This window comes from Acomys minous (genome assembly GCF_964271855.1).
Source record: "Acomys minous genome assembly, chromosome: 11".
NCBI classification, from domain to species: domain Eukaryota; kingdom Metazoa; phylum Chordata; class Mammalia; order Rodentia; family Muridae; genus Acomys; species Acomys minous.
The window spans coordinates 54,278,721-54,422,899 of NC_140492.1; the positions used below are offsets into that span (position 1 = coordinate 54,278,721).

Sequence of the window (144,179 nt, forward strand, 5' to 3'; positions counted from 1 at the left end):
CTTTTCTCTCCAAGTTGTTTTTGGTCATGGTGTTTCATTGCAGCAATAGTTTTTTTGTTTTGTTTTTTGTTGGTGTTGTTGTTTTGTTTTGTTTTGTTTTGTTTCCTGAGACAAGGTTTCTCTGTGTAGCCTTGGCTGTCCTGGACTCACTTTGTACGCTGGTCCCGAACTCACAGCGATCCATCTGCCTCTGCCTCCCAAGTGCTGGAATTAAAGGCGTGTACCACCATGTCCGGCTATAACTATGTATTTATATCACCTCACCAAGGCTCAGAGAAACTCAAACCTACTTTTATGTGGTAAAAGGTTAATATTATTTCACTTGCATTTGGCCTTCATTGGAGATACGGAAATCAACAAAACTGCTATTTTATTTTATTTTTATTTACCAATAGTAACAAAAATCAGAAATAACAAAAACAAGTTAAATGAAATACGGAAGCACACTAAATACAAATGCATTTTTCATAACCACATGGGTGACAAAAATCTGTTGAAATTGTTCTCTGAAATTTAACCATTTAGATCATAGGTGTAACCAAGGCATTCGGAGTGTTCACATGGACTTGGCTGCAGATGGAGGAGCCTGATTCCTCAAGACCGACTGTAGTACCCAGGGTCCAGGCATATGTATAGAAAGGACTCCCTGGGTCTTGGATCTTAATAGACACTGCTACTTATAAAACCAAACTAAACCATAGAGAAAGCTCGGTGGGTTTGCAATCTTGGCCTATAGGCATCTATGGGACTCCAGGAACTGAACTTAATGTAACCCTGCTTGTTGGTTCCATGCAAAGCTCTCCCAAGTCTCCCCAAACTACGCTACTTAGCAGCTTTTCATGAATGATTCAAGGACCATGTGATGGTTCAGATGACAGCTGCATTACTCACACAGAAGTAGCAGAACTCAAGAGGAGTGTGGGCTCGCCCTTTATTCCCTGTTATGGGGTGGGACGGTCCTGGTTGAGACCACTGTTCTAAAGATGACTGGTGGACAGACACTGTCGCTGCTTGCTTTGAACAAACTAATATTCCTGCCCTCTCACACCCTGTCTAAGAACCGGCAAAACTTTTGCTAAGACACAGTGCCATGAGCTCTCCAAAGCACCTAGAGAGGATGTTAAGATCAGGACGGCACAAGTGGGGTTCCGAGTGTTTAAATGGACGAGGCATGAAAGTTCAGGAAACTCAGCCAAGTAGAACTGTCACCTTTCAAAGGAGAACAGGGAAAGCTACTTAGGAGGGATCCCACCCCTGCCCCAACTTTCCACACTTGCCTATGTAGGAAAATCTCAGTAATTTGTTTGAATGGTTTAGTTTGAGTTTTGCAAATGAGATAAGGTTTTGATTTTTGGGTATGTTAAATGCACGTGAAACATGGCAACACGAGAGTTTAAGTATCAGAGGCCCAAAGAAAGGATGGACTTGCAATAACCGTGTCCTACCCCAGTGCTGAGTTTTAAGATTCAATCTCCATTTGCAAGTGCTCTTGAGTCTGAAAACTTTTATCATCATCTGTTTGGGGCGATCTCTGACTCCAGGCGGAGACTGCACTCATGCGCATCACTGCTGAGAAGGTTACCAGTGCTCCTTCACCCTCCCTTCCTGGGTAGACTGACCCACACCCTAGCCACCTGCAAGGATCCTTTAGACTAAGGCAGAAGCTGGCTGGTCTCCTGCTGCCTGCCTTTCTTGTTGTGTGGTTTCATCTATCCTAAGGAGAAGGCAGCTGATCACAGGACCCTAGCTCCCTTCGGACCAGTCACCTAAACCATAAGCTTTATCATATATCAGCTAGTTCCCAAGATGCATTCTGTGTCAGTGCACTAAGGACACTGCCATCCAGAAATAGGAGCAAATGGGACCACAGTGGCTAGCCAGTTAGTTACAGACCATAGCAGGCTGGCAGGCTGGGATAGCCTGAGCTTCTTCTGTCCTTTGAGCTTCTTAAAAGAAACAAAAAAACCAATTAACTTTTTGGATCTCAACAACTGTCTATGGAGACGTTTTGTCCTATGGCTTCCGCCTGGGGTCCTCTTGTGCTTTGTGTCACATAGCTGACTTGGTGAAAGCCATGGTGAGGTACTGCAGCTCTGGACTGCATCTAGTCCAGTATGTGGTAAGGTAAGGGATCGGCTGCGTTACAGAGGTCCCTGTACCCGGAAAAATGCCCAAACCCTTCACCTTCACCTCTGAAATGGTGGGACTACTGGGAAAAAAATAACAAAAGCTTAATATTTAGTCAAGAAAATGAAATATTAAAAGAACAACATAACAATAATATAATGGTAATAATTGAGGAATGAAGTCAGCTTGCAAAAAAAAAAGTCTTACAGAGAAATAGCACCTTTGGTTAAAAAAAAAAATGTATTTGAAGTTTTGGTTAGGTTTCCATGGCGCTTGAAGTACACAGAAGTATCTACATTGTCTGAACACATCCTCCAGGAAACGCCATCCAAGTCTGAGGGACACAGGTAACCAGTGAGAGGGCTGTGTATGCAGGCGAGTGTTGGGACCAAGAGGAAAAGCAGGTCTGTCACGCTGAGCGCCGTGACAAGGGTGAAAGCAGCAAGCTTTCTCTCCGTAGAGCTCCCCTCACTTCCTCCAGCATAGCCAGCTCAGTGCCATCCCCCCAACATCACATGCTGATCCTGGATCCTCCTCACAGCTGCTGCCACCCCAGAAAGGCTTCAGTCAGACCTGGGTCTGCTCCTCTGCCAGCCCCGATGAGGTCTCTTTACTCGCCTCCTACCCCAAGGTGCCCTTTTGTTTCTCTTAAAGCGCTCCTAGAAATGAAGAGCGTGGCTTTCCCTGACTAGCCAGCCACCCTCATTTCCTTTATTGCAAAACAAACAAACAAAATAAGATTCACGGCCATACAAGCAAATACTGGTGATTTTGGTGATTGCTGCACACGCTCCTGTATACTGGGCTCCGCGCTGAAAAGGAGGAGGTGCCGGGCTCCAGACGCGGTGCTGTGCGCCTCTCCTTAGATCTCTTTGGTGTTTACCTTCTTGCTCTTTTCAGCTGTCTCCTTTTGAGATGTAAGAGGGAATAATCATTATAAAAACATTAAAGAGTTGGTGGCACGTATCGAGGCCCCCAGCCTTCCCGTGGCGTCAGTAGACACGTGATTACGCTAGATTTTAGTTGTTTCCTTGTGTGGTTCCTCCTTGGGTGGTGATAAACAGCAGGAGGCTACGTCCAGTTTGCGGCATGGTCATTCAGGGGTAGACTATGGAATTAATAGCTGACTCTATATGAACATCTTATGATATTTTATCAATCAGATATCGTTGTCCCAGCTTTAAGGATAGAAGGATACTAAAAGGAAGATGCTCTGAATCCACATCCAACAGAAGTATTAAAAGCAGTCGGTCCCAGCGGTGCACTTGTCTGGGCTTGAATGTGACTATTCAGCTTCCCTAGTATCCGTGGGAATATTTTGAAATCTCCGTTTTAATGACTTCAACTGTAACACGAGGGCAGTGCTATGCCAGGTCTTACAATAGTGCCTGACAAATTCCTCCAAAGAAGGACATTACACTGTTGGACATTAGAGAGTGCAAATGGAAACACAAGGAGACACCACCACACACCCAGCGGATCAGGTGAGATAAAGAACAGTAGTAGCAAACGTTGGCATGGATGGGAAGAAAATGGAGATCGGCTGGGGAGGATGCACCATGAATGGTGTTTGGGAAGTGGTCTGGCATTCCTTAAGGATTAAACCCAGAGTTATATTATGGCTCGAGTTCTATTCCTAAAATACAGGGGGTGGTGGTGGGGGGTAAAGACGTGTCCACACAACAACTTGTACAATAATGTTCTCGTCAGCATCGTTCATCAGAGTCAGAAGTCACCTAAATATCCATCAAGTATTGAACACGCATGCACACACACAGAATATCACATGTGCAATGGCACGCACATAAAGAGGGGTGAAGAAGACTCATGCTACCGGTATGAATGTGAAGAGCATCATGCTAAGGGTAAGAAGTCAGACAGAAAAAGGTCATAGATGACACGCCCAGACCAGGCACACATACAGAGTCAGGAAACAGTTTAGCAACTGCCAGAGGCAGAGGGCAAGGAAAATGAGGGGTGTCTCCTAATGCGCATGCGTTACTCTGGGGAGATTAAAATACTCTGGAATTAGACAGTGGCAAATATCTGACAATCTTAGGAAGACACTGAAAGTCATTTGCATGGTTACATATTTAATAATTAAATTAAATTAATTTGTTGATTTAATCTTTGGTTTTTCAAGACAGGTTTCTCTGTGTAGCCCTGTCTGTCCTGGAACTTAGGCCAAGCTAACCTTGAACTCAGAAATTCAGCTGCCACTCCCTCTGGAGTGCTGAGATTAAAGGCATGTGCCACCACTGCCTGGCCATAATTGCATATTTGAAAGGGGTAAATTATGTGACATATGAATTCTACTTCAGCTTGAAAACTGACCTAGGAAACTGCTGACAGCAGTGGCTGGTGTCAATGGGACGCCCTAGGTCCTCCATGTGCAGCTGCCTTGCACCGAATGTTTCGCAGTGAACTCTGGCTTGACCTCTCACTTCCTGCACCTGCATCTCTGCCTTGGGGATTTCTCTGATCTTAGGAGTCTACCCTGCCCACACATGCTGGAGGGCAGAAATGCTGAGGATGGTTTCCTGGTAGCAGCTCTCAGCTGATGGCTGATGGAAGGTTTTCTAGAGATACCCCAGCCCTTCCCACCCCTATCACAGTAGCGACTGGTGTGTATCACAGCTGGATGGTATGGGTGAGCTGGGGTGAGCTGGGGTCTGCGGTGTTGAACGAAGTGCCTTTCCCTCATCTCCTGGGGACGCTGCTCAGCTTCTCAGTGGTGTTGAGGGTCTGGTAGCAACAGCAGCATCTGAACCAACCAGGACTGTGGCTACCACTCACCTGGTGCTTCTGGAGCTCCTGGACGTATCTGGTTGCCTCCGCCTCTGTCTGGGTCTGGGGCCCCTTCTGATTCTTTCCTGTAAGAAGAACCAGAGTTCAGAGCAGGGGGGCTGTGGTAAGCCAGGCTACCTAACAGACTCCACTTACCCTGTGGAGGGAGAACTAGATTGCCCACCTTTCTCTGAGTATTAAGACACCCATGGTAGTACAAACAAACAAACAAACAAACAAACAAATCTACCCTAATCCTCTGACTTCTTTCTGTTCCTGTTGTTTTCTTAAATGCACACCCACAAGACAAACTAGTCCTACAGAAAAGCAATAGCGACAACTCAGGTCCCAGCTCTGAGAAATTCCTCTGGGCCAGCGCTCTCCACCGGTCTCACACCCTGGTGATGTCCCAGGGAACATTTGCAAATGTAATTTCTGGCTCAGGGTGCAGTTCATTGGCAGAGCATGCAAACCCCCGCCACACCCTCCATGTTCAACCCCTGGAATTGAAAAACAAAGAAAACAAAATCAACTGCCTGGCTTTTCATCTGTAGAAATTTCGCTACAATTGATTGGGGTGGGAGGTACCAGAAGTCGTGCTTTTAGAAGAGTTCTCTAGGTAGTTGATAACTACTACATCTAACAAACAGATCTCAAGTACAGAGATAAAACCAGTAAAACAAACAACCCCCACCCAGAAAACCCCAACCAACCAACAAAAACCCTACACAAGTCCCCAAGATGTTCTTTTTGTAGATTACAATCTAGAAAGTTTGGAAAGGTGCCCGGGACTCCATTTAGTGAAGAGAATATTTACCATTAGGAAGCAGTAGACACTGATATCGATCGTAGCCTCTTAGCCACTTGTCATGGCCCTGGCCCCTATGGGCATAATCTCCATGCCCCTGTTGGTGCTTTTGAGATTTGTGATCTGAGATGGTTCTGCTAGGCTTCAGGTACTGGCCTGAAAATGCCTCTTCAGTTTTCCCTTCCATCACAGCCTGTACACCAAGCTATGATGAGGCTCTGTAGACTGAGCTTTCGATGAGGGGGGCATTGCAGTCCACAGCGTGGCTATGGCAACGGATGGCATCTCATGGGAGTGATATTTTGTTTGGTGCATTGTGAATGGGCTTATTACGCAGATGATGGTGTTTTGGGTTCCATAAGTCAGGGCACAGTGACTCCTGCATCTTAGAAATGGAGGAGGAATACCTTTACAAAGCCAGAACAAAAGCGCATAGATGGATGGAAGTTTGAGGAAGACAAACTTGGGGTGATTCCTGGTTGAGGCAGGCTGGGTCACTGTTCAAAGACACCCTCTGATGGCTTCAGCAGCTACTAGGTGCGTGCAACTGGCTATCAGTTCCAGTAACTTCTAGGAAATTCTTGTATCTAAACAGTCTCTTGGCGTTTTCATCTGTCCCTATGGCTAGGTTGGGTATAAGTGGAAGCTTATGCCGTTGGTGTTCTTTTTTCCCACCCCCAGCGCTGAGGACTGAACCCAGGGCCTTGCGCTTGCTAGGCAAGCACTCTACCACTGAGCTAAACCCCTAACTTCCTACCGTTGGTATTCTGGGCTCCTTGGCCAGCATGCTTTCCTGACTCTGACTACTGTTTCTCTGTCACCATCTTCCCCTGACTTCCCTGAACATAACATTAAGTGCCAACTCATTCTTGCCTCAGTTAGCTTCTTCAAATATAACCTCAGGGTCACTCCTGCAGGTATAACTTTTATGTCTGGTTCTAAGGGACATTTCTTTTCACACTCAGTATGACTCCCATTCTGGACCTGGCTTTAACACCTTCTCTGATTTACTTTCATCTGGTTCTTTGCTCGAGCAGCCTGGCTTTGGTGTTCGTCCCCTCTTGATTCCTGGCATCACTAGCTTAGGTCCTTGATGGGACATGAGTGATTTTAACATATTCTTTGATCTCTGTTCTGCCTCCCAAACTCTGACACCTATGCCTCCAATCCAGCTTGCCCATGTCTCAACGATCTTAATTTTTCATTTTTAAATTTTGTTTTGTACATTTTTAATTTGCTTCTTTTTCTTTCCTGCATGGTATAGCAAGTTAAATCATTTGACTTCTGACCACCTGACTCTTTAATATACACTATTTCTTTCAGGGTCATAAGGAATAAGTGGTTGGTATGGACAGACTGTGAAAGTATACTGGTACACATTCCTCACAGATCAGTGTTTCCTTTTTCAGTCTCAAATTGACATTTAGTTCTGCTTTGGGTCACCATTCCCTCTCATTTGATGCCTCTGGAGTGATGCTTACACCTAACGTCTCTGGAACAAGCTTCACCCACAGTGCACCCCGCCACCCCCTGAAACTGCAGGTACACTGCTTACTTCCGGTTCCTGGCCTTTCCTTCTCCCATTGTACCCATGTCACCTCCTCCTATTCAAGTCACAGCGCTGCTTCTCCCTTCTCCTTCTGCTGTAAGCATGGCTCACCATCACAGGTCATTGCTGTGCAGACCCAGTGTCCACAGGAACAGACACAGCGATTACAGTCCACCTCGGTCTCGGCTCCATCTGCGTATGTTTCGTCCTCCAGGGCGCACTCTGTTGGACCATAAGTAAAGACAACAGTTGGAACATGAGGGTGCGATGGGGTAGTGTCTTTGGAACAGTCTGGGCATTTACACATCCCCTTTCTCAGACAAGGACTGCCTTATCTCTCATGGGCAAATAAACTTATGGCCTTAACCCCATCACGGAGATGGGCTAGTGACAGCCCTGTTTCATGGGTAGTGGCTAGCTCAGTTCTCTCTGGAGAGTTCTAACAGTTCTTTGCACCTTGCCCCTTCCTTCCCTGCAATGCTCCCATCCCCACCAAGACTCAGTTTTCAGGTTAGGCTTACTCTTCTCAGGGGGGTTGAAGGACGGGTTGAGGCACTTGAGGAACTCCTGGAAGCTCAGTTTCCAGTCAGCATTCTCATCAGACAGTTCAATGAGAGCGTCAACACACAGCCCTCTGAAACAAAACACAGGACAGACGCCATCAGCAAGGCCTCGGCTTCTTCCCTGAGAAAAGAAGTGAGCATCAGGCTCACAGACCCCGGAAGGCCCCAGGCAAGATGACTGTGTGCTGCAAATGCTACAAACGCTTCTCTCTTCTTTAACCCATCACATTGTTACCCAGTTACTCCTCTAAATATTCAAACCTCAGCTTATCAGACTGGACACTGTCCCTGGCTCTGTCCTTCAGACTTGAGTTCAGACCATTGAAAACATCACTGCTCACACCCTAGGGGGCACATAGCAAAGCTGTTCAAGTGCTCCCCAAAGACATTTAAGGTTTTGTGAATAGTTTTATTCACCTTGGTTAACAAATGCTCACTCTTTGCATACTTTCCTCCAGTATAAATTGCCTTTTCCTGTGGTATGGCTGTCAAGTCAACCAGTCCAGAAAATTAAAGCAGGAAAGGTGATAGATAGCATGAAAAGGAATACAGGACTTGAAAGGATATTAAATTGAAGTGAGAACCACCAGCATTACCTTTCTAGAGAGTTCTTTCAGATGTTTTATAGAACCTTGGCTCAGGTTCTATAACCTGACTTAGCAACTTCCTACTCAAATGGCCTTTCTGAGTTTATTTTCCTCAAGGCCAAGGACTATGGCTAGGGGGAGTCACAGAAGCTGCACTCTGAACTTGTTTTGAACAGTGTTTAATGTTTAATTCTTACTGATGTACTAGTACCATACCAGGGGCTTCTATGCTTATTAATATTTATTCTTAGATAATACTAAAAGAAGGATATACACACTTACAGCAGTTAGGGAAATCTACATGGGATAGCACGGATCGTCTTAAATACCAAGAATGAAATGACCTTAGGTCTACAACTAGAGAATATATTAACACAGTTCCTTCAGAAGATTAACAACAGAACATCAGTTGCACCCCCCACCCCACCCAGAAGCAATGTAGGTATGACACGACCTTGCTAATTTATTCAAAAATTGCATTCTTTTTCTCCTTACAAGTTCCGACCTCAAACAATAACTGTTTTGATCAGATATCAATGTTGCCTGATATCCCGGTTTTATAATGCTCATAGGATAGATGGGGACAGAAACCCCACATTCTGTTTCTTTCACATTGACGCTGGCAGCTCCTTTGCTGGTGGTGGAAGAGCTTCAAAGCCTCTCTCTCTCAGGCAACCCACCCTGGGGACCACACGCCCAAGGCCCTGAGGCCCTCACCTGAGCAGCTTGTTGTTCTCCCGATCAGCGTAAGTGGTGATGTTGACGGCTGTTTCATTCTGTTCCACAAATTTCAGGAACTCACTGGAGTCCAGGTGAGAGTCACCATTATCAAAGCTCTAGAAAGAGACGATGACGAGATCCCTGAGCAGGGTTCAGAGAGCCCCAGTCCTGGGGCTCCCTCTGGCCTCACCCCTCAGTTCATCTTATTCTTCACACACTCCAACCCTGGCCACAAGTAACTGGAGTAGCAGTGGCTCAGATCACCAGGCACCCAAACTAGAAAGTGGTACTCGAAGACGAGCAAGTGGAAGTGCCTGGACAGACGCCATCATGGGGTTTCTCTCAGTGTGAATCCTGTTCAGGAGGGCAGCCTGAACAGATGTCTGAATAGCCTAAGGAGACCCTGACATGCAATCCCTCGCACTGTCCTTCAGACCTGAATTCACACCATTGAAAACATCACTGCCTCCCACCCTAGGGGGACACATAGCGAGGTGTGGTATGATAAGCAGTCAGTTGGATTCTGGGAGGTGAAGCCTAGGGTGACTGGTTCTAACAGGCTTCTCAGGAGCAGCAGCAGTGCTAGCAGTGATCTTCCCAGCTCCCACTAGGACCCACAGAAGTCTAGCTTGCTGTTTTAAGACCAGCCTCCCTCCTCCTCCTCCTCTGTCTTATACTGGGGCCCCAGTGCAGATGTGTGCATGGGTCCTCAGGCTACATACACTGTGCAGGCTGATGACCTGTTGGTACCCCAAGAACACAACTGGACAGGAAGTGGTGAGGTCACTTATTCCCTCCAAAGCAAGATGCTGAACCAAGACCCACCTCAGCCATCTGGCACCATTCAGGATGCCTTTGCCCCAGCAACAAGGGGAGGCATCAATTGGAATGTTTAGGTCAAGTTCCATGGTGGATGCTGCTGTTGTCCTAACTAGGTCCCCCTCTTTCCCCACGCTTCCCTCAGGCCATGCTGGGAAATGATCCGTATCTCCATGCTACCTTCAAGTTGGTTCCTTACACTGTGAAAGAGAGTCTGAAAGAAATGTCTGCCTAGACTTCTAGGCAGGGGCAAAACGTAGCCAGTTTTTCTACTCTCGTGACTTCCATGTGTCACAGGTAAATTTCCATGGAATGTACAGAGAGTGGAATGCAGGAAACACCCATTAAGCTTGCTTAGGGCCTGCCGATCCCTCTTGTCCTGACTCTGAGGAACACATCTTAGACACTCTTTATGCGCTCACTGTACACATGGCCTGAGCCAATCTCCCAACGACACGCTCGTGAGGTTTTGATTAATTAAAGATTCAAAATTCAATAAGCTCGCTTGCATCTGAGGACCAAGGAGCTTTCCCGAGTACAACTAGCACAAATCCTGTCATCTGTCTGGTGACAAGGGCGAGTGTAGGGAGAGCAATGGTCCCACAGCGGCTGCACAGCTATTGACTGGGCACGCTGGACATGGTACTACAGTCCGGTGGGCTTGCGGAAGTCAGTGCTTTGTGTGCACAGTTTGTACGTAGGCCTGAAGCCAAGGGGACATCCCAGCTCTCGGCAGTGTCATCTCATAAGTCTGGTACCTGCCCCAAAACAGCATTAAACACATCTCAACCTATGGCCAGATTCATAATTTATAATTCACTCAACTAACCAGTTATAAAGGCCTGTCTGCAGCTCCGTTTCCAAGACAGTAACGTTCTCATTGGGATTTTATGACTGTTGAAAGGAAAGAGGATGAATATTTTGAGGCCCATTGCTTGGGAATCATCCTTGTACACTGACACAGTGTTCGGAGGACATGGGTTGAGCCAGGCATTTGCTCACATAAAGAGGCTGAGGCGATGAGGTGTGTGGTGCTAGGGGTTGGGGAGGTAAGAAGGCTGGCTCCAGCTTCTGTCCCAGCCTCAAAGAGCAACCTCCAATCTAGTGCCACAAGGTGTGAACAGCATGGATATGGATGGCTCCCCCTACCAGGCTCCCTTTTTATTCTGTTTTGTGTTCATCAAAGAAATGGTGACTGGCCCATGGGGAGGAGGGTAGCATTTTGGGCCTTACTCAAATTCTGATTAGATTTGCCGTTCAACTACCTGGTGTGAGGAAAGGCAGCTGGGCTGGAGAGCTAGGCTCTGGCACAGAGAAGTCCCTCTGAGACCTCAGGTCGCTCACCCACAGGCAGCAGTAGGACCTGGTAGGACGGCATCTCCCTCAGATGTCTTGGGAGAAGGGCTTTGTGTTTGTAAGAAGTGAGCAGGCTTTCCAAGTTCGAAGCACGCTCCAGAGAAAAGATGCTTTCCCAAGCGGCCATGCTGCGGTCTGGGTACTTGGCAATCAAATTTAATAGCAGGTGAGGCCAGGTGCTATCTACAAATGGCTACAAGATCCCAAGTGGCCTCTCAGAAGCAGTGCCATGTGCCCAACAGCTCCATGCTGTAAGGACAGCACAGAGTGACTGCTCACAATAAGCCTTGCAGACACTTCTTACCTGGCTTCAGGAAAAATAATTTTCTTTAAAGAAAAATTAAAATCACATTTATTTACTTATCATGTATGTGCATTCGTATGTATGTATGTATATGTGGGGGTGTTGTGCCATAACATCTTTGTTAAGATCAAAGGGCAATTTGTAAGAGGTCATTTTCTTCTTCCACATGTGGGTCCTGGATAGCAAGCTCAGGTCATGAGACTCGGCAGCCCAAATCACTGTCTTCATGTTCCTTTCTGCTCCGGTCTGACTTTCCTGCGCAGCACAGTGCTGTAGTTTTCTGTAGCAGAGGGCTGGCTCACCCATGCCTTCGGTGCTCTGTCCTGTGGGGATGGCTGAGCCACAGCATGCAGAGAGTGGGACGAGCTATGCTTTCTCTCAGTGTAATCTCAAAACCTGGGAGCCCGGAGTTTAAATCTCTGTATCTAATATGACTAATACAGGAGATGCCTTAAATCAGCAGTCCTCAATCCCTTTGGGGTCACCTTAAGACCATTGGAAAGCACAGATATTTACAGTACAATTCATAACAGTAGCAATATTGCAGTTATAAAGTAGCAACAGAGATAATTTTTTCGTTGGGGGGGGGGTCACTACAACATGAGGAAGCATATTAAAGGGTCACAGCCTTAGGGAAGCTGAGGACCACTGCCTTAGATGATCAAACATCTATGTCAATGCAAACCAGCATCTCTTCATTTGCGAATGTCCATAACACCAGCCAAAGACCACAGACTAGGTTGGTGTGAAACATATTTTGGTGGTCCGAGAGCTTCCAGGAAGTCCCGTGGATGGGTGGAGCTCCTCTGAGTCCTGGCTGGCTAGTTGTTGGGACAGCAGGCTTTGCGAGCATGTGCTGGAGTGCGCACTGAGGCATCGGCCTCACTGTGTGTGTTGAAAGTGTAGGGGCTTGGAAATGTGGGAATGTGGTACCTGAAGGTGTGGCTGAGTGTATCTGTGTGTGTGGTCCGTGTGCCTTCAATATTGTAGGTGTGTGTGTGTCTATGTTCTTGTCAATTAGCTAATAGAGTGCCCTTAATGGCTTCTTCCAATGCCTCTCAAGGTTCCAGAATGTTCTCCGTGTGTGGTGCCTGCAACCACTGCCAAACACAATTTCCCCACTTCCCCTTCAAAAGTTTTCAGAGCCTCCAACAGAACTCTGTCTCTTCTACTTAATATGGTAGACAGCGGCTCTACTTGGGTTCTGGAACAATCTCCAGTCCCGCGTGCTCCTTGTTTCTTCGCAGATGAAGAAGCTGTGAACGGCCAAGTTAGTGGCTTGGAGAAATGGCAATCTGGGCAAGAAAGATGCTGAAGTGGGTCTGGTATACCAGAAATGTGCTCTGTAGCAGCTTCTGAATGTTGCAGGGCAGGAAAGAGCCTGGCCACATTTCCCGGGATAGCTCCTTGAGACTTTGGTAGCTTTAAGTGCTCACAGGGAGCAGCACATGCATGTTGCACCTCAAAGGTCAACTGCTACCTCACTCCCCCACACTGGTCAAGCAGGTCACAGGGCAGCTTTCACAGCTATGTAATATATACCTGGTGGTGAGGTCACACTCGGGGACTCTAAGGAACTCTGGCAGTCACACAAGGAGAAGAAGGAGTCCCCTTTCTCTAGGACCGAGCACTGCTGACCTCAGCTCTGATTACCTTAAAGTACTTGTCCAGGATCTCACTGTAGTTGCTGCCTTTAGAGAACCAGCCATCTGGAATGGTCTCAGCTTCCAGCCACTGGATGATGCGGCGCCGGAGCTCATCACGGTTAGCTTGATAGCAGACAACTGCAGGGAGGGGAGACGGGTGTGAAGTGGGCGTGAGGAGGAGAACCCTGAGCTCACTGGTACCCACTGCTCAGAGCCTGGTGCCACTCAGTTCCATGGGTCTTTACAGCACCCAGGAGGCAAGGCTATTAGACCCAGATCTGTACAGAAAGGTGTCTACTCCAGGAGACACACGCATACACACATGTAAAACACCCATAAAAACCAGAATAGCAGTGCTCAACCTGTGGGTGACTACCCCCTTTTGGGGTCACAAATCAGATATTCTGCATAACAGATATTTACATTACAATGCATAACAGTAGCAAAATTATAGTTATGAAGTAGCAACAAAATAATCTTATTGTTGGTGGGGAGGAGGTCCCCAAAATTGAGGAACTGTATTAAAGGGTCACAGCATTAGGAAGGTTGAGAATCATTGGACTGGAAACTTGAAACAATGGTGAAACAGGTGCTGTTATTTAAGAAAAAAAATAAGTAAGGAAAATAAAGGACTTTTCATGAACATTGGGGAGCAAGGGAGGAAAAAAATCATGTACTAAAGTAACTCTCTTGGTTCTGAGATGAGCTGAAAGCATTAGCACATCAATAGATGAAAACATTACAGTTATTCCTGCCCTGATCGCTGATATTCTCCTTTTCTTGACAACTGGGCCCTTCAAGGCGGTCTCCCATTATCCTTTATTATAAACAACGGAGAAGGAGGCCCAGGAGGGGCTCTCCCTCAGCCCTGCTCTGGGCAGCTGTTAGAGCCATGCCGGAGCAGCAGATGTGAGTCAAGTGGGTAGGGAAGCGGAGACCGCTCTGGCCAAAGGAAATTCCTAGAAGTCAGCATATGCTAGGAGGTGAAGAGGGCGTGTGGCCAGGGAGGGAACATCCGGGCATTTCCCACTCTGCCCCTCCCCTGTGACTTAGGAGAAGTGTCTTAGTTCTCGGATCCTTTATGCCTTAACCAGGGTAATTACAGCGGGCGAGACCTTAAGGTCGAGGACTATAAACCACCTTGAGATTTTAATACACTTTAATATAAAGCTATAGCAGTCGTCGTCATCGGACTGGGATTTCCAGCTATCTTCTTTCAATAACAGCCATGTCTACTGGTTTCACTGGGTCCACCACATGAACATGTCTAATAAGACCCTGAAGAAAGGGTTTGCTTGCTGTCCCTACACTATAGTCACTACTCAACAAAAATGCAGACCAGCCAACACCCAGACCCGAACAGCTGCTTTGACCGGCCGACACCGAAACAAATGGATATTTTTAAAATGCTGTTTTGCGATTTTACTGAGCTGTGTTGTTCTCAGACCAGGTCTGGATAAAAAAGTCCTAATCCCGCCGGGCGTGGTGGCACTCGCCTTTAATCCCAACACTCGGGAGGCTGAGGCAGGCAGATCACTGTGAGTTCGAGACCAGCCTAGTCTACAAAGTGAATCTAGGACACCCGAGGCTACACAGGGAAAGCCTGTCTCAAAAAAAGGCCTGATTCCACAGATGATCGAGGCAGCTTAACAGGGGCTGTGGAAGACAGATGCTTCCTCTATGAAAAGACTCCTCCCCAGGATGCACGCATGCGCACTGCAGAAAGGCCAGGCACTTACCTGGGCTGGCAGATGGACTCACAGACTTCTTTTCTGCAAGCAAAAGGAGAAGATGTGTAATGCAAAGGGAAGGATAAAAGAAAATGTCTGTTTCTTGGATTAAAACTGTGAACTCAGCCGGGAGCGGTGGTGCACGCCTTAAATCCCAGCACTCAGAGAGGCAGAGGCAGATGGACTTCTGTGAGTTCGAGGTCAGCCTGGTCTACAGGACAGCAAAGCCTCTACATAGAGAGAGAGGAGACCATGTCTGGAAAAACAAAACAAAGCAAAAAAAAACTCCCAAAACTCCCCCAAACAAAAACAAAACTGTGAAGTCTTGCAACTTTCTCATTGTTTTACCTTAAATTATTCTCTCTTTTTTTCCTTTAAGATTTGTTTATTTTTATTTTATATGTGTGGGTGTTTTGCCTGCATGCATGTCTGTGCACCATTGTGCATGCCTGATACCTGCAGGCCAGATGAGGGTGTGGGATCCCTTGGGACTAGAGTTACATTTGCTGTCTGCTGTGTGGATGCTGGGAACTGAACCCAGGTCTGGGGAAGAACAGCCAGTGCTCTAAACCACTGAGCCATCTCCAGCCCCGTCCCCCCCCCGCCCCCGCCACACCTTAAGCTCTTATGTCCTTTCCTTGCAGGGTCTAAGGATGAGCGCCTTCCTGCCTGCAGACAATGGATCGCTATCCTTCTGAATTTGTATTTCTTCCTCCTGGGTTGAGCAGTCCCTGGGATTTTGAAATTTTCCTATGGAGATTCTGCACAGGGGATGGAGAGAGGGCTGGTGTCTGGCATAAAGCTCTGTGTTTTCACACGGAGAGTCGAGGAGGGAATGTCTGGGCAGGTGCTAGACTTGGAAAAGTCTGGTGACTAATTAGCAATCATGCTTGGGATCCATCTTTGCAACCCTGATCATAGTGACGAGAGTACAAAATAAAGGAAGCGCGCATTGGTAGGCTGAGAAATGCCCCACATTTTAAAACAGGAAAAGGGAAAATTGACCTACTTTTCCTAAAAGGTATGGGAGTCCTTTAGGGACTTTTATTTTATTTATTTTTATTTTTATTCTTTGCCATCATGGATTATTGTTGCCGTCACCTTATCTACTCTCTGGCTGCAGATGATGTTGAAAGTGGGCCCAGATCTGAGGCAGGAAACACCAGGCAAAGACCCCAGTCAGCCAGCTTAAACCTAGCAGATTTATGAGTGTTAGACGGGAGCACCTTCAAGCAGCAGGGTGGTCTCCACAGCTCTGGGCAGCTGTAGATTTGTTGAAATGGTTGTGTGATCAGCCAGGCCACACTGCTCTGGTGTCTGTCTCTGTCTTCCCATCGCGAGACCCGCCATCCAGGGATAACGGCACGCCTTACCTTTGCAGTGCCCGTCGTACTCAACCTGGATCTTGGATCCGGTGAGGCAGGCGTCTCTATGAAGTTCACAGTGGTTGAGGTAGGTCTTGCCGTTACTGCCACACACAGGCCTCTTGTGAGGTTTGCATTGCTGAAACAGATGGGCAGGAGGGTGTTTGCGTAGCCACGGAGGCTAGACCGTGCACTCCCGTAAGCCACCTTGTCAGGTGGCTCTCCACCAACAGAGATGGAGCCTGAGTGCTACCAGGGCCAGGGAACCCCAGTTCTGGTCATCACTAGTGACTCTACTCCATTCAATACCAGAGACACCCTAGTACCCCGAGTTCTCATGCCCTTCTGTCTATCCTGCCCAGCACCATCGTCTGAGTATACAAACACCCTGCTGTGGCTGAAATATTTGCATTACATGTATCCTCACTGCAATAGCATGAAGAGGCTATCCTTTCAGGAGTAGATGAAGTTATCAGGGCTCCTTCCTTGTGCACGGAATTAAGGCTCGAACAAAAGGGATCTCACACAGCATTTGTCCCTTTGTCCTCTCTGTTGTTTCCATGTGAGAACACAGTGTTCATGGGTTTGTTTGCAAGTGGAGACAAGGCCCTCGTCAGACATTAAATGAAGTTGTTTTGATTTTGCTCATCACAGCCTCCAAAATTGTGAGACGTAATTATTCTGTGTTTTAGAAGAGCGCCCAGTGACCAATCCTGCATTCTATGACACAAAAGAGCCAGAGCTGAGGACTGGGGGCGTGGAAACTTCAACACACACACACACACACACACACGCACGCGCGCACGCACGCAGGCACACACACACACTCACACTCACAAAAATTTTGGGGGCTGGAGAGATGGCTCAGTGGTTAAGAGCACTGTCTGCCCTTCCAAATATCCTGAGTTCAATTCCCAGCAACCACATGGTGGCTCACAACCATCTATAATGAGATCTCGTGGACAGTCACGCATGCAGGCAGAACATTGTATACATAATAAATAAATAAAATTTTAAAAAATTCTTTCAGGGCCTAATTACAAGGATTTCTTCTTGTATTTGAGAGCCGTTCAGCTTTTGTCCTAATTTCACAACTGCTGTTGTAAGGCTGACTGTGAGGGTGAAAGACTACAGGAAATCATCATGGACAGAAATATGGAATAAAGTGCATTTGGCTTGTAGGCAGACTAGGGTTACTAGAGGTATGGAGACAAAAGAACGGATGTAAAAAGAACCCGAGTCCTGAGGCAGCAGGCAAGTCCAACCCTCCACTGCACACATGAAGATGCCCAGGGCGAGGACGGTGAATCTCACTCACTTAATCATTTGGCCAACAGTGACTGTGGCGTGCTCACTATGTTTCCGGTGCTGAGCAAAACCAACACGGGCTCAGATTTATAGCAACTCCTAGGAATTTGTCTGCTCAAAAGTCACGCAATTACCTGTGGACAAGCTGAGACTAGAAGTCACAAAAGAGCCACATTTCTTAGTCTAAGTTTTGCTACCACAGGGCAGACATATCTTCCCTGTGCAGACCTCCTGGTGAAGGGATCAGGTTTGAAGTTTCAACTTGGTACGTTTTCCCTTCAGCGGCCATGAATCAGGGTCCAGAGACTAAGAGGGTATTATGTACAAAAAAGCTGATTTCCAGGATACAGGCATCTTGATAGAAGGAGGCGAAAAGAAAAGCCCATGGCCAGTGTATTTCCATCTTTTTTTTTTTTTTTTTTTAGATTTGGAGACAGGGTTTCTCTGTGTAGCCTTGGCTGTCCTGGACTCACTTTGTAGACCAGGCTGGCCTCGAACTCACAGTGATCCACCTGCCTCTGCCTCCTGAGTGCTGGGATTATAGGCGTGCGCCACCACGCCCGGCTCGTAATGGCCAGTGCATTTACATTCACAATAAGAATGAAAATTTATTAAAGTCTTGCCTATTTCTCAAAGGCTCATTTTGCCTTTCAAATGCCATTTGAAAACAAAACTTCAAAGCCCAGATTCTGTCTGATAATTTAAGCATTTGCCTATCCTTTGACCCAGCAGGCCCCCAGTGGCCATCAATTCTAAGAAATAAAGGATATTTACAAAAGGATGCTATTGTTGTGGTAAACCACTTAGACATCCATCTCAATGGAAATGAATGAATAAATTCACATCACTAAATATTATGTGGCTGTTTAAAAAGAAATGAGTTAAATTCTGTGTTGGTCTGGAAGGCTGCCACAGCACAGCAGAGGCTAAAAAGTGAAATTGCATAGACCTAAGTGTGGAAATAGCATTCTGTATAAAATATGGGGAAACTGGTGTTTAGAAAAGTTGTTAATGGCAGTATCCTCAGACTAATGAGAACTGAGAATTGTTAGTATAAATGTCAAAACATCTACACTATCTGACATGTAAACAATTGCAATGTTTTAATTTTAAAGAAAATGTAAAAATGTAATACCACATTTAATTTCATATATTGAGATACAGCTTACGTATTAAATAACACTACAATGGAACAACTTCATAGAGTTTAAGCCGAAGGCAAAAAGGAACAATTTACTCTTACAGAGTCTCTCCTCAGAACATTTTTTTTTTTAAAAAGTCACTTTTCCAAAGTGGGTCAACATGACAAATAGACTTGTGACTAATCATGGCTACTTCCTGGTAGACCAGCGATCAGTGGAATTAAAAGGACAGTTCAACTTCCACAACCACCTCAAAGGACCGACACGTGTTGGGTTTACATGGAAAGCTGAACAGTTCTTGCTACTTCAGACCCAGAAAGTTGATCTCAGATAACCAGCATGAAAGACGAAGAAGCCCAAAACTCAGAACACAAAAACTATGGCAGATTTGAAACTAGACAAAAATGTCGACGTCTGTCCTATCGTGACTCACTCGTCCTTTTGCTGCATTCCATCCTTCCTTCCTCATCCGTTACCGTCTGTAACACTTACCATCTTCTCAGTCTCATCTTACCTTCTAGACCCTTCCCTCCCTGCCACCTCTTTACGTGATATGTATGGTCTAGGGTCCACAAATGAGAGAGGACGTGCATTTTGTTTTTTCGTTCTGAGTTTGAACCGCCTCGCTTAATATTATATACCTTCTAGATCCATCTGTCTTCCTGCAAAGTTCATTTTTCTTTATAGCCGAATATTGTTTCATTGTGTGTGTATATTCATTATGTATCATAGTTTTACCATCCGTTCATCTGCTGATGGACTAGAGTGGTTCCATTTTCTTGCTAACACACACACACACACACATACACACTTATTTGCTGATGGACTAGACTGGCTCCATTTTCTAGCGTGTGAGTGTGTGTGTATGTGTATGTGTGTGTGTGTGTGAGTGTGTGTGTGTGTACATGTGTGTGCATATGTATATAGAGGCCAGAGAGATCCATACTGGGTGTTGTCCTTGGTTGCTTTCTGTATAATTTTCTGAGATAGAGCTCTCACTATGTTTGCCTAGAATGGCTCGTCAATGAACGCCACAGATTTGGTCCCCTTTCCCCCAGTGCTGAGGTCACAGACTCCTCTTGCCACAGCAGGTGTCTGTGTGGGCCCCGAGGTTCTGAATGCAACAAGCACATTTCCGCCTGAGCTGGCTCTCCAGCTCCACTTGACAGTCACTGCCTTCTGTGCTTGACATCAGGCCCTACCTCAATGCAGAGACACGTGGGCTCCCCCTTCTCCGTGACTGCACACTCCCGGCCAGCTCCACAAAACACATTGGCGCAGATCTTGGATTTGCTCCTTGCTTCTTCCTAAAACACAAATCATAAAAGGAACCACGTTACTGAGATGAGCCTGCCACGGGATGAAACGCTGGTGGCAATGACCTTTCAGGCTGGGGACTTTGATCTGCTAAAGGTTGCCCTCCAACCTTTGGAACCAAACTCTCAGGCACTCTTCCTGCTCAGGCTCAGGGCCTGAAGATTGCTCCCCTGAAAGCAAAGCAGGAGTGACTTTCTTGCATTCTTTTTTTTTTTTTTTAATTTTTATTTATTTTTAATTTTTTTATTTTTTATTTTATTTTTATTTATTTTTTGCATTCTTTCTCATTTAAAAAAAACTGTATTGAGCATTTATGATAAAGCAAGCACCGTGCTACAGGCCGGAGATCCACCCAGGGCAGGCAGTCTTTCACCTCATGAAGTCTGTTACTATAGTGAGGAAGCCATTAGAATACATATAAGCATGCGCAGCAGCGGGCACTCCAGGGGGCAGGTGTGCACGCGAGAATCAGATGAGACCTTCTCAAGATTCCAAACCTTAAGTGATTCTTTAAGGATGAGAAAGCTAAGCTAGGCAGAAACAGAAACACTGGAGACACAGCCAGACATCTTACCACCAAGGGGTGCTCACAGCAATACTGTCTCAAAGGGCAGGAGATGATGGGTAAAATGTGGATATGCTATTGGTTGATATTCAGCCATGGTCTGTGTTTGCCCAGGCTACAAGATGTAGAGGGCCAAACCACCCCCAAAGAAAGGCCCTCAAGCTTCTTGCTGGTTAGAATTTCTGTTCAGACAGAGACGTTACAGAACTGCAGGTCCATATGGCACATGGAAATGTGGGCTTTGATAAGTACCAGTTTGTTGATGGCGCATTCCTTTACTCCCATTCCCTGGTGATGGAGGCAGCCCCACCTCGTTCACCACTCGGGGCCCTCTGCTCCACTAGTCTGGGCAGGATGAATTGCCAAAGACTTCCAGGGCTAAGACTACTGGGCTGGAGCTGGCTTCAAAACTACAAAGTCGTAAGAAGCCTAGGAACGACTGGGGTAAAGGCAAAGTCCATGTTCCCAGCCTACACTTACTGTGTCATCTAAAGAACTTATACCCACAAGGCTTACTGTAACAGTAAATATTTTAAAATGGGGAAACAAGAACAGGACACACACACAGACACAGACATACAGACACACACAGACACACACACACACACACAGACACACACACACACACAGACACACACACACAAACACACACAGACATACAGACACACACACACAAGCAAAAACAAAGGAGAGGCTTGAAGGAGGTAAAATTGGTCAAAAATAGCTGCTCTGCTGCCACCTGGAGGCTGCTCTGCAAACTCCAGGTTATTCTTTTCTCCCATAAACCAGCTTGTCTGCCACACAACGATTTCATTGGTCTAGAACTCATTTGCATGCTCACATCTTATTGGCTGACATGCTGTTGCTAAACCATTTTTTTTTTAAAATGTTGCTAAGGAGACTTTTTTAAAGCTGGCAGACAGTGAAGAAAAGTGGAAGTAATTCCCAGAAGGTTGGAGGATTAGATTTAGATATGTTTCCTAAACAGAGATGGGAATAAAATCACACAAATTCTCTAGACAGACAGGCCCTCCCTTTTGTGGGAGCTATGCTCTGGGAATAATACAAAGCTTAGAAGGGATGAGAGAAAGCGATTGCTCATTGGAAAAGATAACTCCAGTGACCTCGTCAACTTCCCCGATCTGGACGTGAACCGTTGAGCCCAGTCGCATGAGCTAGCGATGCACAAATGCACACAGCGGCAAGCTTAGGCTGTGTCTACTCAAGTGAAAACTAGTTCTCTGTGTGTGCTTAAGTAGCGCCTCTGATTCTCCAAGCCATGTATTTGTTCATCTTCTGTGAAGCAGGAAGAGGGAGGGAAGGAAGGAGGGAGAGAGAGAGAGAAAGAGAGAGAGAGAGAGAGACAGACAGACAGACAGACAGACAGACAGAGACAGAGAGACAGAGAGACAGAGAGACAGAGAGAGCGAGAACCCTACGGAGCTGCTCACAGAGGAACCTGCAGTTCAGAGCCTCATTTTGTCTCCGACGTTCGCTTATGGTTTACTTACTGGTGTGTGGGAGGGGCGCACCTGTCAGGGCACGAGTGTAAAGGTTAAAGGACAACTTGTGGGGGTGGGGTCTCTCTTTCCTTCCGGTGAGTTCTAGGGATCAAACTCAGGTCATCAGGCTTGGCCATAAGCGCCTTATACCCTATGAGCTATCGTCCCCCTCTCCTTTTTGTAAAATATTACAAATAAAAACTGTTCTGTGGAGGCTGAATTCAACACAAGTCATTTGCAGAAGTAGTTCTCAAAAATATGTTTGGAGAAGGATACCTTTTTCTTACACCTGGACAACTAGGATGTGAAAAGTGCAATTAGAATTTGCAAAATGTTTTTTTTTTTAAAAAAAACATGCTTTTTACCTTACTGCATGGCTAACCCAACAAGAACAAGTTGTTGTTGATGATGATGATTAGCTCCATCTTACAAATAAAGAAATTGAGGCTCCAAAAGGTCAAATAATTTGCAGAGGGTCCCAAAACTAAAGACAGGAGGAACCTCTATTTGGCTCACAGGAAACGAAGCACCCATTCATAAACACCTGGCATCCCCCCTTCATAAACACCTGCTATCCCTCCTTTATAAACACCTGGCTTCCCTCCTTTATAAACACCTGGCATCCCCCCTTCATAAACACCTGGCATCCCCCCTTCATAAACACCTGCTATCCCTCCTTTATAAACACCTGGCTTCCCTCCTTTATAAACACCTGGCATCCCCCCTTCATAAACACCTGGCATCCCCCCTTCATAAACACCTGCTATCCCTCCTTTATAAACACCTGGCTTCCCTCCTTTATAAACACCTGGCATCCCCCCTTCATAAACACCTGGCATCCCCCCTTCATAACCACCTGGCATCCCCCCTTCATAAACACCTGCATCCTGCTAAGTGACCCACTACAGGTGATGCTGTTAGGCACTTGAAGTCCCTAATTCCAGTGTCATATCATCCCCATTTTACGGGTGAGGAAGCTGACCTTAGAGGCCCAGTAACCAAAGGTGACAGAGTTGGATCCTCCCCCAACCAAAGAGAAATGATTCCTCTCTGCTTATATTTATTTTAAAATCCATATACAACTTGAGGTTAGGGAGAACATAACGGGAGTATGGATGACACAATAGAAAATGTAAGGAGAAAGTGCTGAGTGCCTTAGGCGCTTAGCTCTCTGTATGCAACGCTCATATCCAGCCCTCTTTTTTATTTGCCACACTCACGGCCATGAGCAAGGTCTTCTCTCGAAACCTGTTTCCTCTGGTGCAAATCTGAAATGTTGATAATTAGAACTGTCTTGAGAATTAAATAGGATGCGCTGTCTGCTATGCAACAGGAAGTGGCGGCCACTACAGTGGGCAATTTAGTTTCAGTTTTCCCACTGAGAGGCTGTCAACATCACGCTGGACTGACACGTCCCCGTTCTTCCCTGTCCTCACCCACAGTGGAAAGGTACCACGGAGAGGGAAACTGAGAGGATGGAACCTGCAAAGGGCCCAGCAATCCCTGGAGGGCCTTCCACAGAGCACAGGGATGGGGGAAGAGCAGCTAGTTACACAAGCGCTCTCTTTGCAGGCGGCATGTCTGTCAATAGGTGGCAATCTCTCTCTTTGTCTCACACAGTGCAGAGCTGCAATGCGGAAGAGCTCTCCTGGCTGCTGCAGTTCTGTCCAGCCTTGGTCATCCCAGTGAGACGTGCAGGAATGAGGGAAAACAAGGTGGACGCCCAGGGACACAGCCAGGAGGCTCTGCCAGTCTGGGAACGCTGTCTAACCTGTGGACTCAGTGCCCTTTCCTCCTGTCATCACTCACAGGTATTTCTGATAGCAGAAAGCAAGGTCAACTATGAAGGAAGGACATTTCTTTGTGCCATTCAAAGCCATCTTTCAAACTCCAGTATCTTTGGGAGCCTAAGTGTCAGAGCGATTCCCAAGGCTCCTGGAAGGTTCCTCACTGTTAGGTGGGTTTCTGCCGAGTGGCTGGTTTTAACTAGAAATGTCTAAGACAGTAACCTTGTGAGATGGTCACAGAGGCCTGAGGCCACCACAGGCTGACGTGCTCAGCATCTACAAAGGAGCAAGGCTCTGCAGACATCCGTCCTCACCATTTCTGATTGAGTGTCTGCATTTTCAGTTGCATGTGACAGACGCAGGGGTGTCCCTGCTCCATGGCAGCACCAATGACAAGGCAAGTCAGGAAAGGGACACACGTTGACCTGGTTCCTGAGTCTCCACATCCCCTTCTTGAGTAAGGCCGAGGAAGGGTGCTGCTGGCAGAGTGATCTGGTCCAGGGATGACACACAGTTCTTTGCCAATGAAGTAGAACTGTTTGCTCTGTCATCAGTCATTGTGGTTTTATGGATGGGTAACTACGCAGGTCTATGGACAGTTGCCATATAAGGCCTCGGGCACGCCCATTCATATGAAAGTGTGAACTGACACATGTGTGAATATCCTCAGGAGTGTGACACACTAAGTGTGACTAAGTAGAGGGTATGTTCTTGAAGCGTGAAAAACCAACAGTGAGTCTGGGCATAGTGGCACATGCCTATAACCCCAGCATCTGGGAGGCTAAGGCCCTTGTGGGCTACATAACAAGATAACACATAAAGCAACAACAAACAGACCCCAAACTACAAAACAAAACAAAAAAACCCCAAGTATGGTGGTTTGAATAGGAACAGCCCCCATAGATTCCTGTGTCTGAATGCTTGGCCATAGGTGCTATTAGGAGGTGTGGCCTTGTTAGAGGAAGTGTGTCACTGAGGAGGGTGGGGCTTTGACATCTTAAATACTTAGGCTACACCCAGTGTGAAACACATCCAGCCTTCTCCTTGCTGCCTGCGAGCCAAGATGTAGAACTCTTGATCTCTTCCAGCGCCATGTCTGCTTACACGCTGCCATGCTCCCCACTATGATGACAATGGATTGAACCTCTGAAACTGTAAGCCAGCCCGAATTAAATGTTCTCCTTTATAAGAGTTGCCTTGGTCATGGTGTCTGTTCAGAGCAATAAAACCCTAACTAAGACACCGAGCAACAACAATAAAAACAAAACAAAATATCTGCCTCTGTCTTAGTTGGGGGGGGGGGTCACTATTGCTGTGATGAAACGCCACAACCAAATGCGACTTGGAGAGGAAAGGGTTAATTTGACTAACACTTCCACATCACTGTTCACCATCAAAGGTCAGGACAGGAACTCAAAACAGGGCAGGAACCTGGAGGCAGGGGCTGATGCAGAGGCCATGGAGGGGTGCTGCTTACTGGCTTGCTCCTCATGGCTTGCTCAGCCTGCTTTCTTACAGAACCCAGGACCACCAGCCCAGGGATGGCTCCACCCACAATGGGCGGGGCCCTCTCATCCCAATCCCACTTCAACCACTAATTAAGAAAATGCCCTACAGGCTTGCCTGCAGCCTGATCTTACGGAAGCGGTTCCCAGCTCTCAGATAACTTCAGCTTGCGTCAAGCTGACATAAAGCTACCTATCGCAGCCTCCAAATGGAAAAGCGCCAGGAAGTTCCAGCTTGGTCTCCATGTTGCTTTCCGGATGTGCACGGTAAGCTGGACTTTGAAAAAGTGTCATGACTAATTTTCACACTATAAACTCCTCTTGGCAAATGAATGCCCAGCAGGTCCACCTGCCACCAATTGAACACTCTTTCTCAGCTCCCTCATGTTAATGACTGTGTGCTTTCAACAGCAAGTTTTCAATCAATTTAAACTTAAAACCTTTCTATTTGTGTGTGTGTGTGTGTGTGTGTGTGTGTGTGTGTGTGTGTGTGTGTGTGTGTTGTGTGTGTGTGTACTGTGGGTACCCAAGGATGCCAGAAGAGGGTACAAGTGATCACGAACCAGCAAACATGGGTGCTGAGAACCAAAGTTTGGTCCTCCAGAAGGGCAGCAATTGGTCTTAAGCATTGCTTGGCAATTTTGATAGGTTGCTTTTCCTATCTTTTGGGGAGGGGGAGGTTCTTTAAAAGGAGCTTGACTCTAGGCTTTTCCAGATTTGAGATGCCGGCATAATGATTGCCCCTAAGACAGCACTGTGCCCTGGCCCTGGCCTCCAGCTCTCAACCCCAGCCTCTTTCCAATCAACCACTTGGTCTCTCTACAAATCAAAACTGAGAAATAGATCATCTTCAGCCCAAGGTCTTACAGAGCTGCAATAATTTTTTTTTTTTGCAAGCAAACGAAAAAGGAAGTTATTTGCAAAACCAGTAGAGGTGATGCTGAACAGCATGAAATGCACATTGAAATGTTTCTAAAAGGCCCCATGAAGTAAAATAATTCCTGCAAAACTTGTGCCCTGGCAAGGACGGAAGCTTATAAGCAAAGCCATAAATGTCAGCTTAATGCAGCATCATTTCACTAATTGGAACTGGGTCAGCGCCATCTTCTCTGTTCTTTTCCCCTTCCCACCTCCCCTCACTCTGTCCTGCTTATGCCAAGGTGGATACGCAGCTCCGCTGGCCACTGCTCTGTAGTAGAGAGGCTTTGTTGACATGAGGAAGGCTCTCCTTGCCTTGCCAGAATTAGCCATGGAAACTTCATGAACCTGTCAGGCTCCCCAATGCCTTCCTGGCGTGCAAGTCCATAGAAAAGCTGGAGAGTGCGAAGGGGAAAATGAAACCTCTTCCAGCTGCTGAAATCTAGCAGGAGCACTGATCATGTGACCCTGTGCAATCTCTGCTTTGAAAAGGAATGTTCTGGAGAAGGAAAAAAAAAAAAAGAGGAAGGAGGAGAGACACTCTGCAGCAGTAGGTCTGATTTGCTTGGCAATACACAACGAGTTTGTGTCAACCCCACACTTAAGCATCCTTTGCCTGTGTTGTGTGTTCGCAGCCAATGCCTTGCCTCAAGTTTCACATACCAGGGCCACAGGTGGATTCTGAGAGGCCTAAAGCTTGACTGGTGGAGGTGGGGATGGGGCTCTATAGGAACATGTGACTGTGAATGCAAAATGGAGGCCAGGGCTCCGGGAGGACCTGGCAAGGGAAAACCCTGAACCAGATGCTTAGCTAGCGGTCCAGATCCATCCTACTCTCCATTTGCCTCATTATTTCCTTCTTAAACAAGATCTTTGTAACAATGTCTTTGGGCCTTTTTGTCCGTCTGTCTGTCAGAGCCCTGCAGAATAGCCTATACACATATGGCTTATCTCAAGCAAGAGGCTTACATACTTTGGCTTCCCACAGGCCCAGTCGCAGGGGACAGTTTTCACATTAAAGGTCATTTGGGAATTCAAAGTTTCAATTATACAAGATGAGAAGTTTTTGCAGACTATGGTGTTTTGTTAACTGTAATGTAAACGGCTGTTTTTAATTTACCAAGAGAAAGGACCTTAAGTTTTCTCAGGGCACACACACATACAATACTATCTACTACTTAGAAGTAATAGATGTGCTAATTCACTTGATTGTATGTGAATTTTAAAAATCTAGTTGTTTGTCTCAAATACATAATTTTATTTTGCATACCAGTCAAAGCTTAAAATGCCTGGGTGAAACTCCCAAGCATAGAATACTTATCTATTCCAAATTAGCCTAGTAGGTCTGCGCAAGAGATTCATTTTCTGCTCTTGAGCTTTCAGCCTAAGATTTGTCCACTTTAATAGCCAATGTACAGCTTATACATGGTTCCTCAAACTTCTTTAAATAAAGAAAGTAAATCCCTTACATATATTTAAAATTAGATCTATGAATGCCATATTAACTAAAAATGTAAGAGTGGCAGAGCATAGTGGCACATGCCTCCCAGCACTTGGGAGGCAGAGGCAGGCAGATCTTGGTGAGTTCTAGGCCACCCTGCTCTACACAGAGTTCCAGGACAGCCAAGGCTACACCATGAGGACCCAGCTGGCTATGGTGGTGAGCACACCTGCATCCCCTACTCTGAGTGGGTAAAACCACCTGAATCTAGGAGTTCCATACTTGCCTAGGAGACAAAATGGCACCACCTCAAAGCACGCAAACAAACAAACCAACACTAATGAAGATAAGAGTCTGTGACCAGCCTGGCACAAGGGACATAGTGTAAGTCTAAAAGGAACTGAGGATGTGGGCTCCATCTTTGAAAGGCTTCTAAGGCAACTGGGTGGCGAGACTGGCATGTAGGCACTTGCAAGGGTGCCAATGGGGGATCCACTTTGGAGATGGGGCCTGTACCACTCCCTGCAGGATGGTTGGGCTTACCCATAAACCCCGTGGATACATGGAGAAACAAAAGATTGGGAGGGTGCAGAGAACACCACATGGGAGGAGGGTAGGGGTACAGTTAAAAGACATCTAGAACCTTCCCAAAGAATACTGGGGTCTGGCAACATACTGGGTATAAGAGGAGCTGGGGAGGCCTTTGGTCTCGGGGGACCAGCAGATAGAGGGATGTCTCTGGTCAGAGGCACAGCCTTGACAGGAGGGTAGGGTGACACAAAGTAGCAGTGACAAGTCAAGGATGGACACATAGTCTAAGCAGACAGTAGGACATCCCACTGACAGCTGGACACAGGGATAAAGATGGTTCTCTGGATGTCATCTGTGTAGGAGTGAGAGGCAGGGGAAGAAGAACTTATGGGCTCAGGAGGAAAAGGTGAGGTGAAAAGCTGAGGACAGCTGGGGAGGGGACAGGAAATCGAAAACAGAACCCAAGGGTGTGCGGAGCCTGCACCCAGCTGCCCACCAGGGGTCTCCACCATCATAAAGGACACCTCTGCAGGCCGATGCAGTGCCAGGCTGGTGTACAGGGTTTGGCAAGCACAGTACAGGCCGGGTTCCAGGCTCTCTCCTCTCTGTGCCGTCAGCAGCCTGCCCAGTTCTGAGGGCTCTGAAGGTTAAGCAGCCAGGAAAGCAGAGGAGGAAGATTCAGGGAATTGAGAGGAAGCCCGGCTAGTTGAGAGCTCCAAAGAGTGGAAGATGAATAGGACTGCACGAGAAATAATTTGTTTGATGCTGGGGAAGGGGCCCGGGGGGGGGGGGGGTGGGGTGGGGTGGAAGGGGATGGTGAGTGTTTCAGCTTTGCATCCTTCACCAAGAGGCACAGCTGAAATAGGAGAGGGACCCTAGATATGTGCCTGCCTCCTATACAGCGTGACTTGGGGAAGACGAGTAATATCTTTGAGCTGCAGTTAATCAATTTAGAATGGGCAAGGGTTGTATAGGATGCTCAGGTCCCTTACAGTGTTTGGATTCCATTAACCAGCTCAAGAATTTACCACTTCATGTGACCCTGGGTATCAAATGTTTGTCTCCCCAAAGTAAGCTCACCAAACGCCCACACTACAAGGATGCTTCTCTAGAGAGACGGTTTGAGACAGGGTCTCACTATGTACCCCCGATTTGCCTTCAATATTGTGTAATGTAGCCCAGGGTTTGTGTTGAACCATCAGCAATCCTCCTGCCTCAGCCTCCAGGGTACTGGGATCACAGGCATGCCCACCATGCCCAGTCTGTGTGCTTGCCAGCTGGATGGCATTTCAAGGCTGTTGCTGGAGGCATCAGGGTAGATTCTCACAGTCGAAGGACCTTCACAGGCAATGCTTTCCCACTCCCTCCTGGGGCCCTCTAGAGCAGCAGTTCTCAACCTGGATCCCTCTAGAGCAGCAGTTCTCAACCTGTGGGTCGCGACCCCTTGTGTGTGTGGGGGGGGGGTCAAACAACCCTCTCACAGGGGTCACAAGAGAGCATCCTGCATATCAGATCTTTACATTTATGATTCACAACAGTAGGAAACTACAGCAATGAAGTAGCAATGAAATCATGTTTTGGTTGGGGAGGGGAGGTCACCACAAATTGAGGAACTGTATTAAAGGATCGCAGCCTTAGGAAGGTTGAGAACCATTGCTCTAGGGGAACCACCAAGGGGTATACCAAGTGAGATGACTTCACTGGTGAGGAACCTGCTGGAACCTTCTACCCCAGTGGAATGCGATGAATTCAGTTTTAATTCTACTTATGTTTGCCTTGTACGAAGAAAAAGGGAGGGGGAAAGAAAGAGAGAAAAGGGCTAACGGAAATTCACTGGAGATTCAGTCTCCTTTCCTGCCAAGAACCTGTCACTGAAGTATGTCTCGCGCTGCCAGGCCTCAAACTCACCCAGCATTCATGCTCTAAGCATTTCCACATGTAGTTCAAGAAAAATGGTTGATGGAGAATTTCTTTTTCTTTTTTCTTTTCTTCTTCCTTCCTTCCTTCCTTTCTTTCTTTTATTCCCCCCACACCTAAATCTCCAATTCTCTCCATTCTAAGTGGAAGGCTCCAGGGCAGCTGACCTGACGGAGCCATCCCAGACAGCCAGTTTTAGAAGCATCCCCTGCACCCACAGCCCCACATCTGGACTGGCATCCTGGCTCGCTCTCAGCCCTCCATCCCAAGCAAGCTGACCCTCACCTCCCCAGGCTTCCCCAGGCAGGGACCAATTAGCATTCACTCTTCATATTCGGAGTGGAATGCAGAGTTCATTGTCCTGCTTTGGAGGGAGGAAGGGGAGGGGGAGGGAGATGGATAAAACTTAGAGAGGCAGCTTGCTCTCTGTTAGTCCACTCAAGCAGTGCCCGGACGGTTGCTGGCAACACACACTTGCCAGGGAAGGAACTGGCTGTGGCAAAGAACCATAGTAGCCACCTTGGGCGGAGGATAGGGTACTCTACCCCTTACCCCAGCTGCAGCTTAATTCCATTCTCCCAGTTTGCATATGGCTCCCTGTCTCAGTCACTGTGAAGAGACAGCATGGCCGGGAGAACTCTTATGAAGGACAGCATTTAACTGGGGCTGGCTTACAGTTTCAGAGGTTTAGTCCATAACCGTCATGGCGGGAGCGTGGTGGCACGCGGGCATGCGTGGTGCTGGACAAGTAGCCGAGAGCTACATTTTGGTCTGCAAGCAGGTAGAGAGAGACTGCAAGAGGGCTTGCTGTGGGCTTTGGGAAAATCTCAGTGCCCGCCCCTAGTGGCACACTTGCCTCCAACAAGGCCACACCTCTTAATCCTTCTAATCCTCTCATATAGCACCCCACTCCCTGGTGACTAAACTCCCATAGGAGCTCTATGGGGGCTATTTGTATTCAAACCACCACAGTTGCTTACTCCAAAGAGAAGCCATTGTCCTGCAAAGTGGTCCCCATCACCTGTCACAGGTTGGCTGCCCTGACTCTCTAACAAGCCCACAGCGCGTGGTTCTTTTCTAGCTCTCGCTTGACCTCATTGTTTAACGTGGCCTTGGCATCCTTGACCTCACTGCCAGGGATGGTCTTTCTCTTGGTCTCCTTGATTGAAGAGCGTAGGAGTAGGGGCCTGTGGGTAGAGTAAGTGGCCCGACAGATTAAAGGCACCAAGCACACTGAAATCCTGGGCTCCTGAGGTTTTTCAGGTTGAATGGAGAGCACATTGCCCTTTGAAAATGTCGGGGCTATGAGAACTTGCTAGATGCTTCTTTAACCTTCAAGCAGCCAGAGATTCTGTCCTACAAGACTGGCTTCAGAATCACTGTCACCATCTGGCAAGTCTGGTTTAATGTCTGCTTGCACAAATTCTTCCTGTCCTTTAAGATTTAGCTCAGGCTATGTCACTTCGCCCTCAATGAGCCTTTCTTTTTGATTGGTACAAATTCCTCCTTTGTTGTCTGACCTGTAATTCTCTCTTGTATGAATCCATTTTGATGATTTTATATATATATATATATTACATATATTTTTCTTTCCAGCTGAGCTACAACCGTCTAGGGAACAAAGGTTGAGCATTAGTGTCCTTTGCTAGGCCCTGATATATCACCCATGTCACCCAATCAACCTTAATTAAAAGAATAAAGAGACAGGCTTGGGTTGCATCGTTGTGGGTTGGGCAGCAAGGGACAGTACTAGCTCCTCTCCTGGAGGTGACCCAAGGGTCAATTCTTCTGCAGAAAGAGCCTGAAGGCCCCACTCCTCTCCACCAGACCATTAGCATTCATCCTGGAGTCTTCCCAATCTGGGATTGTCTGAGGGCCACAAAAAACGCCAGTAGGCGTGTGTCACCAATGAGAGGCAACAGGCATCTGAAATGGCTTTCAGTCTTGTCATTTGCTTGTGATTAACGTATATGCCGTAGCTGAGGCACACTGAACGAATACAGAAGGAGAGAAAGAAAACGGAAGATGTCAGGCGGGACGGCAGGGTGTAAGGTAAGAGTGGATAAGCGCAGCCTGACACCATGGTGGCCTAGTCACGGGAGAAGCTGGGGCAAAAATGAGCAAGTGAGACAAGGCCAGAAACAGTGGGATGGGTTACTTCAAGCAGCTGCTTTGTGACTTCTTCCTAGGGACCCGGCCATTCATTAGACTAGGAAGTAGAAGGAAGTGGGGTGTTCAGTAAACTTAGACCTGAAACAGGACTTGCCTTGCTCTGTCCTCTTTCTTTTTCTTTCTTTCTTTTGTTCTTTTTCTTTGTTTCTTTCTTTCTTTCTTTCTTTTTTTCTTTTTGCAGAACATTTGGGTCTCCTGGATATTGGCAGAGCGTTTGGGTCTCCGTACCTGGCACTCCCCTCTGGCTTGTACACTATCCTGGCAATGGGATGGAATTTACTGGAAAGAGAACCGGGAGAGAGGACCGGTACTTAGCTATGTGGGGTAAGGACCTATGTGGGGTATGTTTTCCCTGGGATTGGGTCCTGTTCAAGGGATTGTAATGCCCAACCAAGACTGAGATCCTCTGTCAGTGGCGGGGGGGGGGGGGGGGGGGGGCCGGGGCTAGCGGAGATGACAGGGAGGTCAGAGATGCTGAACAAGATGGCGCTAGGAGACCTGGTGTAGTAGTGGGGCAGCATGGGCCTCCAGTTCAAAAACAGGGGACAGAGCCCTGGGAAGCTTTGGGGGGCTGTGTGGCTGCCAAACAGCTGTCAAGATTCCAATTTCTTAGCAACTATTTTTTTTTAATAGTCTAAAAGTGCTGAAGGGGTTAAAACTCAAACCCCCAACTAAATGAAGTCTCCATATGTGTGTGGCTCAGTAGGGTTCTAGGAGAAGCAGACAGATGTAATTAGAAGTGCTCAGACACTGTGTTGCCATGGAAACTGCTGGCCAGGAGAAACCTGGAGCCCCAGGACTAGTCTTCCAGGGAAGTGCCTGAGGCAGGTGGTCCTCCTCCAGCTTGCCTGCTTCCAAGCTCTTGGGTCCTGTCTCCTTTCCTCCTGTCCCCTATGCCACCCTCAGTGATGCTAAATGTAAACCAAGGGGTCTCTTCAGCAAGTTGTTAGAAGAAGGTTCTCTGGGCAGTCATTTGCTTGTACATCTGAGGCCGAGGGCCAGGAAGGGAGGTTGTTTCTGTTTTATTACAGGGCCAGCAGTTTTGGGCAAGCTGGGAAGTGTCTGTGGGCGTGGCTTTCAGCCCCTACCTTATCCAAGGAAAGAACTGAAAGTAAAAGGGGGCTCTTTCATGTAGCTACAGTCAGGCAGCAGGCACAACTACGTCTGTCTGTAATCCCATTGCTTATGAGGGTGGTGGGGGAGGGGGTATTATATACAGTAGGAACTCTAACCTGCTGTCTGAGCCCCCCCCCACAGATTTGAGAGCTGAATTTCAATGGGACATGTAGATACAAAACAAAAACAAAAACAAAAACAAACAAACAAAAAAAACAAACAAAAAACCCAAGAGGAATTCTCTATGAATTTAGGAACAATGAGAAATTTAAGAAACTCCCACTCAGGACACAAACTGCCTCTTGGAGCCCTGTTTCAACAGTCATAGGGCTTGTAGAGGTTCGGCTACTGGCATGCTGGGACACTGGGGTGAGGGGACCACCTACCCTTCTAGATCTTAGCCATTATAAATCTTCACCCGCCTCTCTAAAGATCACTCGTGTCACACATGCAATGTCACCAAAGGCAGATGGCACCTTTGAAGGGCTTCCTCCTGATAAAATGCTCTGAATTTAACCATTCCCAGTAGGGAGGCTTTAGTAAATCTCCCTCTGAACAGGGGACATTTCTTGGGGGTATATTTTAGTACATTCTTTAATCTAAAGCAGTGGCTCTGGGATCCTGTGGTCAAGAAGTGCAGAGAGAGGTCAGAGTACCCCAGGAGACCGGAGAGATGACTGTATTTTAGGCATAATAGATCCAGACTAGATATTATGAGCATCTGGTTCAGCCACAAGCACAGTTAGAAAATTGTAGGATGTTGAGATGGTAAGGCCCACCCAGGATGCATCTTCTAGTATTTTCCCAGATGCTGGCGATCTGAGCCATCTATCTAGTAGGCTGACTGTCACTGTGCAGCCACACTGGTGGTGGCCCTGATCTCTGCTCTGGCTTTAGACTGGGAGCCGCTGGGCTAACACCTTCATTCACCTGTACTTAGCTGGAAAATCAGCATCCAGATCTCTGCCAAGTTTGGGACTTCCCCAAGATTTCCAAGGTAATAAGGGACCCCTTATGACTTACCAGGACCAATTTTTTAACCATTGCTTTCTCTCTCTCTCTCTCTCTGCTCTGCCCAGGGGGAGGATCTGGCCGTCCCCAGGATTTTAAACAATTCTGTTTAGAGCAATGACAACTCTTTGGAGAACAAATTAAGAGCTACATAAAACCAGTTCCTGTGGAGAAAGGTAAGACAAGACTCTCAAGGCAAATTAATCTTTGAACAGTCCTTATTGCTGTCCAGGGTGAAATGAATAGGCGCCAAAGACTCCATTTCCAAGACAGTAAACAACCAAACAACCAGTCAAATAGTCAAACAGTAAAGAAACAAACACATTCAAACCACATTATGTCCGTGTGCTGGTGGCTCGCAGAACATGGTACAGTGTGTGTCCGAACAGCTTGTAGTTTAGGCGAGACGTGAACATCCACGTGGGGTTTCAGGGAGCAGTAGCACTGCCGTCTAATCACGGTGACTCAGGACAGTGCACACCCAACACAATCTATGGCTGCGTCATGCTGCAGCTCAGATCTAAAATGTCGAAGGTTATGGGGGCCCTTTATGAGGTAGGACCTGGCTAGGAAGTAGGTCACTAGGGGGAGGCCTTTGAGGATTAGACCATCCCTGACCAGGTCTCATTGTCTCTGCTTCTTGGTTGGTGGCCATGTGACAAGAAGCCATAGGAGCAAGTTCCCAGCACCAGGGATTTTCGCTACTCCTGTCACCGTGCTGTCCTTGCTCTGACAGACTGAACTGTCTCTGAAAGTGTAGGCCAAAGCAAGCCTCTCTTCTTTGAGGTTGTAGCTGGAACGTTCTAATTTGTCCACCGGAAATACAGCCAATGTAAGTGACAGTTGTCTAGACAACGCTAACAAGCACAGAATATTAGCCTCGGAACCTAAAGTCTTCTATTAATTTAATATTAGCCACTTTTTAAAAAACCCAAAAGAAGCATTTTGCAAAAACAAAAAAACAAAAGAAAAAAAGAAAAAAATTACTTTAAGCCATATTTCCCAAATGTTATTATTTCAACATGAAATCAGTATTACTAAGAGATCTTACATATTTTAATACTATCTTTTCACACACACACACACACACACACACACACACACACACACACCACACACACACACAAAGTTTAAGTAAGTTTATTACTTTTCTTTTTCTGACAATTTCATACCGGAACATAATGCATTCTCTTGTCCCTACCCTCCCTCCGCTTCCTCCCCCCTCCCTCCCACCCGTGTCACACTCCCAGTTCCTGTAAGTCCCTTTTGTAGATTCATGTCTTTTTGTTTTGCTTTGTGATCCACTGAGTTTAGCCTGGGTGAGCTGCGTGGCCATGAGTTTGGAACTGTCTACTGGAAGCCGGTAGGGTCACAGGCATATCCCTGAAGACTGAGTACTCAGACTGCCACGTATTCTAAGAACCTGGAGTAGCTGTGGGTCTCTATGGTCACCACCATTCACTGCAAAGAAATGATCCTCTGATTACGCTGATTATGGTTGTCTAAATTTATAACCAACTATTTCCAAAACAGTTTGGGATCATGTAGGTTTGGTAAGCTATCCTCTAGGGCCTAAGACCTCCTCAGCTATGGATTTTGCGGGGGAGGGCCGGAATTACAGTGCCAAGCATGAGTTCCCTCCTGTGGGCCCACCTTGCCTGGCAGGTTGGCACTGACTGAGGTTTGTAGGAGTCACAGCTGGTTAAGACCCTCCGTGCCCGAGGCAGCCGGCAGAGTGGTTTTTGGAACTCTGAGAGCTAGTCAGCCTGAAGGAAGCTTCCATCTTCGTTCAGTTTGATCTCTCTTTATCTTGTGACCAAAGTGTGTGGTGTCTTCCGCAATCGGGCCTTATCAACTAGTGCTGGTGGGCAACCCGGATGAATGGCAACAGCCCTGTATTGTTTTGGGGCTTCTGGGCTTCTCTAATGAACAACTCATAAGAAGGTAATTGGATATTTTTTTTTACTTGAACTAGCTACACTGGGGTAGTTATAGCTACTTAGTGGCTAAAGAAGCTATTCATACTAAATATTCAATAGTGAGTGATCGGTCAATTCTGATCTTACTGAACCAGAGGAGGAGTTTGGGGGTTGGGGAGCGTAAGGCTTTATGTAGCTTTGAATGTTCTAGAAGTGTATATATAACTGAAGTCCACAGATGATGTGACTGCGTGGGCAAAGGAGAAGGCTGAGCTATGACTTGGAGCAAGTTATGGAAGCAATGAATACCTAGATTCTGCAGTGGGCAGGTGCCATGGGCACATACACCTCACTCTGACTCCGCTATTGATGCCCATGGCCCCGCTAGGTCAGCATTATGGTTTCCTATATAAGAACAATGTTGGGTCCAATGAGACGACACAGCAGGCAAAGGAGCTGGCGGCCAAGTGCAATGACCTGTCTTTAATCCCTGAGCCCACCTGACCAGGTGGAGACACCTGACCAGCAAATTGTCTTCTGACCTCCACACACATGCCATGGCATACACACCAACCTTTCCCATATGGGAAATTAAAAAAAAAATTTGCTATTTCCTATATTTAGACTTTGAACAGCTTAGCTCACAACAGGGATCACATAAAGAAAGGGCTAAATAAACTACATATTTTGAGCTTTTATGGACATAGTAGACAATGAGGTAGATAGACCCTGTCAAAACTCTTCCTCATTTTACATCATACTCTTGGTTATGTGCCCCCTCCCTCTCTCTGTCCCTCCCCCATCCCACCTTACTCCATGTATGTGCGTGCACACACGCGCATGCGCACACACACATATACCCTGTTGTTAGTGTTTTGAGATTAAATTATTGAAACATTTCTGCCTTGCATTCTTCCCTCAGAGCAGCTAGAAAGAGCCGACAAATCTACATGTACTGGCTAATCGGGCCAGGCCTCGGCTCGGCCGTCAGGAGGCCTAACGAGTGATTGTGAGGTATTTAGTTCCATTGCACTGAAACCCTCTATTTCATTGCAGGGAATAAAATCCCATGAGACCGTCATGCCGTATCAACAATGCACAAAGACCTCCTTTTCTGTCCAAAAGGGTAACAGAGGCTGTACTGGTGTAGCTGCTATGGCCAGATTGGCATTTATGGAGCAAAAATATCCCAAGTACTATGTAACAGCATAGTTCCTAAAACCACCACCGTTTTGTCTGTCTGTCTGTTTGTTTGTTTTAACTGATTGACACTGGAGAAATACTACATGTTTAACTGCTTTTGGATATGCTATGGGACTTCCAACTCCACCGAACGGTGGAGCGATGTGGTGTGGTAAGTTGGGAAAACCTGGTATATGGGTCAAATGTAAGAGAGTTTGGAAAACCCAGGTACCAGGGCAGGTCGGGGTTGGGAGGTGCAGCTCCCTGCTGTCTGGGTCTCCACTCAATGCTGTCACTGTGTCGTGGGGTGGAGTTCTTTCCAGAACAAAGGGCTTCTCCTGTGAGACCTGGATGTGTCCATCCAGCAGCAGTGAACACCCTCTGCGTCTTTGTTTGGAGGACATCACGCTCACGGGTGCTGTGACACATGAATGCCAGTACAGGGAGGATTCCTCCAAGTCAGGGTCTCGGTAAATGGCAAAGTCAGGAGAGAGAGTAACTTGCGGGCTTTGGGAAAAGAATCACCACCAACAGAGTGTAGCGCTTTAGTCTCTGTTCCTGGGGACATTCACTTCCTCTGGGAACGGTGCCCAGTTATAGTAGAGTTGCTGAGCACGAGAAGGAAAACATTTAGTACTCAGCTAGCCTCCGCTAAAAATGCCAACTCCTTTACGGACCGAGAGGGTTAGGATGCAGGTGTCTGGCTAAGCAAAGCAAGCATGTCTGTGCTAGGATGTTCAAGGTTAAACAAAGTGTTGACGGGCAGGCGTTGTCAACCATTTTCCTTGGCACAGGAGACACCTGCAGATTCTGGCACAGAGATGGTGACGCTGGGATAGAAAATAAAAGGCAGGGCACTGCAGTCTCCTTAACTGTTCAGCTGATGGATAGTTCAACAAGCATTCGGTTAAGCACCCTGTTATTTGCTATAAACACAGTTCTAGGTGCTGGGGAACCATGGGTGAACGAAACAAACAAAGGTCCTGTTTTTAAGGAGGGTACACTCTAGAAGGATGGTGAGGAAGTAAACAAAGACCCCTTCCTTTCACACCATGATGGTTGGTGGAGGACCTGGTCCAGATTACAGGAAGCTAGGGGAGGAGGGGCCTATGAACAGTTCACTCCCGGGGAAGGAAAGCGCAAAGCAAGATGGGATTTGTTATGCTCCCAGAACAGGAAAAAGGGCCAGTGTGACTGTGGTACAAGGGGAAGAGCGAGGGGGCAAGAGGCGGGCAAAGGCTGCAGCATCCGGGAGCCTGGAGCCACGGAAAAGATAACACAGTAATTGGAGGGCACTGCACAGAAGATTTTCTGAAGACTAGTAGGGCTGCTGAACGGAGAGATAGACGACCAGAAGATGCACAGAAGAAAAAAGCCTAGAACATCTAGGATGCTCCTGTAGTAATACAGCCATGCTATGAACATCCAGGATGCTCCTGTAGTAATGCAGGCATGCTATGAACATTCAGGATGCTCCTCTAGTAATGCAGGCATGCTAGGAACATCCAGGATGCTCCTCTAGTAATGCAGGCATGCTATGATGGTGGCTTGCACTGCCTGCAGTGGTGGCAATGGACGGAGGACAGTCAACACAGGTCATGTATTCTGACAGTAGAGCCCATAGTAGAATTTTCTTAAAAAACAAAACAAAACAAAACAAAAAACTAGAGTTTGGGTAGTGAAAGTAAAACACCAGGGTGTGGTGGCGTACGCCTTTAATCCCAGCACTTGGGTGGGGTTTTCTATTTGTTTGTTTGTTTGTTTGTTTGTTTTTGTTTTCATTTGGTCTTTTTTGAGACAGGGTTTTTCTGGGTAGCCCTGTTTGTCCTGGATTCAATTTGTAGACCAGGTTGGCCTCGAACTCACAGAGATCCACCTGCCTCTGCCTCTTCAAGTGCTAGGATTACAGGCGTTCAATACTGAGCCGGCTATTAGGTAGGATTTTAGATCAATCTGATTTATATATTGAGTTCAGGCCAGCTAGATCTACACCATGAAAGCCTGTCTTAGTTCAGAGAAAACTCTTGAGTACTTTTGATTGATACCCAAATATTCAGAGGCAGATATGGACAGAACCACGGAGATGGCATCGGCCCGAGTCACCCCTAGACTCCTCCTTGATCTAGTCCTGGGCTCCAGAGATGTACCACTTCCATGACACAGACTCTGCTTGCAGAAGTTTGTCCGGATGATCGCCTGGAACACTAGCCTGGAAATATTCTCTGACAGCTGGGCTCACACATAATCCCAGCATCTGAAAGTGGGGTTTGGAGATTTGCCCAGGAGTTTGAGGTCAGCTTGGGTGCACGTGCATGTGTGTGTGTGTGTGTGTGTGTGTGTGTGTGTGTGTGAGAGAGAGAGAGAGAGAGAGAGAGAGAGAGAGAGAGAGAGAGAGAGAGAGAGAGAGAGAGAGAGAGAGATTTATGCTAGTTTTTGAAATGGTGTTCCGCAGGGAAATGCTTTCTTTCTCATATATGCTGACAACGCACAGGGATCCCGGCAAAGCTCTAAAAAGTCCCGTACTTAAAAACTATTTAACATCGCCTGACGGGCACTCCAGGGTTACACTTCATGCCTTTCTCTGCAGTTCCACTGCCTCCCAGGATCGAATCCCGTGACAAGAGTAACCACTATCAACCGCGCACTTATCTTCTGAAGACGCTTTGAATAGGACACCTCCCTTGCTACACACTATGTGCGGGTACTACATTAATTTACAGATTTACTTAATCATTGCACTTGACGTTTTCTCACAGACCACATATTAACTTTGCAAAAACAACCAACCCAGCAAGCCACCCACTCAGGAATCTTTGCGATCGCCCATCCTATCAGTAGTGTCTGCTCATGGTTCATTCCCAGGAAGCGATTGAGAGGCAGATCAGTAATTCTTTGCCTTATCGCCCCGCCCTTCATTTGCTTAGCCAACAGCAGTTCCCACCTGCATCCCAGCTGGTCTCCATCTTCCCTCTCACCATCTCCTATGTTCCTATTTTACTACTGTGTAAAGCATTGGGCTTCACTATGGCAACGTCATACAAACCGTGACATCTCTGCTGCCTTTCCTTCCCTGCCCCCCACTCTCCTCTTATTGGTCCCCTTCTTCCCCCAGTGGTGCCTATTTTGCTTTCAGCTTCCTATCTGCCCTGCTACATAAACACACACACACACACACACACACACACACACACACACACACACACACACTTTTCCTTTCTAGGACAAGAATCAGCAGGGAAGAGTTCACATTCTCAGCCTTCAAAGTCCTTAACCTTTGTTTCTCTCTGAAAGGGAGTGTTATGGCTTTCTGAATATGGCTACTGTCACATCTGAGGCCACAGAATGGCAGTCTAGAGCCTATAATAGTATCCAGGTACCCAGGAGTCAAACACACTCACACTATACACACACACACACACACACACACACACACACACTTCACAATACACACTCTTACACTATACACATACCACACAATTCACAACACACTCACATTACACACAACAACACACACACACACACATACACACACAGCCAGCAAGCCAGCCACACAGAAAGCCACCCCCCCAACCCCCAGCATAAGCAGAAAGAAGACATTTCCTATAATTAAAAACCAGCCACCTGGGAATGAGGAGTCTTTACATCCCAGGTCACTGTAACTTGAGTAAGTATAATCCCTAAATGACAATGCCATTTACACCGAGCAAAATGACAACATCACCTGTAAAAATAACCCACCCAACCAAGGAAACAGAACGTGTGGGGAGCAGGCTCCTAATTAAACCACCATTCAGTGGAACAACTTAAGCAAGACAGGAGGAGCCTTCTGTTTGATTAAACATGTAAAGGGATTTTGAGGGAAAATGTAATTTTCTAAGTTAGAAAATGATGGAATCAGTTCAAAATCCTCAAACATTAGTTGTTCTTGTGGAATTCTGGGTCACCACCATGGTTCTTGGGGGAATTAAAAAGTCCCTAAAATAGGATAGTGAATGCATAAACAAATAACCAGCAAACAAACAAAACATCCGTATCTTATCCAGAAAAATTATACAGCTCCTTTTGTATAAAACAAACAGACTTTTTTCCAGTTGTATTTCTAGGGGAAAGCTGTTAATTTTATCATTGTCCTGAAAGTAATATGTAAAAATTGTTTTAAGAAATAAGGGTCTGGCTGGGTGGTGGTGGTTCATGCCTTTAATCCCAGCACTCAAGAGGGAGAGGCAGCCTCAGTTTGAGGCCAGCCTGGTCTACAGAACAGGTTCCAGGACAGCCAAGGCTACACAGAGAAGAAACCTTGTCTCAAACCATCCTCTCCTGCCCCACCCCCCCAAAAAAAGAAAAGAAAAAAAGATCTGAAGAGAGGGTTTAGCAGTTAACAGTGCATGCAGCTTTTAAAGAAGACCAGAGTTCAGTTTCTGGTAGCTACATCAGGTGGTTCACAAACAACTGGAACTCCAGGTCAGGGAACCAATGCCTCTGACCTCCATGGGCACCTACACACACACACACACACACACACACACACACACACACACACACACACTCAATTAAAAATAAACAAACACATACCAAATAAACTATAAATAAGTAAATAAAAATAATAAAAGTTTTGAAAAGAAATAAGCCTGAAGTTATTAGGGACCTAACCTGGGCCCTGGCAACCTCTAAAATAAGTCAAGTTCGGTCTCCCATCCTCAATAAACCGGTCATCAAACAAGTAACCATGGAAAGAAAAAAAAAAGGAGTTTATTCAATGTGGCCACATTAGGAAGAGTGCCACACAAGTCCATTGTCAGTGTCCTAGTGATATTTAGGTTTAAACAGAGGACATCAGGTATGCTAAGTAGTCCAGGTAAAGGTGTAGCCCTCTCCCTCCCCGCCCCCCCCCCATCACTGGCTCTGGACACTTCTGCAAGGAGGTCTGACAAGTGGTAAGAGCCTGTTAAACCTCCTCCTAGGAGACAAGCTCCCCCCTCTAGCAGGCACCAGGCTTCAGGCTTTTCCAGCATGAGCTTCCTGGAGTAATTTGATTCTCCTGGGGTCAGTTGTTTCAATAGTCTGAGAGCCAAAGGGTGGGGCCCAAGTGGAATACTGTCATTCCTTCCTGTGACAGCCACACAGTTAAGCCTGAACCTATATTACACCCAGCCTTTAGTAAGCTCCCAGATGCCAGCCCTCGCTCTCCTTCTGCCACCTTTCAGAAGGGAAGTTGAGGAAGCCAAAGGCGGCGGGTGTTCCTCGGCTGGGTTTTTCTTGGTCCTTAGCCAGTCCGTGGCGCATTGCAGAAATCTTGATGAACAAGATGCAGACACCAGCCGACGCAGAAAGAGAAAGCCCTGCCTTTAAGATAAATGCCTACCCAGGAAATCTGGTTCCCTCCGTGCCTGTCAGCTAGGCCAAGGCAACACGGGCCAAGACAGGAAAAGAAGTGGAAAATGAAGCAAAGAAGAGAAGGGGACCGGACGGAGCAACTGGGCACATCACATTCCTGAGATTCTTGGGACTAGAAGAGCCTGCAGTTTCTGGGGTAGCCTGGCCCTGCCCTAATTGACTGTGCAATCAGTTACGGCATTTCCAGAAGGCTGCTCTAGCCATCTGTGAATGAATGGGTGCATACATTTGCCTCTCCTACAGAAGCTTCTGTGAACTGGGCTGGGCCAGCAGGAAGCTATGAAGTCTCCCTGAGCTCTCAAGACACAGGCTATTTATTAGTCAAGAGGACTTGGGTGTCTGCACTCACTGTGAGCACCTGCACATGTCTTCCCTCGATGTAGCTGCTCCACCAGAGAAGCTTCCTGGATCAACACCACAGTAAGGTTTAAATGATCCAGCGATCCCCGTGACAGTAACCAGGAATTCCCCTGGGCTGCCTTGGAGTTCCTTATCCATCTTCTTGTTCTTTTATAAATGTTTTGCCCCAAACATGGATCCCTCTCCAAAACCTAGTTGGCTTAACTAATTGCAGGCATTCTGACTTTTGGGGGGGGGGGCAGTTAAAGTAGAAGGATTGATTGACTAGACTGAATAACATGTGAGTTCACTAGCAGGCAAGTGTCATAATCACAAAAATAAGCACTACTTAACTAGGCTTAGAGTGACGTCATGGCAGTACACAGAAGTCAAACGGTAAAGCAAGCCGGCTAAGCAGAGGGAATTCCAATGCACATTTGCCTCTCCCCGTTAGTTTCCATAGCGATCTATTGTTGAGGTAAGCATGAGATACTTGCAGGCGGCTGTGTTTCCCCAAGGGGTGAAATTTAAGCCAGTGTGCATGTGTGTGCATGTGAAAATGTGTGACATACATGTGTACAGTTCTGACGTACATGTGTTCAACAACCTTTATTAGGAAGGACATACACTGCATGACTAGCCCCTGGTCAAGACCAGAAGTCAGGGCAATTTAGCACCTGGCTATCCATGAGGGCTTGGGAACAGGAGCCAGGGCATGGCACCAAGTGGGTCACTCCAACAAGCCACCTTATCTCAGTGCTGATGACAAAGACAAGGACCAGAGCTGGAGGCAGCCGCAAGCACTCAAGAGATCAGGGCCAGGGCGCCAAGGCAGGGCATTCATCGACACCTGCTCATGAATGCCTAGGTCCTGGCTATGGGCCAGGCAACATGGTGCGAGGCTAGAAGCATTCCAAGCAGCATTTCCAGACAGCTATTTTTTGTACGCCATTTGCAGTACTGCATCACCATCACCACCACCACCACCGCCACCATCATCATCATTATTTTGGAGGAAAATGTGAATGTTTACACAAGTCAGGAGGAAGTTGGTTTTGTGCAGGAAAATCTTCAGACTTTGGATTGATCTACATTTTGCCATTGTTGTCATCATTGTTGCTTTTAGGTCTCTCCCTAAATCCTAAGGGGAGGGATTTGGCATCTTCCTCTCCTGCACCCCCCACATCCCTCGGGTGTTGATGCACAGTTGCCATTTGAAGAAGAAAACCAAACGACTCCTATCTGTGGAGCACTCAGGGCTTAGGATTCCGGGGCATGAAGACAAGGCAGGCACCGCACTCTGAGCCTCTGTGCTGTACTCAATGCATAAGAGCAGGACTTTCTTTCATTCTTTTTTTCTTACTCCTTGGCCAGCCTCAGTCTCCCCATAGATAGACAGTTAAGACGAGAGCTAATCAAACATCTTACTTCTCTAAACAGAGTGTTTTGACAATCCAAAATGGGCGGGTTTATATGAATAGATCTTCAAACTGCAGGTCACTCTCACCTCTTTTTGGGGGATGAGGGGTTAAACGTTCGGCTCAGTTTGCACTTGGGGTGCCATTGGGTAATTAACTCCAGCCTTCTCTGGCTTGCTTGAGGCTAGCTCCCACCAAGGACACTAATTCTGGCCCGGATAGCCAGCTATTACCCATCAGTTCAGAAACCTCACAAGGCAGTCTAGTCCTGGGCAGGCTCATAAGCTGACTCACTTGCTTCTTACTAATGTGTGGGTACAAAGCCAGTCCCCCAAGACAACTCGGGAACTCGGGGCTGACTTTGAGAAAGGCAGGAAATGAGCAAGGAAAGAAACCAGACCGAGTACTGCAAAGGCAGCTGGGGCTGCAGAGCCCCGCTGGCTGCTGGGAAGGCATGGTGCCAAGCAGCCGCTGTCTAGACTTTAGCTGGCCTCTCCCAGTGGAGGGGCGAGTCGGGGAGGAGGGGAGCCAGGCTAGAAAGCCTGTAGCTCTTTGTTCGGCTAATGCAAACATATGACACAACCTCTGCTGGGGCTCCAGGCTGGGGGCTCGCTCTATCTATCTAAGGCATTTGGTCCCAGAGCCTGGAATCAGCTATAGGCTGAGGGAAGTTCTGCTAATCAATCCACGGGGTGTGGGTGAGAGGGGGGTGCTGAGACTGGGATGCTCTTCTTAGTCCCGGAGAACTCAGAGTTCCCCAGCCAAATTGAAGTGAGCATCAGCCAAAAGAGGCACACTGTAGGGGCAGGAGCGAAGGACCATGTTTTAAAAAAAATTTTTTTCCAGTTATGTTATTATAGCTCGTGCATAAAAAGAACAGGCTTTTGAGGGAGGCCTCAGGGCTCTGATGAAACTAGTGGATTAAAATGTACAGACATAGAAATGGCGACCACAGTCCGATATGCTTATGACTCAGAGGTAATGTTGGCTGTGGGGCGCTTTGCTATGCAGTTGGTGGGGAAAGGGGCTTTTCTTCTGGGTGGCAGAGGGGCCCTGTGCCAGGGCACATGGCTTGCTGAGTACAGTGTAGCATAGAATTGGCCCCATCTGGCTCCTCAGCCAGGCATATCTGTGCAACAGGCAACCATACTTAACAACTAGATTGGTGTTTAGAGCCATTTTGCAGTCTGGCTTTAAGCTGTATGGAACAGTTGGGACTACTTCTCGAAGAACCTAGAAACTGCCTTAAAACATCTCCCGAGTCACTGGCCATTAACTGCCAATGTTCCCAAATAAGAACCCACAGTTCAGCGTGTATCAGAGAGGCAGCTGGGGCCGGATTCAGACCCAGGTCATGATCGCATTCATGTGGCTGGGGCAGGCAAGGCTGGAGTATCAGCTCAGGTACAACAGCCGTTTGGCAACCGGCTAGGACTGTCCAATGCTGAGTCCGTACCACAAGCAACACTCTCCCTGTGTTTTCAGAGGCTGACTCCTGGAAATAAGACACAGGGGCACAGACCATTGAGCTTTGACTTTGGGATTTACATCCTGGCCCCACTACTTGCTGATGTGGGGCAATTGAATAGGTTCTTCATGGGTAAAATGAACATTTTAATAATTACTTATCGGTTTGGGAGAAGTAAATAGAAGCTCTCTCTGTGTGTGCTACACAGTAGGCCCTTTTCTAAGCTCAGCTGCGGGGCATTTCCTCTGATAGGCTTTCCTAGATCTCAGTCCTGTCTCGGTTTCTCTCTCAGGACCATTCTGAGGCTGTGACCTTCCTTGTCTACTTCTACTAGACCAATGGCCCTCAACCTTCCTGATGCTTTAACCCAGTTCCTCGTGTTGTGGTGACCTCCAACCATAAACTATTTATTTTGTTGCTACTCCATAACTGCAATTTTGCTGCGGTTATGAATCGTAAGATAGATATCTGTGTTTTTCCAACGGTCTGAGTTGACCCCTGTTTTCAGAGGGGTCATCAGGTCGTGACACACAAGTTGAGAACCGCAGCACTAGACCGAAAGCTCCCATGACTAGGTTCTTGTGTGAGGCCTTTGGCTTTTCTCTTTCCAGTTGACTTGGAGAAAAACGAATGGTTTCAGACGAGTGATGCCAAGGAACACATAAGGGTTTGCGAGTGTAAACTTCTGTAGACAAGCAGGAGGCTTGTGGGTGTTTTGTGAAGGTTGAAGAGCATGCGAGGAGAGAGGAGAGAGAGAGAGAGAGAGAGAGAGAGAGAGAGAGAGAGAGAGAGAGGGAGGGAGGGGAGAGAGAAGGGGAGAGAGAGGGGGAGGGAGAGAGGTGGAGGAGAGAAATGGGGGGGGGAGGGAGAGAGGGAGGGAGGGATGGGGGGGGAGAGGATGGTAGAGACATCCTGGCCTGGGACCGGGTGGCTGGGAGCATCTGAGTCTGGAGTCAGGCTGGGCCCTGGATGGAGCGGCGCTTTCTTAGCAGGACTGGCGGCTTTCCTTCACAGGTGCTGTACTCCTGACTGTTGAGAAACACGTCCCAGGACGTGTCACAGTCGACCTCACCATTCTACGCTGTCACTCCTAATGACAAAAGCGCTCTGTAATAGGATCTATGTGAAAGACAGACTTGGGGGCCCGGGCATAGTGGCTCTGGCCTGTCATCTCAGCATTTGGGATGCAGAGGCTGGAGCATTACGAACTCAAGGCCAGCCTGAGATACGTAGCAAGATTCTGCCATAAGGGGTGGGGGACATGTGCAGTGTGGAGCTCTTGGCTAGGCTGAGTCAGGCCTAGAGTTCAACGCTTTGGCATAAATAAGAACAGATAAACAAACAAAGCTGAGTTGGAGATGCCTACGTTGAAAACAAGAGACAATTGAGGGGGTGAGGACGCAGGGAACCTCTGAATGACAAGAACATGGGAAAACGCCCGAGAACATAAGAGACGCCATTTCAGACAAAGTTCTGTACAAAAGGCTGCCACAGATGACCGACCCACTGATGTAGAAGACGAGGCCAGTAGGCAGAAATGATACCAGCTGCACAGGGGCGGCCTCTGGGATTGTGGGTGCGCGGGGGCCACACATCTCACTGTTGCATTTCAGAATTTTCTAAACCAGAGGCAAGAAGTGAGGAAGGGCTACTTATTCCTGGAGGGCCTGATGGCCAGACGCATTTGGGGCTGCGTACAGTGCTGATGGCGGCAGGACATCCAGGAAAAGACCTGTAGAGCCCTCTCAGTCTCACACAGCTGCTGATGGAAGGGCATGCGCAGAGTGACCGGCATCTCACCCCGGGAAGAGCCATGAGGTAATAATGCCTGAGGCTTCTGCAGATTCATAAGTCATATTTATTAAGCATCACTGAAGGATAAGTGAAACGCTGGGGAGAGACAACTTTTTTTCCCTCAGATACGAGATTTTAATTTCGAAAACAACAAAGGAGAAAAGAATCACTTTCCCTACATGAACTCAAACATCCCATCTCTCTCTCTCTCTCTCTCTCTCTCTCTCTCTCTCTCTCTCTCTCTCTCTCTCTCACACACACACACACACACACACACACACACACATTCACATACACACAGATGCTCACAAGTACATGTGTCTGCAACACAACATAGCTTTTTGCCATATGCCACATGATTCAGTTGAGACTGGCCTGATTGGTTACAAATAGTGCCTGGCACTAATCAGAGGACACACCAGGCATCATAAATTCAGACTTAATCCTGGGGAGAGTGTAATAGTGATTGCTTCCAAATGAGGACATAAAAAGTCCGTGAGGAGATTACATGGAAAGCTTTCAACCACAGCAGAAAATGCAAATTTACAGGCTATATTTTGTACTCCCAACTACCCAGAGAACATTCTATTAGCAAGTTACTGCCAGGCTGCTGATGCAGAGGCTGCTATCTGTGACAGCAGCAGCAGCTTTTCCAGTCTTAGCTAGGGCAAACGTGCACTTCATCAGGGCAGCCAAGAAAACGCTCATTGCCATGACATCACTGATTGCCAACATGAAAGGGTATGGTTTACTATACGGTGTTCACATCTACCCAAAAAAAACGTAGATGCCTGGGCCACAAACCGGCATGTGGCGTCTCCTGAGACTTTTAACATCGGCACCATCACCTCTTGCTTCTGTTGTCTATGTCAGTCGCACCGTCCTGAACTCTCCCTTCTAATTATCATAATTTCAGTTCAATTTTTTTTCCGGTGCTCGCCAAGGTGGATTGAGAATTCCGGAAGAAATGACAAATAGCTTTCATTTCACACAGGGACTCTGACTGATTGCTCATGGCTACATGGGATATTGTTCAACAGGAGTTTCAAACCTCCTCTGAAATCAGTAGGAAAGAATTTTATGATTGACTAGTAATGTCTGTCATGGGTAGGGGAAAGTAAGGGTTCCATGTATGCCTTGTTCATGCCATCTCAGCAGGGCATTTATTGCAGTGTAGGCGGGTACTGAATTCATTGCCTATGGTGTTTAATAAGATCACCATAGTCTACTGATTTGAACAATTCTCTGAAAGACCCAATAGTTGTTGAGCCTCGCCCGCCATATCCTCTTAAAGCAATCCCTGCTGGCCTTACGTTTTTTGATATTTCATCTAGGGCCTTGACGTCATGAGGATTCCTGTGACCATTTCCTTCTTCAAGAGGGATTTAGCCTCCTAATATCATTTTATTTGAAGAAAACGTTAATGGTGGGATGGGAAGATGGCTTTGTAGGAAAGCACTGGCCATGCAAATGTGAGAAAGAGAATTCAGATGCCCAGAACCCACGGACATGTCGGATGGGCACAGTAGCCTGCCTTCAAGCCCTGTACTTTGAAGGCAGAGACCGAGACTCTTCAGATTAACATGGCTGTCTTGTCAGTCATAGCTCTGCACTCTGGATGGAATGGAAAGACCCTGGCTCAGTTAATAAGGTGGAGAAGGACAGATAAAGACATCTGGCGTCAGCCTTGGGTCTCCACACACATTCACGCACATAGGCATGGCGCCCCATGAGGTGTTCCCATGCACGTCAACACCCACTCGTACGCACAGATCACATGTGCTTATGCATGAGAAAGAGCTAAGATAGACTCATAAAAATCGAGAAAACATAGAAGAGACTAGAACAAAGAGTACAACTATCTCCAATCCCACTACCTCTGGGTAAGGTTTTGTACCACAGCTCAGAACGGCACACATGGCTGTGCCCTCCCCTCTCCTACTAGATGTTAGGGCAGTTGTAAATTTACAGCTGTTCTAAATAACATGACAGGCATCGTAGGAAGACTCCCCTTAAACATACTAATTAGCTGCACATCCAAGTACTTACATAACACCTAAATTGCAAGACTCCTGGAGAGAGTTAATTAACCTTTTCACTGATTCATAAAAATTCATTATTGCTAAAACATGGACTAAAAAGTTGCCAAATGTTACTAGACACCAAGAGACTGATTAATTGGAAACCACTCTTCAGCAAGGAATGATGCTGGCATGCCAGGGCCAAACCCCTCCACATACTGTTTCTACTATGAGTCTTTTCTACCTTGAATCTGTAGCCTTTCTTCATGAACTCCCTCTGTCGTAACTGAGCAGTGGCTATCTGGGAATGTTTGGGTTATAAAAGCTTATCGAGCTTCACGTTATAGATGTGTATATTTTATTAACGTAGAGGAATTTCCAGGGCTGGAGAGATGGCTCGGAGGTTAAGAACCTTTGGTAGAGGACCCAGGTTCGAGTCCCAGTACCTACATGGCAGATTACAGCCATCCATAACTTCAGTCCCAGGTGGCATGGTACCCTTTTCTGATCTCCAAGGGAGCCAGGTACACAGGGGATGCACAGATATACATGCGGGCAGAATACTCACACACATGAAAGAACTCACAGAGATCCTCCTGCCTCTGCCTCTCTGAGTGCTGGGATTATAGGTGTGTGCCACCACGCCCAGCTATAAATAAATCTTTTAAAAATGGAATTTTCAGAATTATGGGAGCATCTATGTTAATGTAACAGAAAAACTTTTTTTTTTTTTAGACAGGGCCTTACTATGTAGGTCTGGCTGGCCTAGAACTCTTGATGTTGACCAGGCTGTCTTTGGATCACTTGCTAATAGTGTTATTCTAATTTACACTTTACCTGTTAGCACTAAAAGCTCCTGACCGGCCAGTAGACAGTAAGGAACTGGAGCAGAGATCAAGCCTCGCCCATCATCCTGGACTCTGCTCTGTGAACCTGTGAGGTTATGGTTGACCTGAAGCAGACAGTGCCACGCCTGATGGAAACAGAGACGTGCCATCCATGGCGCACTTCTGGGGAGAGCATCCTTGCCAAAACCACAGGGTTTGCAATTAGGCAACCTGGGAAGACGTATGCATTTAACTTCCAAGGTCTTCACCCTCTGACTTACAAAAGGAGCATATTTCATTTTTTTTCCCCTAATAACATAAGAGCTGGTATTATGAAGCCAATAAAGTGGATGGCTGCTCATTAAAACAGATTGTCAAGGTATTCGGAGAGGAGAAAGAAAAATAAGCCACCACATTTCCAATTCGCCAGCGTGGCCCTGGGTGTTTACAGCTTATCTTTTACTTGTTCTTCTTGCCTAGGCCTGTGCTGCTGTCTCGCCAAGCGGTTCTTCAGGACATACCTCCAGGGTCCTTTATCCACCCCAGCCATAACCCCTACGCTCTCTTCCCACTCCAGCCCTTCAACCGTTCGCACAAACTTCCAGTTCACTTTGGTGGGAGCTGTAATGCATCCACCTTCTAAAGACACTGACAGCAGCAGTGCCTCCATCTGCCAGGTGCTTGGCCATCTGTTTGGGCTACTCGGTGGCGTCCCTGCTACGTTTTGAACTTCTCAATTCCCAACAGCGCCTTCGGGATCACGGCAAGTAGTTTATTTGCTAAAGGATAAACAGGAGATGATTTTGGTGGTGAATGTGTAAGCTGCAAGTGTTCAGAAACTGCAATTGGGGGTGGGGGTGAGGGTGGGGGTTATACTAGGCTCAAGGACAATTCTATAGAACGCAGAGGTGCTCCCAACCCTTCCCAGCCCAGCAGACAAAACCCTAGTGGTTAACTACATGCAGGTGGGGAGGTGTAAATGACATTAAGCAGTGTGTGTGACTTCCAAGAGACAAAGCCCTGACAGTCTGCTAGCGTGTCATGCCTAACGGCTGTAGAACTGTTACCGCCTCGCCACACTACTGCCTCAAGAGACACATTCCCAGCTCACGGCTCAAGTGTGAATTTCTTGCTGGAATGAGTGCTCTCCTCTATAAATCTGTCCCTTGTATATGTAATTTATAATAATGAGTTTCAAGACACTGGAATTCTGGGAGCCAGAGTTAAAAAAAAAAAAAGCCAGGACACGCAGGGGGCACCGGGACACTTACTAAAATTGTTCTCCTGGAGCAGGCAGCTGGGCTGTGTGTCTCCTCTATAGTCTGTCATGTCAGAGGGACTGCATGTCCTCAGGACTCCAGGGGCACACAGACTGACGCCTGGAATCTTCTGTACCACCCCCCTCTATTGCATTACTGTGGTCATTCTCCCTGTGGGAGAGACCTGGAAAGAAAGTGCAGGCTCCCGGGGGTTGGGGGATGGGAGAATGGGGGGGAGAAGCTGGCGGGCAGGCGGGGGGGGGGGGGGGGGGGCGGGGGCGGGGTGAGTGTTGGGAAAAGCCCTCCCTCAGCTGCTGCCCCATCCCTGCCCAGTCATGTCCAATATGTGCCTGGCTAGAGATGTGTGCAGAGCCCGGAAGAGCACATGTGTGTGAGCTCACAGGGGTGGGGCAGAATTCTGATAGAGGCTGGCTGAAGAAACATCCTGGTGGTAACAGTAGTGTAAATGCAAAGCGAGGAGGGAAGAAACAACCACAGTGTTACTCTGAGGTGCCAGGTATGAGACCATGGATAATACAGAAAATAATGTAAATACTTCCCCTTAGTCAGGCTTGGTAATAGTTTTTCAAATATAACCAAATAGAATTTACACCCCAGCTACCCCCAAGAAGGAACAGCTCTGATTCTAAAAGCTGGTTCTGAAGGCTTTGTGGGTTTTTTTTTTTTCAAAAACCAACAGGAGTTGTAAAACAATCAGTTTTAAAAAGTCAGTTAATCCTTGGGTTTGATAGTTAAACCAAAAAAGCACCAAGAAAATTCACTTTACTTTCTATGTTCTTTTTTTTTTTTTTTGAGAGTTCAAAAATATTTGCACAATTGTAGCAGATCTAAATTTTACTAAAATGGACTCATGCCAAAAGTCTAGAAATACCATATTTGAGTGTTTGCTGAATGTTCTTATAGTTAACAATTCTTATAGTTAAAAATTCTACTGCAAGCATCGTTAACTGCAAATATAGTGTTTAAAATGTATTCCAAGTCACATCTCCCACAGAGAGGGTTAATTTACTTTTTCATCCATGATTAAAAATGCAGTATTTAACACATGCATTAAAACTTGCCAAGTGTTATCTGGAAGGTCAAGGCAATAAAGCCTGGGTTGATTAAAAGATAATAATCCTTAATAAAGTGAAGTCATGAAATATACCGTGGCTGTGGCACATGGCTGTGCTCCCTCTTCATCGAGCGTGCATTCTGACCCCACGGCCTCTTTTCTGCATGGGCTCCCTGGCGCATGCCTCAGCCCTCCCCTTTGCCTCTGTCTCTGCAGGGTTTGCCTGGGAACTGAATACTGGATGTTCAGCCACAGAGCTCTGGCAGGAAATTGCAGTTGGGGGCCTTCCTACCTGGGGTGAGCTTTTCCATACAGTGCAATAGATGAGGAGGCCTGAGCGAAGTGCAGGTTACCTAGACCAGATCCCAGACCTTAGGACACACAGCCCTGTGCCAGTGAGTCACAGTTTCCCGAACTCTTATTTCTGCAAATGGCTCTGTCTTTTCACAAACTAGTTGGCAATCCTTAAGCGTGGCTGTGAAACCAACCAGGAATTCACCTCATCCATCACGGAACAGCAGCTATCTTTTAAACTGATTAGTTAATTATCGATTGCTTATTAAATTTTATTTTATTTAGTTTTTCTTTTTTTAAAATATTTTTTATTTTAATTTTAATTTATGTGCGTTGGTATGAGGGTGTCAGATCTTGGAGTTACAGACAGTTGTGAGCTTCCATATGGATGCTGGGAATTGAACCTGGGTCCTTTCGAAGAGCAGGCAGTGCTCTTAACTGCTGAGCCATCTCTCCAGCCCCTTATTTGGTTTTTCTAGATAGGGTTTCTCTGGGTAATCCTGGCTATCCCAGAAGTCTCTCTATAGATCAGGCTGGCCTGGAACTCACAGAGATCCGACTGCCCCTGCCCCTGCCCCTGCCAAGTACTGAGATTAAAGGTGTGCACCATCACCAGCTGGCTATTTTCTGTTATCATCAGTCATCATCAGCATCACCATCATTATTATCTGAGACAGTTAATAGTGTAGTTCTGAGACTGTGTAGTTCTGGCTGTACTGGAACTCACTATGTAGACCAGGCTGGCCTTGAACTCATAGGAATCCACCTGCCTCTGCCTCCCTAGTGCTGGGATTAAAGGTCAAGTGACACTAGCTAGCAGTTGTCTTTTGAGGGTCATAACACTAACCAGGATGGTTATAACCAAATGGATATTTCCTCCATTTGAACTCTGAAGAAAAATGGATGAGGAGCAGCTGGGGCTTGAGGAGTGCTTGAAAGGTAGAGGGAGCAGCTGGGCACGATGGATCCACTTCTAGAGCTAATTAGTGATAGGGACATGGACAATTTAACGACTTTCCTTAACTTTGTTCCCTGCTTCTTAAAATGAGACTATCAAAGCCCACCTCACAGGGCTGAAAGAGTTTAAAAAGAAATGGTACAAGTGATACAAGCAGCCAGTGTCTGATATCAAAATACTTGGTAAAATTCTAAGCCTTCATGCTTGCAAATGGGGCCAGATAGTGGGCCTGGGTCTGGAGCTATACGGCTTGCCTTGCCCCCCCAGTTATAATTGATGGCACTTCAGAAGTTACATAAACTTAGCTGACTCAGTTTCTCTGTGGTTAAGGTAGAATTTTAATGTAAGTAATAGCTACTTAATTAATACTTGCTGTTTTTAACTTCATTGGGAGTAAAAATAGCCTTTTTCTGCCTCAATCAATGATGCAGTGAATTAAAGAAAACATCAGTACAGTGTGTGCTTTTTTTTTTTTTAAGTCATGAAGACTGCGCATTTGTGAATTCTGGGGCATAGTCAAGCTGTGATGCATAGGGTGGGGCTAAACTGTAATATGAAAGAAAAACTCAAAGAGGGGGCTATAAAGCAGCCACCAGGGAGCGATTTCTTTTGTAATGTGCATTCCATTTAGTCTCTCTCATGCTTTCTAATTCCTTCCACATTTCCTGCCATAATTATCAAATGTTTAGTTTCTGACCTCACTTTTCTGGAGACTGGAGCCCAGGGAATTTAGAATTGTTTATTTTCTGTCCATAAACCTTTGAGTTAATGGAGGGGCTTGTGAGCGTGGGCTTTGTTGGTTTGTTTGTAGTGTCTCAGGAAGGTCACTGGAGTTGAAAAGAAAACATTACAAGGGGAGAGAGAGAGAGAGAGAGAGAGAGAGAGAGAGAGAGAGAGAGAGAGAGAGAGAGAGAGAGAGAGAGAGAGACTGTGCATGTTTTAACTGGAAACCAGAGGCCCCCACAGGGTACAGCCGCAGATTCCCACACTTACTCAACTTGAGTTTAAGGGAAAATTTGGATTGTAAAAGGCCCTTATGCGGCCCAGATAACAACAACAACAACAAACATCTAGGGCATTTTACAAAGAAAAAATGCATTTCAGGGAATCACAATTCACTCTATAAGAGAGAAAGGAAATTTCATTTTGCTGTTTAAAAAAAAAAACAAAACTTTTAAATCTTCCCCCAACAGGAAAGGCTTGGAAAGGAAAAGTCCCTAACTACTCTCAGTTTCCTCTGAAGTGAACAAAACTCAAGGCGCCTTTTTGAACAGGGCTGTAGCTCTGGCCGCCGCCTCTGCTCCTATCCACCCAGTCGGTTTTCTCCTCACTCCCTAGCCACCCTCCATATTAGGCGTGGTGGGGCTCCAGCTTATGGCCCAAACTCTTCAGAATTGAGATTTAAGTTTGCTAAGTAGAATTTCTGCTCGGAGCGCGCCAGAGTTCCACTTCATGGTAAGGACTGAGCCCCTCAAGTCCTACCCTAGAGAGCATCCCTGGGGCGCACGCCGGGCCGCCGGGCGCGCAAACCCCAGAGACCGGTCACCTACCTCACCATGGACCAGGGCGACCGTCACCAACGCGAGTGCTAGCCAGCGTTTCCACATCTGCGGAACAGAGAAGAGGGTGAGACTGAAGGCGCTGGGCCCCGTTCAGACCCTGGAAACTTCCTCGGGTCCCGCAGACTCAACCCCCTCCTCCCAGCACCCTCGGTGCCCGCGGCAACCCGGTCTCCGCACCGCACTCACCCTGCTCAGGTCCTGGGCTCCGGAGGGCGCTGGGCAGGTTGGCGGCCGCGAGTTAGAGGGGAAGGTGGGAGCGTCGCCGATCACCAGGCTCTGAGGAAGTCTGACCTGGGCTCGCCGCCCCTTAAGACCCCTCCTTCCCCGCCCGCCGGCCCCCCAGCTCCTCCCCATTCTCCTCCCCTTCTGCAGCGCGGCCCCCGCGGCTCCCGCTGCGCTCCCTCCTCCCGGTCCCCTCCCGGAGCCCAGGAGTGTCCATGAACCGCAGGCATCCCTGTCTCTCTCAGATCCCTACCGAGAATCCTCAGGCATCTCAGGAGAAGGCACTGGGTGTCCGTATCTCCGGGGGTGGGAAAGGGGCTGCAACAAAGAAGGGGGAAACCGCGGAAACCCCATGCCCGGGAGGGGCGCTGTCCTGCGGCAGCCGGGAGTGACTGCAAAAACTAGCAGCAGGCTGCAGCGGACTACAAGGTGGGCAGCACAAGTGGGCACCCATACCGGGCCTGGGACTTGAACCTGAGCATCCCAGAGCCACCCCTGATTGCTCAAAGAGAAGGAGAGCAGAGGATGTGAGGGTGTTACTACGGCTCAAGAAGGAAGTAGGCTAGCGAGCAGAAAACTACTTTCTATTTATCTGTGGGTGCACTGGGAAGAAGGCATAACTGCCCTGCTCTGCTAAGAGCCATGGATGCAACATTTTTATATGCTTCCCTCTAATCCAGGAACGTGGGTCCCTCTCCACCCACTTCTCACCAATGCCCCTGTTAGCAGCACCCTTGCCGTTTCTGGAAATCTCCGTACTTATGCCTCCCATCCCTACTGATGTTTCTTTCCCCTAGAGGTCTACAAAGGTGTGCAACCTCTATAATAAGGGTGCTGACCCCCTATCTCTCTCCAGCCCTGACTTCCTGTCTCTGGTGACCAGGAATAAATCTATACATGACCCTCAGACTCAACATCCGGTTTCTGAGCCCCCACTTTCCACCATCTCAGGAGTTGCTCATTACTTCTGTCATGGCTTGCCTCCAACCCCCCAGTGCTTTCCCCACAGCAGCGCTGTCACCACAGCCTAGTCGCTTTCTCCTGAGCGGGCCCCTTCAGTTCTGTGCCCAGATCTGCTTTCCTACTGCAGACTCTCCTTCCTTACTCAGAAATTCAAGAAGCTGCCTCTGGTAGCAGATTGGCACCAGGTAATTCTGATTCTTGTCTGCACTAAAAATAAAATAAAATAAAATAAAAATAAAAATCGCCATGTTCTTTCACGCTGGGATTTAAGACACTAAGGTGTCACATCTTCATCCAGTGAGAAATTTCATCCGCATTCTTCCTACATCAAATCCAAACTTTCTGCCTTCCTTGTAAGCATTCCATCACTCCCTGTGGCAGAACCTTATCTGTCTCATCTGCACCTTCTTTACCATACACCCCACTGGTCACGGTGTGCTCTGAACTTGTCACAGACTGTCCTCTACCGAGCCCCGCCGTATACCTACTGCTGAAGCCTACAGAAGGTTTCAAGCCTATGCCTAAACTCCCCCAATGAGAGGGCAGCAAGGGTCACACAGATGGAAACCAAAACGTAAAGTCTGTTACGGATAAAACTGGAACGTTGTCCATGGCTTCAAAGCTGCCGGAGCTGCAGTGGGGTTCGTGCTGAACCCCATAGGCACAAGTAGAGTTAGGAAACCTGCTTGTGTAAAACCAGCTGCATGGAAAAACAAAACAACAACAACAACAACAACAACAAACAAAAACAAAAAACAAACCTCAACAACAAACAAATAAGCAAACAACAACAAAAAAAAACCCCTCACTGTTCTCTATACTTAAGAGGGACACCCTAGTTAGGTTTGACCGCTGACCTGACACAGCCTGAAGCTCTGTAAGGGAAGACGTGCCTAGATTAGATGGGGTTCCTTCTGCCCTGGCCTCCCTCAGTGATGGCCTGTGGCCTGTAAGATGGAATAAACTCTCCTCTACGCTGCGTTTGGTCTGGGGTGTTTAATCACAGCAACAGAAAGGAAACTACAGCAAGGAGAGAGTGGCACGTTCTTTGAAGCCCATCAGTCAGATACCACACGCCTTCCTGCTTGTTGGAACAAACGGAGCAGGATGTAAGTGGTCCTTATCAACCACCCTGCCTGTCACTGTGCGAGGGTTGAAGAAGGCAGCTCTGATGTGTTAAGTTTTGCTTCTGCCCTCTAGCAACTGACAACGTTGTGTTGCCCCTCAAAACTGCGATGGCCCTTCCTCTACAGAAGTTCGATCTATTTCTTTCAGAACCCAACATGAGTTTCACTGCATCTCTTGCACTTTTCTAGACCACAGCTCAGAGTAGTAGAAGGTATTTAAGTCTGAAGTCGAACCGCCCCCGGCTCTCCATGCTGACACTGCACTTACCAGCTGCTAGCCTCTGCCCTCTCCCGACCTGGGTCCTGGCATATGACAAATGACAGTGATAACGCCCTTCAAGGGCTGGCGCAATTTAAAGTGGTAGGTTGTAAAAAGTGCCTGGCAGACAGATAGCAGGCTTCTGTAAGTGGTAGCCATTATTACTTTATCGACCTGCCTTGCATCTAAGTTGTACCCAGTACTACGTGCCACGTAGACAATAGCGTCTGACGTGCCATATTTTTAGTTAACTGTTACAATAAGCTGAAGGCTTTTAAAGTGACTTCTGCCTTCCAATAAGAAATGTACATTTTTATTGTACATTTTATTATTATTCTCTGCTTAATACTTAGGACCTAATTGTTCTTGATTCAGAGAATAACTATACAACCAACAAACAGAGCCAAAAGAAATAAATGAAACAGCAAAACAAACTGTAAGGCAGAGTTGTGTTGGCGATATTTTTCATTGTAAGCAATAGACATATAAGTGGCTTCTCTATAGAAGCCGATTTGAATAAGTAGCAGTGCGGTTAACTGCGATTTATTGACCCGGTATAGCAAGAAGTCCGGGGATAATGGCTGGATTTAAGGACGTCTTCACCTAGGAGTTCAAATATGTTCCTAAGGACCAATGTCTTATATCTTTTGTTTCCACTTTCAGCAATCATGTCTTTCCTGGGCTTACAGGATGGTTCCTGCGAGCTACAATCTGTGTTCTCAGGGTGGTAAACTGCCTTGAGAGTGGTCACATGTAAGTGAGGACATTAGCCTTTTTTTCCTGGAGAAGTCATAGAAGTCTTAAGATAGGTTTTTAAAGTCCCAATAGAGTCTCTTGTTCTTTTTTTCCCTCCCTCCCTTTCTGTCTGTCTGTCTGTCTGTCTGTCTGTCTGTCTGTCTTCCAGGACAGAGCCTCACTCTTCGGCCTCACACTGGCATTCTTTTTGTTTCGCCTTCCCCAGTGCTGGGATTACATGTGCAAATCACCCAGCTCCAAACTGACTTTCCTGATGTCTCCTTAACTAACCACTATGACTGGGGGAATTGGCTGACTTAGACTGGTGAAGACTCAACCTTAGATCCATCTAGAGAGCGTGCTCATGTTGGCTAGAGATGCAGGGACTGATGCTCAGAGTCCACACGGGGCTTATACTGTGAACTGGGCTCTTCAGTATGGGCCTTGGATGCTCCAGAAAGTGTGGGAACGAATATTACAACTCCTCCTTTTGGTTTTACCTGCATAAAAACAGAATGTGGTTTTGCAAATACATAGATTAAACCAGGCCCCATATTTAGTCAGTGTGTCCAAAAGTCGATTAAATCCTGTTTGTCAAACTCCACGAGAAGAACCAGTGGGACTGACAAGAGCTATTTCTCTGTAATAGACTAACTATGATGTACCGCAGCGTGGATCGCATGGGGGTATTGTCTGGTTTAAACTAGATTAGATGCCATTCAAGCTACAAACAAAACAAAACAAAACAAAACGCCAAACAAACACCAAAACAAAACCTCTAAGTTGAAGACAAAGCTTTTCTCCTAGACAAGCTTAAGAAACAGTGGAGTTGACATAGCTCCTACTTTTGACCGAGTGTACTGTTGGCCACACTAGTGTGGTGAAAATAACGGCAATCAATCAGATTGGAGAAGCCAATCAAAACTCCAAGGTAACCACAAGCCCATTTAAATGCAAGGATTAGAACTCACTTCACTCAGTGGCAAGGCACAGTCATTACCATCAGTCTCGGGGTGCTGCTTACAATCAGCAGGACCTTCAGGACCTGGGTATCCAGACAAAAGACAAATCTACTGTGTTCTTTCTCCTTGGTGATGCTAAAGACATGTGATGGCCAGTACAATACCTTAGAAATTTCCACTTATGTGTCTTCCAAAACACGTACCTTTTGGAGGAGTGGGGAGGTGTGTATCTTCCTGTTTTACTTAACAGTAGTAGAAGCACAGGTTCAGAAGGTCACCAGCCAGCTAGCTTGCCACACAAGCTGGTGGGCCTCTGATTCAATCCCAGAACCCACGTGGAAACAGCTAGACATGGGGGCATAAGCCTGCGCTTGTGAGGCAGCGATAGATGAACCCTGGGGCTCATGGCAGGCAGCCTCGCTTACTTGACGAATTCCAGGCCAGTAAGAGACCCTGACTCAAAAGCAAAGTGGACAGTGTCTTAAAAGAAATTTTCATCTGAGGCTGTCCTCTGGCCTCCACATGCACTCACACACACATGCATGCATACCCACACCCGTGTACATCTGTACTCACACACATACGCACAGAAGTATAATAGAAATAATTATATGAAAGGACAGTATGCTGAGGAGATAAAAAGCATTATCCTTTGGTCCCGCACTCTTTTGGCTTTTACATAAACAGATTCTACTAACCACTATGGAAATATTCAGGAAAATGCTTGTGTTGGTAACAGACACGTTACAACGTCTCCTTGTTATCGTTCCCTAAACGATGCTGGTTAATGGCTAATTGCAATATTTGTATTTTATCGGGTGCTATAAGCAATACAGATATGGTTTAAAGTATGTGGGAATGTATAAAATAGGACATATGTAAACACTGCACCATTTTACATAAGGAACTGATTGTCCGTGGGTTCTGGACACTTCAGAGGTACCCTGGAAACACTTTTTCAGGATAACAAGGGATGACTGGATATAAAATGCTGCAGTCAGACAAAAAAAAAAAAAAGGAAAAACAATGAAAACAAATATTACAGCGAATTATACCTTGTGGGAGGTTTGATGTAAAGTGAGTAAAGATAACAGCTGTCTCAAATGCTCCAGAGGTGACTACATTGGTTACATCCAGGCTCAGCAACGCAATCTGCCAAGACTTGCTATTTGACGAGCTGCTGAGGAAAGCAATAGCAGGATGGATAGACTCTTAATACCACACCGCATCTGTAGTGAAAGCAGCATCTTCTGCAGGGGCTATGGGAATGAAGCCACACAGGGGAGGAAGAAGGCAGCTCAGTCAAGGGGAGTAACCGGGCTCATCCTTGAAACCTTCACTGCTGCACTATTCGTGGGGGAGGGACTGCAATCAAGACTTCCCTTCCCCCAACCCCCTCCCCACCTCTGCCCCGAGGCTGGAGCTGCGCAGCATGTGACAAAAATCACTGATACGGTTAATTTGATACACTTTATACATCACCACACAGCAAACTACTTGAAATCCTTAGTAACGACATGAGAAGTGTCTGGAAATATTTTATCCTTGTTGATGCTCCCAGATGATCTTTTAGATGTTGCTAAACTTGAAAATCTGAGGCATTATTTGACAAAATGGCAGCTGTTCCCAATTTGTTACTGTGTATTTATGAGCCAGCACCATACTCCTTATCAGATTAAAATGAATCCACACACAGTCACCTTGGGAGACAGAGCAACTGCCAATAAGGACTGCTAAAGAGCAGTTGCTTTTGAAAAGAAATATGGAGAAATATTTTGAAATTTGATTTGTGGATGTATCTTATAATTAGGTGATTTTTGTCCAAATTAAGACTTCCATGGATGCATTAAAAAAAAACCCTTTGGCACAATATTCTAAGTGGTTTGTTTACCCTTTGGATAAGAACATAAAAATGCAACAACTTTTAATTAAGTTGAAGAATGAATGATTTATAGGGAAATTTATTCACCAAGTCGCCACAGGAAACCTTTGCCAGAGTGATCCCTAGGGCTGAGATTGAACGCTTGAGGTTGGGGAGGGAAGTGGTGGCACCCAGCCTTCATTCAGACGCGTGAGTCTGGGAGTGTTCTCATCCTGGAGGGTCACCATGAGAGAGCACCACGGATAGAGACAGCTTCAACAACCCAAACTCACTCCTCATCGTTCTGGAAGCTACAACTCCAGAACTCCAGATGGACCGCTTGTTCTGCGGTCTCACTCTGAAGCTTGCACATCATGGCTTTCCTCACTGGTCCTCATGTGGCCTTTTGTCTGGTGTCTGTACCTCTTCTTGTAAGGAAGGGTACCAGTGGTGCCAGATTAGAGCCCACTCTATGGTCTCACTCAGTCTTAATTAGCTATAAGATAACTTAGAAGTGAGTTTGGGGTGGATGCACTTCAGGCAACAGCAATGAGTTTACTTCTCCAGCGTTGACAGCTATAAAACCAATATGAAATAAACTGGCCTTAGAAGCAGACTTGCAACATTGCTTCAACATTCAGCAAATATTTCTATAAGTGGACTGATGATAGCACAGCCACCTAGTTTATTATTGCTGTTGTTCCAATGAACTAAAACAGTGTTTTTGACTGTTAAGTAAAAAAGAAAGGAACGAAGAAGGAGGTCACCATAGTACAACGCATGCATAGGATGTATGAGTCCCCAGTGCTGCCTGCTCACTGGGGTGGTTTGAGTGACAATGGCCTCATAGTGCCCATAGGGAGTGGCACTACTAGGAGGTGTGGCTTTGCTGGAGGAAGTGTGTCACTGGGGGATGGGATCTGAGGTCTGGGATACTTAAGCCAGGCCCAGTGTCACTCTCTCTTCCTGTCGTCTGTTGATGCGGATGTAGAACTCTCAGCTACCTCTCCAGCACCATGTTGGCTGGTGGGCCACCATGCTTCCAGCCGTGATGATAATGGACTAATGGGAAACCAACTCTGCACTGTAAGGCAGCCTCAATGAAATGCTTTCCTTTATAAGAGTTGCCATGGCCATGGTGTCTCTTCACAGCAATAGAAACCCTAACTAACACATACACAAATATAACAAAGTGTTTTTAAACCGCCCATCAATTTATCTTTAACACCTTGTGTCCTTTCTTGCTGGGATATGTTATAATGTATAAACAGCCCATAGTTACTGGTGGGGGTATGTAATCAGATCGCTGGCTACCGAGAACAAAACCTCACACTCAGGCCAAAAAGACTCCTTAAATATGATATTTTTATGGTGCGCTAAGCAAACTCACGGTGACATCTTGACTAATCATTGAGAATACTCATGACAAGATTCTTGATCAGCCTCTGGGGGGAAATAAAATATTTGGTTCAACATTTATCCGTTTATTGATGTGCCTAGTGCAGTATCCATTTCCAAAGGTCAGAAGTACCTCAAGACACACACAGCGACTTCTAAGTTAGGATTGGAAATTTTCATATGTTAGTTGTATAAATGTTCAATTACAGTGATAAAACTATGATAGTCACATATTCATGATGAACTTGACAGGCATATGTAGTTGGATAAAGAACCGGACTTGCTGGGATATTTTACTGCCAGGGTATGCAGGACACGCCCGTCCCTTTTAACGCAGCAAGCTTTCACTGCCCTTCAAGTAACAGCGCTCTACTTCACCCTGACCGCTCCTGACCGTTCCTCTGCCACTTCTCAGCCACACGCCCCACCTCCCCCTAGAGCAGCTGCTCTCAACCCATGCGTCCTCACCCCTGTGACAAACCTCCATCTCCAAAACTATCTACACCGTGCAGGTGTACAGGATTACATTTAATGAAGTAACAACAAAAACACTTCTATGATTGGGGGGGGGGGGTCACCACAACAAGGGGAGCTGATTGAAAGGGCGGCAGCATCAGGAAGTTTGAGAACCACTGCGTTGGAAGGAAAGAAAGACTCAGAGAAAACCAGTCAGTGCATCTCATCCCCTTGGCCACAGTGACTAATTCAGAGTAGCCAACAGAGCTAATGAAGTCCAATCCCAAGCCCTGTATCTACCCATCAGGAACGCTGGCCCACTGTGCTGTTGGCCTGGGCACTGGCTCTCTGGGTTTGAATCTACAGCTCCTGTGACCTGAAGAGACAGAGACAGAAGATGGAGTCATCATCAGGGCTTCCACTACCCTTGTACCTGATTTGGCCCTTGACTTTTGAGGCTTTGTTTCTTTGTTTTCTTTATGACATATTTGAAAAAAAAAAAACCTGCAGCTGACAGTAAGGCTGCAAGACAATATGGTACTATAAACACCTTTACTAATAATCCCTTAGGCAGGATATTTGTCAGGATTCTGAACTAACACCTCTGGAAAAGGGAAGTGAGTTTTCTCACACATTAGCAGAGGCGTCACGGCTCTGTCCACTGCCTGTCGCTCCTCCTCCACTGCCCAGCCTGCTGCAGACACGGACCTGCATGATTTAAGATGCTTTTATGTGACTCGCTCAGGCCACATTGTGTTTATCTAGGCGAAGAGGATATTTTTTGGCTTGGTGAAAGGCAGGATCCTTGGTTCTTGAGAGCTGAAGGTGCTGCTGGAAGTAAGCAAAATCTCAGGGATCTCAATGAAACTTCTAGTGGGTTAAATATATATATATCTGGGGTGTGGAGAGATGGCTCAGTGGTTAAGAGTGCCACCTGCTCTTCCAGAGGTCCTGAGTTCATTTCCCAGAAACCACATGGTGGCTCACAAACATCTATGGTGAGATCTGGTGTCCTCGTCTGGCATGCAGGTGGACATACAGATAAAACATTCACATATATCAAATAAAAATGTCCCTGGCCTCACATAATCGACATCAGAGAAGCTTCATCCAGCAATCGATGGGAGCAGATGCAGAGATCCACTGCAGAGGCGAAGGAGGAAGAGCCCAGAGTGGTCAAAGACACCACAAGAAAACCTACAAAATCAACTACCCAGGCCTCACAGGGGCTCACAGAGACTCAAACAACACTTGGAGAGCCAGCATGGGTCTGACCTCTGAGCTTATGGTATAGTCATTAGCCTGGTGTTTCTGTGGACCACCTAACAGTGGGAACTGGGCACCTCTGGCTCTTTTGCCTGTTTTGGGGACCCTTTCCCTCCTACTAGGTTGCCTCATCCAGCCTTAATATGAGAGGATGTGCCTAGTCATATTGCAACTTGCTATGCCATGTTTGGTTGGCCCAACCCTTTTGAAGGAAAACAGGAGGAGTGAATCTGGGGTAGAAGGGGATGGGAGGGGAGATGGGGAGGAGGGAGGGAGGGAGGGAGGGAGGGGAAAGTGCGGTCAGGATGTAATATTTGAGAGAAGAGTTAATGAAAATGTCCCTGCAACATACCTTATATAATGTTACCTTATATGGCCAAAGAATGAATATGTTCTTATACGTAAAAAATGTGATTAAGGCTTTGAGCAGAGGGGGATTATCCAAGAGGGCAGCCTTAAAGGCAATCATGTGCATTTTCCTTGCAGAGAGGCAGAACAGTACGCACACAGAGGAGAGGAGAGAAGCACAGAGGAGAAGCTGAGGTGAAGATAAAAATGGAGCGTAGAGTGTTGCAACCCCAAACCAGGAAACACCACGGAATGGCAGGCACCAAAAGCTGGGATGAACGAAGAACAAGTTCTTCCTGGAGGGGAGTGAGCCTTAATGACATTGTGGTGACTTGGAGCTTCTGGTCTCAACTTTGTGTGACAGTGGATGGCTGCTCTTTTAAGCCATTGTGGTTACAATGGCTGTAGGAAACTGGCACCAGACATAAAGTGAGCACCCCCCCCCTCTCTCTCTCTCTCTCTCACACACACACACACACACACACACACACACACACACACACACACATCACCTAACACTGCTGTCTGTTTTGGTTTTCCCGTACAGCTGTAAAGGTTGATTTGTGGCTCAATTCACATCTCTGCCTTGGCATCCTGGTGAGAGACAAGCTTCCATCTTTTAAGGCCCAAAGATCCATCCAGGGAAGGATTCTGATTAGCCTTGCTGTACCCTGTGCTCACCCCTTGGACAAAACATTCTGCCAAGGGGGAGGTTCTGGCCTTGATACCATCCTATAGCAGGCTGCCCATTCTTATCAATAGCTTCACAGTCTACATGGGATGGGGAGGAGGGCTTTCCAAAGAAGGGACATTAGACAACTAAATATCCACTAAGAGGCAGTAGGACCAAAGCCTGGGCTCTTTCACCACAAAGGACCCCACAAAGACACACATTTGGTTCTGTGAGCCAGGGAAAAGGCCTGAAGCTAGAGAGGTCATAGGTCATCCTGGGGAAGCTGCTAATTGGAGATGTGCTCACACACTTGCTTTCTGAATAGCTGTGCTTGTGCCCATAGACCAGTGCTCCCATCTGTTTCGGTCAGAGAAACTCACTTTTCCAGTGGGCAGTGGTAATTGCAGAGACTCAACACTGGTCAAAGTGAGGAGAACAGTGGGCTACAGAATGCTCAGCCATAGGCCAGATGTCCGTGTCACTTCCTTACAAGACTCAGGAACTGCTGCAGAAGATGAGGTGGGAAGAATGTGAGGGTCAGAGAACGGAGCGAGGTGGAGCAAGGCCGCAGGGCTGTATATGTGATATCACAGACGGTGCGGTTGTCAGCATAAGACCTGCACAAGATGGGGCCTGTTAACCACCTGCCATGGTGGGTGTGGGGCGGCAGTGGGAGACAGTGCTGGCTAGGGGAAAGGAGCTTACAGAGCCCTGCCCGCCCTATAGGAGTTACTAGCCAGTGGGGGAGGGGGGGGTTGGGGGGTGGGGAGAGGCATTTCCTTCAGTGGTGCAGCCACTGGGGAGGGAGCTTGTCCTCTAGTAAATAAACCCTAGACAGGAATTTATAAGATGCTCTAATAAAATGCAGTGGGTCACCAAAACAAAAACAAATGAACCAACAATCCTCCTGCCCCATCTCACCCCCTCCCCCCCCAAAAAAAAAAGAGAGAAAGGAGAATAGCTCTGACACAGAAGGAGATCAGCAGGAGTGGTTGAGGAGGAAGAAAAGGTAATACGAGGTGAATAAAAGTTTAAAAAAATACATTATGTACGTGCATGAAATGTCATAATGGAGCCCATTATTATGTATAATTAATGTGAGTGCAGAAAAGTAAAAAATATAAAAGGAAAGAAAAAGAAACCAAAGTACTTGCCCTGAGCATGGGAAGACTTCTTCTCTAGAACAGGTGTGAAAGGCTGCCTTTACCACCCAAGAATGATGATTCTGCATTCCTAAAGGCTGCTGTCAGAGTAGAGCATCCTGCTGAGAGGCGGCCCAGTGGCTTTGGAGGGCTCCTCTCCTGGTGAGTTTTACATGGCTAGGTCCATAGTTGAGAGAGACATTGCCTCACTGTAGCAGTTAACTTTGCTTCTATTTCCCCCCACTTTAGCCTTCTGTCCTTATCAGATATCCTGTGTATCAGAAATTTACATTATGAGTCATATCATTAGCAATGTTACAGCTATGAAGTAGCAACGAAATAATCTTATGATTGGGCGGGTCACTACAACATGAGAAAATCTATTAAAGTTCACAGTGTTAGGAAGGTTGGGATCCACTGCTAATATCTTCTTTTTTTCTTCTTTCCCATTTGTATTCTTGGGGGACAAGAAACAGGGTGCTAATATGCCAGCCTCAGGCTTTGTAGAAAGCAATTTATTCTATTTTTCCCCATTGAAAAGGAAATGCATTTTCTTGCCTAGTTTAGTCTATTATCAGTGTAGTCTCTGACATTTCTCATCAGACCTTAGTGATTGACGGACACCGAGGGTCTGCACAACTCCCCAGGAGTGAACAGGCACATGAGACTAGATGCAGTTACTTGAAGAAACTGACCTGTGCTCAAGGGTCATGCAGAAGAACCCAGCTCATTAAGAATGTGTGGATGTGGCAGAAAATGCCCATTCTTAGCAGCCTCTCACGGTATGTGGAAATGCTGAGCCAAGCTGCTGAAGAGCCCTGCTGAGTGAGCCTTTCAGGTAGAAGCCTTCTCCAGCTGGGCTCCACCCTGCCATGTCTCTCTCCCCTCATTAAACTTTTAGCTGCTCACATTTGCCTTCAGAGAACACTTTCCTTTCCATTGCTGCAAACTAAAGAGCTGTACAGAATGAAGGCAAGACTGAAGAAATATTTTTGCAGGGGACAGACACGGAGTTTCTCTCTTTCTCTCAGGTGGTGAGGAACTATGATACTCTAATTTAAATGAAAATCTCTACATCTGATTGGACGTGTTCTGGGGTGTCCTCCAGGCTACCCTCAGGTTCAGTAGTTTGCTGGGAGAATTCACTGGACTCAGCAGGCACTATGACTTGTTCCGGTAGAGGATGGAAGGCAGAGCAAGCAAAGGAAAAGGTGCCTGGGACAAAGACAGGAAGTGAGGTGCAAATGCTCAGGAGTCTTTTCCGTTTGAGTCCTATGGGAGGTACTTACTTCTAGCAACGAAGTGCTGGGTGTTGCCAAACTGGCAAGCTTCTTGGAGACTCAGTGTTCAAGGCTTGCGTCAGGAGTCAACCATTTAGCCATGTATCTGCCATGTACCAGAAATCCAGACCCTTGGAAAGAAGTCAAGTGTTAACACAAATGTGTGTGTACCAACATTTCTCTCTCTCTCTCTCTCTCTCTCTCTCTCTCTCTCTCTCTCTCTCTCTGTGTGTGTGTGTGTGTGTGTGTGTGTGTGTGTGTGCGTGCGCTTGCTCTCCAGGTGGTGGTGCTGTTTGGGAAAAAGTAGAAGGTGTAGCTATGTTGGAGGAAGAAGTATCACTGGAGGTGGCCTTGGAGAGTTAAAAGATGCTCCAGCATACAAGGACATTTGCTTAACTATGTTCATCACAGCTTTATTCGCAATAGCCAGAACCTGGAAACAACCTAGATGTCCCTCAACTGAAGAATGGATAAAGAAACTATGTTACATTTACACAATAGAATACTACTCAGCTATTAAAAACAAGGAAATCTTGAAATTTGCAGGCAAATGGATGGAACTAGAAATGGCCATCCTGAGTGAAGTAACACAGACCCAGAAAAACATGAATGGTGTGTACTCACTCATAAGTGGATATTAGCCCAACATGGCTATCCTCTGAGACTCCACCCAGCGGAGGATCTGGACAGATACTGGGATTTGCAGCTGGACTCTGCACAAAGCACTGCCGAGTTGTATAGAAGAATTGGGGGAATGGAAAGAAGGGGGTGGGTGAGATTGTCAGGAACTCCACAAGGAGACTGTCAAGGCTGGTGGATCTGGACCCAGGGGGGCTTTGCACAAACTGATGAACCAAACAAGGACATTGCAAGCAGGGAACCCAGACGCCCTGGACCTAGACCCAGATGGACAGCTCATTCTCCACATGGGGAAAGGGGATGGAGAGCAGGGTACTGCCTCTGACAGGAACTCACCCCCGATCTGAACACTGCTCCCTTGGCGGAGAGGCCCCGTGGGAACACAGAGGAAGGGGATGCAAGCTGTCCAGATGAGACCTGATAAGCTGTGGTCAGATGGTGGGGGGAGGACCCCACCTGTCAGAGGTGTGGGGGAGGGGGATAGAGCAGAAGAGAGAGGGGGAGGGGCGGAAACAGGAAGATAAGGTTGACACCATTCCCAGGGTGCTCTCTGCTTCTGGCTTGCGATTCCAGATGTGAGCCCTCAGCTTCTGCTCCAGTCACCACGTCTGCTGTTTGCCACCATGCTCCCTGCCATGACAGACTCGAGTTACCCCTCCCGAACCGCGAGCCAAATAAACTTCTTCTCTAAGTTGCCTTGGTTATGGCATTTCATCACAGCAATAGAAAAGGGACTAAGACAGGTACACGGGCACTACGTGTTGGTTCTGTGATCCTAGCCACAAACGATTTCTCGGTGAGTCAAAGCTAGTAATAGATTTAGATTGACCAAAACTGAGACCAAAGGCCACAGAGTCTGACGAATCAGGAGAGTGAGTCACAGAGTCTGACCAATCAGGAGAGTGCTCTAGTTGGACGATGGAAACTGGCTCAGTTTGCTCTCTTTGTGAGATTGAAAATTAAACAGATGGTGGAAGTAGGGGGTCTAAAGCTCAGAGTGAGTGAGAACAATGTTGTCCCAGATCCCTGTGAGAGATGTCGTGAAAGCCACTGTGCCCTTCTACCTTGAGATGCCTTGCAATGACCGCGATGCCTTCACTAATATGGACGCTTCTTTCCCAAGAAGCCAGGAAGAGCCAAACGCAGCAGTTAATGCTCCCTTCACAGAGGGACTCGGAAACCGAAGCGAGATGAGTTCTACTAGAGGGCACCTAAGGAAGTTTTGGAACACAGTCTATCCCATATAAACTAGAAAACATGGTAGGTTTAAGAAGAGCTCTAAAAAGAAGTAAAAAGTGGCTGAGTGGATTGACACTGGGAAAAGCCCGCCAGGTCAGGCTGTTTTCTCTTCAACAGGGCGAATTTCCTGAAAGAGCAAGCTCACCTTCCACCTGGCTCTGACACCCTAGTCACTATTATACATTCTTTTTTTTTTTTTATATTTATTATGTTTTTTGGTGTTTTTGTTTTTGTTTGTTTGTTTGGTGTTTGTTTGTTTTTTGTTTTTTCGAGACAGAGTTTCTCTGTGTAGCCTTTGCTGTCCTGGACTTGCTTTGTAGACCAGGCTGGCCTCGAACTCACATCCATCCACGTGCCTCTGCCTCCAGAGTGCTGAGTTATCCCCTCACTTGTATCTTCCCATTCCCACCCTCCTTCCCTCCTCCACCCCATCGCCCTCCTTTAGACCTCTGACATGTGAGGGCCCTCCTCCCCCAAAATACGACCACAGCCTCAGGTCTTGTCAGGATAGCCTGTATCCTCTTCCTCTGTGTGCTGCCAGGCCTCCCCACCAAGGGGAAGTGATCAAATTAGGAGCACCAGAGTTCATGTCAGAGGCAGTCCTCACTCCCCCCACAACCGTGGAGAATGAGCTGTCCATTGGCTAGATCTGAATGGGGTGGTGGTGGTGGTTTATTGTATGCATTGTCCTTGGTTGGTGAAACAGTTTGTGCAGCCCCTCTGGGTCCAGATCTACCAGCCTTGATGGTCTCCTTGTGGGGCTCCTGAACCCTCTGGGTCCTTCCATCCCCCATTCTTCTACACCACTCTTCAGTGGTCCACCTAGAGTCCAGCAGCGAGTCTCAGCATTGGTTCAGATCCCCTGATGGGTGGCATCTCTTAAAGGACATCTATGTTGAACTAATATCCACTTATAAATGAGTATATACCATATGTGTCTTTCTGGGTCTGGGTTACCTCACTCATCTGTTAGAAGAGAAAGTGGGAATCAGCCTTGAACTCATTGGCACAGGAGACAACTTCCTGAACAGAACACCAATAGCTTAGGCTCTAAGGTCAACAATTTTCCACATTCTTAATGAGGCAGGCTGAAGAAGTCAGGGTGGCCTGAGACAGGACTCGTCTCTGTGGGAGGCTCAGCCTTTGTGAAGGTTGCTGGCAGGGACTGAGAAATCGAAAGGCCCCCATGGAGCTGTGCCTCTGAATCTGTACTCCAGGCTTTAGCAATAAGGTGACCGCACTGAGAGGCCCTGGGAGGTGATTGCTCATCTCCAATCTCCTAGTCTGGCTCTGAGGCAGGAGTGCAGTGTGTTTAGTCAATGTATGGATTATATATAGGTCAACAACCAACACTGGGTGACTGTATGATGAGGTAATTAGAGGTTCATCAGGTGGGCAGGGTATGGCTGTAAAGGGAAGCCTAGGCCCAGCCATTGGTGAGAGGGGAGAAACCTGGCAGAGACTCCCATCGAAGCTGCCAGAACGTGATTAGTCAGGAAGGCTTCACCCATTTCAGAAGGGATGACTTCTCTTTATCTGGCATGTGGCCCTTTAGCATAACTTGGAGCATCTCGGGGCTTTAGCGCCATCTTGGAGATAGTGCTAAGTGGCAGGCAAATACTTTCTAGGCCCTGACTAGTCCCCAGTGAGTTTCTGGAGCGGACATGATAATGCTCGTGTGAGAGCATCCGCCCAAGGTATTGGAGCCGTTTCTATCCTTTGTTAGGAGAAAAAAAAAACCAGCTCAAGTTATTTTCCCCTGTAATAGGGGCAAGGCAGAGCGAAGCTTCCCTTGTGTTGGGGCTCTGAATAAAGGGTCTGGGTTGAACCTAGAGCTTCTGAACTACTAGTGACCTGCAGCTCGCTAGCTCAACCAAGTTCTTTGCTTCTTAGTTTCTTCTGTCAAATATGACTAATTAGAATAACAATATCATCCAGGCTTCTTCTGAGGACAGCATTGAATACTGAGAAACACACACACACACACACAGAGACACACACATACACACACACTGTAATAGTCTTTTTCTTCTGGTACAGCCCTAGACTTGAGGGGGGGGGGTCTGGATTATAAGTCCCCAAAATCCTCACAGTTAATGTTTATGGCACAGTTGCTTTTTACCTTAGCTTTTCGTTCTCAATAGACTATCTGCACAGAAATAGCATGTTCCACTGTTTAATTATAGAATAACTAAAACTAACAGAGACTTTCTATGCTACTCCTTTAAAAACATAGGCTTAGTGTTTAATGGAAAATACTGCAGCGTGATTTTATGTCCCAAGTCTTTGGTGGTTTTAGCTTTCGCATCTCAAACTCCTGTTCTCGTAAAGCTTATATTGAATCCCCCAAAACAACGATTTAACTTTGTTATCTGCCCTCTTGTTGTAACAAACCTATCATGGGGCAACGATCACTTCCCGTCTAGGTCAAATGGAGACTGGTGAGGGATACAAGGAAGTGCAGAGTGTGGGCAAAGAGGGAGAAAACCATAGCTTGTTTTCCAATTGGTTCTTGATTTCCACACGGGATCAGCTTCAGGGCAACCGTGGACACTTGTACCATGCATGCTCGAGTCCCTTACATAGAATATCACACAGCATTGCATATACGCTGCGCACATCCTCGTATATACTTTAAATCATCTCTAGATTATTTATGAACCTAATACAATGTCCAGACCATGCACATAGGTGTTATACACTGCACTGGCTAGAGAATAAAAGTGTGCTTGTTAGCTTTCTATGGTTGTTGTTTGTATTTATTTATTTATTTATTTATTTATTTGTCAACCTGATACAAGGTAGAATCTTCTGGGAAGAAGGAGCTTCAGCTGAGAAAACACCTCCATCAGACTGGCCTGTAGGCAGGACTACGGGGGATTTTCTTGACTAATGATCCATTCGGGAGGACCTGGTCCACTGTGGGTGACACCATTCCTAGGCAGGTGGGTCAGGGTTGTGTGGGAAAGCATGCCAGATGAGCCGCGGGGAGCAAGGCAGTGAGCAGCACTCCCCCACTGCCTCTGCTTCAGTTCCTGCCTTGGCTTCCGCCTGGGATGGACGGGACCCGCCAAGTTGCTTTGGTCATAGTGTTTTATCACAGTAATAGAAAGCAAACTAGGACAAATGACAAGAAATATACAACAAGTACTAAGGTTGTAACTGCATTTTTCTCATCTATTTTGGTTTAACCCACAGATGCAAATCCCACCATCTGAAGGACCAAGGTACTCCAATATGTTACCCGTGACTCTGGGAAATTTAAAAGATCCTAGAGTTTCCCCGTCAAAGTTAAGGTTTTCCTCCATGGAAAGGCAGCATATACATCCTTGCTGAGTTTTACTAGCCTGTAACATCTCTCTCACCTGAGACTTGAGTTGGATAGGGGAACTTTGCACGGCCCAAACAGAGCTGCCCAAGTCCCTGCCCTTACTTCCCTCAGTGATGGACTGTGACACGGAAGTGCACGGAGCAATAAATCACCCCCTCTCTAAGTTGCTTTGGCTTGAGGTGTTTTATCACCGCAACAGGAACACTGAGTGAGACAGGGATGATGCCCGCATCTCTTATTTATTACAAAGACCGTAATGGTCTGAAGTGTGTTCCTTGGACATTCATGCTGAAGCTCTGACCCCCATATACCTCACAGCGAAGTGACCAAAGCTAAAATGAAATGGTCAGGGGTTCTAAGAGGACATTTGGTCACCTAGAGACACCAACCTGTGTGCCTGCCGAGAGAGGGCTATGAAAGGTCACAATGGGAGGAGAGCTCCTCAGAGGAAATTCAATCTGCTGACCCCTTATTTTGGACTTCTGGTAAATTTTTTTTTTGTCATTTAAGCTACCAAGCCTGTGGCATTTTATTATAGTAGGCCTAACAAACTAATGCAAAGGTTGTTTTGAAACCCACACCCTAAGAACGGAGTTCTTTGTTATTTATACTGTAGGAAGGAGAGTTCCAGAGGGTTTGCAGTTTCAGGGCTGTCCAGTGTGCTTCCCATGGCTTCTGGGAAGACACAGGGATGGAGCTAATGCTTTACACCTGGGGGCATGGCTGGACACAGCAGGAAGAACACAGGATTCATGCTCAAATCTAGGCCCTGCCATGTGGGAAAGGCATTGTGGTTATAAGGGCTTAATGTCTCTGAACCCCAGTTTGCTCACTTACACACCATGGACGAGCTGTACACACAGCATGAACTTAAGTTGTGTCGGGTTGTGTCAGGTTACACATGTAGTCTCTGCCCTGGGGCTGGCACATAATAACAAGTAGCAAATACAATGTTATAATTTCTGTGGAGCAATATCATGACCTTACTTCAGAAAAAGCTGCAGTGGAAGTTTCATTTCTTTCAAAAAGGTAAGGAAGCTATTTTAGGAATAGCCTTGTGATGAGACTCCAGTGTCTCAGTGATGACAGGGACAAACACTCGGTGTCCATAACATTTGTTATCTAGAGGCATTCTCCAAAGACTGTCAGTGGCTGAGATTACAGTGTCAACATTCTCTGTCTGCCAAACTGCTCCAAGGTCTATTTTAGTCCATTCAGGAGAGCCCAGTGCTCTCATACATGCTCTTTACAGTGACCTTTAAAAAAACAGGTGTATTTTACTGTTTTCTATGTTTTCCAAAATATCATTGAGAGGTGTGTGTGTGTGTGTGTGTGTGTGTGTGTGTGTGTGTGTGTGATTTTTAAATCAAGAAAATATTTTCATAAATCAGCAGATGTTGCAGGATAAAAGAAGTACATGATGACTTTTGTCACTTGGCCACTGCTGGCCGTAGGGAGGGCACCTGAACGATAGCAGTGATAGCTGGATGGCAGAGGGACTGAGAAGTGAACCAGTAAAGGTACGCAAAGATAGAAATAGAAAAGGAGCCAGGTCTGGTCAAGTCGTGTACTTAAGGTAGGGAGGAAGCAGGTCCTGAGGAAGGTGAGATTAAAAACACAGATGGGAGAAGTATTAGCAAAGTGCAGGAGGGACCGACTCTTGAGGCCCACACAGGCAACAGGTTAGCCAGGGACAGGAAGACTAGAAACATTTGCTTGGGACAGGTAAGAGGGAGGAGGGTTAGGGCCATTTAGGTCAGTTTAGAAGAGGGGGGGGGGAATTGAGGCATTCCTGTCTGGTAAACTATTTTCATGAGAAGGAATGATTACCATGCTGGGATGGAGGGGTGGGGTGGAGAAGAGGCTAAAGGAGACTATATGGACCATGCTGGCTGGGATGGAATGATGGCTAGAGAAGAGGATGGAAGAGACTGTATGGACCATGCTGGGATGGAGAGGTGGCTAGAGAAGAGGATGGAGACTGTATGGACCATGCTGGGATGGAGAGGTGGCTAGAGAAGAGGATGAAAGAGACTATATAGACCATGCTGGGATGGAGAGGTGGCTAGAGAAGAGGATGGAGACTGTATGGACCATGCTGGGACGGACTGATGGCTAGAGAAGAGGATGGAGACTGAATGGACCATGCTGGGATGGACTGATAGCTAGAAAAGAGGATGGAGACTGTATGGACTATGCTGGAATGGACTGATGGCTAGAGAAGAGGATGGAGACTGTATGGACCATGCTGGGATGGAGAGGTGGCTAGAGAAGAGGATGGAGACTGTATGGACCATGCTGGGATGGAGAGGTGGCTAGAGAAGAGGATGGAGACTGTATGGACCATGCTGGAACGGACTGATGGCTAGAGAAGAGGATGGAGACTGTATGGACCATGCTGGGATGGAGAGGTGGCTAGAGAAGAGGATGGAGACTGTATGGACCATGCTGGGATGGAGAGGTGGCTAGAGAAGAGGATGGAGACTGTATGGACCATGCTGGGATGGAGAGGTGGCTAGAGAAGAGGATGGAGACTGTATGGACCATGCTGGAACGGACTGATGGCTAGAGAAGAGGATGGAGACTGTATGGACCATGCTGAGACACAGAGGTGGCTATAGAAAAGGATGAAGATTATATGAACCAGACAGTGAACAAGGTCATTGAAGGGAGACCAGTAAAGTCATGGAAGATCAGGACTGAGAGCCTGGTTAAGGTTGAAAGAAAATGGCCATGTATAGACAAATGTTACTATGGGTTCTTTTTCTTTTTAAAGAGTAATGTAAGAGAAAGAAAGAAAGGAAGGAAGGAAGGAATGAAGGAAGGAAGAAAGGAAGAAAGAAATATTTAGGGCTCTTAAAAAATTATAAGAGCCAGAGGACCAGGAAATTTACTGTGAGACTGTGTCTACTAGTACTGTCAGAACTAGGCTGGAGAAATGGCTCGGCTGTTAACGGCTAGGCTCCCAACCAATAGTACAAGAGTAATCTTAGAAGCTACACCCATAAGGTCTCATTAGCATGGCTGCCCAAATGTGAGCTGAACCCATGAGGCTTCAGCCCTACACAAAGAGCTACAGGCAAACAGGAAAGCTGGGAGTGAGAGAGGTGGGCCTCCACGGGGAAGAGCGCACCAACTGGCTGTCCAGGGACAAGTGGTCAGCTCTGAACATACATGCAAGTAACACTATGTAGGCTAGGTTACACTTAGGACTATATATGAATGTATATATATATGCAAGCAATACCAATTAGTGAAAAAGAGGCAATGAATTTAAAGGAGAGTGGGGAGAGGTATATGGGAAGGCTCAGAGGGAGAAAAGGGAGGGAAATGTAATTATATTATAATCTCAAAAAATTAAATTAAAAGGTAGGTTTGGTTTGGAGGATAGCTCTGCAGCTTGGAGCACGTGTTGTTCTTGGAGAGGATCTGGGTTTGATTCTCAGCACCTACATGTGGCTCACAACTGTTTGTTAACTACAGTCCCAAAGGATCTCACACTCGCTTCTAGCCTCTGCAGGCACCGGGCATGCATGTGCTGCGCAAGCATACATGTAGGCAAAACACTCATACGTATAAAACACAATAAATCTTTTTTTCAAAAAAATGAAGCAGATGGTGCAAGTGCACTCTGTTAAATTCTAGGATGATTGCCAAACGCAAGGAGTTCACATCTTGGTGAGCACAGAATGAAAACAACAACAACAACAACAAACCCAAAATATAACAATCAGAGCCGAAGCAGACATGGCGGCATATGCTTTCAATCATAGGCAGAGGTAGGTGGGACTTTTGTTCATTCCAGGCCAGCCAGGAATGCATAGTGAGACCCTGAAGAAAGAAAAGAAAAAAAGAGTAAAAAGATGTGTGTGTGTGTGTGTGTGTGTGTGTGTGTGTGTGTGTGTGTGTGTATGTGTGTGTTAGGTAAACAGGATGGGAACTATTTCCAGAACAAAGGAGGCTTGGGGACTTCACTGGAGAGTCTGTACATACTCAGACACATTTCCAATCAAGTTTAGCTCAAGGTCATGAACAGGAATGAGTCTGTGGTGGACAGGAATACTTTGGGGATGTTCGGCTTGCTTAAGTTGGTTAGAAAGAGGGCAGGCATGAATGCCTCCGGGCATGCTCAGTTTTCTCCAGAACGTTTTAGTTGAAACGAAAGAAAGGCGCACTGAAGAGATATCAATGAAGGCGTTTCCCCAGAAAGATGTCTGCTTCGGTTAACTGTTAACAGGGCCACTGGCAAAGAGGCCCAGCACAGGATGCTAAATGGAGTCTCCTTGAGGGAATACCTACCGAAGCCTTCATAAAAAGGGCAGAATCAGCACATCCCATCTGTGTGCACCCAGCTGGCTTCCTGTGATGCTCTGACTGCAGATGTGAAGAGGATTTGGGAAGGCTGCAGGGGGTTGTCAGGGCGCGCAAAGCTTTGGGAGATGACACGTGGTTCTGGCTTCTATTATTTCCCTGCACTTCTGAGCTGAAGCTCCCAGCAGCCACCTGAAGACAGGCAGCCCCAGGCTGGGCCCCACTCAGCCAGGCTTCCCTTCGGACACCCTGGATGCAGATAACCCCAGCCTCTCCCTTTTGTCCTCTATCTCTGGAGAGGGCAGCTGTTTCCTGCAATTTTTGGTGTATGTCAACCTTCTCTTGGGATGGCCTCCAACACCGGCTTAGCTGGCTTGTTAAGTTAATGTCTTCCTGAAAAGGTGACTGATATGACTGATATACCCTTTGGTTTTATCTTTTTTTCCTTTTACAAGTTAAATCTTTATCATAGTGTCTCTTAATTTTCCCAGGGCTGCCATGAAGTCCGTGGCTTAAACTGCAGACGTCCATGCTTCAGCCCTGGAGGCGAAAAGTCTGGCATGAAGGTTGCCCACAGGGCTGGCTTCTCTGAGGGCTGTAAGGGAGGAGCCTGGTACAGGCCTGTGTCTTTGATTTTTGATGACCATTTCCTTCCTGGATTTACTCACAGTCTTTACAGGCGGGCCTCTCCAGATTTCCCTTTTTTTATATAAAGATACCGGCCACATCTGATTCGCTCTCACTCTAGTTATTTCAGTTCAAAGCTGATTACCTCCATAAAATAAGGTAACGTTCTGAGCTACAGTGACTTGGGTCTTGAACAAATAAACACTGGGGGCTGAGAACAGATAGCGAGGACATAGTCCAGTCTGTACCAGTCGCCTTCGGCCTAGTGAGCGGCAATGAGAGAACATTGTGCTTAAATCTTAGCCAGCTTGCTCTTGGGTCTTTGGGCAAGTCACTGAATTTCTCCAAGTCTTTCTTCTTCTTCTTCTTCTTCTTCTTCTTCTTCTTCTTCTTCTTCTTCTTCTTCTTCTTCTTCTTCTTCTTCTTCTTCTTCTTCTTCTCCTTCCCTTCTCCTTCTCCTTCTCCTTCTCCTTCTCCTTCTCCTTCTCCTTCTCCTTCTCCTTCTCCTTCTCCTTCTTCTTCTTCTTCTTCTTCTTCTTCTTCTTCTTCTTCTTCTTCTATGACATAGGCAGGGCAACTCCTATTTCAAAGATTAGATACTATAAACAAATCGATTTCTCCACCTCTCCTTTCTGTTCCTTTCTCTTCCCTACATCATTCTGTTTTTCTTATTTTTTAGATGAAAAGACAGAGTTGGTCTGGCCATAACTCACTCAGACCAGAATGGGGAGGGCTGTCATGGTCACTGGGAATCCATGCCTCCACGCCCAGCTCTCTGCAAACTTCTGCTCTTCTGGACTTCCTCCCAGCCTGCCTTTGTTCATAACTCATTTCTCCCTCCTCTTTGGCACAGTCTGGGTGTGCCTCTGCTAGAGACCCCACTTTCCCAAACAAGTCTCAGCCAAGTTTCTCACTGTTGGCCACACCCCTGCCTCCTCAGAGAGAGTGCTTTTCCACACACTACTTTGTCAGGAAAGACTTGTCCGTGGACGGTGATGACAAGCTGGGAGTTGCTTAGAATATAAGGGTTTGCCTGTGAGCAGCCCCACCAAGTACAGTCTTGTAACATACAGCATTTGCAAACAGAAGAGCATTGTTTAAGTGGGATTTTTGAACAGTTTCCACCCTGTAGGGGTCGAGTGAATGGTCTCTGTAAGCCTGCATTTTATATTTTGAAAAGAAGTAGGATTTTTTTAAGTAGGAAGGGAACTTTTAATAACAAGGTTTCTCAAACATTTGTTTTTTGTTTTGTTTTGATGTTTCGTTGTTTGCTTGTTTGAGACAGAATGTTGAGATCTCCTGCCTCCTCAGTGCTGGGATTACAGACAGGGGCCACCACTGTTGAGGCAAAGCATAGGGAATAGCTTAGCAACGTGGGGACCCACTTGGTTTAGGCTACATACGCAACTGTTTTCTAACAGTAATGAGCATCCTGAGCCTCTGAACTGCAGCTGAGATGCTGCACACACTACGGCACACACAGTCCACTCTGAGAGACGCACCATCTAGCAACCTGTTAGCAACAGAGGACTCAACTCACCTAGAGCTGCAGGCACACCCATCTCTGACCAATGAAATACATTTCTCTTCCCCTAATGACCCTCAAACTTGGACAGAGCCTGCTCAGTCACACTTCCCTTGTGTCCAGGTACAAGGCCAGAAAGACAAATCTGGCCTGAACTTGTTTTGGGCACATTCACAATAAGGCAAAACTGTGTCCTGTGGTGAAGTTTTTATTACTTTATTCCATCATGTATTACTTTCCAACTACAGTTTCCCACCTCCATCTCCATCCACTCCTCCATATCCTTTCCTAGATGAAACCAAACACAACTGGCAAAAATAAAAATCCTCAATGAAATGATGCTATACTCATAGATCGGTGCCTAGCCCAAGCATCACCAGAGAGGCCTCATCCAGCAACTGATGGAAACAGATGCAGAGACTCACAGCCAAACATTAGACAGAGCTCAGGGAATCCTATGGAAGAGGAGGAGGAAGGATTGTAGGAGTCAGAGGGGTCAATGACACCACCAGAAAACCTCTAGTGAACTTTTAAGAAAAACCCTCTGCTGGGTCTGGCATGGTGGTGCATGCCTTTAATCCCAGCACTTAGGAGGCAGAGGCAGGTGGATGGGATTGCTGTGAGTTCGAGACCAGCATGGTCTACAAAGCGAGTCTAGGACAGCCAAGGCTAACACAGAGAGGCCCTGTCTCGAAAAAACAAAAAACAAAAACAAACCAAAAAAAAAAAAAAAAAAAAAAAAAAAAAAAAAAAAAGAAAGAAAAGAAAAGAAAAAAAAAAAAGAAGAAAGGAAAGGAAAAAGAAAACCCCTCTGCTAAACTGCTAAACTTCATATGCCTATGCGTACTTTTTAACTCTGAGGCTTGTGGGAAGGGACAGGCACAATAAAGAAATTATTATATGACCCAATCGACCCATTAAACTAGAGAACCCAGTCTGCACCCCTTAGTTACCAGTCCCTCCTTCCTTTAGATCCCATATAAAGAGACCCTAGGCAGTCATTTGGGGCCCATGAATACATTAAGTCTGTGGCCTGTGTCTCTGCTGCAGTGTATTTTGATCTAATAGCCTTGCTTCTAATAAAATGTCCTTGCTCTTTCTCTTTTGTAAACTCACACCTCAACTTTATTTACCACTCTCATGGTAGAAAATGAACCCCACCAGGGCAGGTGTGGAAAGGCTGCATCCAGGACCAGACCATTGCAAAGGTGACGGGCTGACAACCACAGAACAAGACAGCAAGAGCTCCTCTTCAAGTCTCACCAAAGACCTAGAGCAGGTTTCAGAGCTCCGAGATCCACACAACACACTGCCAGAGCTGTCCGAGAGCTGCCAAGGCTCCGGCACGACCTACACAGGGCAAGGGTGTCTTTGATAAGCCTGCACACAGTGGTGGTGGCTGAGGTACTCAGGGCATCGGGGATCTGAAAGGAGATCTTGTAGAGGTAGGGCTGCATGTCTCGCAAGCCCGTGTCAAACACGTTGTCCACCTTCTCACCGTGGAGCAAAGGCGAGAGACAGGACGCTTCAGCCCACCTAGGGGACAGCCTGGCGTGTAAAGATGGAGCAGGAGTCACTGGGCGTCAAGTCCACTTCTTCCACCACTCTTTCCACAAGGGTGCTCCGACTCTGGGACAGACTAAAAAGCAAAAAACAAAACAAAACAAAACAACAACAACAACAAAACCAAAAAACAAAACAAAAACCCAAAAAACAAACAAACAAAAAAACCAACCGGACATCAGGGTCGCTGCCTGGGAACTCACCTAGTCTCTGGCTTAGACTGAGAGGAGGCGCTCGACACCCCCTGGAGGTGCGTCTAGGCCTGAGCCCCCTCCCATGTCCTTGCTGTTTTTCCATCTGTATGGGCTTTTATTTTATTTTATGTTTTTCTTCAATAGGCCAAGAACCTAGAGACCCCTTGGCCAGACCATAACCACCAATCGCAATAACCCATTTAAAAAGGTTGATTTTTAGGACCTTAAGAGAATAAATTTATATGTTGCTTAAAACCAGTGAGTTTGCAGTAAATTGCTATAAACAAATACATGGGAGAAGGCAGACAACAGATTAGCAGTGTCTTCTTGTGGGGAAAGCAGAAACAAGTTGACTTTGGAGTAGGATGCAGTGGACAGTAAAGCAGACGAAGGAGGTGGACAGATCTGGATTTTGGAGGAAGGGCCAAGAACCTCTAAGTTAGGAATGGGGAATGGCGCCTCCACAAAGGCCAACACAGGCTGGTGGGTGTGGGTGGGCAAGGCAAGTACCTAATAAACCAAGGTGAGAGCCTGGGTGCAGGCCGAGCATGCCTGGAGAAGGCTTCATAGCCCTTAAACTCTGATGTGTGTTAAAAACCACCTGGGAAGACTTAGAAACCCTTACTGCTGGGGCCGCACCCATAGTAAGCCAAAACCTTCCCGCTGCAGTACTGTGAAGCTACCATTGAAAACCTGTGCTGCAGAAGATGGATGGGATGGGGTGCAGAAGCTGCCGACACTGAGCTTAAGTAAGACTACGTCACTTGCTTCTGGAGTGACAGTTCTTGGGCACACAGAGACGGCGCCTATAGTGATGTGGGAAGGAAGCCTGGCACCACTGATTACCGACAATTAATGTGGTGTCAGGTCGTAGACTCATTCAGGTCTTCTGTAGAGTGGGGAGCTGTGACAGCTCAACTTGAAAGGACCTAGGACCGCCTATGGATATGCCCTCAGGGATTGTCTTGATTAGGTTAATGGAAGGAGGAGCACCCACCCTAAGTGTGGGTGGTGCTGCTTCATGGTTGGATCCTGGATTGCATAAGGGAACTGAGATCCATCTCTCTCTGCTTCATAACTTTTTTTAAAAAAAAGATTTATTGTTATTTAACTTTATGTATAAGAATATTTTGTCCCTACCTATGCCTATACACCAGAGTGTTATGGATAGCTATGAGCCACCATGTGAGTGCTGAGAATTGAACTTGGGTCCATCTGGAAGAACCGTCTATGCTCTTAAACACTGAACCACCTCTCCAGCCCTTGCTTTCTGACTCTTGATGATATGTGACCATCTAACTCCCTGTGTCATCATCATGCCTTTTCCTGCCTACAGTCATGTCTTCTTCACCATGGTAGAATGGTTGCACTGGACAGTGAGCTGGAATAAATTGTTTCCCCTGCCCCTTAGGTTGGTTTTTCCAGGGTGTTTTATCACAGTAACAAGGAAAATAACCAGCATAGACCTTAGCGATAGTGCAGGAGCTACAAAAGAAAAGAAGTGGGGCTATTTGGCTGAGTGTGGGTGAGGCTATTTATCTAAATGTTGGCATCCAGAGAGAGTCACAAAAACCTACACTTCTGCTGGGCTGAGATCAATATTATGGAAAAAGAGGAAAAGTCTCCAGGAAGCTGTGAACTAATGTAGCCCTCATCTGATGGATTTCCATGGGTGTTTCAGGGAAGATCTTGAGACACTTCTCCCAGGAAGCCCCCCTCACCCTCAAGCTTGAGTCTCTCATTAAGTACTCCTTTCTTTATTTGGACACAGGGTCTTTCTCTGAGTTCAGGCTGGCTTCAGATGCATGATCTCCCTGCCCCAATTTCTTGAATGCTGAGGTTGCAGGCGCTATGACTTGCCTTAAAGTCCTTAATAGTTTGAGCTCTACCTGTAGACGCCTGTAGACTTTGATTTTTTTTCAAACCTAGTTTATTTGGAGTTCCTGAATGCCTCTACCTCCCTTCCAACTCACCGAACCTAGGTAGGAGAGAAAGAAGGTTAGTAGGGACAAGGGATGTTGACAATTTTAGACTCAGTTCCTTGGGGCGATCCACTCTTCGTCGTCAGGATTTCAGCAGTCCAGCAAAGCAAGAGCAAACACAGCATCAGGGACCAGCAGCAGCCTCTTTGAAGTTTTCTCCAGAGTGTTTCTAGGAGCATCTTGAAGCAAAGCGATGCACAGTCAAGGGATGTGAAGGGATGCAAAGCAACCTCTCTTTGTTTTGGGGGCTCCTATTTATACTCTCCCAGAGTCCACACAAGGATGTTTTCCATCTGGCAAAGCTATGCCCCCCCCCGCCCCCGCACGAGGCAGTCCCCAGCTGACAAAGATCGTGCACCCTCTCATGAGTCTGTTTCCAGCTGACAAACATCACACGCCCTCTCACACAATAGTTTCATATTCCACACTTGGGATCATAGCAACAGAAGTGAAACTAGAATAAGACCCTCACTGGTCAGCATCTGTGGGACTTCCATCATCCTCACTGGTCAGCATCTGTGGGACTTCCATCATCCTCACTGGTCAGCATCTGTGGGACTTCCATCATCCTCACTGGTCAGCATCTGTGGGACTTCCATCATCCTCCAGGCACATAAGGCTTAGAGTGAAAAGATGAGAGCTGAGCCTCCTGGTTGGTGGCCAGAGGCAAAGAAGTGGATAGCTAACTTCCCACTAAAGTGACAGGTTCATGACAAGGAAGAGGTGAGGAAGGTGGACGAAATGGGCTCTCAACGGGAGATGGAGGTCAGGAAAAGGAGCCCAAAGAAGGTGTAAGAAAATCCTTCCAGTAAGGATGGCGTTGATGGGAGTAGAAAGGAGGCTCGGTTTGGATGTTTGAAGGGGAAAAGCAAGGACTGAAGCCAGATTTAATGTGGATGGAATAGAAAGGGCACAGGTGTGGAGGAATCCATGAAAAGCACATGACCGTTTTCTTTCTTTCTTTCTTTCTTTCTTCCTTCCTTCCTTCCTTTCTTTCTTTCTTTCTTTCTTTCTCTGCCCCCCCACACCCCCTGAGACAGGGTTTCTCTGTGTAGGCTTAGCTGTCCTGGCTGCCCTTTGTAGACCAGGCCTTGAACTCACAGTGATTGCACCTGCCTCTGCCTCGCTGAGTGCTGGGATTACAGGTGTGTGCCATCACGCCTAGCTCACTGTTCTGTTTCTTTAGGGAAAGAGCCAGCTCAAGGCAAGATCTACCGATAGGTATGTGGATCACTGATGCCTCGCTTGATCTCACCTAGAAGGCCCAGGGCTTCCTGTGGCCTCAAATCCCAGTGATCAGGATCAGGAAGAGCTAGCAGGCCCAGAGTCAGGTTTTATGTTTTGGCAGATGGCAGAGTTCAGTTTGTTGACCTCCGCATGGGCACAGGTATGTTAATCATACTGTTTGGAGGGACAGACTTAACAGATCTCACAGATACGCTCTGGGGTAGTAGACTTGTGGGCCGGAGTGGTTTTAATTTTCATTTAAAAACAAAGAGGGCTTCTTTGATAAAGTCAGTGATATTAATAACTAATTATTGATTAATTAGATGGGCCTGACAAAGCTGGAGTATGTACCGACCATCAGGGCATATACAGTTGGTGCCAGCCTAAGGGTGCAGAGCTGTCAACAAGTGTTCAGCAGCTTTTCAGTTTGGCCAAGCTTATGATCTCACTGGACTCCTAGCAAGCATCAGTCAAGCACTGTCCCTATGTGCGGTGGCCTGCTCTCCCCAGCTGCAGACGGTTCCTGTCACCTACCACCTGTAACTCTGTGTTCGGGGGGGGGGGGGGAGTTGCCCACGTGAATGCAGTGCCTGTGAAGGTGAGAGGATGGAGTCTGAGCTCCTGGAGAAGGAGTTACAAACAGTTACGAACTTCCCAACGTGAGCGCCAGGAACTGAACTCGGGCCCATCTTCTGCAAGAACCGTAGGTGTGCTTGGCAGTTGAGCCATCCGTCTGTCCTTACCACCCAGAACTCTTAATAGAAATTCCATCAAATTTCAGAGCTGGGGAGACACCAAAAAAACGTATTTTCTGACCTTTCCATTTAACAACCAAGGAGAGATGACATACAAGGGCGAGCTGTTCGCCATTCTCCTCTGTGTAGACCACGGAGCAGAAAACCTGGCACCACACCACACCTGATGGTGAGCAAACACGCGGAAAGGCGCAGACAGGAGAGGCTGGAAGACGGCCAGGATGCCCAGGTCCTGCTGCTCTGAGACCTCGGCTGCTTCCTTGTTCTCAGGCTGTGCAAGACTCCTGTGTTCCCAGACACAGGATAACAAACTCCTGCTCTTGCTTGTATGGCCAACATCAGTTACTGTCATGACAGACGTGAGTAAGAGTTTGGACATGACCAGGTGCCTTTATTCCTGAGATTCAGAGACAGTTCAGTATAGGCAAGCCAATAAATGTAATAAACCCACATAAATGGACTGAAAGACAAAAATTACATGATCACCACAAGAAAAAGAAAAAAAAAAAACCTAGAAAACCCAACATGCCTTCATGATAAAAGCCCTAGAGAGAGTAGGGCTAAGGGGAACACGCCTCAACATAATAAAAGCTACATATGAGAGACCCACATCTAATACTGCTTAAGAAATTCCACTGAAGTCAGGAGCAAGACAGGGATGTCTGCCATCCCCACCTCTTTTCAACATAATGCTTGAAGCACTAACTGGAGTAATAAAACAAGAGAAGGAAATTAAAGGAATACAAGTAGGAAAAGAAGAAATCCAACTAAGCCTACTTCCAGATGATGATATTATAGATAATAGCTCCTAAAAAAAAAAACAAAAACCTAAAGTTTTCTAAAAGAAAACTTGTATAAACAAACTCAGATAACTGTCAAGATATGAAAATCAACCTTCACAATTCAACACAACAACAACATGTACAGCAACAACAAGCACGCAGAGACAGAGCTCACGGACACACTCCCATCCACAACAGCCTCAAAGAAAATGAAATTATCTACAAATAAATGTAACCAAAGAGGTGAAGGACTTTTGTAACAAAAACTTTAAACACCCGAAGAAAGATACAGGGACAGACACTATGAAAAGACATCCCATGCTCATGGATTGGTAGGGTTAATATTATTAAAAAAAAAAATCAGCATTCTACCAAAAGCCATTTACAGATTCAATGCAATCTCAGTTAAAATCCCCATCTAAGTCTTCATCAAAATAGAAAAAACAAATCTATCCTAAAATATATGTGGGACCACAAAGACCCCAGATAGCTAAAACAGTTCTGAGCAAAAAGAACAAGCTGGAGGGATTACCATTCCAGATCTGAAGATATATTACAGTATATATACAATATATATATTATATATATACACACACAAGATATAATACAGTAATAAAAAAGAATATGGTACCAGCTCAAGCACAGGCACGTAGACCAGTGGCACAAAACTGAAGACCCAAACGTGAGTACGCATTACTTCACTTAGTTAATATTTAACAAAGATGACAAACAAATATGCTGTAGAACGGAAGCAAGTCAACTCCTGGGGAAACTGGATATTCAGAAGAATGAATTGGACTCTCACTGTAATCAAGTGGGTCAGAGACCTAAATGTGAAACCTGCAATGGTGAAACAGCTGGAGGAAACCATGGCCAGCACCCTCCATGCTATGGGTACAGGAAAGGATGTTATGACTAGGGCTCCATTTGCCTATGAATAAAAGCAACAATTGGCAAGTCATAAAATTAAGAAGCCTCTGCACAGCTAACAACACGATCAGCCCAGTGAAGAGAGAGCCTGCAGAATTAGAAGGACTCTTTGCCAGCTACACATCTGACAGAACTCCAAACACAGAGTAGAGACAACAACTTCAAAAGCCCAACAAAAAACAAACAAACAACAAAGTCCCCAAAACTAACCAAAACCAAACCAAACCAGCGGCCCTTTGAAAATGGGCCTGGGATCTAAACAGAGAGTTCTCAAAAGAAGAAATAAAAATGGCTAAGAAATATCACCAAAACGGTTTATCACCCTTAGCAGTTAGGAAAATGTAAATCAAAACAACTTTGAGATTTCAACTCACTCAAGTGAGAACGTTAGAGATAATAAAAATAACTGTCTACAAATGTTGGGGGGTATGGGGAAACCCTCAGTCGTTTTTGGTGGGATTGCAAACTGGTCCGTCCATTCACTCTGGAAATCAGTGTGGAGAGTTTTCAAACAGCTGAGAATAATTCTACCACATGTCCCAATTAAACTACTCGTTGGCATGTACCCAAAGGGCATCACGCCCAACTCCATAGATACTTGCTCAGCCATGTTTATTGCTGTTCTATTTATAATAGCTGGGGAGTGGAAACAACCTGCTGTCCTACCGCTGACAAACAGAGAATGAAAATGTGGCACATACACACTATGGAATACTACTCAGCTGTAAAGAAGAAAAGAAATGAAAGCATGAACTTGGGAGGTAAATGGATGGAACTAGAAAAGATCATGTTGAGTGAGGTAACTCAGACCCGGAAAGAAAAATTTCACGTTTAGGTGATTTATCGTTTTCTAACACTACACTCCCAACTTGCCTATGCGGTTATATTTGGGGTGAGATATATTTTTTTTGTAGATATAGTCAGGTTATGTTTTTCAAGCCAGTTTGCTAATTTCTATCTTTAAACTGGTGAATTTATATTGCTTTCTTTAATATAATTATTGATATGTTAAAGCCTACGTGTCTTTGTTCCTTTTTTTTTTTAAAAAAAAAACACTGGCAAAAGCAACTTAGGGGAGAAGGCTTGACCTTATACAGTCTGTGCTGTCAGGGAAGTGTGAATTGAGGTAAGGAGACCACTAGTCACACATCATGATAGTCCCCCACGGGCATGCGCAGAGGCCTGTCTCCCAGGCAGCTCTAGAGCGAAACACCTTTCTAATTGAGATTGAAAATCACAGTAAATCTTCCTTTCTCTCCCCTCCCCTTCTCTTCTCTTTTCCTCCTTTTCTTCTCTCTCTCTCTCTCTCTCTCTCTCTCTCTCTCTCTCTCTCTCTGTGTCGGCCTGTCTTGTCTGTCTGTCTGTCTCTCTCTCTCTGTATCTGTCTTTCTCTCTCTCTCTCTCTCTCTCTCTCTCTCTCTCTCTCTCTTTCTCTGTCTGTCTCTGCCTCTCTCTCTCTGTCTGTCTGTCTCAGTCTCAGTCTCTGTCTCTGTCTCTGTCTCTGTCTCTGTCTCTCTCTGTGTTTCTGTCTCTCTCTCTGGTCTTGTGATTTGATTCGGATCAGACGGTCCTTGTTACACAAGCTAAGTTAGACTGAAACTCACTATCTAACCAGGCTGGGCTCACATTCACAGCAATTGTCCTGCCTTTGCCTCCTGCATGCTGGGATATGCTAACATGTACCATGATTCCTGCCTCATTGTATATTGATTATTTATTTTTATTTATTATGTTAACTAATGTGACATCAAATAATAAATACATACAAAGATGCAAATAAGTTGAGTATTTTTCCCCATATGTTTTCATCTACTTGCACTAAGTCCAAATTCTATATAAAATTGTAATATTAAAATATTTTGGGTTAGTTGGCTGATATTTCTCCTGTATTTATAACTTGTGCATTTTAAAAACTGATTGAAAAACACTAGTAAGTGACAAAAATGCTTAAATGGCACAAATACAAATTGGGATTGATTACCAAAAAGAGGATGTTACCAGTTTTAATTAAAAACAGAATTCTTAGAATATATTAGCTTATGAAAAAATAAAACAATGGACAATTTGAATTTCATAAGCATATTTAAAATGATTATAGCAACACACTGCTATCTTAGAGGCAAACTGTTTGCTCTAACATAAATAACTCTTACACAAGCTGTTTTATTTTAGGTTTCTTCGTGTGTGTGTGTGTGTGTGTGTGTGTGTGTGTGTGTGTGTGTGTGTGTGTCGGAGGTGGGGGGCAGTGAGACAAGGATTTTCTGTGTAGCTCTGGTTGTCCTGGATTCACTCTGTAGACCAGGCTGTTCTCAAACTCACAGAGATCTGCTTGCCTCTGCCTCTGCCTCTGCCTCTCAGAGTGCTGGGAATTCAGGTGTGTTCTACCGGGCCTGGCTCTTGTATAAGCTTTTAAAACAATGCTATGTATAATACAATTTCTAATCAACTGAAAATTTCTTCTGTAATTTCAGAACCAACTGAATCATGGGAAGAAGAAATAACTCTGTTACCATTCTGAAGTAATGATCCCTGTGAGTTCAAGGCCAGCCTGGTGTAAAAAATGAGTCCAGGACAGCCAGGGCTGTTACACAGAGAAACCCTGTCTTGAAAACCAACCAAACCAAACAAACAAGAGTAATGTGTGAGACAATGAAGTCATTTGTCGATTATCCATGTCTCAGATTTGATACAAATATCATCTATAAATACATGATTCCTTATTTTAACTGACAAAACAGTATATCCTTGTGTCATATAATGCCAGATTTTAAAATATGTAGATATTGTGGAATGATTAAATTGAAATGACTAACATACATGCTTCATGTGTTTACTTTTTATCTGTCACTTGGACTCTAAAAATCAACTTTGTTAGCAATTTATCATTATTATCCATTGTCACCCTATGGTACAATAAGTTTCTTGAGTTATTCAACACTTAAAGGTGATATTATTATTATTCAATTTTATAGTAAATTGAGGCATACAGTGGTAAAAACAAGTTGTTTAGTATCATATTTAATAACTAACAGAACCCAAATCCAAACCCTAAGTTGTTAGATTTGAAAGTCGGCTCTGGCCCTTGCTTCTCCTGGAAGGGCCTGGAGCTGGGGGTGGGAGGAGCCAGTCCTGAGAGGATCAGTAATAAAGATCCTGAAGTGGCCTCAGGGAGCGCCTAGGGCTTCCTCAGCCTTCCTCGTCTCACAGTTGAGGCGTGTATAGGCCCTGACTCTGCACTCTTTCTCTTTCCCCTGAGATGTGAGTTCATTTCAAGGAAAGAAGCTGGTCTGGGTTCTGTCCTCTGCTGGGGTCCGAGGGTCTTGGCTAGGTCTCCTTCCTGAGTGCGCATGACTAAGAGAGACGGGAGGGCCTACAGCGAGAGACCCATCGCCAAGAACATCGTGGGTGGAGAGACTTCTGGGACATTTTTTCCACTCTGCATCAGACAGAGTGAAATTGATTAGCATCTAATTGGTTTCAGCTGCGCTTAGAATGGTGCATAGAAAACTTCGATGTATTTTACTAAAATCAATTCCTTATGGTTAACAGATTGAAAGAAGAAGAAGAAGAAAAAAACCCACTCCAAAATAGAGAAACCAGCGCCTTTGGGTCACATTTCACCCAGTTGGAATGTGGACCACCTTGAGTAGAGTATGAAAAAAGAAACCAAAGAAAGACATCTCAATCCTGGAAGACTCTTGGGTAGTCCGCTGCCTAGAAATCAAAACATCTGTGTTGGGTCCAGGCTTCCCTGAACAGTCTCCTGATCTTGCACAAACCTTTTCATCTCCCTACACTGTGCAGCGGTCCCTAGAAATAGTGAGATGTTAAGGAGCTTGATCTTAGTGATCTCCAAAGCTCCTTTCTTCTCACAGTTCGTAATTGGTTTCCATCAGTTGTTCTGATGTGCCGGAGCAATCCCAGAACATTTCAGGGCAACTGTTTTCATGAATTAAGAGCCAGAAGACAAAGGAAGGGCTTGGACAATCTTTTTTACTGGGTGTTCGGTGGGTAAGGATACCTCGGTTCCCGCCCTTCACATCTCTGTGCGTGGAGCACACACAAGGCATTGGCTCCAATTCCCAGCATCCCAAACAAAGAGAAAAATAAAACTTGTTTCAAAAAGTATGGTGCAAATAATTTATATGAGATATAGCTTGCCAGCTAAATTGCTTCCTCAATCCTCCTTCCTGCTTTTCCTATCATTTCATTAAATTGTTCCTACTTTTTTTCTGGGTTTTCGCCAAAACATATGGATGACAAAGATGGCAGCTTGAAGTCTCACCGTGTGACCCAGCTGTTTAAGATCCCAAGAAGGATCTACTTGAAGCCTTCACACCACTAACATGTCGTTGTCCCCGTTACCACATCTCAAGTTAGCATTTAGCTAAGGTGTAGGCTCAACCCCAACACCTAGGGAACTCCTGACCCATCTCTGGTGGTACCTGCGACTTCCCCCACTTACCACCAGGGTCATGAGGCTGAGAGTAGGCTTGCTGAGCAGAAAAAAATGAGAATCACCTCACACTGGCCTCAGTGTCACTGTCTCTAAGAAAGGACAGCAGTGTGCTACAGGGTTGTTCAAACAGTTTTGTACTGCTGTCTTTCAGTTGTGAGATGTTCGAACATTTACAGTCAGAACAACAAACAGTGAATATATACAATATATAGTGTGCTGGCTAGTTTTGTGACAACTTGACACAAGCAAGAGTCATTTGGGAAGAGGGAAACCTCAGCTGAGAAAATGCCCCGACCAGACTGGCCTGTGGGAGAGCCCGTGGAGAATTTTCTGATACTGGAGGCCTCAGGTCGCTCTTGGTAGTTCTGAGTTCTATAAGAAAGCAGGCTGAGCAAGCCACATGGAGCAAGCCAGTAAGCGGCTGTCTTCCCCCCATTCAGTTCCTGCCCTGACTTCCCTGGTTGGTGGATTACAAGCACTAAAATGAAGTTAACCCTTTCCTTTCCAAGTTGCTTTTGGTCATGCTGTTCTATCACAGCCGTAGACGACACAGTATTTGTCTCCCCCAAACGAGCTAGTGTTCAAGACAGCACAGATGGCTAGATCCAGGGCTGGGCCACCACTGCACCCAGGGTCCAGGGCTTTCAGGACACTGGTTTCCACTGTAGGTGTAAGAGTTAGAGCCCCCACTGCAATAACACTGAAGAAGCCTTGGCTTTGGCTGCGGTGACTCACTAGGAGGCGCTGTCCTTTGCTGACAGGATAGTTTTGCGTTAGCAAGGCATGGAGCTGTGAGGCTGAAGGTGAGACAGCAAAGACTCTGAAGTCTCAGGCTGATTTGTCAACCCAAGCAGCATTTTCGTAAGGTAGAACTCTCTCTCCCCAAGATAATCCATGCATTGGAAATCCAAGGTGTGCGAGAGAGTTTGGTTTTAGGCATCACCCATTTGACTGACGCGAGGATTTGGGAAAGGCAGCTTTATTAGACTGGAAAATTTTCCTCTGGAAATATCATGTGTCTCCCTACAAAGGGAAGGAGGGCTGGCAAGGCAGCAAATGCTTCTTAACACTTTGGCGTCTCTTTTCCATCTGGGCTTACTACCCGCCCATTCATCAGTGATTCCTGAGAGCGAGGCAGCATCTCTCAAGTCTCCCTTTCTCCAGAAGTACTTACAGATTCTGTGTCCCCTGTACACACCCCAGGCCCCCAAACAGATCCCTCCTGATCAGTGAAGCCCCCAGTGCCATCCACTGATAGCCGGCTTCAGTTGGGGTTTTATTTATCAGACCCTGCACCTCCGGGACCGCACTCTCTTTCAGCTGCCCGCTCCTCTTGAGTTTGCCTGTGTTTAGGGGTGTGGTGGACTTCCTGGGTTGTCAGCTCCAAGTATTTGTGCTGTATATTACTTACTGCTCTGGGTGTCTAAAGTTCCTTGGTTCTATCTCCTGTATAGACCCTCCCTAGAAGTGCAATCCTATTCTTCCAGCCTCGCCAGGCTTGGCAGTAAGCCCAGACTCTTGTTTTATAAGGTTCTGATCCTGTGCTTTCCCCCCACAGCTAAATCAGGACCCAGATACCGACCACAGGCATTTCCCCTAACTTCCCAGCCCCAGTTCACCTTGAGTGAGCAAGTGAAGGCTGGAAGGCCACCTGATTTTAAAACTGTTATGACAAAGAGGCCGTGAGGGTGTGCAGTCTCTTGCACTCACGGCTCCTCAAGCCCTGTTCTGTCGTGGCTGTGGAAGAGAAGGGTGTGGTAAGGCTTGTGCCTCCCCCACCCACCATGCCCTCAACACAAACTCTGTTTATCCCCCAGGTCTCTCTCTGAGCTCTCTTGAAGGCCGCTCTTTCTTTCTCTGGCATCCTGAGGCTGAACTCCAGTGAGCTATTTAATGAGCCCAGGCAGCCTTATCTGACTTTTATAAATTGACTGATGGAGGTTTATGAAAAAACAAGCCACGATTGTGGAGAATGCCACAAATAACAAGTTCTGTGCCACTGCTCTTGATTTGACCTTTTTTTCCCCCCTAGAGCTGAGGACCAAACATAGGGCCTTGCGCTTGCTAGGCAAGCACTTTACCACTGAGCTAAATCCCCAACCCCTTGAATTGCCTTTTTTTAAAAAAACTGATTATAATTCTTCTAGGATCATGGATGCTAAATATATTAGAAATTTACTTAGACATCCTAGGCTTTCGAGTTTGCCTGTATCCGTTTTATTTTCGGCCAGAAAATCTGATATATCTTAGGATTTGTTGCTTTTACCATAGGTTGTAAACTATTTTTAGTTGCTGCAGAGGCCTGCAGTTTCTTCGCAGAAAAGATTTGCTTTTAATCAATAAAATCTACTTTATCCGTAATTGGACCATCTGGGTGAAAAAACTCATACCCGCTCCCTTTATGTCGTGAGTAAAATTGCAAAAACTCTTATTTATTATGATAATTCTACGTTTACACATCATTCTGTAAGAATGTATCAGCTAAGAAACTCTACCCTTCCCTTGCCACCGGTTCTGCTTTGATTGTTTGAGTGTGAACCCTTTCACTATAGTCCGGGAGGGTTTGGATTCCACCTCGTGTGAAGAGAGACTATTAGGCAAGCCTCTCTAACTGGAGGTTTTGTGTGCTGAGGTCACTGTGTTCTTGGGCTTTGGTCCAGAGTGACTTCATTTCTGCCTGCTGGGATTTAAGTGGGACCGTTAATGTAAGGGCGGGAGTTTGTAAGACAAGGATGCCTTTTCTTCTGACTCATGCTAAGTAGGACTGCACTGCATGTTAAGATGCTCACTAGTTTCTCTAAAACTTAAGTATTGCAGAACTCTACTGGGCCAATCCTGGGGACAAATCAAACGTATATCTCAGACCTGATAACGCCAAATGAATTGGCATTGAGATGGCCTGGGCGTAGCTATTAAAAGGTCCTAATGTAACAGTCCTCAATCTCATGTTAAGTGCATCAAAATGGGCTCCAGCTGTATCTAACAGTTAACAAGAGAGTCCTGTCAGGGTGTGCTTATAGAACTGGTTTGAACTCTAGAGGGTCACAAGGGAAACAAGGCGTTCACTGATGCCAAGCCTGCCCCACTGGGAAGCCCGGACTTCTTACCCACAGGCATCAGACACTCCTGTAACTGACACTGTTGTGAACCTGAATGGAAATGCAGCTCAGAGACCGTGAGAAAAACACTGGCACTAAAAGTGGTCCTCCAGTTAGTCCTTCCAGCCTTCAGAATTGCTTTTTTAAAAAAATTATCCAAGATGTGTACAAGGATTGTGGAAGGATGGCTAGTGCAATGTCTGTTACAGTGACATTTTGAGTGGGTCAAATGGCTAAAGTAGAGAATTGGATAGACAAATGATGATACATTGTCACAGTGGACTCCTACTGAAACAATGTAAAGCTTTTGTTGCATGGCTTTTCCCAGGAGTCTCTCTCTCTCTGTTCTCCCTAGAAAAAGAGGACAATGACGGCAAAAAAAAAAAAAAAAAGAGTAAAAAGTAAAAAAAAAAAAAAGATGCAGTGCAGCTAGTTTTCCAGTCTTTGTGGGTACTTACAAAAGGAGGTAGCAGAAGAATCTCCTCCTCGCAGATTTGCTGCTGACTTATTTGTCCTTGGGGAGTGGGGGCGGGGCCCAGGAACCTTCTCACTCCTTCCATAAGAGATCCTAACAGCTGTGCTTCAAGAACCAACAGTCGTATCCAACCTGAGGACACAGCCACAAAACAGCTTCAGTAACAAAGTTTGTAAGAAAATTGTGATATATTATCTCATATAAGAGATAGAAAGCAGCTTGCAAAAATTATAGACTCTAAAGCGTAATAGCATGCAGTACTGACCTGCCAGAAGAGAGGCCCACTGGTGCAACAGTGGCATGGCTGTTAGGGGTTAACAGACAACTTTCTGATTGGACTAGAGGCCTGCTCCGCAGGAAGAAATTCATGCCTGGTATTGTAATCCTGGTCAAAAACCCATGGCTTGAAGACCAAAGGCACAGGGGAAACCTATTATGGTTTTTATTAAATGAGCACATTGCCAAACTGCTGTCTAAACATTTATGTTTATACCTGTAAATTAATGGTTTTCCTAGTCTTGATCAGAAACTTCTTTTTGCACTGGGCAGCAGTTAATGCAGAGTTTCAGAACTTTCAACGTGCTTAGAATAAGTGACTGTTGAGTGCTCAGCCCTAAATTGGACATCTTTATCAACTCCACCAAGACTCAGGCAGCATTGCAGTCACTGCAGTAGAGGAGGGCAGGAAGAACGGAAGAGCCAGAGAGTGAAACGTTGTCTGCTAGGCATGACGTGTCTGTTGTACTCATGAACTCACTGCAGGTATGGTTATTAGCATAATACCCGAACAAATAAAGTATTCTAATGACCCCAAGTTGAACTTTGGGTACTGACACGGGGTTTAGGTTTAAATTCCAGGCAAGATGGCTACATAATTGAGTAGTCCTGTGCAAGGGGTAGCCCCGCCCATCGTTGGCACTCCATTGTTCCGGCTGTAGTTCTGCAAGGTGGTGGAATATGTTGTTAGATTGTTAACCTGCTCATTGCCGAGGAAAGAGCCTTACCATGAGGATGGATAATTGTCCTCATCTGGGATGACACAAGAAGAACGGTTAAGGACAATAACTTAATCCCTATACCTTCTGCCGAAGTGTGGACACAAAAGGAAGGGGATGGTGCCAAGATTTCACCTGGCTTTTGGTTACCATCCTAGATTTGCTTTCTGTTGCTGTGATAAAACACCAACCACAATCAATTTGCAGAGGGAAGAGCTTATTTGGCTGATGGACAGTTCTAAGTAACTTAGAACTTAGTGACTAAGTTCTAAGGGGAGCCAGGACAGGAACTCCAGCAGGGACCTGGAGGCAGGAACTGAGGCAGAGGCCATGGAGGGACACTCGCTCCCTGCCTTGTTCTCCATACTTTGCACGGAGTGGTTTCTTATACGACCCTGGACCACCTGCCTAGGGGTGGTACTGCCCACAGTGCTCTTCAATTAAAAAAAAAAAAAAAAAAAAGAAGTGTTCTACAGATTTCCCTGCGGGGCATTCTGACGGGGACAATTCCTCTGTTGAGACTCCTTTTACTTTGGCATCTTTAGTTTGCTGGGCAACAGAAGCTGCTCAGCATAGTTAACTCGGAGCCGAAGTGGAAAGCAGGTGCTGTGGAGTAAAAGCAGTTTTTAGTGCATGCTCCAGGCTTAGCCTTGTGTGCCATTTTATCTTTTATGGCCACCTAAACTACAGCCTCCTTGGATATAACTGTGGTTTCATCCCGTTAGTACATTGGAGACTGTTTCCTCCAGTGCTTTGTAGCAGTCGGTGTTGTTGCTGAGGCCAGTAGCTGTCCATCTCTTCCTCTTTTCCCTCCTCCTTCCCTTTCTCCTCCCTTCACTCTTCCTCCTCTGCTCCCCCCTCCTCTTTGCTCTCTGTCTCCTTTCCCCCCTCTTCCTTTCCCTCCTCCTCCTCTTCTCCGCCTCTCCACCTCCCCCCCCCATCCTCTTTCTTTCTCCTTCCCCTCCCCCTCTCCTCTTGCTCCTTCTAAGTTTATCTGTTTCCTTTCTGGCACATTTAAGATTTCATTTTATTCTTTGTGTTCTAAGTCTGGTTATAGCATTCCCGATGGTGTTTATTCTTATTTGTGTTTTGGAATCAAGAGCAAACTCCCAGTGCAAACCTTTCTGGCATTTGCTCTGAGGGATTCTTGGCTTTTATTGTCAGCACTTCGTGTTGCTTTCCTATTGTCTTTTCCATTCTTTTTCTGGGGTGCATACTATACGCACAGGACAAAGCTTGTATATTTGAACTGTTTTTCTGTGTTGCATATGGAGCGAATTCTTCCCTAGGATCCCGCAACATCACCTGTTTTCTCTTTAGTGAGTCAAGAAGCCAGTTCACTTATTGGCATCATAAAAATACCAGGGCCGTATTTTAGTTTCCAAGCATTCCAGTTGGTTATGCTGAGTAGTCATCGCTTTCACTTCATTCATGCCTGTTTTGTCCCACAATGGCTGGTTCTTTTTTTCCCCCTAACTCTTATTCTCTTGTCTCTTTGAGCCTTCTTATTTTAAGCAACTTGTCACACTATATTAAAATTAATTTCCCTTTGCAGTGAGTGTATGTTCTGATTTCATGTTTACTGACTGTATATTTTTAAGTTTAGGCTTTGTAATTTTGATTTGCAAGCTTATTTTAAATGGAAATTGTTTTGTGGTTTGTTTGTGGCCTGCTTTCTTTCCATCCTCTCTGCTCTTGTTGTAGCTGTTTCTCTAAATCTGATTGGTTCTGGGCTGTGGGATCCAGTTTTTTGTTTGTTTGTTTGTTTGTTTGTTTGTTTTTGGAACCCAGCGTTATGAAGTCAGCTTAGGACTTGTGATAGCCAGCACCGATTATCAACCTGCAGAATCTAGAGTCCCCTAAAATAGAAATCTCTGGGCATGACCGAGGAATTTCATGAATTATGTAAGGCCTGTAGCCAGGCCTGTGAGGGCTTGCTTCTTATTTATTTATTTATTTATTTATTTATTTATTTATTTATTCACCTTACATCCTGATCCCACTCCCCTCCCTCCACTCTTCCGGTTCCACCCTCCCTCCCTCCCTCTTCCCCCTGTTGCTTTCCCCTCTCCTCAGATAAGGGGAGCACTGCCCACAAACCCACATTAGCACATCAAGTCACATCAGGACTGAGTGCTTCTTGTTCCCCTTCCACCTGGAGAGCCAGCCCTATCAGGGGGAAGTGATTGAAAAGCACACAACAGAGTCCATGTCAGAGACAGCCTCCGCTGCCCTTTCTAGGGGGTCCACACAAAGACTAAGCTGCCCATCGACTATGTGTATGCAGAGGGCCTAGGTCGAGTCCATTCCGTGCATGGGTCTTTGATGTGTCAGACTCCGTAAGCCCTCCCGGGCCCAGGTTAGTTGGCTCTGTTGCTCTTCTTGTGGAGTTCCTGTCTGTGACTTGATTAAATTGGTGGAACTGGGGAGATCCATCCCAGAACTGGGCAGCCCCATTTCCTGGAATTGCTCTCTGCTTCCCGGTGACTACCAACAAAGTCTGACCCGCTGCCTCAACACCCGCTGCCGTTGTGATTCCTCGGTCTTCATACACTGCACCCTTGAACCGTGAGCCAAAACAAGTCCTTCCTTCTTCCTTACGTTGCTTTAGTCAGGTGACATCACTGCAATGAAACAAACAATGCGCGTGGTGCTGCTGCGGACATCTTAGGTCTGCACATACCTTGGCATGGGGCTCATGTCTTTTCCTGGTGTCAGGTCTGTGTTTGTGTTTTCTCACCTCTGTGGGGCCACAGACTCCCCTGAGTCACAGCTCAAATAGGAAATGATCTACATTCAAGTCTCTGATTATCAGTTGGGGGGAAAAAATCTAGCTACCTCCAACCCCTCGGTTCCAGGCTGAAGTCGGTGGCTTTCATACAACTTGCCATTTTTGTATTTTGTTGTTGTTTTGTTGTTTTGTTTTGTTTTGTTTTTTCTCATTTGTAGATAGAGTGATTTTTTTTTTCAAACAACCTTAGTGTAATTTTTATTTTTTGTTTACATGTTCATTGTACATCTGGTGCGGAACAGCAAGGTCACTCTGTGTGTGTGTGTGTGTGTGTGTGTGTGTGTGTGTGTGTGTGTATTTTTGTTGTGTTGGAGATCTACCCTTGACCCTGTGAACTTCTGTCCAATTTCATCAGACATACAGCAGCCATGTTTAAAACTTTACTTGCAATGCATTGTTTTTGGTGACAAATTCGACCGTCAGTTGGCACATGTATCATCGATTACCATGCCAAAGAACTGAACAAGAATTTTGTATTTGGCAAAGTGAAGGTAACATGCTGCACTGAAAACAGAATGGAGCATAGCTTTCCCTCAAGGATAAATTTATTCTCACTGAAGTAAGAGCCTTGTGTCTAAACTGGTCTCCAATGTCTGTGGTCCCTAAAGTACAGGAGCATGTAAATACATTCTCTAGAGATTTAAGATGGATAGAAAATCATAGGGTTTGATAGTTTAAAGAAATACTAAAAAATAAAAAATAAAAATTAAAAAAAATATATATGAAAGAAATACTAAAGAGTGTACATGTATTTGTTTCTGGCTCTGGGAGAGATGCTAAGAGAAATTAAAGGTCTTCTTCAAAGTTACATACAAGGCAGGATTTGTGTAATTGGGTCCTTTTAGGTTTGTATTTTTGCAACAAAGTCATCAATAGCATATATCAAAAGTGACAGAAGTAGAAGGCTTGATAAATGATTTCTACCCCGATGCTTAATTATTTACAAAATGGAGGCACTTCGCAGGACAAATCACACCTAGGTTTCTTAAGCTCTCAATTTTAATCTACTCTGTGTTTTAAAAAATGTTGGTATTCAAAGGCTGGAGAGACGGCTCAGAAGTTAAGAGCTCTGGCTGCTCTTCCAGAGGTCCCAAGTTCAATTCCCAGCAACCATATGGCGGCTCACAACCATCTATAATGGAATGTGATCCTTTCTTCTGGTGTGCAAGAAAACAAAGCACTCACATATATAAAATCAATAAATAAATCCTTTTAAAAAATCTTAATATGCACATACCAGCTTTTCTTGCTCCAGACCAAAAAACTACTCTGCTTAGGATGCTCCTAATTCTTTTCTATGGACATATCCTTTTAATTGTCTATTTAGATAAACAAAAAAGAAAAACTCAAAGTAGTTGCAAACATAGAAACACTATATGCTTAGTGGCCAATGGTCATAAGCATTCAAATATGACTCTGATTGATTAAGCAGAACAGTAACTTATTACAGGAACTTCGTGAAACTCAAACTTGCTGAGAAGGCTAGAGAACCAGACCCGAGGGCGCGTTTCTAAAAGCAGTGCAAAACTTTAGGCTCTGCCACTGATCTCTTACCTTTGCCTTTGGCCAACACTTTAGGTCCAGTCTACAAAGGTTACGTCACTACTGCTATAAGCACTGGGCACTAGAGTAAGCTAGGAACTCACGGGGATCTGCCTTTACTGGGACTACCGTTGTCACCAGCACGGCCACCACCATCGCTGCTGTAGATGATACCTTCTAGAGTCCTGGAGGTCAAGTTGTGACCTCTGCTGGGCCCTTTATCCTGGTAATATCTTTACACTCTGCTCAGGGGTCCCATTTCCATGGACTATCAAGCCTTGCTAGGTCCCTGGAGGAGGCACGCATCCTCACCACGACATGCACTCGGATCTAATTTTCTAATATCATCTATCAAAGTGCTGGGACACACTGTTTTCTTCTGAAACACGAGCCTCTGATTAACTGAATTAGATGAAGGAAACACTTTTTAAATGTGACGGTAAGAGAAATCTGTCATCAAGGTTTCTAGCGGATTTCTTTTCAGCCCTGGGCATGTATCAGGAAAACCTACAAAAAGGCCTGAATTTGGAGGGCTATTTTAGACCAAGGGAGACTAAGACATGTATCGCCTTTTAAAAGGCGCTGGCTCATTCTGAGGCAGTCCCAGATGCTGAGGAAGATGGATTCAAAGACACAACACTAAACGATAGCTATTTCTCCTGTCTGGCCACTTATATGAACAGATATATTACCCCCATTTGGCACAGAATGTCAACATTAGTGCTTTGAATATTCTGTCTCTGTCTCTGTCTCTCTGTCTCTTTGTCTTTCTCTGTGTGTCTCTGCCTGTCTGTCTCTGTCTATCTGTCTATGTCTCTGTCTGTCTGTCTGTCTGTCTGTCTGTCTCTCTCTCTCTCTCTCTCTCTCTCTCTCTCTCTCTCTCTCTCTCTGCAGAGGAAAAAGGTATGTGCCTGAATCTTCCTAAAACCCTGTCTTCTGACTTAATTGCTTCCTCTAGTTTCTTTGATGGACAATTTCCTCTTACATTCTAACAGATGTCATAGCCACTTCTGCAATGTGTAACTCTGCGTGAAATTCTTGCTAACACGATCCAGCAATGAATCAAAGGAAATTTCTATTGCATTTTTACTCTCCACTCTAAAACTTCCCCTCCCCCCCAAAAAATTTATAATAAAGTAACAGTAAAGAAAGTCAACTGGCAGTAGAGGTTTGGTGCACCCCGACTGGTCCTTTGGAATTGAATAATCAAATTACTGAGCTTCTGAGCAATGAACATAGGAAGGCATTACTTTAAGGCTTAAAAATCACATTATTTTTAATGTTTACTAAATGCTTTTAGTTTGCTGTGTTCCTCTCAGAAATGTGGTGGTAGTGGATGTTCTCAAGCAACTTACGATCTAAATGGGGATGATGGTAAAAACTATTTAAATCTCATTAAATGCTAAGCTGCATAGCATTTGATGGGTAGATGTTCCTGCATGGTACATACGCCAATATTTCTAACTGACTGGCTGGCTTAAAGCAGTGGCTCTTGTAGATGACCCACTTAGCAGCTGTGCTCACATCTCTCCTTCCAGGCCTTATCTTTTAAAAAATTAAATAATTAATCAATTTAAAATTTTTATATACATTCGTGTTTTGCCTGTATGTATGTCTGTATGAGAGTGTTGTATCCCTAGCACAGGAGTTACAGACATTTGAGGGCTACATGTGGGTGCTGGGAACTGAACCCGGATCCTCTGGAAGAGCATCTAGTGTTCCTAACCGCTGAGCCATCTCTCCAGCCCTGTAAGCCTTATCTTAATACAGTTTGAAATCTTGCTTCATTTGCAGCACGCACATCATAAGCGAGTTCTAGAGCTTTCACTATAATGGCCTAACACTCAATTTTTTTTTTTACAGCCTGTACTTAAAACAAAATTCATTTTTTGAAACTGCAAATAAGATTCATACTCTTATTCAGTTGCTCTGACCATTTGAGGGTCGTAGGTCTAATTTATTAGTATAATGTGGGCCCGGGTTCTATTATTCAGTTATTTAGCTATTGTCAAATCTGACTGTCAAACGCTTCAAGCTGGGTAGGTCTTAATTATGGGAAGCTCGGTGTCCTTGGAGGTTGGTGAAATGCTGCTGTCTGTCTTCATTCATGTTGCCACTGATGTCGCAGAGTATGGGGCTGGGAAAATGGCTCAGCCAATAAGAGGCGTGCTAGGCAAGCATGCACACACAAAGAGCCAGGCATGGCGGTGCGCACTCGGCTCCCCCCTGCTGAGTAAGCAGAGAAAGGAGGACCCTGCCAGCCGTTTTCCAGGCAGTGAGCTCCAGGTTCAGTGACAGCCTCAAATTTATAATTATATATTAATAACATTAATAATAATAGCATTAATAATAATCACAATAATTAAAGTGGAAGGTGACAATAAAGACACCCCGACATCAACCTCTGACCTCTACATGCACACAGAAGCACAGCCTTCCAGGGGATGCCATTTTTCAAAAGGTCCAAGCTGTTGAGATGACTCTGAGGGGACAGGTACTTGGCGACCTGAGCACAGTCCCCTGAAGAGCAGTAGGTAAAGAGAATTGCACACAGAGAGATACAGATGAGTAAATAAGGCCTCCAGGCAGTGGCTGCTCCTTTCTTACCAGTGAGAGAGCCCACCGACATTCAAGACAGTGACTGACGTACTAGCCAGTGAAGGCCTGGGAAAGGGACAAGTCCTCAGATGGCTGCTGAGCCACACTCTCTTTCATTAAACAAAACAACAACAACAACAACAACAACAACAACAACAACAACAACAACAACAAACCCACCACTACCACCAAACAACCCCACATGTTTAAAGGAGACTTTTCATCTTGTGCTATACTCAATGTACTGTGTGACATGACATCGTCAACTTATGACGGCTTCATAAGAATGTGGCCCCCGTGAAATTAATGGAGAACCTGTAATTGATTTAACTTTCTGTGGACAGAAGAAAAAGACTGTTTTTTCTTCGTTTGTTTGTTTGTTTGTTTGTTTTTTTAGGTTTTGTTTTGTTTTGTTTTGTTTGAGACAAGGTTTCTCTGTGTAACAGTCCTGGCTATCCTGGACTTGCTTTTGTACACTCACAGAGATCCACCTGCCTTCTGCCTCCCGAGTGCTGGGATTAAAGGCATATGCCACCACGCCCAGTTGAAAAAGGCTGCTGTTTTGTTTTCTGTTTTTTTAATGTTTATTACTAACAAAGTATTTTTAATGAGCATCCTGTGCACAAGTTTTTGCACATATAGAAGGCATTTCCCTATGTTGAATCCTTAGAAATGGAATGACTGTTTGAAAAATATATGCTTTTAAAATAATTATTACTAAAACTGTCTTGCAACGACCATAGCAGCGTGCCTGAAGACAGCATTTCCCCAAACCCTCAGTAATATTGATTACCCCTAGATGCAGTACCTACTAATTTGCATTACTGAGTTACTAATGAAGCTGAGCCTCATCTATATCCTAGTCAAAGAACAGCTTACCCTTTTGACTGTATCCCTGGCCCTGTGCTCTAACTCATGTGAGTGTGCCTGGGGACACAAGTGTATGTGACCCACACGGGCCAGAAGAGGGCTCTAGATGCCCTGCATCTAGAGTTCCGGATTCGTGAGCCTCCGTGTGGGTGCTGGGAATGGAACCTGCATTTCCTGGAAGAGCAGCACGGACTTTTATCCTCCATATACATGTCTAAAAAGGTGTTGGAGAAAACAGGAATATATCCAGAGCCTTAAATAGCTTTAAGGGCATTGTTCTATGACGAACATGGACCCGCTAACAAAGAATTGAATAAAGTTATTCCTAGCAGGTGTCAGATGCCCCTAACCAGTCAGCCAACCAAGCAAAGCCTCTCTAGCTTGTTCAAAGGAATATTACAGGCGTCTTTGTAAAACGCTGAGCTGGTAAAAATAAAAGACTCGCTGCATCTAGTGTCCCCACAGTCTGTCTGTCTTCTGGCTTTATGGGAAAATGACATGAAGGCAGCGTAACTTGACGGTTGGCTTCCAATGCGCCTTCCAGAACGCTGCAGAAACTGATGCTAAGTTCGTGCTATGGATTCCAAACCCATTCTCAGAAAGTAAAAAATAAAAACCAATCTGTGTTCCTGCCTGGCTCTGACTGCTGGCGCTCACCCACCGGTTTCAATTTCTGTGAGATGAGAGGCAATGCTTCTGAGGCCTGTAATCTTTCACGCGGTCGGCAGAGCCTGGGCACCGACTTCGCTCTGCTGTAATCTTTCACGCGGTCGGCAGAGCCTGGGCACCGACTTCGCTCTGACGCCCTCCTCGCTTCAATTTACTCCCTGTGCGATCTGGGTCTGCACAGCTTGAGGAGCGTGTTCCTTGCTGGAGAAGAAAGAGGCATTTGAATGGATCTGCGTTCTCTCTGTTACCGTTGGCAACACAGGGTCTTCTTGGTGCTGCCGCGGCTTACCCCCTCCTTCCTGCTCTTGCCCCAAGCTGTGTGCGCATTTTCAAAGCTCTTCCTGGGGTCCTCCTTATTTTACCCTCCTCGCCTCAGACTTTGACTGCTGCGTCCTCTCACTCTCTTAGAGGATTTGTAGCACTTGGATTATGTTCACTCTCATTTTATGGGCGTGTCATTTAATCAGAAAACACCACAGAGCATCAGCTTGGTCTCTGCGTGGATAGTTATGTATGAAGTTTAATTTTTTTCAATTTTGCAATTAAAAAATAAGTTTATTTTTATTGTCTCTGGCTTTTTGGTCATATTTGTGTTTTAGTGAATTTGTTTGCTGAAGGCCTCAAGTAGGCATCTTATTATCCTTTTCTTTCCTATTGCAAAATCTGGTGTGATATGACCACTTTCATCTTCAAGGAGGCAAGGATTACATTTGATTTCACGTGTTTGCTGAGGTGAAAATTCCTGTTGTATAACTGTTCCCAACAAGACCCGCTGATTAAAACTGGGTGTGGAGTAACATTTTCTATAATTTTTTAAAATTAAAATATGTGTGTATGCATGATGTATGTTTGAGTGGGCACAAATGCTACAACACATGTGAGGGTTAGGGAACAATTTTGTGGGGCGCATCCTCCCCACCTACTGCTCTTCAGGGGACTGTGCTCAGGTCGCCAAGTGTCTGTCCCTTCTGAGTCATTGCCATGGCTCCATCATTTTGCCTTGAACCTTTTGAGGAATGGAGTCACCAGGGAGTCAAGTCCAGAATGTATTAAACTCTAAGATTGTTGTAGAGATTTAGAGCAGATGTCTAAAACGTTGAAGCAACACATCAGTATCCCATATTTCCTCTGTGACATTTTTACCACGTGCTCTACAAAGGCATCTCCCGGCGTCTCTATTTAGCCTGGCATCCTTAGCATGTTCCCACGGATGCCAGCACTCCCTCGGTCTTGTTTAATTCTCTCCACATGCTGTGTGCCTGGATTCCATGGTTTAGTTTTGACACATGGTGGTACTCTATGCCTGCTTTTTAAATCAGATCTGTCTAATATTGAAAGACACACACCACTGAAATTTTCTATTCACTTAACAAATCATATTTTATCTATGTGGTTTTATTTTTCTACTCATGTAAGAAATCACATTTCATCTGTGTGGTCAGTGCTACAGTTCATAAACTATTCCTCTAAAGGAATTTTTAGAAGCTGTTACTGCAGCTACCGTGAACACCCTGAGGCTGGCCTCTAGCTTCAGACCCTTTGGGGAGGTAGGTGACAGATGGAGAGGGTGTCCTTAGGCCCCAGAGCAATGACCTTGCAGGGTAGTCCTCATCCAATGGCTGACTGGAGGATGTGAGGGTTTAGGCTAAGTAACCCCTCTTGCCACAATTCAGGACAGCTCAGCAGAGTCAGCCCTTCAGCTGCCTGCCAACTTTATTTCCCCCTCTGCCCCGTCCTGCCTCTTCCCTTCCCCTCCACAGACCTCTGTCCCAAGGCCACTGCCTAACGGATTTACTGTGTGTAAATCTCTGTCTTGGACCTTGCTTCTAAAAAGACCCAGCATGGAACAATCCACTTGGTTTTTTTGTTTGTTTGGTTGGTTTTGTTTTTTGAAAGCCAAACCTCAGTTACGCTGCGTTGTATATTGCACACTGAAGAATAAACCATCGAGACGCACAAATTACTGCCAGCCCAGTTCCGTACTATCTTCTCGGACTCACTGGCGTTCTCCTTCCCCCGTGTGAACAATTCTTCTTGCCTCTTATGTTCACTCCCACTTACGGATTTAGAAGTTTCTTCTTGACTCTGTCCTTCCTCCTGACTTCGTGTTACCTGACCCATTGTCACCTCGAAAGCGTTCTCACCCACTCCCACCTCCACTAATTTTCCTAACATGTAGGAGACTCTTTGCTTTGTTGGGAGCCTGTCATTTGGGTATTAGAAATCAATGTTGAGCCGGGCGTGGTGGCGCACGCCTTTAATCCCAGCACTCGGGAGGCAGAGATAGGCGGATCGCTGTGAGTTCGAGGCCAGCCTGGACTACAAAGCGAGTCTAGGACAGCCAAGACTACACAGAGAAACCCTGTCTCGAAAAAACCAAAAAAAAAAAAAAAAAAAAAAAAAAAGAAATCAATGTTGAGAGGAAAAATATACCAATCACCTTATCCGAGCCACCTTTTCATGTCAACAATCATCCTGCTCACCCAAGGGCACAACTTCTAAGTAGAAGAGCCAAGAGAGTTGCTGCAGCTTGTCCTCCGCCTGTAATGTTTCCTGAGCAGCACCAGAGCCCTCTAAGCTAATCTGGTTTCCTCCCAGCGTACATTGCAGAGATACTTGCACTTTGTACCTTTTCCGCTCCAGTTCCTTCTCATGATGTCTCCTAGCCCTCTCCTGTGGCTCAATCCCATACTTCCTCCTCTAACTCCGCCTCCCCTGGCTGACAGGAAGTCTAGCCCTGTTCTTTCCCCTGCTCAGCGATTGGCTGTAAGATGCTCTATTGGCACATTAGGGGACAGTTGGGGAGCAGTGTTTACCCAACATTGAGACAGGAGATTCTCAGAACAAGGATTGTAATGAGATTGGGCAGCGGAGGGGAGGGTGCAGAAATCTGCATTTGAATTTAAAAATAACCTTATGCCTACTGGTGGTATCCTTACTTTGGTCTGTTGTTGTTTTCCTACCTGGGCTGCGTAGATACAATTTAAGCCAAAGGTGAGTTTTTGCTAGGTGGCGTCTCCCACTGTCTTCCCCAATGGTAGCTAACACTGCTATCCTCCAGTCCCTGTCTCTGAGAAAGTGCTTTGAAGTCTGTGGGTTGCTCATACTTGGTGTTGCCACTCTCTCATTCTTTCTAAACAGACATGGCCTCTTCGCAGAGCAATTAACACCAGAAAAGGGGAGGGGGGAGTCACCTCCCCCATTTGCAACCTACAAAAATTAATTTCTGTCTTCTTGCCTGTTTGCTGAGACTATTCCAAGAGCCTCTTGGCCAGAAACCTGGAAGAGGCCTTTTAATTCACTTTCATCTTTTCTAAATTGTTGTCTTCTACCCTTAGGAAACAAGCAGAGCTGTGAGCACTTAGGAATAAATTAAGATGGAAAGGAAATAATCAATTTTAGAGAGTCGTTTTTTTTTTAAACTGGAAAGTTTTTTCAGTTAACCTTCTATCTCCCACTGCCCAGAAAATTAAATTAAAAGGAATGTTTAATTCCCTGAGCAAACTGGCCAATCCATATTTCAGTAGAAAACAAGGTTAATATTTATGCTCATAAATCGGATTTTTCTCTAGAGGACTTATTCGTTTGATTAATGTTTCTCTCTCTCTTTCTCTCCCTCCCTCTCCCTTTCTCACCTCCTCTCTACCTTGTTAATCTCTCCAATAATTTTTGTTTGTGAATGGCTTAAAAATTCTGCTCTTAGTAAAAGAAAACTGATCCATGGGGATAGTTATCAGAAGGTTGCCATGGGAACTGGAAATCTACACCATTTTCTCTCATGGTCTAGACTGCAGTGGTTAGTCACCTATGGTGTCTGTTTTGTGAGCTAGCCTGTTTGGACAATCTTGACTTGCCATTATTTTAGGCGGCATGGTGTGCCAGCTTTTAGAGCTAACCATGCCTAATGCCGTGTCCTCCCATCAGTGCAGTGTTTATAGAGCTTTCACAGCCTGTGAGCATTCCAAAGAAGTGAAGGGGCAAGTTTCTCCATCATGTCATGTTCTGTGACCACCCATATCAGATCCCTTTAGGAACAGTCTTTAAAATGGATATGTCACTTTAAGAACTACTAAGTCAGCTGGGCATAAGGAGGGAGGCAGAGACAGATGGATCTCTTTGAGTCTGAGGCCAGCCTGGTAATCAAAGTGAGTCCAGGATAGCCAAGGCTACACAGAGAAACCCTATCTTAAAAAACAAAACAAACAAACAAACAAAAAACAAACAAAAACCAAACAAACAAACAAACAAAAAACCAACAACAACAAAACCAAAAAAAACAAAGCCAAAACAAAAACAAAAGAGAAGAACTACTAAGTAAGAATATTCACCATTGAGCCAAAGCACATATATTCTTATAATTCTTAAGTGCATTAAAGTTTAAGAACCATGGTTAGCCAAAATGAACACTGCAAATTAAAAATTGGCTAATAGAATTGTTTTGTAGATAGTCACAGCTTATTCAAAAAGAAAACAAATTAGTATAGTTAAAATAATGTTTAAAAGAATAACAATGTTGCAAGATTAATATTAGTTGGCTCCCAGAACTACTAAAAAGTTATAGTAATCAAAACTGTATGGCTTTAGCAAAAAGGTACATACAGGAGTGAAACAAAATAGAGTCCAAACCCAGCAAATATTGCCAACTGAATTTTGTAAAAGTACAAATGCAATTTAAAGAAGAATGCCCTTTATATCAAATGATGCAGAAATAATTGGATAATTGGATGTTTTTAAACATGAAAATGAACCTCAAGCCATACCCAAAAGTGATATAGTTTGGGTCAAGGACATAAGCATAAAACATAAAACTATAAAGCTTTTAAGTCTTCAGAATAAGATAGCACACTAGGAGCTGCCTCTCAGTGGCTCAGTGAAAAAGAAGAGAAAATAAGGAAAGAGAAAGAGAGAGGGAGTAGGAGAAGGGGAGGAAGAGGAGGAGAGACAGACAGAGGGAGGGAGGGAGAGAGAGAACAGAGAGAGAGAGAGAGAGAGAGAGAGAGAGAGAGGAAGTGGGGTAGGGTGGGGTGACTGTATTCCAGGATAGGAGAAAATCGTTGCCAATATATATCTGATAGGAGATTAATGTCAAGTTTTATTGCTGTTATTAAACTTTATTGAGAACTCTAAAAGTTAAATGTCAAAAGTCATCTCATCAGAAGATAAGCTAATGAACTTAACAGACAGTTCTCAAAGGAAGAAATACATATGGCCAGTAAACGTTTCAAAACATGTTGAGCATCTTCAGTAACCGGGGAGATGAAAATTAAAACTGTTTTGAGATTACAGTTCACTTCATAATGGCTATCATTATGAAGAAGAAGAAGAAGAAGAAGAAGAAGAAGAAGAAGAAGAAGAAGAAGAAGAAGAAGAAGAAGAAGAAGAAGAAGAACCGACAACACATGCTGGGGAGGGTGTGTGGAAAGAGGCACCTTTACATACGACCAATGGGGTCTACGTTAGCGCAGCCGCTATGGACATCAGCGAAGAGCTTCCTCAAAGAAACTGAAAATCGATTGCCATATACTCTAACTGTACCACTCAAGGTTAGCCCTGAAGGTGAAGGAGAGATAAACCTGTTTTTTTTATGATCCCAAGTGTGGGATCAGAAAGGTCTTGTGAGAGAACAGGTGAGGTTAATCCACTAGAAGACCAACCGCCTCATACGGGAGCTTGATTATTGCCAGCTGAAAAGATCCAGTGACCAGACTCTGGGAGGAGATATAGAAATGAGCCCAGAACTGGAGGTCGGGCTTTTGGAGACTTGGGATAGTTTTGGCTGTTCATTGCTCCACTTCGAGACACTCCTAGAGAGGACCACTCGAGGGAAGGCTTCGGGGCTCCTGCTGAGGTTCCCGGTTCTGGTCACCCAGGTTCCAGCAGAAGAAATCCTGCTGATTAACACTAGGAAAATCGTTCCTTGGAACTGATATCCTTATGGTGTCATTGTGTTCTTTAATCCTCATTTCCTATTGTTTTGGTTAGTCCGGTTACAAGTGATGTTTACTCAGTTAATAAGTTGTAATAAAATATATTGGTTAAGAAAATTGAGACTACACTGAAGGGCTCTAAGAAATGCTTCTGTGTCCATGCTTGCACTGTAGAGAAACCATAACTTAGAAATATATTCCAAAGAACACGAACTTCACTTACTTGAATTAAGTTGTTAATCGGCTGAGGTACATCTGCATCAAAACCATGCACAGAATCTAGCCAACTTTCACTGAACACCTGTCACGATCAGGGCCTGGAAACAGAGCTGTGTGCTCGGGTCCCCCTGCTCGTCCATCCATCACCTCACTGGAAAGTCCACAAGCAACTGAGATGGAGAGGAAGCTGGAGCTCTGCAAAGGATGGGTGGGGTCAGAGCATGGGGCTCTTAGAGAGAAACAGTGCAGCTTGCAAAGTTGTAAGATGGAGCCTTAGCAGAAATCAATCTGATCGCAAGCCAAGCAAAACAGAATGGGGGATGGTAACGAGTGTGGAAAATGTAGATATTGATCAGAGAAGGCAAGGTAATTAAAAGAAAACTCTAAATGTGCTGAAGTTGGGTCAACAGATGGTATCCTCTTTCTAAAAGGGCAAACCAAGTAATTTAATATTGATTCCCACCCAAGGTAGGGACATAAACAGAGAAAGAACATGCAGTTGTGTTGAGTTTAGATGCTGTGGTATCTTTATACTTTCTCACCTTCCATAGGAACAGTTCTCTGTCCCGAGAACTACTGTTGAAAACAAAGGAAGATCTTCCATAAGTGGAACATGGCAGTGACTGTCCAAGGAGAACACCGTCCTTCCTGGATACGGCGGAGTCATCTGATGCTTAGCTGTTGGTACCATTACATGTTTAGGATGGTGCTTCTCAGATCGGGGCCTCTGGACCAGCTACAGGGTACCATTTAGCACCTGGAAATGCAAGTCAGAGGCAACTGCCTACTGAACCCTGCCTCTAGTTAAGTCTTCAAGGTGATTCTGATCAAAATTGCCTGGGCAGTGGTGGCACATGCCTTTAATCTCAGCACTTGGGAGGTAAAGGCAGGTGGATCTCCGTGAGTTCGAGGCCAGCCTGGATTACTGAGTGAGTTCCAAGACAGCCAGATCGTTTACATGGAGAAACCCTGTCTAAAAAAAAAAAAAAAAAAAAAAAAGTAGTGCTTGACTATTACAGCCTCCTGAAGCTGATGAGGGATCCCCTCCCGCAACCCTCACGAGGCCTGAAGACTCGGCAGATGAATGAACCACCAGGACTTGCTTTGACCAATCAGGTAAGATTTAGTGCCGGACTCTATCCTTTCCAGAGCATTAGTTTCCAAGACACATGCTTTTTAAAAAAGGACAGAACTAACACTAATTCCCCAACCCCTTTCTAAGTTGGCCTTCTTGCTTGGATAGAAAGCTTTCCTGGGACTTGGGAACCCAGGAACCACACAGCTCTGAGGTGGGACCATGCTCAATGGAAGGGCATCCTGAGACACAGAGTCCAGGAACTACACAGCTCTGAGAGGAAGCCTCCTTAGCAGAAGCACTGCAGATCCCAAGGGAGGGTATCCCCAGTTAAACTGGAGTGCTAGCTACAGTGTAGCTTCTCTGCTTGGTCACTCATCCTCTTCAGTGTTGCAGCTCCCAGGGGAAGGGCTGAGCTTAGGAGCTCAGGAGCCTCAGTTCGGCTCCACTTCTTTTTTTCTCGGCTTCTTCGGGTGAGAGAGTCACGCCAGGCCGGATATCTCACAAAAGAGATTTATTGGGAGACACAAATGCAGAGGTGGCTGCCTCTGCTCTGGGGAGAAGACAGCAGGGACCTTAACAGTAGGCAAGGGTTATATAGGATTTCTTAGGGGCTGGAGCATTCCAGGTCAGAGACTTCCAGGGTGAAGATTGGTGGGATTTAAAGTCCTGAGCTGTGTGGGGTGGGGGGGTGGGGGGGTGGAGCCTGGAATTAGTGGGTTTTGCTGTTGATTGGTGGGATTTTTCTTGTAGGGTGGGATCTAGACTAGAAATGATAGTTATAGCCCTGAGGTAAGGGCTTTACAGAAGTCTCAGGGTGGGGCCTGGCGGCTGGAGTTCCTTAGGCAGGGGTCTGGCCACTCTTCTGCCTTGAGGGTTCACAAAGTTTACAAACTATACAAAGTTTACAAAGGGAGTCCTCAGCAGAAGAAACTTTCCCTGCTGCCTGAGTCATCATAAGTAGCCAACATGAATCTTCCCCTTAGTAAAACAGTCAGTGAATTTTGTTAATTCACTGTGTCTTCTTTTCAAAGACATAAACTCTTAAGTGCTCAGTGACTTGCATGGCTGTGGGTGAAGAACCAACCTTCCTCCATCCTAAATGTAAAGCCGTCTTATAGTAAAGAAAAATTAGGCTTATTTCTGCTTATGGTTAAATTTCTGTTTCTCAAGGATTGAGCTATGCCCAATTTGTAACCTTAGCTACAAAGGGTTCTGTACTGCCTGTCCCAGGAAACAGCAACCATGCTTTTGTTTCAGAAGGTCCTTATGACTACCTGTTGTTGTGACTGCCTGTTGTTATGACTACCTTGCAATCATGTGCTTGTTTTAGGAGGTCATTATGACTAATATATTATGCTTACACTATGCTCCTATAATCCCACTCATCTTGCCTGCCAAATCTCCCATTTGGAAACCCCCTACCCCAAGCTATAAAAATTTCATCTTCTTCATGTCCAAAGCTAAACTCTTGAACACTGCCTTATAGGGAGGCAGACCATGTATACTTAAAAAACAAAACAAAACAAAAAAAACAAAACAAACTTGCTTTAATTAATTTGGTCATGATAATTTGGGTAAGTGGTCTTTTTCCTCATATCTTTGGGATTGGACCAATAAAGAAGTGAAGAAAGGACAGACATATATACACAAATTAGGATAGGGTGGACCATGAGCTCTGATGGAGACTCACCAGCAGCCCAGAAACTCAATGGGCTTATTTTATGCATCTGATTAGAAGTGGTGAGTTTATTGTCCACAGCCGAACTGGGATGCAGGCTTAGTTTATCTCAGTAGGAGGTCTCCATCAGGGATCAGCCTCAGGCTGGAAACATCTGGGAAGAGGAAGCTGTCGTCCATGCTTTCTGCACACACACTGTCATCCTCCACACAGACCTGGGTGAGGCTTTGCCATTCCCATGAGTCTGAGGCATTGGGGTCTTTGACATGGTTGTGCTCATGTCAATAATACGTGTCCACTCAGGACTTCATCCACTCCCCACTCTTCGGTCTGGTTTTTGTTTTTTAAATTATGTTAAAAGTCTGGTAGGTTTTGTTCTTTTGCAAACAACATGCAGTCAGCAGGTGAATATAGGAGATTAAGTGTGTAAATCTTTTTACTCTTGGACACATCCTTTAGGACTACAGACCACCATTCCAAGCCTTGGGCCAACTTGAGTTGCTGGGTAGTCTTGCGCAAGCTACAGAACATCTTTTAGAGTCAGTTCACAGATTATAATGAACAAGAGGCTAATTATCCTAGTCCATAGGATGGCTGTGAGGTTAGGGCAGTGGAAGGAGATGCTCCTGAGAGCATGGCTACCCCTCCATGAGCCTATCTCAGTACAGTGCTCGATAACATCCATTTTTCCTTCTCCCCATCATCAGAGCACCCCTGAGGAAAGTCTGCAGCCTGGGCGTGGCCCAGACTCTTCTGGAAACCCAAATAGCAGTGCAATGATGACTATTTTGGAACTGCTTTGAGCAAAGGGAATAGCAGAAAACATTCCAGCCTGGGGGGGATAATGGATTAAACATAAGATGGTTACAGGAATACATTAAAGACTTTCCATCAAAACAGGAAAATAGCATTGCAAATTGGTGTGTGATTCCACAACAAAAACTGCTCTAATCGTTGGGGTGAGCAATTGGCTTACAGCAAATCTTCTGAGCTTCACCAAATGTCGATCTCATGAAAGCATCCTGTAGGCTGAGTACACTGTCACTAGCAAGGAACAGGTAGGGAGCAGCTGATGTCAGTGTCTAGCTGTCCTAGGAGATAAACTGCTGCCTCTGGTAAATGGAGGAAATTTATGCTAGAGTATTTGCTAAGGGCCAAATTGGTCCCTGTGGTACGTGCAGGATTTCTGAAGGGGAAAAAAATGTTTTTCTCCCTAAATACTTTCCTGACTTAAGGCAATTATTTCCATAATGTATCCGTTATTGGGATGGATCCTGACGCTCCCCCAGGGCCTATAGGAATAAGAGGATTTTTCTACTGTGTGCCAACACTGAAAAAGAAGGACAATATCTTGGCTTCGGTTAAAAGAGGCATGCAGAGAATAACTTTTATGTCAAAAACAAAAAACAAAAAACAAAAAAGGTAATTTTGGCTTACCGAACTCCCATTGTGTCCCAAGCACCTGGGTACATGCGACGCATGCTAACTTTACCCTTATAGTAGATCTGTAAAGAGGATGTTAACCCCCCCTCCCCATTTTAGCATACAGGGGCACTGTGGCTCTGAGTAGTTCAATGGTGTGCACAGAGCCCTACAGCACACGGTTGACAACAGAGATGCCATAAAGTCTCTTCTAGACGGTAGTGGTGATGTCCTGCGCTAGGTAGCTTCCCTGAGCCCCTCTCTATTTCCTTTGCATCTTTCTTTACCATCCTTTGTGTCCACGGAAGCTGGCCTAACTTACCTTCCTCTGCTTCCCTGTTGTTTTTGGCGGGTGGAGACTCCTGGCAGGGAGTCAGAGAGCAGAGGTGCCTGAGATCAGAGTGTGAGTGCTCCCCGCAGCTCCATCCCGCTCTACCTCTTGTCGCTCTGTGCTCCCCACACAGAAGGCTTACTCGAGGCCACCCACACCTCCTCAGAGCCCCAGTTTGAGTTTTCAGTGAATTTATGCTGCATTTGAGCCGGCTCAGCTTGGAAGATCTTCAGGCTCAGAGATGAACTCGCCTCCATACTGCTGCTTCTAACTTAAGTAAAATTGTTGAAAATGGACATGTCTTGATTCTCCTCCGGTGTTCCGTCCAAATAGCGCTTGGTTCAGTGTTGGGAGTGTCTCTGACTCCACTTCCTACTCACCAAGGGAAGCAGAGGGTTTGGGGACCAGAAGCACCCCTGCTGGGCCATATGCGGTTTCTGAAAGATGACATTCAGAGTCGAGGGGGAAAAAATAACAAGCTGACATTTGTATAAAATTCTATAGCTTTACTTTTCATTACTTTCTATTTAAGGATAAATTAGGAGGTGGATGTGCATCCAGGAAAAGAAAAGAAAAAACAACCCGAACATGAATCAACAGTAAAATTATCTTTTAAGAGACAGGGTAATGGCAATGCTGCTCAGGGAGGCAGAGGCAGGAGGAGGCTAGCCTGGTCTACAGAGCCAGCCCAGGACAGCTAAGTCTACACAGAGAAACCCTGTCTAAGGGGGGGGGGGGAAGACAGGGTAATGACTGAACTCCTACCTCATCCAGCTGGTGAGACGCTCACTGACAGAGCCAGCTAGACTCTGCTTTCCGCATGACTCATCACAAAATGTCAGGACAGCGAAGGGGAAATAGAAGCTGCATATTAAAAAGCACAGCTCACGTATTAATTCTATCAGAAGGAATAGGACCTTTCATGCTCAGCAAACAAGAGTCCTAACATGTCAAGGGCATCTCTCTGGGAAGTCTGCTGCCATGCATAAACAGGCAATAATTTAAACAATAAAAGATCCGGTTTTGTCGTGCTTTTAAATTTGAGTGACAAGACATTTTGGAATCATCCTACTTCCAGAAGGGTGTCATTCTATTATTAGATAATTACAGTGCTTAACATGAGAAAGGATGGTAGAAGTGATCTTTTAAATATATTTCCATGATTATTAGATGTCTCTTTTCATCTCTAGGAAGCTGTCTTGCCTCAGTGTCTACTTTGGCTGCTATTAATTTTACCACATTAAATCCACTTAGTTATCTGTACTAGAAAATCAGCCTTTTATTTTGAACCTTTCTCTAATTCATAACTGGAGAGGCATGGATGGGGGGGTCTTACTTTTTAACCAGGCAGATAGAATTGTGTCTTTTCATTCGATTGCAGATATATTTAAAGTAATTAAGCATACAATGTAACATCTTGCTCTTGGGTATGGCTTCTTTTCTTTCCATTTCTTGCCTTTTTATATATATATTATGAATGTACTTTTAATTATTCCTTTATTTGCTCTTCGGTTGTACATTCTTATACAATTCTTTCTGTAGTTACCATAGAGATGACAGTATGTATCTCTTCTGTGCAGTACAGCTACCTCCCCTGAGCAATTTGGAGCTTACTGCTTCTTGACTGCAGCAAGGCCCTCTGCAATGGTCGCTGTGATGGCCTCCTCTCCTCCCAGTCGCCACCACTCTAACACCAGAGACTGCGTTCACTTCCGCTGCTCACAGCCCGTCAGCGGCTACATGGAGTCACGTGTTTACTTCTCACAAAGGCCTGGCCAGGCTGCAAGTGAGCGCCTTCTCCTCCAGCCCCACCCACTCCCTAGTGCTCCTTCTGGGTCTCTGCTGCGCCGCCGCCGGTGGCTCCTGTCAAGTTTTATTTGTCTGAAAACGCCTTAAACTTAACTTTGAAAGTTTTACCACCAGTACCGAGGATGATTTGCATAAAACAAAATCCACCCGTTTTAAGGTGAAGCTTGATGAGTTGGGGGAGGGGTGTTTGATGAGTTGGGGGAGGGGTGTTTGATGAGTTGGGGGAGGGGTGTTTGATGAGTTGGGGGAGGGGTGTTTGATGAGTTGGGGGAGGGGTGTTTGATGAGTTGGGGGGAGGGGTGTTTGATGAGTTGGGAGAGGGGTGTTTGATGAGTTGGGGGAGGGGTGTTTGATGAGTTGGGGGAGGGGTGTTTGATGAGTTGGGGGAGGGGTGTTTGATGAGTTGGGGGAGGGGTGTTTGCACGTAGCCTCGTGGTTACCGCCCCCACTATCTAGATTCACCAGGATCTCATGGGCTCTGTGTTAATTCCTTTCCATCATTTCACTGTTAATCCTTGCCCCGGGGATCCACAGAGCTGAGTGTGCAAGGTGCAGTCACCTGGTCCCTCTCAGCATTCGAAGCCAAGCCTTCTGTGACTGGTTTCTTTCGCTTAGCATTCAGTTTCCGAGATCCGTTTGCAGTTCCTTCCTCTAAAGTACTGAGTAGCCTGGAAAAGCAGCAGCTGCCTAGCATGCTCAAGGCATCCACAGCCCCTCAAACAGCCACTACCACCCCTGCCTGCCGCCACATGTTTGGCGCGGATACACCATATTTTGATTACTCGTTCACTAGATGGCAGACTGTAGAACAGGCCTCTCTGAGTCAAACAATTGCCGTGGTTGGGTGTCAGCTTTGCTCGTTTGCATACCCTCAGAAGCGAGCAGTGAAGCACCGGAAAGCCTCAGCCCAGCCGCCAGCCGCTCCCTACCACCGTGTGCAACTCTATCCTAATGGCCCACGGCCTTGGGGGATGGAGATGGAGTTTATAGCGCGCTGGGTAAAGACTTTCCAAGTGGCTTTGGTGGGGGAGCAGCTGCACCCACTCCAGTAGTGGCCCCTCATTTATGCTCTGTAGGGAAGCTCAATAAAATCGCTGGTTTCCCAGAGTAAACTTTGGCGGAATCATGTTTGTGATTGGGACCTTATAAGGTGGGAGACATTGTAACATCTCCTCCCAGGAAGGAATTTTAGCAACACAGAGAGTGATGTGTGTGTGTGTGTGTGTGTGTGTGTGTGTGTGTGTGTGTGTGTGTGTGATTTTACCTTTAAGAAAGTTTCGCTGGCCTGGAGAGATGGCTCAGTGGTTAAGAGCACTGCCTGCTCTTCCGAAGGACCTCAGTTCAATTCCCAGTATCCACATGGCAGCTCGCAACTGTGTAATTCCAGTTCCAGGTGACCCAACACCCTCACACCAATGCACATAAATTAAAATAAAATATTGAAAAACAAAAACATAAGGATGCTTCTGCTATGACTACTTGTGTACAAACTTTGTATGGACCTATCTTTGTTTTTCTTTACTATTTACCTACGAATGGTGAGTGCATATTTAACATTTAGAAAACAAATTTCAAACAGATTTCCAATTGACTATAATTTTGTATCCCTACTTGCAATTTATCAAAAATTCCAGTTCAGCATTGGCCAAGGCTTGCGTTGCACAGCAACTGCCAACACTTTTCAACTCCAGTTGCTCGGGAGGGCCATTTGTAGGCCTGATTTGCATTTCCCTGAGTAGTACAGGTGCTGGGCATTGCTTCATGTGCTTTTGAGCTATTAATATATTTTCTTTGGTAAAATGTCTGTTCGAATCTTTTGTCCAATTTATCTTTGTCAAGTCTTGGGAAATTTTCATATATTCTAGATACAAATCCTTTGTCGATATACATTTTTGTTTGCAAATGTTTCGTTCTGTCATTTGCTTGATTTGTAGCTTTTTCTTACTATTATTATTAGTAGTATTAGTAGTAGTAATGGTGGTGGTGTGTGTGTGTATGTGTGTGTGTGTGTGTGTGTGTGTGTTGTACTCTTGCATGTGGAGGTCAGAGAACAACTTTCAGAGTATGTTTTCTCCTACCAGGGGATCCTGACCTTGAACTCGGGTCTCTCAGCTTGTGCAGCAAGCACCCTCAGCTCCGAGTCATCTCTCTCTGGTCTTTTTTCTCATTTTCTTGATATTCGTTTTCTTTTGATATTAATATGGGATTGCGTTTAATGATTTTTCAAATATTGAGCCAACATGGGATTACCAGGCTGCTTTGGTTGTAATATATTATTCCTTTTATGTACCTGCTAAGTTCAATTTACCAACATCTTGTTGGGGATTTTGCATGTGGCTTATGAGGCATCTTGGTCTCATTTCTGTTCTAGCATCATCTTTAGTTTTGGTATCAGAACAATGCTTCCCCTAAAATAAGCTGGAAAAGGCTGCCCCTTCTATTTTCTGCAAGTTTCTTCCCTCCCTCTGTTGGGATTCGGCTTCAGTTTGCCTACCTGTGACGTCATTGCCTACCTGCCATGGGGGCGTGGCCCTGCCCAGGGCTATATGGACAGACCTACCTCGCCCCTCCCCCTAACTCTTCCTCTCTCTCTTCTTACTCTTTTTCTTTCTACTTCTTTCTCTCTTCCTCTCTCTCTGTCTCTATCTCTCTGGGGTACCCCTCTCCCCGTTCCTTCTCTCCCCATGCTCATTTAATAAACTTCATATATTCTAATATCTGACACTTGGCATCTTCTTATCATTTTCTTATTTTTATTTTTATTTTTTTTAAGATTTATTTATTTATTGTGTATACAGTGTTCTGCCTGCATGTGTGCTGCCTTCCAGAAGAGGGCACCAGATCTCATTATAGATGGTTGTGAGCCACCATGTGGTTGCTGGGAATTGAACTCAGGACCTTTGGAAGAGCAGCTAGTGCTCTTAACCTCTGAGCCATCTCTCCAGCCCTGAAATGTTTCTTTTTTAAACATTAGGCAAATTCCCACATAAACTACCTGGAGTTGATCTTTCTAAGAAAAATTTAAAAGACATTAATTGCTTATGTGTCTGTTTCTTTTTTGCTGAGTGTTATAGTTGGTGATTTTGAGAAAAGGGTACACATAATCTAAGCTAGTGAAATTCTCCTATAGAGGTGTCCATGACATCCTTTATCCTTTTCAGTGTAGCCAGGTCTGGAGTTACAGTGTCTCCTTCACTGCTAATCTCAAAGTCTGCTCTTTCCCCACCCCTCCCTCCCTCCCTCCTTTCTGTCTGACTGAAGCTCTGTCAGCATTGTTAAGCTTTTGATTTCATGACTTTTTCTGTCCTGGCTTCCTATCTGCAACACCACTGACTTTACACTACCTATTTTCGTCCTTTGGCTGGTTTTGGCTGTATTTTGAGCTCCATCTTTTAGTTTCTAAAGTGGAAGTGTGGATTGCTAATTTGGGGAATTGCTTGGTAGCTAATATACAAATTCCCAATGTTGCAAATCTTTCTTTAAACAATGTGTTCATGCAGATTTTGTTTGCTTGTTGTGTTTTCTGAGGCAAGGTCTCACCATGTTGCCCAGGCTCCTCCTACCCCAGAGTCCTAACTGCTTAGGATTACAGTGTGCACTGCCGTGCTCTGCAGGTGCACACATGTTGACATGTTAAATATCCATTTTTGTTCACGTCTAAATATTTCCCCAATTTTTGTTTGTGGTATTCAAACACATCTTAAAGAACTCAGAAAGAAAGTACTCATTTCTTTGATGTGCCTGTGTAGATTCTGTGCTTTCCCTGTGTCTTTATCCTAGGTGCTTTAGTTTTCCTACTGGTATCTATGAAGATGTTCCTCTGGTCATTTTTTAAAAAGCAAATCTATTATTTTTTTTTTTTAGCTTTCCTTTATCTGAAAATACGTTTACTTTATCTGCCTTCCTGAAGGATTTCTTTTCCCCTAGGTATAAACTTGTGGTTTTCCTTTCCTGCATTTAAAATAGGTTTCCTTTCCCTCTGTCTCAGATAGCTCCAGCAAGTATCCTGGAGTTGTTTGAACCATTCCTTTGCCTTTGCCTTGTAAGTTTCCTTTACAATGCACCTTAGCATTCTCTTACTGAGGACTGCTCAGCTTTGGGTGAGATTTGGAAAACATCACTGTTACTTTTCTAAATAATTTTCTATGCTTCACTCTAGCTTCCCACCATAGATTTTTAATGACATTAACCCTAGACTTTATAGTGTTGTATTTATATGTTTATGAAGTTGTATTCCTTTAAAACAAAACAAAACAAAACAAAACAAAACAAAAATCTCCTTTCCAGGGCTCAGCAGTTAAGCGCACTTGCTGCTCTCCCAGGGGGCCTGGGTTCAGTCCCCAACACCTATCTCGGGCAGTCAACCTTCTGTAACTGCAGTTCCAGAGGATCAGCTCTCCTCTTGTGGCTTCCTTGGTCACCTGCATGCATGCTGTGCACATACATATACACTCAAACACACACACACACACACACACACACACACACACACACCCTCAACCACGCGCACATAATAAGTATTTTTCCTAGATTTTATATTTTCACTTATAAATTTTCCCTTTGTTTCTTCTTTATGTCTTTAATTTATTGAGACTCTCTGACTTTTCGTATTTCAAGAGTGTCTGCCCTTACTTCTTGCATTTCAGAAGCACTGTTTTAAGTCTTCATCAGATAGTATAGATGCGTGGACCATCTCAGCATGGGCATCTTGTGGTATAATTTCTCTAGCTCTCCAAATGCCAATGACTTTGATATCACATCCAGAACCTTTAATTGCCGTGGGATTCTGGATATTTGTTTCGATTTAATGAGCCGTCAACCTAGCTGGGCTCAGGTATAAATTCCATCTGGCCTTCTGGGATTTAAAAGTGATTTCTGATTTCAAACTTATCCGGTGTTATTCAAATCTGTCCTGCATGCATGTGTACTACCCAGTAGCTCATCAGAGATCTCAGCAAGGACCTATCCATCCTGTGTTTCAGTGTCTATAGTTAATAGCTTGCTGTTTGGGGCCAGGTCCTTGCACATGCCACTTGGAAACGGAGACCAGGAGCAACTTCATAAGGTTGCATTCCTCAACTCCCTGAAAACAATCTCCTCAGTATTTTTTTTTTTATTATCCTTGGGTTTCTTTTTTATTTCCCAGCCTGGAAATTATGGCTATTTTTATTTACTCTCTTGCATATACTTTCCCCCCAAAAGACACTGATGTCCAAAGCCAAGAAGCAAGCAGGCAGATTGAAGAAAACAAAAATGTAGCTGTACCCATCCTCTGAGCTCAAGAGAGGTGGGCACTTCATCCATAGGTCAGACCCCTGAGGTCTCTGCTGTCACTGTTGCTGACGCTTCAATGCCACCGTGGGATCTCCCATCAGCTGAGTGTGAGTGAATAGAGGGAAGAAAGGTGTTGGTTCACTCCCTCTGAGCCTTAGAGAGCCCGCCATGCTTTCAAGCTAGGGCTGGAGGTGCTTTGTCTTGAACTCTGTGTACAGTGAAGCCCACATTGAGGTTGTTGGTAGCTTAGGGTTCAGCCTGAAGTTTATACCGAAGGAAACAAATAACGAACTTATTACCAGTGTTGTCATACTTCAAACCCTGACCCCCATCACCCCGGCCCCTAGTCACCAGCCCCACAAGATGCCCTCATGGATCTTCACACTCAGTCAGTGAACTTCACTGGTGCTCCAAGGGGATCTGGTGCTGCAGGCAGCTGACGTAGGTGGCTTCTTACTTAAAAAAAAAAAAGCCATGGAAGCTTCAATGCTGGAAGGTCAGAGAGAACAGAGACCAGTAATAGGAACTGAGAACGCTCCGCTGCCTGAGCTAAGAAGCTGGAAGAAACACTGTTTCAATCTGTAACGTCTTAAGAAAGAGTGCAGAAGGCAGCCATGCTCCCCGTCCCGCAACACTTCCCTTCTAAACCACCCAAATCCTACTCAATCATATTGACACAGGTTTTGTTTTTTTTAATGCCTTATTCTCAGTCCATGTTTAATAGTGCAGTGTTTCCAGCTCTCGTGACCGTTCCTTTTACAACAAGTCAAATTTCTTCAAACCTCCCAAGGTGCCTAGCTGAATAAGCGTCCTTTTGTCGCACTTCAAACGCTCAGCGAGGCCTATTTAACCTCATCTTATACGCCAACAGGGCCCTGGGGCCTACACCGAAGAGCAGGTGACCATCACCAACAGCCGAGCTTGAAGGACAGGAAATGAATGATTCTCAAGTAGAGCGCCATAATGGTCTTAATCTTTTTTTTTTAAATATGGGTGGGCATATTTAAGGTTAAGACTGATAACCAGCTGACACAGTAATTGTCTGCTCCTTGGATTGTGGGCATCAATCCTGAAGACTGGATTCAGGTCCCCAAGTGCCATCCAGAGCTACCCGCTAAGAGCAAAAGCACATTTTAATTAAGGACATAGCAGATCATCACCAAAGGTGATGTTTTCAAAACCGCCAGTCATCACAGCTGTATTCTGACTTTAAAGGCATTTGGAAGTCCAAGCTCTTGCAAATAGCACGTGATACCGGCTTTCCTGTGCTATCTATTTTCATTTACTTCTGTGCGCTGCTAGGGACAGAATTTCAGAAGGACCCTGTCCGCATACTGTTATTGGTTGTCAGATGTATCCGTAAGTGGCAAAGAACATTTCTATTTGGGATGCATCTCATTTGCTTAATGCAGGTTTTGTAGGAGTTGGAGTGAACTAGAACCCTGCTTTACCCTCCTGAGAGGTGAATCAGGGAAATGGGCTGAGGAGAAGGCTCTCTCAGTCAAGTGCCTTCTGGAAAAACATGGGGCCTGGAGCTCAACGTCCAGCACCTATGTGAAGTGAGCCAGATGTTGTGGTACGCGCTTATAATCCCAGGGTTGGGAGATGGAGACAGGTGGGGCTCTGGGACTCTCTGGCGAGGCATTCTAACCTCATCTGCAAGCCCCGCACCCCACTGAGATACCCTGTCTCAAAAGCAAGGTGCATGGTTCCTGAGGAACACCACCCATAGTTGACCCTGGCCTCTACAGGTACATCTACACACGCGCATGTGAACATGGACACGCACTCGACTGAGAAATTGCCCAGCATCAGAGACTGATGCCAAGACAAGAATGGAGTCTGAAGCTGTCTCAGCTCTCTTTCTGACATCATCTTTGAAAGAATATGGAACACCAATGGGGAGCACCTCAAATTTAGAAGCTCCCCAAATCTGAAGATCAGAGATGTGAGGTTGCACATGAGGTCACCTTCTGAGTCTTACTCATGAAATTCATACCCGATGAATGTGGCCCACTATCTGTTGGATAGGTGGAAGACTGTCTCAAACGGGCAGACCGAACAAACCCACAGTCAAGGTAGGAGATCTGGGTGTAATCAGAGGAAAACAGGTCTAGAGTGTGATTTTCCTTTAGAGGATTTTAGTCAATTGTATTGTACATGCCCTGCTTAGCAGTAGCCGTGTCCACACAGTGGTGGGGGCAGCTGGTAGTAAGGCTAGGGTACAGGAAACGAAAGTCCAAAGAACTGTAACACGGCAGTGCCTTCCCAAGCACCGTGTGGAAGAGACCCCTGCCCATGCCCTTGTGATTGTGGGAGAAGGACAATGCTCTGCTCTGGGACAGCTGGGCTGCACCGGGCTCTCGCTCGCACCCAAGTGCTCCGGCACAGCGTTCGTGATCACCACCTACTGTTGCCTTCCTGTGTGTGCTCTGAACAAGGGACACCAGCTTCCAAGACCCTGGCGAGAAACATCTCCTAATAAATTGGTGAGTTGACTGTGAGGTGAGACCCGGAGATGTCACTGGTTTGAGCAGCCCTGGATTCTACTTTGGACGTTTCTGAGGTCCCCGGTGAAGAAAAATGTCAGAAAGTGCAAAGTGGTCAGTTCTACAAAGGGATACCACCCACCAGTCCTCTTGATAAGTAGCATAGCCATTTCCCTGAAAACAAAGCATTGCTGCGGGCCCTTTGTGAGGTCAAGAGTGAGTCCTACAGTTCTCACTTAAGTCACTGACTGTGAACACTAACTATCAGACCCAGTTCTTCCATGATGTTTCAATTACTTCCTCTCAACTATTGAATTCATAAATAATACAACTTCCCACTCATTCCTATTTTTAAAAACCCAATACTCTTAAAAATAAAGAAAATGCTGGCGAAAAAGAATAATTTGTAATACAATAATATGCATTGAAGTATGCTAATACGTGGGGGCGGGTGATGAGAAGGCATAATTTGAGAACAGGATGAACGTGCCAGAGACAAATGTAGATAGGGACAGGTGGGCGGGCAACGAAAATGCCAGGAGTGGTATTGCTTCCAGGGAAGTGTTTTCTGAAACCAAGGCTGCTGCTGGCAAAGTTTTAAATCAAACGAAGCACAATCTCTTGCTTTAGAAATGTTGAAAGGGCATTTACTGTAAAATTCTACATTAGAACTTTACAAAAGTAATTTACGTGTCCAAATAAAATGGGATTGAATTTCATACCCAGGAAATTATAATCAGTGTTTTCAGAGTCAGATCTGTGTGACTTCTGAAGCTATAAGGGGGGATACGTGACATTTCTTGGCTGTGGTACCCGAGCTGGACATGACAGAGCAGCTAACGTCCTTGGTCCCCTCTTAGTAAATGCCATCACTGTCACTGCCGAGAACTGTGATGATCAAAAGTACCTCTTCAGGTGTCCAGTCCGACCCCCTGCACAGTGGCGCCATGCTGTCTCGGGGGCTCTGAACTGACTGAGCAGGACTCCTCTGAGGACATCCCCACAAGGCAGATGTGCCCTGTCCTACCGCGCTTGCCATAGCAGAAAGATCCGGGAGAGGGGACAGTAGAGATGATATGGGACAAGGACAGAGTAGTTTGGAGTCCCAGGTGAGACACTGAGCTGGAGCTTGAGAGAGAAAACCAGGGTGTAAACTGGCACCAGGAACCAGAGCCAACACACGGTGAGCACCAAACCAGAGCTAGCTGGCACTCTAGGCTGCGTAAATACCCAAGCACTATACATTGGATCTTGAATGTCCCCCAAAGGTCATGTATTAATGTCCAGGTCATGAGATGAAGGTCCTCCTGGGAATTAGATGAAACACTACTGAGCAGGGCCTAGCAGAGAGAAGTTCAGTCATCCATGAAGGGCATATCAAGATGGATGCCGTCTCACCTCTCTTTACTTTCCCACCACTATAATATGCATATATCTCTACTGCTACATACGTGCTGGACTGTGTGCTGAAACCATGAGCCAAAGTAAGCCTTTTCTCTCTATAGATCAATTCCTCTTAGGGATGTTGTCCCAGCGAGAGAAAATGGACTGACTGACACACCAGACTTACTCTTGGTGCTTAAGAGCCCAGATCTGGCTGCAAGGGAAGAATTAAAGTTTCACAGGAGCCTGAAAGAATTAACTTTCTCCCTGGAACTGGAGCCTTGGGCCTGCGACTTAAAATTCCTCATTCATAGCCCCATTTAAAAAAAAAAAAAAAGGCTCAGTGTCAGGCATGAAATCCAGCGGGTTTCACATTGCAACAGAGAACAAAAGCAGCCGAGGCCGGCAGCCTCAGTTCATCAGCACCAGACACGAGCCTGGGTAGATGTCTGCTCAGCAGCATTTGAGTTTCTTACCTTGTTTTGGCACAACTAGTCAAATCATCATTCCCACAAAATTATGTGTTAGAACCAGATTGGAATGTTGCTAGCAGCATCCCCCGCCTCCTGCGACCCCTCCCCCTCCCCCAGTTATCTCTTGGTTCCCTCTGGGTGGACACAAAGCAGCTCTTTGGAACTCAGATCTGAGGGCTACTTCCAGCAGCAGGGTGAGGGAGGTACCCAATGCTGCGATTTACAAGAGTAAGTCCATCCGCTCTGGGTTCTGCGGGGAGGGCCAGACTGAGCTCAGCCCTACGCTCCAAGCTTTGTGACTGAGAAGCCAAACTGCGTTCACACAAACATGATACTCCCTGCTGACTGGCTGGATGGGAGAGCGCCTCACCTCTCTAGTCACTCTGTTCTCAAACTCCCAGGGAAGACAACCATCTAATCGCACCTCACCATTGCTATCTCTTGACCTGTTTGCGCCAATGGGTTTAGTGGGCTTCTTTGTCCATACTGTGAGCGCCTGGAAATGCTTTTATCCCCCAAAGCTCTCATTTCAATTATGACCCTTTCAGAGGTCTTATTACTTCATCTGACCCACATTCATTATGGTGGAGGAGCATACACAGTGGGCAACTGTGGAAAGAACAAACCCATCCTTTATAGCCCTTGATGGCATGTATCAGCAAGATTCAATCTTAGAGAGAAAAGAAAAGCATTTGGTACACGAGGGAAAAAGAATTCCATTTTAGCATGCAAAAAGAGGATAAGAAATAAAAAGACATTATCTACAATTACCAGACAATCACAGCAATAAATTGGTTTTTTTCTTCTAGAAGCTTTTTCTAGAAGCAGTAACCTGCTTAAGAGGTTACTGAATTACACACCACAGTTCCAAGCCATGTTATGGCCTCACGAATACCCTCTCTACTCCTTCCCACTCTCAGGTATCTGCCATCTTTGCATATGCAGCATTCTCCAAGCCTGGCTCTGCCTCTGCCTCTGAAGCACCTTCATGGGCCCAACTAAGGCCTCTTACTTCCCGGTAGCTTCCACTTTGCCACCAATCAAGCACCTGATGCCTTGCAGCTCAAAGTCTGAGAAGCTGGCAGAGGTAGTTCTGGATAAAATATTTGATGGGAAACAAGGTGATCAATGTTATGTGTTATATATAATATGTGCTAATAAATTCTTCTGTATTCTTTTCTACGTGAATGCATCTCTTGGATTCTTCTCCCTGTGTGTATTGCAATTTAATCAAGATCCATTAGCTTGGGAATCGGGGATGGGTCTCCTAGCACCCGAAATGTCAAGTCCAACTTTATGAACATAATGTTCAAGATGCTTAGAAGTTGTACCCAACAAGTCTCTCAAGTCAACTTCCCTACTCAAGGTGAGATAGCTGTGTTAAGGAGAGGCCCAAGACTCACAGCTTTGCTCAAGTCAACACAGGCTGTGTCTTCAGCCTTTTTTCATTCATTCATTCTTTCTTTCCTCCTTTTGTTTTTCCTTCCTTCTTTCCTTTCTATCTTTTTTGGTGGGGGTGCTGGGGTGGAGGGACAGGGGGAGGGTCTCCCTATGTATCCCGACTGGCTTAGCACTCACTGTGCAGAGGCTGCCCTCGAACTCACAGAGATCCACCTGCCTCTGCCACCTGAGTGCTGGGATTAAAGGTCTGTGCCATCAGGCCTGGCTCTTTGCCAAGTTCCTTAAACTTCTCTGTGCTTTAGTGTCCTCAGAAGCAGGAGGATAATAAGAGGAGTACATTGAGTTGAGGGAATCAACTAAATACTAGGAATTCAGAATAGACTTGGTAACTGCCAAGAGCTCTGTGCTCACCTCTGCCTTCCTATTGGCTTAGAGGTTTCCAGCGCTGTGCCCTTTCTCAGTTACCAATTCCTGAAATACTCTGGCTTTCTCTCTACAACTTCTTTTTATTTATTTATTTATTTTAACGTCCTTATCAGATTTTTCCTCTTGCACAAGTGTTCCTGGCCTGTTCACCTCCAATCTTCCCTTCCGGCTCCCTGCTGCCCTCATGACCTTCTCTTGTAATGCTTGTGCAAATAGTCATGCGTTGCATCACAGATGTGCTCATCGCTCTGCTCTGCCATGGTCACCTTGGTGCAGTTTTTCCTGGCCTTTCTTGACACACTTGTGGGTTCTTCCAAGGCAAAGACTCGGCCTTGTTTCCATCCACAGCTCAGTACTGCCACATGGCCTGTCCAGTAGTAGCTCCCTAGATGTGCATGCGGATGCATTTGAATTGGTTGGGCTCACAGGTTGGATGCAAATGCCTTTGGAGTTGTGAGCTAACAGTGTAGTCAAGGAGTTTGCCAATTGCTTTTGGGGGGGCAGGGTTGGGCTATGACATCTTTGGATAAGAAGCTCCATTCTACCTCCCACCTGATGGGGCACCGTGACCCCTCCAGGAGGAAGTGCCAGAACTGACGTTCCTCAAGATGAGATCAGGAACTGGTTTTAGCAGCTAAAAGGTCCTCTTAGCCAACAGTTTGTCCAGCTGCAGAGAGGAAGGGACAGTCCCTAGGGCTGGCTGCAACACAAGGAGGTGATCTCAAGAGCAGCTGCTTCAGAAAGGGGCGTTATGCATTCACACATGCCTTCCTTGGCTGTCCAGGCTTGCCCGAGTTGGAAACCTCAGGCGTCTAAGGACCAGGGGCGAGTAAGAAATTGGTGTTCAGTGAGGGCGTCTGTGCTCTAGCACAAATTCTTTCCCTGCCTTGCAGGGTGGCTGTGGCTGTGCGTCAGAACCCGAAGTTCCCACAGCCTAGCCATGAGGGTGTTGCAGCCATATTAATTCGATATTGCTGACTCCAGCGTTTTGTCACCCTCATTTCCTCCTCACAGTGGACTCGTGAGCCTCTACAAAGCAGGAGATGGGACCCGCACCCCCTACACACGCCAGACTGGGACTCATATTCTTCTCAGAAGTGGGGATGTAATGGTGTGTTTAGCCAAAGGAGTTCAGTTGAGTCAGTCCCTGAGGCATAGGAGGGGTCATTTTGTGTAGGAGTGGCCCTACTTACCGTTATCTTGGATCCTTTTCCCTTCTCCACCCCATCTGGGAAAGTAAGCCCTTGGAAAACATGATGGAGAGAGGGCAAGGCAGAAATGGGCTAAAGACCTGTATCAGAGCCATCTCTACTTATTAGGTCAATTGTCCTTGCGGCTAGGTCATCAGTGCTAGTCTCTCCTTGCGGTTTCTCATGAAAGGACTAATGTCCTAGCGGTTGATGACAGTGGAGGCCAGGGAGATGAAGCAAGACTGTCCTGAAACACAGCCAGATGTGTGCGAGGGGTCAGAGAAGCCATTCAGGGCCTGGACTCGGCCTTATTGGTGCATTCTGTTGCCTCCCTCTCCTCCCACTGTCAGTGGCCACTTAGCTGTCCTGGGCAGTCTTGTTAGGACATGCCTGCCTTTTCTTCCCTGCAGTACTATTTTGAAAGCCACAGTAGCCTCTCCCTTTAGTTCCTGCCTCAGGTTCTTAGGCTAGACACTTGGAAGGCCATCACCTTTCTGTGGCCGCGAGCCCGTTTCGTACCTGAAGAAGCAGGCTGAGGTGGAGAAGGACATCATGGCTGCCGCTGCTTACCACCATTGGGAACTACACTGTATTCTAAGGGCTGGGACCAGTGTGGCAAGCAGGCACGAATAACGATGCCAACCGTGGTAGAACAAGTGGTCAAACATGAAAACATGTCTGCTCCAACGATCTGTGTTGACAGACTAAAATGCAGCCAGAGGTGGGTTACCTTCCGCGGCCCATGCTGAGATATACATACCCCCGAGAAATTACTCCAGGCAACAGACCTAGCATAAGAGGTTTGTTGGGGGAGAGGAGAACGAAAGGCCTTCTAGGAGTGGGGACGTGAGGAAAAATAGATGTAGCCAGGTTGGCATACAGACAGCGAGTCAGATAGAGAGGGGGAGGGGGAGGGGGGAGATGAGAGGGGAGGGGGAGATGAGAGGGGGGGGGAGGACTAGAGACACAAAACGTGAGAGGCAGAGGCCCAAGAGAGACTGAGAGATGAGAAGGGACGAGTGATGAGAGGTGAGAGAGAGGCACGAGAGAGGGAACCAGGAGAGAGAGGGAGCTGAGTGCTGGGGGGTCCTTTTATGCACAGCACACAGTCGGCACCCGGGCAGTGGCAGGTGATGATGTAAGCTGCTGCTAGGTCGCTGAGAGCCGGCCAGTTTGCTTACCTGTGCGCGTCACATACCTGCTTTGCTGTCCCATTTCCTGGCAGTGAAATAGCTCTTTGAGGCACTGGACTCTGTGATATGTGCTGAAGGAGACGGAAAGGGAGAGAAAACAAGAGACAGACCTCTTAGGGAGTTGGCAATCGGGTCAGAGAACACCGCACACACATTTGCAAATGCTCACGGAGCAGCAGGGTGGCTTTTACCCTAGAGCCCATGGAGATTCTGCATTGAAGCAAGTTAGCTTGTCTTTCTGGAAGAGCCAGACTTTTCTTATTTCAAAGTCGTTAGCGGACCTTTTGCCCTCAAAGTGCATGAAGAGCTGAGCTCTAGTTACAAGACCCTGACTAAAACCCAGGATTTCTAATTTATACCTATCTGATAATAAATTAAAAAAAAAAATTGCCCAACCACTGTAACCTGTGAGCACAGAGGCCCCGGGAGTGTGTGACATCTTGAGTGCATGTGTATTTTGACATGGGCGTGGCCTGTCAAGGACACTGAGACCAATTGGCCTGTGGGAGATTGGCAAAGCAGTTTGGGCCAGGCTCAAGAGAAATGACGAAGCTTTTCTCCAGGGTCAGAGTATGCGTCTTTATGAATGACTGATGGGAGTGTGCAGAGACGAGCAACTGCAGCTTCCTCCTGCTCGGTGCTTACCGCCTGGGACCACTTGCACACAGAGAACACCTACATGCTCAGGCCCATCCCCCCACCCCGTACTGCAGCCAATAAACACACTGAGGTTCTAAGGGGCTATAGCCGTAAAAGAATCCCTGACCTCAGTTGTGCTGTATATGTGTCTGTGTGTCCTTCTTCTCTTCGTTCCACTGCCTCCCGAGGGCTTGTGCTAGTCGCACCATTAACTCTTATTTTCCTCATCTCCAAAATGGGGATGGAGACTGGGATGGGAGTGGGGTGGGCGGAGTGGGATAGTGTTGTTATGTTTATCTTGTAGAGTAGTTATGAAATTATTTTATAAGGCATAATGACACAACCTGGTGGCTCAGGCAAGTCTGTGGGGGCATTTTATTGATTAATGATTGATGTGGGAGGGCTCAGCCCACCGTGGATGGTGCCAAGCCTGGGGAGGTGGTTCTAGGTTTCCTGAGAAGGCAAGCTGAGGAGGTGAAGAGATGGCTCAACAGTTAAGAGCACTCTTAACAAGGTGTTCTTCCAAAGGACCTGGGTTCAAATCCCAGCACCTAACAGGACAGGGGACAACCATCTCTAACTCACTATATGCATGACGTACAGCCTGGGCAGGTGAAGGACCCATACATGTGAAATAAAAATAAATTTTTAAAGCGAGCAAGCAATGGAAATCAACCCAACAAACAGCATTCCTCCACGGTCTTGGCTTCAGTTCCTGCCTCCAGGTTCCTACCTTGAATTCCTGCTCTGACTTCCCTTCAGGATTGCCTATAAATTGTAAACTGAAATAAACCCTTTCCCCCCCAAGCTCCTTTTGGCCTTCGCATTTGTCACAGCTGTAGAAATCTAGTGAGGACAATGCTTAAAACCAAAACACAAGGCCAGAAAGAATGGCAAAATATAGGGCCTACTTAAACCTTAGAGGTGTCTGATATTTTCCACTCACAAACAATGAAATCAAGACTGGGAAGAAGTCCAGGAACAGACAGCTAAGCTGAGAGAGAGCCAAGACCAGAGGAAAAGGCCTTCTCAGACTTCTTCTCCAGGCTGTAGGACAGACAGCCCCGAAGCACACAGTCCATCCATCTTTCTGCCTCTGTGAGCCCTTGGTAGCAGACCGGAAAGACCCCTTCCTCCCTTTGCCTCACAGACAATACAATACTGACTGCGCCCAGAGTTCTGGACCTCCTCACTTCCAGCTGACTCCTGAGGGGGAGGATGGAGGTTGGGGGGTTGGGGGGGGGAAGGGTGGCAGAAGGACCGGTTCCCATTTGAAGTTATATCAATACCACACAATTAATGGCCCCGCGAGGGAGACTCAGAGATGAGCTGGGGACAGCGTTGTGTGGGAAAGTGAGAGTCTTAAGAGTCGGTCTGAACAGTGGAAATGGAGTTTCTGTAAGGAAGACGTAGATACAAGCTTGTGGAACAAATGATGGCGGTCCGAGAGCATCTCTGGTGAGCTGGCCACAGGTGGGCAAGTAAAGATGCGGCCTTCCTCTGCCTGGTTCTCTCCAGCTCTTGTCTTCTGGCTTCTTTTGCTTTCCAGTATAGAAGGGATCCTGGGAGCTTGTTGAGGTCATGCACCCCTCACCCCCCCCACCCCCCACCCCCCACCCCCCACCCCTCACCCCACACTCCTACCCCCACTCTTTTCCTCTCTCCCTCCCCGCACCTCCCTCCTTTCCTTGCCTGTCTCTGTGAGGGGTGTTACCTGCAGTGTTTCAGAACAGGAAGATTCCATTTTTTAAATGAGTGCCCCCAGAGGCAGGAAGGTGCCAGGCCAGTCTCTATGACCTGGAAGGCGGCCTCCCCGCTGCCCTTTACCACCGCCCCACCACCCCCGCCTTTGGCAGTTTTCCACTTCTTTCCTCTGGTGGTTCCTACTGATTAGAGACAGGAGAAGTACCTCTTCAAAGTCTCTGCTTGGAAGTCCCCGTGTGACCCATGTGACCGTACAGAACGCGGCACCCCCTTACCCTCCCTACACTTACCCAGACCCAGTCACTCTAGAAACACATTTTATCCATTTTGCCTGCCTGAGTACAACCTTCCCCCAACTGCTCTCGGATGCCTGCTACTTGACCACAGTGCTGCATCTTCACAGGGCCCTTCCCCACCTCCGTGCTGGAGATCCTCCTCCCTTTTCCTATTGAAGAAACATCTCCATCTTTGAATCCACCGGCACTCGAAGCAGCACAAACTGTTTAATTTAGGAGTGGTGTCTGCGGGAAGGAATGCTTTGTTAGTTTCCAGAGTGGTGCAAAGCTTAATTTAGAAAGCAACGTAGCTTCATTTCTGCTGTTCTAGAAGTCAGAGAGATTACGGATGATGCTGCAGAGGCAGCCGCCTGATGACTGCTCGTGGTTTTGCAGCACTAGGGTTTTCTGGAGCATTTCATTTCTCATCTCCCCCCTCAGAGACACTGGGCGTTGGGTGACTGTGTGCAATGGAAGCAGTTACCTGTCTCAGCCTTTCTACATGGCCTAGGCCTGGCAGGAGTTGTTAACCCTGGATTGAGTCTCTTGTTTCCCTCTACTCCCTACCTGGACCTTACACTTCGCCCCGTTAGCTTCCGGAACTAGGAATTGAGAGCAGCAACCAAGCCTCCAGCAACGCAAGGATGTGGTTAGACCAGACCTCAGCTTCGCTCCTTGGCTCCTGGAGAAAGCTACCATACCTAGCCTGCCCAGTAGCATGACCCATCCAATCTAATTAGCTTCTTCCTCTCAGGGACTCACCTGATTACTATTGGGATGGGAGGCGGGGTCATGAAAGATGTAAATCAGGAGGCTGAGCCACCATAACATCTCAGCATCAGATTTGAGAAAGGACCCCATCCCCAGTGCCTCTTTGAGCTCCAAGCAAAGCAGCTTTCTGTCATGGGCTGGAGGGGCCAGCTAACCATCATACAATCTTCTGGCACTTTCCAAACACGCTTAGCCATGTTCCTAGATTCCCTAGGGCCCAAAAGCCCAGAAAGAGAATGTAATCCCTGTTTCTCTCCAGGATATATACATACATGCACGTTATCTTTTAAATACCAATGAAATATAAGATATGAAATATGAAATATGCAATATGTGCCACACAACAGATAAGTGAAGTTTATTATATGAGCATGGAGGGAGAAGGGAAGGAGAGAGAGAGAGAGAGAGAGAGAGAGAGAGAGAGAGAGAGAGAGAGAGAGAACAAGAAAGGAGAAAAAAGAGGAAGAGAGAAAGGGGGGGGGGTTGTCCTTTTATATAGTCCTGGGCAGGGGACACCCAGTGTCAGGCAATGTTGTCACAGGTTGCTAGGCAGACTAGGGCAGTATCTTAACATTATCTCTAAGAGAAATTTTCTGTAAATACAGAAAGGTACTTGGCCTGCAGTGTGACGCATGCTGTTAACCCTAGCATTTAGGAGAAGGCAGAAGAATCAGAAATGCAAGTGTATCCTTGGATTCATAGTGACCTTGAGGAGGCCAACCTGGGCTATAGGAGGCCTTATCTCCAAACAAACAAACAAACAAAAAAAGTCAAAACTAAGTCACTCTGTCACTGAGGCCCATGCCCACTCAGAGAACCTGAGTGTCACAGGTGAAGGGGAATTCAGGCAGAGGCGACCCTGTCTTTCTACTTTGTACTACTGCAGTCCCTGACTCTAAACATTCCATTATGCCCTGGAATTCAGGAGACGGTCAAAAATCAGAAGGCCGGCTACTCGAGTTAGCCAGTGTAAGCTGTCAGCGTCTTTTCTAAAAGACTAAAGAGCCCCGGTCCTGGTAGCCAGGACAGGAGGCAGCCATTGGAAACCAGTGGCCAGAAGCAGTCGCCTAACAGCAGAAAGGTTGTAGGGTGGCAAAAAGGCAGCTTATCCAAAGACAAGGACTTAAAAGATGCAGCCGCACAGCCGCGTGGTGGCGGACTTCGCCATCTTTGCTTTACATGTTTTAGATTTTATTCAAAGTGCCAGGCTCCGATGTATTTCAGAGCTCTGTCTGTGGGTGGGTTTATCTACGTGATTTTTTTCCCCCATAGCATTTACTAGTGACTCGGGATCGTGCAGAGAAACAGGAAAGAAACTTAGAGACAGGAAAGTCAGGAAGACAAAAGCTACATACAGAGGCTGGGAAACAGACACAAGACTTAGGTGAAGCGGAAAAAAAAAAAGGAAATTTGGTTCTACGAACTCCAAAAAGCCTGTTAAGACAACATCCCAACATCCTGGGAGAATCTAGCTGTGTCCTCCAGGGATCAGTCGGTCCTGGTAGAAGCCTCTCCGGAATTAAGAGCCAAAGAGAAATCACAAAGGATCATTGTTTTCTTTGTGCCTTGGCTTCTGACCACTGGATCGCTGGAGTTCTGATAAACGGCCTGAGCTCCTCCTACTGGCCACGCTGAGGAACTTCACCATCCGGATCCCAAGACGAACAGGATTATGTAACCTTGACTTTGACCACTTAAGATTCATTCTTTTTTCATTTCAAGGTCTTGGCTTTTCCAAATCCTGCTGCCTAATGCCAGAGCTTGGATGCTCTAACTGATTGCCAAGGTCCTAAGGCCCAGAGGAGGCAGCTATGAAGGACTCGTGTTAATGGGAGGGCATGCAGGAAGGTGGCTGAGCAAACATTTATTTGAACGCGTGTCACACAAATAAAAGTGCTGCGAAAAGGCCTGAAATGGGGGGGAGGGGGGCGGGGGCGGGGGGTAGAGCGGGGGCAATTTCTGGACTTTCATCTTCTTGCCTCAAACGTGACGCTGGCATTAAACAAGACCTCTTTGCTTAGTGGGGCGGGCCGGCCGGGGTCTAGGTGGGAGGCCACCCAAAATAAGTCCTAAACTGAATCCCGCTCGCAGCAGCGACCGCGCACCCGACTCCCTTGCCTTCCTCCTAAGCCCTAGGTCTTCAGCTCTGTGAAAATAGGAAGAACTGCAAGGAGCAGAGGGGGGAAATGCCCCCCCTTCTTTCCCCCTCTTCCCTCTGTCTCGGTCTTTCTCCCCCTCCCTGCCTGCTTAAGGCTGATATTAAACAATGCAATCCTTCCTGAAGGACACAAAGGCTAGCTTTATGTTTGGGAAAATAAAAGTCCAAGGGCACAGAGTAGGGGGTGAAAAAGGGATAAAGTAGGATCTACAGCTCTGGAGCAACCGGAACAGAATGAAGGAGCCTGCAGCTATTGACGTGGGGGGCGGGGCAGCCACACCCAAGGGTCCTAGGTCAGCAGGGGAGCCCACTGGGCTATAGGCAGTGGGTGTGGGCATCGCAAGGAAGAGGGGGCAGATTTCCAGATGTGGCCGGGATGCTTGCTCCCCCCCCCCCAAAGGGCCTTCTTATGCCCCACCCCCACCTCTTCTCTTCAGAGGTTAGAAACCCAATCCCCCTCTTCAAAAAATTAGCAACTCACCGGGAGCCGCAGAGCGGCAGAGGCCAGCCTGGGCTACATAACGAGAACTTGTCTTAAAACAAATCAAAACAAGCAAGTTTTTATTTCATTAAAAAAGAGCTGTGCCTCTCTCAGGGCAAAAATAAAATGCTCCTGAAACATGACATGGGGTCATTTTCAAAGGCTCTGGGTGAACACTGGACGGATTTCCTTTCTTTGTTAAACCAGAGCCCCACAGCCTTTAGTTCACTACATTGCTGGGAACGGTGTAGCCCTGGGGAAATGGCCACTTGCTGTTTAGTTCCCTCAGGACCTGAGTGGCCGCCTTTCCTTTGTCCTTCCTCTGCCAGCTTCCACAGTTTCCTCTCATCCCACAAGCCTCTGGCTTACACAAACTCCTTTCCAGGGCTGCCTCCTCCTCCTCCGCTCCTGTCTTGTGCCCTGGTTCTGCTTGCAGGGACCTGACGCTGATGTGTGGCAGGGGTGGGAGTGGGGCGGGGGGAGGTGTTGTCATGTGTTCATGGGATGCCAGCACACCTGACACCCTGCAGGGACCTGGCAAAGCCAGCTTATTCCACAGATCTCAAGGGAATCCTCTATTCAGTCTGCAAAACACCTTCACAAAATTCCTGGCTAGCTGACAGCCTCTAAATTATACCATCTCCCATCTTGAACAGCCCTTGTCCACTGACACTGTAGCAGAAGAGTTTAGGGCCTTGTGAGTCCGTAGGAGCCTTGACAACAGCCTTGACAGACACTGCATAGTACAAATAATAATGGTTATTTATTGTCAGTGAGAGGTTCACACTGAAACCAGCCAAGTTCTACCTCTGTTGAAGGCAAACACACACGATACGCACACGCACACGCACACACACACACACACACACACACACACAGACGCAATAACTGAACGGATTGTAACATTTTCTAAGGTGCTACTCAGGTTAAACTGCTTAGACAAAAGCCCGCTCAGCTGCCCCGGCTACGGGTGCCTGCTGCTCATAGCCAGCAGGGGGCAGGCTTCAGTCAGAAATGGGAAGTTATGGGGCTGATAGCCCTGTTCCAAGGTTGCAAACTGTTTATTTGGGGCTATAAATTTCCACTCCGAGCCTCTGCTTTCCCCCTAGGAATCATAGTCCAAGGTTCTTCATAGATTTTGAAAGACTATAGTTCAAGTAGCCAGGTCCTTGACATAAAAATTCCTCCGAATAGATTAAGAGTTTGGTTGAAAGGCTGTCCCCGCGTATCCCCACTGGGTGCCCAAGCTGCAGTGGCTTGCCTCTGTCCTGGGCCTAACAAAGTCACTCAAAGCCTCATATTGTTTGCGGTGGAGGTGTTTGGCTGCCTACAGATCAGGATGTAAAGCTCTCAACTGCTTCTCCAGCACCATGCCTCCCCGCCTCTCCCCACATTCCCTGCCATGATGGTAATGGACAAACCTTCTAAAATTATACGAGCCCCCACTTCTATGCTTTCTTCTATAGGTGCCTTGGTCACGGTGTCTCTTTACTGCTGGAGGTTGCTCTGATGTATTTTGATGCAAATTCTTTCTTGTTGTCTTTGAATGTGACCCAAGTTTTGCTATGTAACCTTGCCAGAAAAACTTATTCCTATTCGACCAATAAAAAGCCGACACATCTGGACAGGCAAATAGGATAGGCGTGGCTAAGGTTTGAGGGCTTTTGAAAACAGAGAGGATCTTGGGAGAGAAGAGGGGACAGAGGAGGAAGAAGAGGAATCGCTATGGGATAAAAGCAGAGCCAGAGCCGGGCGTGGTGGCGCACGCCTTTAATCCCAGCACTCGGGAGGCAGAGACAGGCGGATCGCTGTGAGTTCGAGGCCAGCCTGGTCTCAAAGTGAGTCCAGGACATCCAGGGCCACACAGAGAGACCCTGTCTCAAAAAACCAAAAAAAAAAAAAGAGCCAGGTGGGCCCAGAGGAGGAACTAGAAATAGTCGAAATGGACAACATTAACGAGTATTTTGGGATTGTGGATGGGAGGTAGCCCAAATAAAAATTATTAGAGGCAGATGGAATGGGATGGCGGCTGGAAGATAGCGAACAGCTTAGGAGGTAATACCTGCCTTGCCCCAGGTGAAGGCTTAGTCTAAACTACAACAGGTGCCTGCGTTTTTATTGATTGTAAAAGCAGGTTAGTTAGATAATGTCACCATCATAACTATAGCCTAATGATAAACATTTATTAAGCCATACTATAAAAAAATTAACCATGTCACCTTACAACAATAGAGTAGCAACTAAGACGTTTGGCTTCTGGGAGAGCTGGGCCGACTCGCCATTAAACCTCAATGAAATCTACAGTTTGGCTGAGGACAGGGTAGAGTTAACATGGGCTGAAGAGTGAAGTAGCCAAACATGAAATAGGAGGCAAGGAAATTGTTCACAACGTTAAATTACTCTGTCTCTTCTTCACCTGACACAAACACAAAAAGCCTCCATCGTCCATCATTTCTGGCTGTGGTAAACGGGTGCTGTTCTACTCAAAACAGGAGGGCCAGGGATGGGTGACGTCATGGTGACCCCTGTGCAGAGGTAAGTAAGGGAGAAGGACACTCTCCAGGCTCTGGTAACAGGATCTCAGGAAGTGAGAAGGGATGAAGAAAGGAAGGAGGGAAGGAAGGAAGGAAGGAGGGGGAATAAGTGACTAACTCAGCTGCCAGGGCCCTGACTGCCACACAATTCCATCTTTATCACCATTAAAAGGGTGGGTGCGGGGTGATGTTCACCTGTACCATGGCAACTGGGGAGGCTGGGGGAAAGAGAACTGAGTTTGAGGTTGCCCTGGGCTATAGAGTGAGACCTTGTATTTGAAACAATAATAATAGCAGCCTGGCCAGATAGCTTGTTGAAATATGGTGCTTGCTGTCAAGGCTGACACATGAGTTCAGTATCCAGGACTGTTATTTTAAATTAAAATCCCTGATGTTCTATTTTACCAATAAGACTCAGGACCCAGATGCTGGGGTAAAAAAACAAAACAAAACAAAACAAAACAAAACAAAAAAACAAAAACAAAAAAACCCTACTAGCTCAGAGAGGCAGAGAAAGCACCCAGCTGGCCTTCCTACTTAGCTCGTGTCCCAATGGAAAAAGTCCAAAAGGCTCACTAACTCAGCTGGCAGGCCAGGAAGAAAAGGCCAAAAACCCAAGGCCAAAGGCTTGCTAGCTCAAAAGCCCCAAAAGCCCAAAGCCAAAGGCCACGGAGCTGAGGAGCTCAAGAGCTAAAAACTTCCTCTACTTCTATGAGCTGTCTTCAATACTCAAAGTCCCTCCTACTCTTTGTCAGCTGGATTCTTGCTCCGCCTCTTGACCTAGGGTTAACTTTATTAAATCCTGAGTACAGAAAGCTCTTGGAGTGAAGGTGCGTGCTAGGGCTCAACCGCTCCAAACAAAAGACAGGTTTTTTACAGTTTACAATCTCAGGGATCATAATGGGATCAAATATCGGGCAACACAGGACTCAGAGGGTAGAAAGAGTGAACTGACTCCGGCAAGTTGCCCCCTGACTGCCACATGTGTTCTGTGGCTTATGTATGCCTCCTTCAGTCATGCTCCAAATAAATAAATAAATACAAATGAAAAAATTAATAATGGTGTCCACACGAGTCCCTGTAACACCTCACAGAGACCCAGCCAGTGAGAATCCTCAGTAAAGGAGAGTAGACGGGAGCAACGAAGAAATAGGCCTAGGAAGCCTCCCAGGGTGACTGGCGTCCTAAGCAGGACCACAATAGAAAGTGCCTGAGAGAACCTAGAAAAAGAGGACTTTTCTTATTTGTTTGCTCTTTGTGAGACCTGTCTGGCTATGTCCAGAGGCATAAACAGTGCTGTGCCTCAGGCACATGAGCAAGCATCTTTACCGCTGCAGAATACCCATCCTTCTTACATCCGTCCCATTGCTTGATAGAAACGGCAACACATTGATATCGCTGTGCGCTACCAAATCAATTTCTTGTTGGTGTTTCTGAAACGCATTGTGAAGAAACTCTGTATAAGATCAGACCTCTGAGAATTTGTGTCTATCGATTAAAACAAAACAAAACAAAAATCTTGTTCCGTAATTGTTTATGTTGGCTAAGGAGAAGAATGCTTCTAGAGAACGGTGAAATATATTCCAGGTCTGTGTTTTTCTCCAAGTCTAGCCCTCTGGGTAAAGGTTACGCATTCTAGGGACCGAGGGAATATGTCTAACTGTGTCTTACAAACTTCCTTAATTATAGATTCATCCAGAAGGCAGGAACTTGGGAGCTAATTATGTAGCTAGATGTTCAAATGGCCATTAGCCCTGAGACTCACCACACTCCCAGCCTTGTAGAGCTACAGCAACTGTGTAAATACCGATTGTTTTGAATACATTATATGGATCAAGTACTGGCAGGATTGATCTGGGAGTAGGACAAATCTGGCTTTAAACCGGGACAAACTTTTGTCACCGTGTTTAGCGACTCTAAGTAAATGTGTATTGATCCTCCATTATGGACCAGAGATGAAGCCAGGGACTAACTACACTGAGTACCTGCTACTTTAAAAAGTTATTAAACCTCTCTACAGCTAGGTTGGAAAAATACAAAAGAAAAGAATTTTAAAGGACACTAATAAGTCATGGACTGAATCCCTTACACAAATAAATGCCTGGAATATTGCATTCTAAACTGTTCCCTCTCTCCTAGATGGGAGACCCGGGCTTGGTGTCTGGCATCCATGAGGGGCTTGGTGAAAGTTGCTGTGTTTGTCTTATTCGTACACTTGTCAATTTTCAGGACTATTCTTGGCCTTCACGGTCAACTCCCCGTTAGCATTTGGTCACAGCAACAGCCAGTGTAGGAAGAGGAATCTTCCGTGCTTGTCCTTGTGTTCTCCGTTTGTCCTTCACACGCCCAAGGGGTCTGACTAGAAGATGGCTCCGGGTGTAATCAACAAGTAGGTGTGGAGGAAACTCCGTCTTCTGCGCATCCTGGCAGGAACGACGAGGATGTTCTAAAGGTAGGTGCACAGAGAGTCCTCCCCTCGGGCTGCAGGTTGGATTGGAATTTCTCCACAAAGTTGCACTGGGCAAAGCAAAGGCTGGATGCTGGTGGCAGCCATAGGGGGCAGAATCTGAGATGGATGTCACATGGTGCAGACTCGCAGGACAGACCGGGAGCTAATAGCCAGGAGGATGAATCGGTGGTTGAGGGGACCCACACACCTTCATCCAGAATATTTAGGTTTATATACTTATTTCCCTCTCTTTAAACCTAAACTTCATGTCAAGACTAAAAACTGGACTCAGAGGGTCATCTTTGAACCTCTTTGTTTGTTCCTCTTCCCCGTGTGGACTCACTGAAGAAGCGTGCCTTCACTGTTCTTCATTGTTAGTTGTCTCTTTGATTGATTCATTAGGGATTGGTATCCAATCCTAGATTATTAGTCCTAGCTATCTACCTCTTAAGACCCACAGTAACAATTCCTTTTTCTGGATCATTCTCTTTATGTACAGGCTGGAGTTGGCTAACTGATTCTATTCAAGACATCATGCCTTCCTCGGGAGCAGTACAGACCATAACGATGTCATCTGACCCCTGTCAATTGTGTGTTTGCTTCCATCTTGTTCAAGAATAGGTACACACAGATGTAGGGTCCTCCCCTGTGCCTTTTATTACAGGACAACTGTGCCTACACTTGCTGCTCTTTCAGCCTGCAAGTTGAAGCTTATTAAAACAGTTTTAGTGGGTCAACAAATGAAATAAAGGAAAAATTAAAATATCAAAGTGCATCACAAGCAGTAACAAATATTATTTTGTGAAGTTATTGCTCTCTCTATATATCTATATCTATATCTATATCTATATCTATACACATATCATATATGTGTAAATTGATTTATGTACTGTGATAGCCCAATTTTAAAAGTATTTTTAGTGTGAGTTGTGGAAGCAAAAGACCAAGAGTTACTGTTTTGAGATAAGATCTTTGTTACTTGCATCTTAATTTTCCCCCAACTTTCAAGGTACCCACCCATTCGTTCATTTGACAAGTATCTGATGAACACCTACCTGCTAAATGCCAGACACTGTTCTAGGCAGTTGAAGTGCAGGCACAAACAAGACATGTCCCCTCTGCCCCACTGGCTTCCTTTTTAGTGAGGGTAGCACATGTAAGACCACAGTGTGCTTCAGAGTTCAGGAAATATGAATAGAGAGAAAGGCAAGGCTTCTCCAATCAACAGCACAGAGGAAGCACTGTGAATATTTAGGCTTACATCCATCCTTACAGATGTTTCTCACACCAATGCTATTTATCTTGCAGTTTCAGGACCTCTGGGGACAAAGTGGCAGATAAGCGTGGGATGATAAGCTCCATTGAGCCGGCTGACTCCTGTTTCTCTCTGACCCTGCTGCCTTCTGCCACCTTCACCCCGTGGCCCTGGCAATACGGGCTCTTCTTCCTTTCCCAGAGCAGCATGGAACCAGTTCCCAG

At 46.1% G+C, this 144,179-nt stretch overlaps 1 protein-coding gene across 1 annotated transcript; it reads right to left on the reverse strand.

The window, feature by feature from the left end:
- Positions 1-353: 353 nt before the first annotated feature.
- Positions 354-56,443, reverse strand: FSTL1 (follistatin like 1). Its single transcript, XM_084802631.1, has 11 exons — positions 56,289-56,443; positions 56,091-56,147; positions 20,013-20,117; positions 16,370-16,499; positions 15,006-15,038; positions 13,274-13,404; positions 9,139-9,257; positions 7,793-7,905; positions 7,383-7,493; positions 4,924-5,000; positions 354-3,034 (listed from the first exon to the last, which is right to left on the reverse strand). The coding sequence occupies exons 2-11, from the start codon at positions 56,145-56,147 to the stop codon at positions 2,990-2,992; spliced, it is 921 nt and encodes a 306-aa protein (XP_084658757.1). The 5' UTR covers positions 56,289-56,443; the 3' UTR covers positions 354-2,989.
- Between the last annotated feature and the right edge of the window lie 87,736 nt (positions 56,444-144,179).

Coding starts and splice junctions, on each gene's coding strand:
- FSTL1 (XM_084802631.1), bottom strand. CDS start 56,147: ATGTGGAAACGCTGGCTAGCACTCGCGTTGGTGACGGTCGCCCTGGTC. Junction 13,405..15,005: donor GAGTCCATCTGCCAGCCCAG/GTAAGTGCCTGG, acceptor CCCTCCCTGCAG/TTGTCTGCTATCAAGCTAAC. Junction 5,001..7,382: donor CACAGCAATGACCTGTGATG/GTGAGCCATGCT, acceptor TTCTTCTTACAG/GAAAGAATCAGAAGGGGCCC.